The 144,179-nt window shown below is 38.9% G+C and overlaps 1 protein-coding gene across 1 annotated transcript; it reads left to right on the plus strand.

The window, feature by feature from the left end:
* The first annotated feature begins 14,568 nt into the window (after positions 1–14,568).
* Positions 14,569–117,959, plus strand: RSPO2 (R-spondin 2). Its single transcript, XM_064646751.1, has 6 exons — positions 14,569–14,689; positions 15,003–15,290; positions 68,116–68,304; positions 78,552–78,695; positions 79,399–79,587; positions 115,911–117,959. Exons 2-6 carry the CDS (start codon positions 15,197–15,199, stop codon positions 116,018–116,020), a joined length of 726 nt encoding a protein of 241 aa, XP_064502821.1. The 5' UTR covers positions 14,569–14,689; positions 15,003–15,196; the 3' UTR covers positions 116,021–117,959.
* The last annotated feature ends 26,220 nt before the right edge of the window (positions 117,960–144,179 follow it).

Raw genomic sequence — 144,179 nt, forward strand, 5'->3', positions numbered from 1 at the left:
TTTTTCGTTTCAACCATAATTAAAGAAAGAAACCAGAAGGAAGAGACGTGTTAGTTAGCAGACAAGGTTAGTTTAACAGGCAGAAATGTGTAAGAACACAGTATTCAACCACCTTTCTTCAGCCAGGCAGTGGGATCATAGTAAATGGGGAAACTCTTTGATAACTATTACCCCACTTGTCACCAATAGTGTCTGTGTGTGACATCACAGGTTGAATTAGTGATAGAAAATCCTCTCACTTTCAGGTGCCTACATCCAAAATTCAAACCTGCTCTGCCTTCCATCTCTGCAATCTAACCCTTGAGACTTCTGAATTCCCCATATAGCTAAATTCCCAATTTTATACATGCAGTCTGAGCTTTGCAGGAGCTGATGATATGTTCTTTCACCTGGATTCCATCTGACATGGTGGGCACTCTCTGAGACCTGGCCTATCAGGAAAACAAATGAAGAAGATGAAGAGGGATATGTCTGCTGTATAGCCTGAACACATGCCCAAGTCACTCAGCACCAGGCTTATGTCCCTCTTTTTTCCTGATTTAGAACAAGGATTTGAACCTCAACATCTCTCAGAGAGCACCAGGGTGGCTTTTCCTTTTTCTGTTTTTGCAATTTCTAAATAATTTTCGGATCAGGTCTGCCCTAGCGAGCTTGAGAGTCATTCCCTTGTAAACAGTGCTTAAGTGCTTTGTTCACAGCAAACCAGCGATCTCTGAAAAAAGCAAAACCTATCTATTGATTGAGAAGCCAGTAACCCAAACAGAAGTGCTTTCTATAGCTTGTATACAAAACAGTGCAGTTTATGGAAAAGTTTTTTTTTATAACCAAAACTCCCCAGCAGTGTAAACAGAGTGACAAAATGACTTGAATATCAGCTAGTGATATCTGAAACATATGAGATATCTGCAACACCAATAATTCTTAGCATAGCTATGCTAATTGCTTACTTCAGGTGGTTGGCTTAAAGGGTGGCTTTCTTCTACTATTTGTTTGAACAAATTACACAGTATTGCAGGATTTTCTATGATGTACATAGTTTGATTTTTAATTTTATTTTTTTTTACTAAAAATATTAAATTATTTTCATTAGCTGCTCTGGCATATTTTCTCTTTTCAGGTACTACTTGTTTTTATGAAAAACTCACTGCTGACAGAGTATCTTGCTGGAAGATTGAAAAAGCAAATCATAAAAATTAATATGTTGTATCACAGTGTCAAATGCAAAAACAGTTGCAAACAACTTGAGATTTAATTAAACATGCTGAAGTGTGCTCAGCCATATTTCTCACCCTGTATAAACAACACTACCAGGTTAGATGTTACAATAATATTTGTCCTGTCATTTTTGTATGTCCTTTGTTCTTCTGGATTGTATGTTCCTGACAGTTTATCCGTCTGATTAAACTGTCCACAACCAGGTCCAGGTCTTTTGTCCTTAGGCTTTCTGAGCAGTCTCAGACTTAACACCTCAGAACAAGTGTCCATCTCACTTGGCTTTTCTGTGCCAGCTCAGAAGAACCACCACACATTTTCCCAGTTCAAGAGAGACATGGATTTATATCCAGCAAAAAGATGATATTTCAGGGACCGGAGCATCTCACTTATGAGGAGAGGCTGAGAAAGGTGGGACTGTTTAACTAGGAAAAGAGAAGGCTCAGGGGGATCTTATCCAGGTGTATAAATAAATACCTCATGGGAGGGGACGAAGAAGAGAAAGCCAAACTTCTAAATGGTGTCCAGTGACAAGGTAAGAAGCAATGGTCACAAGTTAAAAAACTAAATTCAATCTAAACACAAGAAAACCCACTTTTTAACTTTGAGTATGATCAAACACTGGCATAGGTTACCTAGACTGTTCCTTGAACATATTCAAAAGCCATCTTGGCTTTTTTTCTGTGATAATCCCCTTGTACATGAGACCACGGAATGGAAATGTGCCAGTACCCAACACTGCAACTCACCCGTATTTAATAAAAGCTATGACATGGCCATGCAGCTGTGCCAGAAATGAAGTCAGGCACCAGAAATTGCTAGGAGTGTATTCTCCAAGGTTGGTATGATATGGGTCAAGATCTCCACTAGTACAAACCATCCACACAAGACAATAGTTGGAAATGTCCAAAATAAATTGCTCCCAACAATTTCAGTATGATTGTGGCCAGGACCTGGTGCAGGACTGGCCAGGGCTGAGTTCTTATGAAGGTCTGGAAGAAATCTTGGTTTGATGGGTCCTCTGGAGATGGAGTAGTATCCTGCTTCTATTGTGAACATCTGAGTCATACCCTGAGCACAAACATGAATGGAAGGGATCCTGGAGAAATCATCTTCATTTAAAGGTAGTTTGCATTTTGCATTTTTCGGGAGCAAAGAGTAATGTAAGAATGATATATGACCAGAGAGAGTGAGAAAAATACCAGTGCTATGGAAAAGTCTGCTCTAAGTCTTGCCAACAGAGTTTCATGTTTCTACTCTATTTCTGCTATTACCACTGGTAAGAAAGATGATTTGCTCCTTTCCCTACCCATAAGGTTAGGATTAGCTCTTCAAAACTTCTCCCCTCTTTCCATATTCCTTTTTAATAATGGCTGATTTTATGGTTGTGAGCTGTGGGTTTCCTTTCTTTTGGCAGCAGCTGGATGCCTAGCTGCTGGCTGGGCAAGAGCTCCTGCTCTGTGTCCCCTCCATGGACAATGCCATTTACCTTTCTGCAGGCCTCTTCCAAGCTGGCAGTGGACTGTTTGGATAAAAAGTAAGCAGAATAGTTTTCTGACAAAACTATGTTGTTGTCCTATCAGCCTAGCCTTAGACACCTTCTGTGTACACTGCTTTGTGCTCCGGGTAAATCACATCCAGGAACAGAGAGAATTCAAATTCAAGAATTCAAATGTATGCACAGGCATGGCAGACATTTCTTATTACAAAAAGAAGTACATGGAAAAACTTATCTGGCTGGACTGTTTTTATGGGCTGTTCCCTGCCTTTCTTTTTGACCCCCTTCATGCAGATGATTATAATTGAATCATCAAACATCTGACAAAAAAAAATTCATGATGTTACATGTAAATTAAAAACTGGGATAGCAAGGCACTGTTCACACAATCTTTCAGAGAATGGCAGCCTCCTTGGCTGACCCAGCAAGGAGTCAGTTGGCTGCATCAGTGTATCAAATGACATCAGAGAAGCAGATACCAATGCAAAGCATCTTAGTCTGGGTTTCCTTTAGTTTGGATGAGAAGACACCACAGTCTGAAGGCTGCCTGAGGTGTGTCAGAGTGCCTGAGTGAGGCTCAGCAAACTGCTAGCGCTGGTTCACTTTTTCACCACTCTCTCATCCTTGGTGTGTGAGAGCATTTTTTAAAAGTCATGAAACTTTAGGTAGCTGTAAGCCAGAGACCTCTGCTTCCGTCACAAAGACCCAAAAGCTGACCCATGTTTGTTCCACAGAGCTACTCAGGAAACTGCTAGAGGAGTTGGGTTACAGTTGCCTCCGAATGATGTCCTGATCAAAGGTATTAGGGAGGCAGCACAGTGTCCCTGCCACTCTCCAAAGAGCTGCCGTGAGGGAGGTACTGCTTTCACCACTGAAGGGTTTGAAAAATATGGACACCACATGCCCTTACCTACAGCCATTCTGTCAAAGAACAGATTCAAGTCCACTGTCTTCTTTTAAAAGAAGCCTGGGAAGTACATCTCTCTTCTGTTCAGTAATTTACAGGCTGAGGCACTCAGCTGGGGGGTGAGAGACGGGTATGCAAACCCGTCCTCAACCTCAGTGTACATTTGCATCCACATGTCCTGCTCCCCAGGTGCTGGTACCCATGTGTTTCTCTAACTGGAAACCAGCAAGAGGTGCATTGCTTCCTTCACTCATAGCAACTTCATGGATATTGTTTGCAGACAGAGTGTGTCATGGGCTGATTCCTCCAAAGGCAAGGTATAGGTCTGGGCTCTCAGCCCACCATTCCAGGGCAGTTCTGTAGCTTGACACACATAACATTTTATGCAGTAGCTGACGAACATCATTTGAGGGATGCCATGCATAGATCTTTCCTAGACTGTGGGCTCCTTTCTCCTGCTTCTCCCTAGTCTAACAAATCCTGATTTCCTGGGACGGTTTAGATCACCTCCTCCCCACCCTGCCTTCCCCTTCTAATTATTTAGGATACATTCAGAGATGTAGGATTTTATATCATGAAGCAAACAAGGGGAAATAGTTGTGTAGTGTGAGAGTACTGTCTCTGCTCACCACAACAATGTTTTTCAAGGAGATCATTCCTGGAGATTTTCTCAGGATGTGTCTGATAAACCACACTGGCAAGGCTGGGGGCACAGACAGAAAATAGTGATACACATTTCGTGCTTGTTTTGCATTAAAAGTTTGAGAATGTGCCTGTCAGAGAGGGTCTCAGCCTCCCATGTTTGCTGCTTTGAGGTACAAACAAAACTGTTCCTCCAGGATCCTTGAAATCAAGCTAAATTGTGCCACAGAGTTCCTCCACAGCTGAGGAGCAAACCAAGAAAGGGTTTTTTTATTGTTGTTATTTCCCTTTTGGATTTAGGTGCAGCAATTCAGGTGAAGTTTAGTTGCAGACATTCAAATACGTTCTACTATCCTTAAAATTCTTCAGGGATTTAGCTCCTAGTTTCTATCGTGTATGTACATAAGGGATAAGATATAAGGTATCTTATGTTTTCCTAATATTTAAAAAAAATCTTAACTTTTGAAGGTGACTCTTTGCTAAGGGGGCAGCAGTAGCACAAGATGAATTCTCTTTTAAAAATCTCTTGCCTGAAACTGTCCCAGTCACATCCCTCTGCAACCCTCATGAGGGGCAGATGAAATGTGGATTTTGACACCGCAACAACTGCTTAGTGTGCAAGATGCTGTCCCCCAGAAGTACTAAACAGTGGGGAGTGGACTTGTGCCCAGCAATATTATTAGTTGTGTTCACTAAGCCAGCTATCAGTCAGAAATATTCAGCTGCCAGCTGTGGGCCAAACCAGCACTGGGGTGAAGGAAGGTTTGGGAGTGTCATGAGGGCATTGCAGATAATCAGTAGCTGTTTTTAGACAGAGCCATGTGATTTGTAATATTCCCTTTGTTAATTGTCATACTGACTAAAAAAATCCAAGCTTAGTATTTTCCCCAAGGAGAGAAGCTGAAATAATGAAAATCATCACTGAGGTCCAACCAACCCAAAAATATAACTTTAAGTGATGATAAAAACTTCAGTGTTGGGTTCAGGGAAAGAAAAGTGAAATATCTGCATTCAGCATGGCCTCACATATTCTTCTGCTTTAAAGAACTCAGTGGAGAGGAAAAAAAAGTCCATAAGAAAGTAGAAATTAAATCTTCTAGATTATCATATGTATTATTCTGCCAGTGCATGACTGAGTTCTTTCATACTTATTTAAGCTCTTCAGTCCCTAAGGAGCATGATTTATGGGCTTTCTGCTGATCATCAGAAGATAGGCATGGTTAAAGACTACAACTACTTACGTACTGTGGTTCATGCTTTTGGCTCCAGCCATCCACTTCTCAGCCCCTTGGGTACTGTTGAAATGGCAGACATCTCAGTTTCTCTGCCCTATTTTCTAATTTAATTTTACTCTGAAGAATGATGATCTTAAATTTGCACTTTTTTTCCCCTTATGGTTTAGCTGTATTTTACTACAAGGACAGAAATGAGTCAAATTTTTGTTCCAGAAGAAAGTTGTGATACACCTTTCCAAAATTTGCAATTAAGTAAAAACTGGCATTCAGCTCCCATCATGAATGGCAGGATATAGAGCCCAAACAAAACAATATTCTACTGTGGTTTATGCACTTTTTAAAAATTAAAAGCTGTATTTTGTGGCTGTCAAGTTCTGAAAATACGTCCTCAGTTACATCTGTGCAATTCCTCTGACAAAACTGAATGTGAGCTCTTTTGTTGCCCTTTCACTAAAAACCTTCATTTCTGTGCTTAGATATTTGTCACAAGAAAATGTCAGGGGCTGGAATTCTCAGTGCAGTGAGACCATGCACACCTTTCTTATTACTGTCACCTATCTACTGCTTCTTTGGTCTAGGATCACTTACTAATCTAGGCTCTCCTCTGAGCTGGGCTACAGGAGGTGACAGTGTTTCAGAGAGAATGCTCATGAGTTCTCTCTTAGTTTGTTTTCCTGAACTTTGCTTGTTAGATACATAAGACAAGGGGTAATCAATGATGTGACAGTGGAAAAGTATAATATTCTGCAGATTATAAAAGTGTCTTGAACATATGTTTTTATATTAATGGAGACAATTTTACTTCTGAAACTTAGTGTAGATTAACTACACAAATTATCAGGATTTTATCTAAGAAGTCTTAACTGTCCAAAATTCTTTTTAAACTCCCTTCTTCATTATCATTTGGCAGAGATACTTCTTGTATATTCCAACAAATATTGCAATCACTTTATTGCTAAATAGATATGCTGGAGAAAACATACACTTAACATCACAACATTTAACACTTAGCCTTTATTAGCATTAAGTAGTAAAGGTCTCTAAATTGTACTTGGAAGACATCTCCAAAGCCAGTTACTAAATTAGAAAGTTCTTAAGATGATATGCTGAATACAACATATGTCTGTGCCGAACAATGCTTCTGTTACAAGAAAACAATCTGCAAATTCTGACATTTCAATTAAAAAGTTTCCATCATATCACTTTCCTCTTAGTAAAGGATCACTTTGAGACCCACTTTCAGTGCTTGTGGTGGTAACAGTTCTGTGTTTACAGGTATCCGATCATGTCTTCTCCCCTTTCCTTCTGCAACCAACAGAGCAGAAAGAGAAAACAAAGTAGATGTTCCAAAGTGATAGGGTTAAATCTCAAGGACGTCATTTTTAAAAAATATCTTAAATATTTTCTCTGTTCAATTTATAGGTGATAAAGAAACAGAGAAAGAGCAAAGTAGAAATAAGAGGTAAACATACATTTAAAACAGACTATATCAGCAATATATATTAATACATTTATTTTATAAATATTTAATTCCACATATAAATATATATCTATAAACAAACATATAAATATACATATTCAGGTATCAAAGAGAGCTTATAAGAAGATGGTATGAACAGAGAAAAGCCTAGGGACAATGGTCACAGCTTGCAATGAGGAAAGTTTTCTTTGGATATATGGAAAAAATTTTCATCCTGAGGGTGGACAAGCACTGGAAGAGGTCACTCAGACAGCCAGTGAAATCTTCCATCTTGAACATTTTCAAACCTCATCTGGACAATACTCTCAGCAACCTGACCTAACTTTGAAGTTGGCTGTGCTTTGAGCAAGAGGTTAGACAGACGATCTTCCAGGTCCCTTCCAAACTCAGTTATTCTACGATCTTGTGTGGGTGGGTTTGTATGTGTATGAGAGATAAAGCAGTGATTGCACAAAGCTTAGGGCACACGATCTAAAATCTTTGTAAAAAAACTATGCAAAGACCAGTTCACATTTCATCTTTGCATTCCACAGGTCCTTGTGAAGCCATTTTGCCGAGGCCATAATAGAGCACATTTAAACTCATACATACGTGTTGCAAACCTCTACTCTACAGTTAGAGTGCCACGAAAACTGTTGCAAAACAGAAAGCCTGAACTGGCTTGGCATACATTAATTTTTTAGTAATTTTCTGATCTATATGCTGGCAAATTAAAATTGCCATTCTCCAAAATAAGTGGATTATCTGCAGCTGCCAAGCTGGAATTTGAACTCTCACCTTCAGAATGTGATGTCCACACATGAGCACACTGGCTCTTGCACACTCCAAGAGAAATATGGTGTCCACAGCTTGCAGGCAGGAACTTGTTGTCTTGTGCCAGTCCAAACTGGGAAAGGAGAATACACATGATTTAGAGTATACTTTTCTTATTACTTTTTTCTGTGTTTCTTTCTTTTTTTTTTTTTTTACCAGAATGAACTGAAAATTAAACGCAAGAGCTACAGAAGTTATTTTAGAGATGTTACCCCTTCTTTCCATTTGCTTCTCTGAGCCCTTAATGAAAATATACAGCTTTAATGAATTGATGAATTTGTTCTTCAGGCAAAATGCTCATGGATACTGATGGAAGCATTGCATGAGCAAAGTCTGCACAAGGACATAAAAAACTGAGGAGTTTGTGTTTCAGAGAGGGAGAAAAGTCAGAGGGAAGATAATTTTTTTTATCTCCTCAGGGTTTGAAGGGAAGCTACACGAGTGTCTAGAGGTGCACAGGGAAGTCTTCCCACCCTGTTTTGGGAGCTCATGGGTTTTATAGGATTGCCAGATCATGAAGGTTGGTGGGGAGCTTGGGAGGTCCTGAGTACAACCCCTTGCTAAAAGCAAGCAGAATCAGCAGAGGCCAGACCAGGTTGTTCAAGGCCTTGTCAAGAAGGTGGGTTCACAACTTCTCTGGACAAACTTCTTCCAGTGCTCATTCATCCTCAGAGGGAAAAGTATTTTCTACTATACCCAGTGTGAACCTCTTCTGTTTCAGTACCTGACCACTGTCTCCTGTTCTGCTGTCCAGCACTTCCATAAGGATCCTGGCATTTCCTGCTCAGTAGGAAAGGAACAGTTTACTCTCTTCAAAATCCCCTCTTCCTTAGAATGAACAAGCCCAGCTCCTTCTGCCTTCCCTCACAGGGCTAGTGCTCCAGCCCCCAAATATTGTGGTTCTCCAAGGTCTTGATCTCATTTTGGGAGACCCCAAACTGGGCGCAATATTCCATTATTGTTTTTACTATTTTAGATGACATTTGGAAGTACTAATGAATTAAGTACATTCTAAGAATTTAAAGAACGTAGAAACTGACTTAGAAATAAAGAGTTGAAAGCTGGGTTGTATATAAAATATATTTCTTTCTGAAGTTTAGATGTAAGGCTTTTCAGGATCACTCATTTCTTTCACTGAAAATAAAGATATGTCTCTTCTACTACAGTGCAAGGCTACAAGATTTTCATATTATTGCTGAGACTCTGGTCTGATCATGACTTTAGTGTAGCAATGAGTTAGCCTATAGCCCAGCTATAGGAATATGGAGAAATTTCTTTTAAAATAAAGCTTGGTATTGTTCATTTTGAGGTCTCTCTCTACAATGTGATGAAGTTAGGATACTTATAAGATCACATCCCACGGGGCCCAATAAAGAATGAAAGATTCAATTACGATTACTTTATATTGCAAAAGCAGCAGTGCTTTGGCTTTAATACAGTTGAAATGTAGAAGGTAAGATCTTTTACAGCACAGTGAAACCTCTGTGGAGCAAAACACATAAAACTGAATTTTCTATGAACTGAAATTTAGTTCTATAAAATAATGTGATTTCTGAAGTGTGTAATGAACCATCTCAGCACTGTTCAAATGCATCAATACCGCTGCTGAGAGTTTTGAATAATCTGTGTAAAATATACCTGTTCCTAGCTATCCCCATGACTAAAGCTGTTGCCCAGACTCTCATCACCTGGTATTTCAATCGTTGCCACATCTTCTTCTTGGGCCTGGACTAAAGCATTCTTTCTATGACTATGTTAATTGAACATACTATTGCTCAGATAATTTTCCCAGATCCTCACTTTGACAAAGCCCCCCTTAGACTGAGTGCAGTGTTCATTAGTGCCACAGTACACACAGGTGCCATACGTACAATCGGTTGCTCTCTGTAGATTTAAGTCGAACTGTAGACACAAAGGTCTACCACATGCTACAGAACCCATCCCAGTACTTTTCCTTCCTCTGCTTTTTAGTCTCTTGGTACCCCCGACTTTTTTCCCTCTGACTGTAAACATGTTCTGGGCTCTACAGACTCTGATTTGGCTTCTAAGACACTGACATCACTCTTCACAAAATCTTTAATAATTTTTTCTTAATCACATCTCAAAGTTACCTTAATTCTTATTGATTTATTGACCACCATAAATAGCTAGCTGTGTGCTTGAATTCTTGTTCTCCATTAGCTCTGTGGTTTTTCTTGTTTTCCTCTGCCTTTGTTTGCTGTTAACATTCCTTCAGAAGCTCACCCAAAGGGGATACTCTGGTGATCCTCAGCCACCTTCCAGCTCTCTGGCAGGGACTGACTAGTCTCTTCAATATATCTCTTCTTTTCTCCTTCTATCCTCTGTCTTTGTGTAGTCTTCTCTGAAAACACTAATTCAGGTATTATTTCTGTATTGGTAACTAATTACTATCTGAGACTTACCTGCAGATTTGACAACTAAACTATAACTAGTCTATATCTAGAAAGAAGATTCTTTCCATGCAGACTGCTTCAAAACATGAATTTTCCATCCATCATAGTCTCAAAACTATGATCCAGATTCTTAATGCCAAATATCTTGCTTTTTGCAACATTGTATTCTGTGAATTTAAATCCAATTTAGCCTGCTATCTATCTCTCATTGTGTTCTTGGCCATTAACTTTGATTGTAATGCTTTTTGCCTTGCATACTTCCACTGATTCCTCCTCAAAATAGGAAGCATAAGCTGTTTGTCTTCTCTTTGAAAGCATTTTTTGCCTATCATACCTGATTCATTACTGAGAGTTTACCTCCAATCATCATTTGATCCAGGATGCAGGCCTCCATCATTTAAATTCTGGATCATTCATACAAGTGCTTTCATACTGTCTCCATAGCAGCCCAGCATGCTTACAAATAGCTCTTGGTAAATACTTCAGAAAAGAGTAATTACTTATAATCCTTTAAAGTCGTCATAGTTGTGTTTCCTACCTGCTCCAGGTCAGCTGCCTGGCTGTTACAGTCCAGTGGTGTCTCACTGCCTGCACATGTTCCCGTTCACTGTCTCTTGATGCAAATCACATCAAGCAGTCCCAACGAAGCAGCTGTGTCCTGTACTTACATGGTATGATAGAATGCTAGCCCATGGCAAGTGCTGCCAGGTATTGTGTGGGCTGCTTGTGGGTGGTCTAGCATGCTTGGATGTTGAATCTCAACCAGCATCGACTGCAGGCTTCCTCTGCAGAGCTGGCTCCAATCAGGGCTATGGCCTACCCCACTGTGTACAGGAAAAACTCAGTTCTCAGGCTTACTCCTCCTTGCAAAGTCTAGCAATTTCATTGGAGATACTTTCCTGATATTTACTTTCCAGGTCTGGGAGACCTTCAAAGGGGCCCAGGCTGGAGAAGAGTACAGGCTATGCTTCCTTAAGAAACAGGGAGATGTCTGAGACCTGTTTCCCCTGAAACCCAGTACTACACTTTGAGAGACCTCAGTCATCTTCAGTGTCAGCAGGACACCTTTCAGAAAGTCCATTTATAATTTTATACATTTCAGACACATCTAGAAATGGAGTTGTGTTCGTGGGGTAGTCCTGATATCACTGTTTGCAAAAAGGACTCCCAGCCTCACCTCCAGATAACTGTTGTAGAGTCAAAATCCCATAACTATGGGTTTGTAGACCTGAAACAGTAAGGAGATCAGTTCTTGGAGTCTTCATAAAGGTGTAGTTAACACTATTTTTGATTTCCCCTTCTTGTAGTCTGATCTCTCTCTCCCTTGCATCACAGCTTGGGAGGATCTCTAGAATGTTGCTACACTTCCTATTTCTGCATCAGAAAATTGTAAGCATGTACTCTAAAGATACTGCTAGTGCAAAAAAAGTCTAGTCTCAGCCCTCTGGGCCACACAACCTGCCACATGAACTTAGAGTGGATATGGGGACTACATATCTTGGAGAACTCCAGTTGCTGGTAAACATCCTTCACTGAAATAAATTATGGTCTCTGTTGCAACAAGTTTTATCGGAAAGTTTCACTGTGTAAGTACATTGGGGAAAATAAAGTCCACAACCCACATATATACATGTCTTATTTTTGGCACTCTTTCCCTTATCATCCACTCCAAATCCACTTGGATACTGCTGACACTGGGCTAGAGTGACCTTAACTGACCCAGTTCTTAGTTCTGTATTAATTAGTTGACAGGTCACATCTCTGTAATTTTTAGATTATGACAACACTGAAAGGTACAGGTGCTCTGCATAGCACAGTGGGATCTCATACACGGTAAACCCATAATGAAAATGATAATAAATAAAGATTTTTCATCAGAAAATACTCTTATATCATAAAATCATAGAATGGTTTGGGTTGGAAGGGACCTTAAACTTCATCTAGTTCCAAACTCCATGCCATGGGCAGGGACACCTCCCACTAGACCAGGTTGCTCAAAATGCCATCCAATCTGGCCTTGAACACTTTCAGGGAAGTGGAAGCTTACCTGGCAGCTTACCTGGGCAATTTGTGCCAGTTACCCACCACCCTCTGAGTAAGCAATTTCTTCTTAATATCTAATCTAGAAATACTCTCAGTTTGAAGCCATTCCCCCTTGTTCTGTCACTAGAGGCTCTCGTAAAAAGTCTCTCTCCCTCTTCCTTACAGGCTCCCTTCAGGTACTGGAAGACTGCAGTTGGGTCCCTCCCAAAGCCTTCTCTTCTCCAGGCTGAAAAACCTAATTCTCTCAGCCTTTCTTCATAGGAGAAGATCTCTTCTTTATCCCTCCAATAATCTTGGTGGCCCTCCTCTGGACTCACTCCAACAAGTCAATGTCCTTCCTATTCTAGGGAACCCAGAGCTGGACACAGCACTCCAGATGGGGTCTCACCAGAGCAGAGCAGAGGGGCAGAATCAATTCCCTCAGCCTGCTGGCCACACTGCTTTTGATGCAACCCAGCATACAATTCACTTTCTGGGCTACGAGCGCACATTGCCAGCTCATGTCCAGCCTCCCATCTACCAGCACCCTCAAGTCCTTCTTGTCAGGGCTGCTCTTGTTCTGTTCATCCCCAGCCTGAACTGATACTGGGGGGTTGCCCTGACCCAGGTGCAGGACTTTTCACTTGGTGTTGTTGAACCCCATGGGCTCGCTTCTCAAGCTTGTCCAGGTCCCTCTGGATGGCATCCCATCCTTCAGGTGTGTCACCTGCACCACTCAGCTTGGTGTAATCTGCAAATTTTCTGAGGGTGCACTCAATCCCTAATCCAATGTGACTTTAAATAATCTTTACATTTGATACTAATGATTAATCTAGTGTATTACTACTCCTGTAGAGTAGATAAGCATAAAGAAGGGCAGCCCGGGGGCTACAGAAATATTGGAGAGTTTGGGAAACTCAGGATCCAGTTCTGACACTGTCTCATACAACACTTTTGATTTCAGGCAAGTTATTTACCCCCTTTGTAACTCAGTCTTCAGTCTGGAAACTGATGATACTGATGATTCTGTGCTCCAGAGGAGTCTTATACTGATAAATACAGTCAAAAGTTCTGAGATCTCAGGATGGTATGGGAAGCACCATACAGTCAGACTTCATTTATCTGTGGTTAGATTGTTCAGGCCGTGGATGAAGAGCCAGCTTGAGTCTAATATGATATATTAGCTCAGGCACAGCGCCACATGAATGCAGTTATGCTCTTTCTAGGGCCAGCTCTGCTGTGGAAAGACTACATCTGCTTTTGTGAGAACCTAGCTGGCTCCATCCCGAGGCAGCTCAGGTATTTCACCACCAGAATTATTGGGGGCGGGGGCTGGGGTTGGGGGGAGGGAGGGAGGGAGGAGCAGAAACACCCAGCAGAACCCTAGCCTGAATCCAGCTGGGTTTATGAGACCTGGCTTTGCGCCAGCTGTGCGAGACCCACGCTGTCTCCCAGCTTTTGCACCTGCTCCACAGCGTCCAGGGTCCTGTGGGGCTCATTAGGTCAGGCACAACGGGTTCAGCACCGCAAGCAAGCAGTCACGGTCTGTCGATACCTGCAATGCTGGGGAACAGGCTGTGAGTGAGGAGCAGAGAAATAAATGGCACTGCGGGGTCAGCGTAGCGGATGCTACGAGGAATTAACAGACCCTCCTGCATCAAAGATAAATTTACCTGGAACCTCTTGTCTTCTCCCTTGTATCAGCCTCCCTTATCCGTACTATTGGGGTTCCCATTTTACTAGCTCTACAATACCTTTGCCAAGCAGAGAGGTGGCTAGAACCCATTACAAATCACTGACTGGAGTCCTCACACTTCTAAGCCATCTTGCCAGGACAATGAAGGTGGTGTTTCCAAAGACACTTTGGAACGTGTGAGATCAGATTTTAGGAAGCCAGAAGCAAAGGCGGGGAAAATAAATGAGTCAAGGTCTTGAAACTGGGGTTGAAAGAAATAATTATCAAACACTGCGGGAAGAAAAGCAAAGAAATGGAAAAGAATGGAAAAGGAAAAAAAAAAAAGAAAGGAGAGAAGTGAGGAGGACTAGGTTTCCTAAAGCTGTAAGCAAGGCAGAGAAAGGACGAGGAGGCTTTGCGGGGAGAGGGAGAAGCCCGCCGAGGAAGCGCCTTCAGGCAAAAGCACCAGCGGCTCCCGGGCCGGGTTGGCGTTCGGGCCCGGCGGGGGAGGGGGCGCGGGCCGGGGCGGGCGGCGCTTGTGCCGGGCGGCGGGAGGGCCGGGGCGGCGGCACCACCCCCGGACCGCGGCCCCGCGCATCCCCGCGGAGCCCGCACGGCCCCGCCGCATAAAAGGAGCGGGCGGGGGCCCGCCGCGGACACCGCCCGCATGTGCCCGGCAGCCCCCGCCGAGCCCGCGCCCCGGCCGGCCCGCGTGGGGCTGCCCCGCCGCTCGGGGCCGCGCTCCGGACCCGGCGGCGGGACGGGGTGGCCGCAGGGCCGCGCCGCGGGAGGTACGGGGGGGTTGGGGGGCGGCTTCGCCCCGCCGTGCCCGCGACCTGAGCGCGTGTGGGCGGGGAGCCCCGCGCCGCGATAAATAGCGCTGTCCCCGGGCTGACAGCCCGTCCCGGGGCGCGCGGGTCAGGGGCGGCAGCGCTCGCCCGCCGGTCGGGGACACACTTGGGGCTGTCGGTGACTCCGCTCTGCGGCCACGCTCCTGCCCCGACCTGGGCTGCGATTTTTTTCTCTGTTTGTTTGTTTCTGGGGAGAGCCCGAGCAGTCAGGAGAGCCCGGGGCCAAGCCTTTCCCCTCTCTCTCTCCCTGCAGCACAGCGGAGATGCTGGAAGCGGCGGTGAGTTCACAGCGCCCGAGAAGGGCGGCAAGAGGCGTATAAACTCCTGCGGTCCCCTCCGGCAGCCGCTGCCCCACGACCCTCCGCCGGCCCCTCCTCGCCCCGCACGCCGCCGGCCTCGCCGCCCCTCGCCGCCGCCGGAGGAGGCTGCCCACCCCAGCGGCCCAGGATGCAGTTTCGCCTCTTCTCCTTTGCCTTGATCATCCTGAACTGCATGGATTACGGCCACTGCCAGCCCGGCCGCTGGAGACGCAGCAAGAGAGGTGAGTGGCGCCGCCGGCTCGCCCGGGACTTCGGCCGGGGCAGCGGCGGGAGCGCCTGTGGGGAGACGGGCACTGCCGGGGGGCTGCGCTCCCGTCGCTACTGTCTCTCCCTGCCCGGGAAGGGCCGCTCCCCGGCAGGTGAGAGTCGCCCCGGCCCCGCGGGCCCCAGGCCGGCACGTGGGGCAGCAGCGGGGGCGAGCCGGGGGGGCGCGGGGCCGAGCCGGCGTGGCGACCCCTCGGCGGGGCTGCTCGCCGCCCTCCCGCTGGGGAGGTCGGGCCGGGAGCGGGAGGAGCGGTGTGAGCTCCGATGGGAAAGCACCGGCCCGAGCGAGGGGCTGCGGGGGATCGGGATGGGGAGCGGTGGGCGCACTCCCCGCGGGGCCGGGGTCTCACTGGGAGCTCCCGCCGCGGGAGGGGCCGCAGGAGCAGGGAACGTCGCTGATGCCGCCGTCGCTCCTCGTCCAGCAGCTCCCAGCGGCCGGGGGCTCGCTGTTTGCCCGCGCAGTTCAGACTCGAGTGTCCATGGGACGGACTTGGAGGCTGCTTTCCGTGGACCATCCCTAGAGCGACCGCGTTTCCGAGGCAGAAAGGCGGCTTCTCCCCTTTTATCCTCCGGTACCGCCGTGCCGCTGGCGCGGGGCTCGGCCGGCCGAGCGAACCGCACCTTCCCCAGCGCCCAGGGGACTTCTGTGCCGCCAACTTTGCTGGAAACGTCCAGATCCCTCTGAGGAAAAGAGATAAACGGTGCGTTGGGCTTGATCTGTTTCCTTAAAGCGCTGGTGTCGGGGTGCCGGAGCTCAGCAGCCGGAGCGGTGCAATGTGCCAGTACAGCTCCCGTGTGGACGGCGACGTTACTGCAGCGCTTCCCGGCTGGCAGCCTGGCCGTGGCTTCGTTTGGGTTTTTTTCTTTTTTTTCTGGTGGGTCGGTGGGGAGGTTCACCTTATTATAAAATGGTTTTATTATCCACATATTCTGAATTATTTTGCTATTCCTTTTCCTGTTGTTTTCTCAGCCATGCCTCCTCTTCCCATTTCTAAAGTTAGCTGAAAATCAGGTGGCTCAAGCTGCTGAGAAATCCGTATTTCTGAAAGAACTGCACTTTTAGTGGTATTATTTGGAAGGGGAGGAACTTAAGATCTCCAGTGTTAAACTGGTACAAATAATAATAAAACTGTGAGAAGAAAATAGTTTGTACTTTCATGCATATATTGCCTTCAGAGTAGGTACAAATAAAATTGCAAAGCAATTTAGTTTTGATGGTTTTTCAACAGATGGTTTCCAGAATTTAATTTCTGTGTGTGTGGCTAAAACGATAGTAGTCTTTTAAAGTGACCAGACTATCTGTGCTAACAAAGGGTATACTGTGTCTTTAATTAAATGTGGAACTACTTAGAGTGCTGGCTAGACAGTGGAGTGTGATAGTGGCATTTCTGCTTTACAACAGAGCTTAAGGACTGCATTGTGGGAGTACTGAAATGAATAGACATCTAACTCGAGTTGTGTGAATTGTCCTTCTACAAAAACTTAAGCTGGTTTTAATTGATCTCATGTTCACTGATTGATCTTAGACCAATTGTTGTGCTTGTTGAACAGTTGGCTTTTCCAAAGGAGATTGATTTAAATTAGTTTTTAGTTTAATTATTGGATAAATACCATCAGTATTGACAGTTGACTTACTGGCACTGTTTTGTGTGATCACCTAAGGGTTTTGTTTTGAGCTTTGAAGAATGCAGTCTTTTTCAGTTAGTAAGTCTAAAAAAGTAAGCATAGCCAGTTCTAAGCACTGAAAACAAAATCTAAGAATGTATTCAAATTATAATAGACATTTGCCATGACACATGCAGTCTGAAGTAATGCTTTCATACAGGACCCAAAATTCCAATAATTTCACAATTTTTCCATATCCCATCTGCAAATAATCAGGCAGTCACTGTGGGGTACTGGCAGTTAAAATTTCTCTGGCATACTCTTTTGTCTGTTACATGATCTCAGATGCTCCATAATATCGTTTTCTTAATGAAATACAATTTTTGGCATAGATTAAGTCTCCTGTGTGGTAGGAATCAATTGCATTCAGTCTGGAATTATAGGCAAATATCATATGTAGCTGATTTTTTTTTTAAAGCAGCTAAATGTACAATAAACTTTAAGTATATACGCCTGTATTGACATTTGTGTTGATTTGTAGCTGGTGTAGAATACTCTAATAAAGAAGAGTTTAGTAAATTTGAGGGATGTTCCCAGAATTCTTCATTCCCATTCTGCTTGCAACCCTTTCTGAAACCAGGGCTTGCAACATTGCACTAGAAGTGGAATGAAAAATTAAGGTTTACAATGTGGTTCATACTAACTTGTGTTAGTAAATGTTATTTCATTAAAATTTTTTTTGATAAATGTGTAGTAATTAACAGGTTCTCCTTATTCCACTGCTGCTCTCAGTTACTTTTGCAGCTCATTAGAATTTTGCTTTGCCTAGTTGCTCAGAGCAGAACCTTACATTCCTTAAAACACCCCAGCAAATTCTCCCTCTGGAAGTTTCTGCCCTGAGCTGGTAATTATGGCCTTTTTGCCTTTCTTGAAGAAGATTTTTTAAAACCTGCTTAAGGGTTACCTGTCTTAAAGGTCAGTGGTGTAATCTCACAGCTGGCTTAGCCTAATCTTTCCCTTTCTTGTTGAATTGTATAATTTGATTTTTTGTTTCTTTTGGATATCTACTTGCTTGGTCATTACAAGGAAAATTTATCTCTTCAGATTTCTCTTTAGCAGTTGGTATAAGATGGGCAACTTCATGTCTTAGCATTTCACTGGATATCACAGGGTGCATGAAAAACTAGTGGTTTTTCCCTTGTCTGAGACATAATAAAAAGAACTTCTCCAAAGAGAACCACAAGTCAAGATTGGGGTACATAGAAATGAAGACTGCCAGGCTGGCTTCCTGCAAGAAGTGATGGTATTCTGCAAAAGCATCGACAGAAGAAAATATAGGGATTCTTGTAAACAGCCATCAAAAAATAGATGCTAACAAAATTCCCCAAGGAAAAAAAAGTCAGTGTAACAGCAGTGCCTGTATTGATGGGAAGACTCAAGATTAATACAGAGAGGCTCTCTCAAGTTGGTGAGACCAACGTTGGAATAATGAGAGATGTGAATGGGACACATTCACACTGGGAAACTGGAAGTTGCCTGTATCCAAGAACTCAAAACTTGTGGCTGTCAAGTACTTGTCATTCTATTTAGTTCATATTCATGGGGTGTCATAAGGGCTGAGGTGAATACTCATCTCCTAGATGCTCACACTGTATTAGAGGTACATAAAGGTGTAATATTTGTGGCAATGAGTGACTAGTAGTGACAGTGGCAAAATACCCCCAGGAGACCCTGGGGAAGGAAATGTCAAGAGTGTTTCTCAGATCTCAGTATAGGTTTGCGTACAGTGTTGATAGGAGAATATACATATATGGAGGGGCACAGTCACTGGGATCAAAATTATGTCAATTAAATCTTTATCATCTTGATTTAAGATGGGAATCTTGACCACAAACCTGTTATTAATATAGGAAGCTGTTACATGAATTTTCAACTAAAAGAAAAACCTGTTTGGATATTGGTGATTGTGATTTAGCTTCCCTAACAGGGTACTTACCTGAGATGGGAATAATATTGTAGCCTGTCTCAACTGGATTGTGTGGTCAGGCTTTGGGAAAGATAGATGATTTGAGCATTAGGGAAAAAGAACCTGTGTTGAAAATGCTTGACTGAAATAAACACCACATCTACTTTTACAAGGGCTGTACTTGCTCCTAAAGAGTAATTTATCTCAAAAAAAAGAAAAAGTCATACTACAAAGAATATCTTTTAGTTGTCCAACGGTATCCAAATATTTTAGCAATTCAGTCCTCTTTGAACTTTAAACATGTCTTACATTTGGAGGACAGTTAACTTTTTGTCTGTGGGTTAAGGCATAGAATCTTATGTGGAAGATGTACTTTGAAATGTTTTTCCTCAGATGTTACATTAATTGCTTGTAACAGAACTTGTAAAAGAACCGAGACATGTTAGTACTTCAAGGGGTAATTTTCAAGGTTCTTGTGATCAGTAGAAAAGCTTTGCAGGGTAGCTTCTGTTCTTTCCTCAGACCCTTACTTAAGATAGTTAATAATTAAACATTCTTTATACATACATCATTACTACAGCAGTAAGAATATCCTAATACTGTAATCACTGAAAAGTCAAAACTTTTAAACTTTTGGCTACTTATACCTTATTTGGTGCGTATGAGGAAGTTTCTTAAACTGCCAGAAGTCAGAGTTTCTGTGTGAGTGACTGAATACTGGACTAGCTAATGATGGAACATTACTGAGGATAAGCAGTGTTCAAGTGAATTGTGAAAATTTGCAGAAGAGATGCTCCAAACACCAAGAGCAGGATTCACCATTGAAACAGACACCTAAATTTGGGTGTTTGATTCAGCTTCACAAACTAGGTTTGTAGTGCTGCTTATGATATTTAAGCTATGCTTCTGGGCTTGGTGTATATATGATCTTCTTGAGCAACCAGAGGCCAGGCAGGATACCCTGGAGCAAGTCATATGCATCTGACACCTTTAGGTGTCTCAAGGCCTGTTATTTGGAAACTGGAAATGGGGAGCATGTGCTGGCACAGTGTTGTGTGTGTGCTTTCCCTTGCCTGTATTCATCCCTTTAGCTCCCATTATAGGTCACTTGGGGTTAGGATGCTGGAGTAGGTGAGTGTGCCTGGTCACACCTTGAAGTCTATGCTTACATGCTTTTGTGTTAAAACCTGTGGTAAGATTTACCTGTGGTGAGGTACATATATCAAGCACACATATTTGTGTGCTTGATAAACTTGACTTAATTTTACATTTTCCCATTTTTGAGGAAGGAGGGGACGTATATTTTCCAAGGCTTGGCTGAAAACTGTCACTAAAGTAGCTCAAAATGCATGACAGATACCAAAAGTGAGTTTCTATACTAACATAGGCACACTACGGTGATAACAGCAATAATGCAGTTTCTCAATTCAATGTGTTCATTTACAATATCATCATCCTGGCTAGTCTTTGTGAATGAAGATTTGAGAAGGATTCTGTCCACACTTAGTACAAACGCACTGATGGCTAAAAAGGCCAATGTGAGATAGACAAGTCTGGTTGCAAAAGGCACAGTGGAATGTTTCCTTAGGCGGTATTGGCAAGACACGGTTCTTTCTGCGTTGTCTTTTCTTCTCAAGAATGATTCTGTGTTTGTTCTCAAAAGAAGCAGCAGTGTTATGTGTGGTGTGTCTCCCTATTGGAGGCCAGAGTAGACCAAATTTACAATATACAGGCCAGAATAATTACTATGATAAAGTATGTTAGCATGGTGTTGTTTACGTAATCTGCCTCTAATGAAAAATATGAAATTATTTAAAATCTAGAAAGTGGAAGAGGTGTTTGCTATCAAAATTCAAGACATAAAGAAATAAACAATGGTCATTCTGTAGGCTGTTTGTTTCTCTGTTGGGTTTTTTCTTTCTCTTACTCTTTCTGCCAGGAGTCTGACTATCCCATAAAGGTCTGCATTTCATTTCTGATCATCTAGCTATTTTTTAATACCAAAAACTTTAGCTAACTATAGATTAGAGGGACTGTCTAGTCAAACCTGCAGACCACCACAGGCAGAAAACATTTCCCAGTGCACTGTACACCAAACTTGAAAGCTTATAGCTGACCATAACATCCTTTCCAAAAATGTATAATTGATTATAAACTGAGGGATGGGATTTGTGTGACTGCATGTAACTATGTGGAACATGAGTGTCTACATCTTCTTTTATGATTGATGTAGTACTAGTTGGTACAGTTCATTGAGCTGTTGGTACGATTTAACTTAGCCAGCAGTAGGTGCCTGCCTTTGGTCAGATAAAGAATGCCCTAAACTCAATAAATATAAAAAAGATGACTTGATTACCTCTACGTATAGATGAAGTGTAGTTCAGATGTGTGCATCTTCACTGTTAGCTGCTGAACTAAGCTGAAATCAGCCCCAAATGAGAAGGGATCCACCATATTCAGTCTCCTCACCTGTATTAAAGTCTGTTGGTGCAGCTCCTAACTTTGACAGGTACAGTCCCTGAAAGTTCTGTTTTCTCCTATATTAGGCATTTATTTAGCTGCAGATATTTTTTAATAAATTAAATTCCTCAGGCATGCCCTTTCTGTTCACCTCAAAGTTTTGTTCAGGCACGGTTGGAGAACCTTCTGTATTTTTCTAGGCTCCAAGTATTTTCTAATCCTTTTCTTAGTGAAAAGCATGACTTCGTATGTTGTGGCTGTTGATAATGCACAAATGTAACAGCTTGATCCTTTCATCATGGGCTGCATTAGACACTGAAATTAGACACACGAGTTTGTGTACTCGTTGTCGTTGTAGTACTTGTTCAGCAAATGTAATGCTTTGGTAAGCATCACTGTGGTGCTGCAAAGTAATTTTGTGTATGAAGAGTAAATCTATCACTTTTTGGGAAGCAGTGTTGGGTTTAAGCCTGTTCCCAAGTAATCGGTATAGAGCGTGGAACAGGCTTTGTATGACTTTATAATACTTGGAGTCTGACTAAAAGCGTCAGTTGGATCTTGCTTGTGAGCACCATAAGGCAGATACAGAGCTATTTCTCCTGTCTACATGTTGGCTTTATCTAGCCAGCTCCATACATAAAGGCCGCTTGCTGTTATGCTTGCTGAACTTTGTGGGAAGTAAAGTCACTTGTAAGCCTGACTTGAAGCTGTGTCACTTTATTCTCTCTACATCAGGCTGTTGATCTCTCACAGGGTTTACTGTGACATGAACCATCCTGTCCATTTTCACTAATACTTTTTCAAAACTCTGAGGAGAAATGAGGTTGAAAGGGATCAGGGTGGTGGTCTCTCCGGTGTATGCCCCCAAGAGGCAGACAGTGGTGCAGCACAGTGTCAAACAGAGGCAAGAGTGAAAGAATGAGTTTGACAACACTCTAATTAAAGTCACCTTTTTAGTGCAGTTTCTGCAGTGGAGATTGGGAGCGGGAAGAAGGAATTACAAGAGATTGGTGTTTATACATAATACTACTTAAAAAATTCTTAATTGATGTGAAATCCATGTTCTGAGCATGGAATGGAGATGAAAACTGTAACTCTCATGAAATGATGGAATATCGTGATATTTTCCTCTCTAGATCTTCCTCTGAGACTACAAGGATTTGAGACCTTAATTGTATGTCTTTACTTTGGGATTGCTGTATCTTAGTACCTTGATTTCAAACAGCTACACACATCTCTGACCTTTATCTGTCAAACTGTGGTCCATGGAGCAGCTGCTAGCACTTTCTGGATATGTACAGATCACATTGCCTCATCCTTGTGTTTGTACCTAAATATTCTTGAATGAAACATTCCAATGAATTTATATAGCTCTGCTTTAGTCTTACGCTATTTTGATGCAATTGCTTGTTGCTTAAATAAAATTTGTGGCTTGAAATTTCCTTTTAAGTGACATGCAAAAGATCGGCAGCTAAATTTTCTGACATTTTCTCTTGTTTATGGACTTGAATGTGCAAGCTGTGAAATGCATAAGGATATAGAAAAAGGAGTAAAACTGTAGTGTGGGGAAGAGCTTAATTTTGCAAGGGAAAGCAAAGAAGCAACTAGTATTTTATGTGATCAGTGGGAGTTTTTAAGATACCATCTGTTAAGATCTGATGAGAAGTGCAAAAAACCTTCATGCTCTTTGTTTCAGTAATTAGTTATGTATTTCTTTCTGAAACACCAGTTTCTGTAGAGCCAGGTACTTGATGGATCTTTAAGACTTTGCCCTTTCATGAGGGAATGCTGTCTGCTTTCACTCCTTTTGTGTTGTTTCTATGGGATATTTGTATGACTCTAACTAGGGAATTGTAAGCAATTGCAGGTAACACAAAGTATTTAGAAGAGACATGCAGTTCTGCAACTGTGTTTCAAAAAATACTCCCACTTTCAATGGAATTATGCAATGTTATTTGAAGAGGATAATAGCAAATCTCACGTATGGTTAGCAGATCCAAAATAATATGAAAGTGCTTCTACTATGATTTTCTGTTTTTAAAAATAATTTTTGCTCTCAAGGATTTAAATCTAAAAATAATCAAGAGCCTATGGTTTAGGGATGGAGTCTCAAATTTACCTTGCAGAACCTTTTGTCTATATTTTTTTTGAGAATTGTCAAGATTTTCTCCATCTTGATGAAAAACAGACCCAAACATAGATGTAATGAGATGGAGAAAGGGATCTGAAAGATAAGTAGTGTTTGTGATGTTGGCTTTTAGGTTGGTGTAGTTTTTTTTAATCATTGCACAGTTACATGAACGCTAGTTCCCAAGTAGACCATGTGCAGCAATGAAGACAGTGTTTGTGCCTTTTTATATCTGGGAAGTAACTTTTACACTGCAAAGGACAAGTGTATTTGTGTTAAGAGAATTGCGGTGGTGCTATAAAATACAAACTTCCCGATCCAGACACATTATTTTCTTTTTTGAGTTGAAATGCTGGCTGAAATACGTCGCACACAAATATATACTCTGCAATAATGTACGGTCTTCTCAGCCGTATGGTTGCCACCTTTGGAATACCAAAAAACCCCAAACTAGCCACATCAGACAAATGGCTGTTGTGCACGCACAGATTAATCCACACATGTATAGCAGTGCTGACAACACCCATCAAGTCCATACTAAAACTTCTTGGGCAAGATGGAAACAACTGAAATAGCAATTATGCTTAGTAGTGTTATGATAGGTGTTACTGATTCGCTCTTACTTCTTTCTGGAATTACTCAAAAACTTTGATAGATAAAATACGGTTTTATTATAAACCTACCAACTTACACAGTGATTCCACTGGCAAGCATGTGGCAATGACACTTTTGAATGGGAATTGAAGCTTCATCATTTTTTGCTTTATCTATATGGAGATGGTACTTAAGGGTCCCAGCTAAGGTGAGGGCTTGTAGTGCTGGCCCTGCTTGGAGGACAACCTCTGAACTAAGGTCACCAGAGCACAAATAGGAAATCTGTCCTGGATTTCCTTCCAATAGCAGAAATGTTCTTTGGCCTTTCATGACAGCTAGTTCAGGCCTGGTTTACATCTCATTTTACACAGTGCATGCTAATAATGTGACGGTCATGGATTCACTTTTCACCAGCAAGAGTAACTGTAACTTGATACAATCACTGAGATGCACTCAAGGTGTGTTTGGTTGTATTCACAGCACAACAACACAGCAGCTACCTGGTTTTAGTTTGCTTAAAGCATTTACCAATTACTGCAAAATACTTCCAAAGAGCCTCTGATCTGAGATACTTCACTCTTGGAAGAAACATAAACCCAAAGAGCATTTCAATTTGCTTATTTATTTGTCCTCATCAGGTTACATGTTTTACTTCCATCAGCAGTATTCTTAGGAGGTGGTCTTACCTGGTTTCCTGTCCTCTCCAAAATGATTGGTCTTCTATCCCCTACTTTGAGTTGTCACTTGTAAGGAAAGCTGATTTACTGAGGGACATCCAAGGGAAGGCACCTTTTGCAGTGGGGTAGTCGTGTGCCTTTGCTGTTGCGATCTGCTCCTGTGGCAATAGCTGATGATAGGACAGTTTTTTAACTTAGGCTCCTTGCCTGTGCCGTACAAAATATACCTGGCCTGCATGTATCTGTCTTGATCTTTTTTTTAAGTTGCTCAGCAAATACTGATTTTACATGAGTAAATTGCCTGTTTGGTTCTATCTGACATGGTTCAGTGTTGGGAATTCTCCATCCCTGGTAAGAAGGTACCTTCAGGATGTCAGAGGGATTGCTTCCATTGTTAGTCTTTCCACATGTAAAACTTTTGGTTAATACACATATACATCAGTGACAATTGTAATAGGAAATAAATCCCTCTTTTATGTAAATGCTAAGCAGCTTTCCAGTGTGAAATGTTAACATTATAGCATGGATGTTAATAATGAAAGCATCTAATTGAAATGGTGCTTTTAGACAGGTGCTCTGGCTTCCAACTCTATTTCTTATAGCACTATTGCAGTATGCTAGAATGCAGCATCTTTGCTGATGCTGAGAGGACAGTGGGTCGTGGTTGCTCTTTTTAAATATAATGAAACAGCAGAATTACAAGTGCTTATCATAACTCTTTTATTCAGTCTCAGAGTTTCCTGAATTTGATCTGCTGCCCTGGGTCTTCTAAGTTTTTTGGGAATTGAGTTTTAGGAAATGCTTTTATCTGTAATTGGAAAGTAAAATGAGAAGAATACCCATCTTTTTTTTTTTGTAGTGTTTAAAGTAACTATTTTTTTTTTTTTTGCTATAAAGCTTACTTTGATTCAAGTTTATTCTGTTTTGTTTGTGGTTGTTTTTTTATATAGATTTTTGTAGAAACCGAAAACTATGAACTGCTTCAATGCAAAATGTGTGGTGTGAAACTGAGAAGCAAATCTGCAAAACCTTATATTTAAGTGAACAGTACCTGTAGGCCACCTAGTGCTATGCAGTGTGTATCTCTAGTGCTGTACAGATGTGGAATAGTAAAAATATGGACTTGTCTTAGACTTCTTTTGAAGGATTCGGGTGAGCAAAACTGACACAGGAAGGCAGGAAAGAGGAGGCATAGAATAACCTTGTTATTAATGGTTTCAGGCAGAGTTGGGTATCCGATCTCCAGTTCTGATTGTCAGACTTGTCTGTGTTCACTGGATTATGTAGCCACTCTGTGCTGAGGGCATGTGCTTGCACAAAAAAAGTATTCCCTCCATTTCAGATTAAAGTTCAGCCTCATCTGTATCTCTTTGAGCAAGAAAGGCAACAATTTCTCATTTATCTGCCTGTATTCATGCTGCACATGCTCCATCTGTCTCTTGCATGGTCTCAGCAACCCAGTAGAGAGACTTCTGTGTTGTGTCAAAGGGAGTCTAGTTTTGATCAACTTTGGGTACAAGAAGAGGAGGATATTGTCTGTTCTTCTGCTAAAAGTGTCTTGTTATTTGCATCTTGTGCCAGCAATATTCTGGCCAATACCCCCCGTGCCTTTAGGAATGGTTACGATAAGTGACTGAATCATGTGCAGTCGCAATCACCCTAACTTTGTTGGAGTACTAAAATCAACCCAGAGAAGCTTCCTCGCATTCAGTAGTGACACAGGACTTTCCAGCTCTGTCACTTTCCCTTAATAGGACTCCCATTCTGGCAGAAATCATGAAATAGTACCTGCTTTACCTCTTCCCTTTTCCTTATATTCTTGGGTCCATGCAAAAAATGCTGATGATGCACAGCAGAAATTAAAGGTAAGAGTTGAAATCAAAGGAATGATGAACAGCTAAGTTTGTCTGGGTGATCTGAGCCATTTAAAGTTGTCATAAAAATGAGGTTCTATATCATGCTAATTTTGCATCATATGAGTGCCTTGCTTCTCCATTTTTCTTCTCTCAGGTATGTACAAATACCAGAGAGTGCACTGTGAATGTAATGATTAAGATACTAGACCTAACTCTGATCTCACTCATTTTGCTGTAAATCTGGGGGTATTGCCAATCTGTCTCAGCTATAGTGGATACTCCTGAAGTGTTTGCTCTGGGATATTGTTGTCTCGTGCAATATTTCTGTCAGATGCTACAGAAAGACCAAAAGGCATTTCTCTTTTTTAAGAGCTGTAGTTCACTTTGCTAATGCTGTATTTAAGAACTCTTTCATTACTTTTAATTCTTTCATCAGACTCCTGGTAAAAATCTTGCTGCTTCCAACTTTTATTTCAGTTATTGTAACATTAGCAGTAGCATCAATATGTAGGGATTTTTTTCAGCTTTTGGAAAAGGATTGAAATGGGACTCTATTAAACCTGAATCTGAAGACAGACTTGGTATCAGATTGTTTTCTCTTAATAGCTTTCCAAGCAGCCGCTAAGTGAAACTACTGCATATTGAGCCTGATGTAACATGAGGCTCATTGGGTAAAACAACATTAGTCTGTGCTACTTAAATACACTCTGGAAGGCTTAAGGAGGAGAGGAAGGAAAATATTTGAAGAGATCAGCTGGATGTGGTTGAATACATGTAATGTCACCTGAGAAGGATTAGAATTTGCCAAAGCTTGACCTGAACGAAGACCTCCATTTAAGGCTTGTGTTCCTACCAGATCAGCTACAGTCATTTTTCTGTGCACAGTTTTCTACCAGCAGTCGTACAGTGAAAGAGTCTAGTGATTTACTTGGCTTCTGTGTCTCAGCTGTAATAAAGTTTAAAAAAAAAATCCCAGTTTAACATTCCTTCTTATTAGCTGCAGCTGGCTTTTTCTAATTACTAAAGTCAATATTTTTGTCGTTTACATTCTGTTGCTTTTATCCTTTCTGGGCGCTCAGTGTACGCACACTAGCTGATGAACAGCTACACGTGTAGCTCATATCCATAGATGTGGACAGCTTAAAAAAAACACATGTGCTGACAGTTCAAATTTCAGGAGAAGACCCAGTGGAGTGGTTAGTAGCAATGGTACTTCATCCACCATGGTATTAGTTTTTTGATGATGTGGGGTTAGCAAACCCAGTGGCCTTATTCTTAATAACTTGACTTACTTGTGTCTTTGAAAATCATTTGTTCTTCTGTTTTGCGATAGTGTTTTGGAGTGCTCAGGATACTTTCCCATGCACCTCTCTGAAGTGATGGATATCTCTTATAGGTGTCAAAACGGAGTCCTGGGGTTACAAAATAAAGTGAAAGAGAATGGCAACTGGGAATGCTTAGTATCTTTGAAAAAACAACTCTCAAGTGATTTTCTTTTTTTACTCAATCCTACTGTGTAATTGAGATAGGGATTGAAGAAAACGAAATGTCTAATTGTGCCAACATCACACAACTAGATAGATGTTCACCACAGCAGGCCACTATAGCCACTCCTGCTAAATCCGAGGTTTGACCATTGAATGGTAAAGTAGGTAATACTTTATATAATAATAATATAAATTTTCTTATTAACATTATAGGTTTTCATCTCATGCTTCTAGGTTCAGACTTGAGTATTGCAGACTAGGAATACTCTTAACATGGAAATGAAAGAGGTTTCTGATACCTTTCTGTGAAGTATTATTGGCTGCTGCTGGAGTGAGCAGTGCTTTTGCTCAGTATATCAGTTTCCATGTAAAATTTTCATTGCAAAGTTTCTTTTTCTACAGAAAATGCTGATTGATTCTAGATTTTTGTGAGGTTCAGCATAGCATGTGCCATTCTGGGCTTGATCTTTCTTACAAATACCTCAAGTCACAGTTAAGTCTGGCAGATATGTAATGAGAAAAAGCACACAATGAAATGCAGTGCTGTGGAGGAATAGCATGGCTCTCCAGAGACTTATATTGAAATGATTTAATGTCAGAACTACTTAGAGTTATCCTTCTCTTGCATTTACATCTCATACCACTAAGTTATGAAATTGTGACTAAGCTTTAACTATTTTGTTTAGCCACAAACATAGTTGACTTGTGTTTCATCAGTGCTTGTTATCGTGTTTATTTGTTTCTTGATTTTGTCATTCATTCATAATTTGTTACAGAAACACTATCTCCTCTCTCCTTGTAGTAACCATGTAGAGATCCCTGTGATATTCTGATGTGTGGAGTAATTTCTCTTTTGTTTATGCATATTTAGCTAAGAAGAAGTCTGATTAGTTGAATGCTCTTGATAGTATTCGAGTATATCCTAGAGCTTTGCATTTGCTGTTTGATGTTCCATTTTACAGCTTTACTTAAATGCTCTGCAGGGATTGTGGTTTAGTGGTGAGAGCATGAAATTTGAATCCAAGGTGCCTGGTTCTCTTACCAACAGAGCTGGTCAGTATGTTTAAAACCAGATTCTTCTACCCCACCACCCCATAACAGATTTCTGCATGTGTTTCTACAAAGAGGTTTTTGCTCTCTGTTTTTTTAAAATAAATGTTGAGCAGCTTAAGCAGGCACTGCAAGTCTGTCTTTTCTTTCTGTGCCTGAGTTCCTCTGGTTTAGAGAGAGGGTAGTGTTTTATCACAGTGCAGTTTAAATTATATCAGATTTGTATAGCTAAGAGGTCCTAGAGTGCTAATCTCTAGGCATGTAAATGGTTATTATGAAGGATAATAAGCAAATAAATGTTTCCTACTTCGAAGTTTATTGACTGAGCACACACTAGCATGTAGAGCATGGCATTCGTGGCATGATCTGAGCTTCAGAAAGTGCTGGCTCTGTCTGATTGAAGCCTTCTGTGTTCTCATGTCTATCAGAGATGAGGCAGCAAAACCTATATGACTCTGCATCGCTGCTCAGCAGGGTGCAGAAATTACTGCCTTTTTTTCATTACTAGATATGTGTCTGAAAGTATTTAAATGGAGTTTTATCCTGACATTTTATTAACTTTCAGATACAAAGGGTGGAGGTCTTCATATGCACGTAGGTATTTGCAGTAGGCTGACTTAATTGTTGTAAGAACAATTTATATACTCATAAAAATCCAAATTATGTTTTATTTCATTCCAAAATGAGGTAATTATATTATCAGATTTTGAAAATGAGGAGGCTTGAGACACCTCAGGGCTGTGAAATTAAAATGTTTCAAAGAGGCCCACAGTTAGTTACTAAGCTGAACACATCAGATTTAACTTATCTGAAAATGGAAACATAGCTTCAAAACTTTCAGGCATTCTCAAAATTAAAAAATATATATTTCTTCTATTAAGAATGTAAAAAAAGTATATAGCATGTTTGTCTTTACCTCTTCAGTGCTTCCACTATCTTTCCTTTAATTCTACAGTCTTGCATTCACATTGCAAACATAATCTATGTAATGTGAGCCAAGTGGCTTTTAGTTTTTTAGAAACATATGACCTGTTTTTAGGACTGTATTTTCATTTCCACAGTATTAACAAAAAAAAAAAATCAATAGTCTCTTGACAAATACTGATTTTAATTTCTGCCTGAAATGTACTGAATGTGAAGCACCCAGAGTGCACAGGTAAATTTAACATATTTTTTATTTTTTTGTCTTCTTTATAAGGGAATTCTCATTTGAATTTAAAAAAACCCTGTAGTCATTAAGTATCTTTCTTTCAGGATGAGACCCAGCCTGCTCTGACTTAGGTGGATATGAAATAGAGAAGCTAGTACATTTAATTTCATTTTTAATGGTATTCCTGCAAGATGTGGAGATAAAACTCTATGTATCTGGAAAGAAAATACGCTCCATCTGTTCTAGTTCAAGATTTCTAAGTCTGGTCCATCATGTTTGTTTGAAGTCTCAGGCTGATGCTTAGGGTTGACAACAGGGGAATGACAGATTTGGTGGATGTTTTGAATGTGGCAAGTACATGCAGGATGTAAAGTAGCGATGTTGGATTGAATTAAAGTGATGTCCTGCAGCTAAATGTAGGTTTGTGTAGTGTGGAAACAGTCAGTTTGGGTTGTCTTTTTCATATGGCTTTCTGTAACTCAGATACATTAATATTTTCAGAGCTCTAATTTTTCAATCCAGTGTTTTTCCACTATGTTTGAAAACACCTATTCTGCTCTCCTGTCTTCCCCATTTCTAGTTAAATTGTTTTGCTCCTCCTCCTCTCAGTCATGTGGAGCTATAGCAGTGTATTTAGCATTTATTCTTCCTTCACTGTTTTTCCAAGTGTCTATAGGCTCTTTTGTCTTACCTGAAAATCCAGGATTTTCTCTGAGCTTATTGTTGAAACTTCCATATTTATTTAAAGTACCACCTTCTTGGCCCCCCACCTCCAAAAAAGCTGTCCTTATTGAAAATGGTTTAATTGGTTCATTTTTGTTTTGGAAGATAACTTTGTAGGAAATTTTGAAGTATTTTAAAATTTATTAATTTGAGTTTTTTAAAGAGTTCTATGAATTATGTTTTTGCAATGATTATGTTCAGCCCACCTTCTGTATCCACCTTTCTTTTTCTGGAAAATAGGACTACACATTTTTTAGCAGCACTACAATGGTGAAGACTCTACACATCTTAGAAATAAATTCAGTTGTGTTATATCTAGTGTTGTGGTTTTGCTTGCATTCTGCTACATAAGTTTCTTTGTTCAGATGTTTATAACTTGGAAGATCTGTTCCTTAGATTTACATATTTTCTTCTTTTAGTGCCTTTATCCAAGATGTTCTTTGGAAGATTTCTTGCTAAACAGTGACATGATGGTCAAAATCTCATGCTTGGACTTTAGAGCAGCGTGTTTCTATTTGCTTAAACTGCTCTGTAAGTTTCTTAGGGCAAAGATACAGGGAGAATTCTGGTCCTATGAAATGAATGGCTCATCTTCTGCTGACTTGAGTGGAATTAGAGTATCACCATTGGTTTACAAGTGCCAGGTGAAATGCTGTAATAATTGGATATGTTTGAGAAGAATCTTTGCTTATCCAGTGCTTTTCCTGGGTTCTGATAGGACTGTTTTCCTTTTCTTATTTGCCCAGTAGTTTTCATGTCTTAGGTAGATTATTAAAGAAGCCTAAGGTACCTTAGATGTAGCTGAAGTGAGCTGGAAAACAGGCGGTTTCCAGTACAGAGCCAAGCTTGTTACTAATGCTCAATAAAAATAAGAGAATGGGATTTCCTTCAAGTTTCTGAATTTTATTTACTCAGCTTAGTCTTAGCATGTAAAATCTTATGGGCATGAATGAGATTAAGTAACACATGCTCTAGTTAGCATTGTTTCAGATTTGGCAATAAACAAACTTCGCTCTTTCCAGCCTCTCAGTAGATAAATGCTTCATATTTTATTAGAACAATTTGGCTTCTGACATGAACTGTAAGCCCATTAATCCTGTAATATAGTGATTAAAATTGGAAAAATACAGGATGTAAATATGTTCTTCATTATGCACTTTAATGCCAACCAGATATATAGTGTGCAGTCTAGAACATGATAGTTGGAGTACACTGAGCAACTAGCAAATTGTTGATGAGGCTCATCTGCTATTGGTTTATTTTGGGGTTAAGAGCAAAAAAACCTTAAATTTCAACTGTTTGACATTTTATGTTGATGCCTGTCACATCTTGCTGGACAGATTAAATAGGTAGGGCCAATACCTTTATTACCTTAGCTCAGTATTCTTCATTGAATCAAGAAGCAAGACAACTTAAAAAATATGTGAAGAGTTCTTCAGTAAGTCGTACAGAGGAAAAAGACTCCACAATTATCAGAGTGGCTACATTTTTACATTGGGAATAATAATAAAAAGTAGTTCTAGTCAATGAAGCAGTGACTTCAAGCTCTTCTATTTGACCATATTCTTTTAATTTGGGACTGGTTTTCCTTCTCAAATTTAATCTGAGAGTTGCATAGATCACTTAAGTTGGGAAAGAATAAATTCCTATTGATACCATAGCATCTGCTACAAGAATCTTGGAAGTGATTATAATGGTCTCAGTTGCCAAAAAATTAGTTGCTCAGTATGGAAAGTGGACCTCCAAATACTGATCTCCAAATTTGAATGTGGTCTGGGAATAGCCTGTGTATCTCATCTGTGCAGAGCATGCACAGAGAAAGGAAGCTTGAAGGCCTTTTGAATACAGTTTTAATTTTCCCATACAGTATTTTCTTCTTGGATGGTCAACATGCTAGACTTCTTCATGAAATTTGTGAAGGGTAGAATATTGATCAAGGGTCCTTGTAATGTCAGAAACTAAAATCATTCACCTTGGAAAAGACCTCTAATATTAGTGAGTCAAGTTTTTAACCCAGCACTTCCATGTTCACCACTAAACCATGTCCTTAAGTGCCACACCCGCATGTCTTTTTAGTACCTACAGGAATGGTGACTCAAAATTTCCCTGGGCAGCCAATACCAATGCTTCCCTACTCTGGCTACAAGAAATAGGCAAGTTATCATCCATATTAGCCATTCTTCCATTTCTGCACTTGCCTGGATTTCCCTGGGTAAGCCATTGTCCAGCAGCTTCCCAGCCTCCTGACTGCAGCCCATCTGGCACGGCCTCACCACTGACGGCTTGGAACCATGGCCAACATGGAACAATACTTAACCTTTTCACTTGGTGCCAAGGACAGCTTAGACCCCTTTTCAGATCCTCTTTACCAGATTAAATCAAGTCAAGCTCCCAGACGGAACACAAAGTGGGGGGGCTGGACTCACACCTCACAGCTCCTCTGTAACACTTTCAGGAGACGTTCACCTCTCCAGAAACCCCTCTTTATTAAGCTGGACCTGCCACAGGACACAAAACGTTCCTCAGGACCTGCTCACTTTCCACTGGCGCCTTCACCCAGCCCGAGGCGAGGGCAGGGCCCTGTCCTGGCCCCAAAGGGCCCTGGCCCTACATCACGCACCAGGATGGGCCCTCCAGCTGCCGGGGCACAGGAGCGGGACCCGGCAGGATTCAGCCCAGCCACTGCCTCCACACTGACGCGGCAGAAGCCTTAAGCTCCTTGGCGAGGCCCCGTTTGTGTCCCTCTGCCAGGTGCCCCAGGACCAGACCACCTGCTCACACAACTGCTCACAGCAACCATTTGTGATGTTTCAAAAGTTTTTGAAGTCCGTAAATGGAACTGTTGTCCCAAAATGGGTTCTTTCAGCTGGTGTACATCAGACCCACTGTGTGCTGCAGAGTTTTATATTGAGAGCCATCATGTTTTTTTATGAAGTTTCCCTTTCTGCTCCATGGAGTTTGTCGTGAAGATATTTCTGTGTGTTGACTTCTAAGCTAGACAAACTTCTAGTACATTTGCATAAGTGAGAGTCCCTTTATGAATGGAGACATTGTTTTGAGGATACCTAATTAATGGTTAATTACTGATTTAATAATGCAACAAATTTTGGGTGTTGCATTAGTGTGCTGACATATTATTTCCTTCCTCTTACAAGACAACATAGCAGAAATTTCAGATCTTCACTAAGGGCTTTTGTAAGAATAAGTCAAGTTCCATGGCACTTGCAATTGAGCAGTAAGAGATGCAGTGAAAGAGAACCTGTAGCCTTGCTTTGTCCCTTACTTAAGGCTCAGACCTTTCCTTTATGACTGAGATCACTATGCTTCCACAGCCCAGAGATGCTAATGTGGAAAAAGAGTGAAGGAATCAGTGGAGTTGGTGGAGAAAGCCAAGAAATTGTTTTCTATTGGTGGTTGAGGTTAGGTAGAGAAATAGGAAGAAACCCCCTCCTTTTTCATGAAAAGCAGACAACTATCATAGAAAGCATCATTTAGTGAAAAGAAAAATTAATTGCCAAACAAGATGTCAGTCTAGCAGCTTACAATCAGCCTTAGAAAACATAGAAAGTTCATTGGTATGGGATTTTGGGGTGCAGTTTTTATTAGATCTGACAAAGTGCGCTGTGATCTCTTTGGAACGAGACTTCATGGAAATATATTTACAGCCTGCACACAGATTCAGAAAACATTCCTGTATTTGAAGTGGTTTAGCAAAATTCATTTATCCATTAAATCGAGAATTGTGTTTAGGCTGCAGGACCTGATGGTCCACATAATGTGCACTGGGCTCCTAGCAGTCATATGTAAACTGTCTAATTGCTCTCAGCTGTGTTATAACAAATAATTGGAAACTGAATATCCACCAGCAGCAGTACCTGTAGCTGTAACAGTAGTAGACATTCCTCTTACAGTTCCTTAAAAAAAAAAATGAGATCCCTCAGAAAAAGTTGTTTTGTTTTCTTTATATTCTTCTTCTGCTACTCTTAAAAGCTGCTCTTGCAGCATGACTTGCCTGCCTGTTGTCCATGTTGCATTGTTTTCTTTGAACAAAAGCCAGTCGTTTTTTTGGCAAGTATTCTGCCATTTGAACTACTGTCACTGGGGAGAAATATGCTTCTGTGTTGATACAATGATGATTTTAACAGCTCGCTGATGCAGTGGAGGACACTCCAGAAACGTTCCTGGATACAGAGGTCCTTGCTTTGAACTGTGCATTGTGAATTCCAAGATGTTGTACGGTGGGCAACTCTGTCTTGTCCACTGGGTTGACTTTCATATTGGTTAAAAGATCAGTAAATATCTGCAGTGGCATTTGATATTACTTCTTGCTCCCTTTATGGGTTGGGATGCAAAGGCAATGAAAAGAAGTGCACCCTATGTTCTGTAGTATTGTTTCTGGTTTTGTAACATTACCTGATCTATTGGACTTTTCCAGATATTGAACTGAGGAACCCAAATCTGCTCAAATATATTACAAGGCCTGTGAGAGTACCCTGGGTAGGGTTATGGCATTAGTTAATAGAGCTGTGCAGTCCTTGCAAAAACATAAAGGACATATTTATGTGAAAAATTTGGAATAGCTGAAGCAAAGTTGTAATAAGATCTCTTGAAAACCATTATGTACACTTCCATTTAACTCAAGTATGAAATGAGAAATCTGTTTTTTTTTCCTTAATGGCTGTGTCTGAGCAGATGTAACTATTTTCATGTTCTATAGTTAGCCGAATAATTAGCTGATGATTGCTCAGCAAAGAGGCCAACAAATCAAGAATGTAAAGAGTACATTGACTCATCTGAGAATATTTGCTGTGTATTATATGTGATTGTTAATTTTTGGTTATATGATTGCTGTATGAAGTATTCAATGTTTTATAGCTAGAGAAAGGAGATAAAGTGTAGAGAGCTAGTTTTCAAAGGCAAGTGTTTTCTTGGGTTCATGTGGAGAGGATTTTTCATATTCAGAATAAGCCAATGAGGCAAAACAGGAGGGGAGAAAGCTGCAATAGTGTCACTGTAAAGTTGCAGGTGTTAGTATTTGCTTGATTATGCATTTAACTGGGAACCTTACATTACCTAAGTCTAGCCTCAGCTGTGTTTGTAGTATTTAAAAGGTGTTGACATGTATTAATCTTCTGGGATACTTATTTGCTGTTTGTTATTTGGGTAGGATGCATTGCAAGAACATGGTTCCTTGTCTCTTTTATCATAGCCCTTATCTTGAAGTGAGATATAATGCAAGGGATTTTGTAGGTTTCTGATGAACTTCACTGAATTCAGGAACCACATGTAAGATGAAGGCCTAACTAATTTGATCAGCAAGTCCTAAAGAGCATAAATAATGAAAAAAAGGTGGGAAAAGATGACGTTGGTGTAAGAGAGCAGAATGTGGCACCAAGTGGAAGGAATAGCGAAGAAGGGAGTTTTTATTATGGAAGGGAAATCAGCTGAGTTGATTGGTTTCATGTGTGGGATTCTTTTTTAAAATATTTAGTTATAGAATTAAATGGAAATTCCTTGCTTGGGAATATTGTGGTAGAGCATGGTTACGCATGTGCGACAGAGGATAACAATGTATATGTTAAAAAAAAAAGACAAACTATTCAAAATATCAGGAGATTCACAGAAGCACCTCTTCATTGACTTTAACAGCAGCTAAATTATGTGTCCCTGACTTAATTAGTGTCAAAGTTATTTGAATCATGTCATATTAATCTTTTATTTGCTACAGTTAACTGAAATACAGTTCTCAACAGTGTTTTAGGTGCTGATGAAAAGGTTTGTGCATCTTATAAATTGCATGCACTGTGTAGAACTCTTGTTAATTGGTGGTGGAAGTTACAATCCATATTTTAAATAAGTAGCATAATACTGCCATTCAGAATTACACCACAAAAAAGAAAGGGGTTTAATGGACTCCATATGTCTGCTTTTAGAAGTGTTTAAGTAAAACTTTGTTATACCACATAATGGTAAACCATCAGTGCTATAATGTCCTTGGGGTCTTTTAAGAAGCTTCTTTATAGACACTTGTCTGACAAAGATTAATTCATTAATGAATTCAAGCTAACGGTAATATAGTTTATATTGTTACAAGGAGCAGACATCAGTGTTGGTTGCATTGTCCCTTTAAATTCCTGAAAACTGAAACGCAATATCCTTGCTCTTGAGGAAAAACTAATTTTGAACAAGCAGCAGCTTTTCAAGTACATCACTTGCATTTCAAAACAATTGTTTCAATGCATACTTTAGTTTCTGCTCTTTCAGAATAAAAATTAAAAGAGTAGTTGTATGTAGCAAAACATGAATATAGAATGCAGTCTTCCTGTGTCAGTGATAATTTTTTATACAGAAATGTTAATAACTAGTTCTTAAAAGTTGCTTCATGTCTAAACATTTCAATGAAACAACTCTATTTATAACTTTTAAGTTATAAATAGCTTAGGTACTAATGGCTAGCTAGCCTGGGGCCACATTATTTAAGTGGTCTGATTGCCTTCATCTCCTTCCCCCCATTGTTCCGCCGGTCCTAAAGTAGCGCTTACTCTTGGGAGTGTTTCCATACACAGTGGCTGTACATGTGTGCTGCCTGGCTTAGCCGATGACTTCGTACTGAAACTCAGATCACTGGGTTCTGTATCAAAATTCCCATGGGGAGCATATTAAAAACTGTAGTAATGCCTCCACTTCCACCCCTGAGGCACAGGCTGGTGAGGAATGTGCATGCCCACATCATGTCAGGATATGCTGCTTCCCAGTTCTCACCTAGCTGGGTCTGCTGCTCTGTGGATCAAAGCTGCCCAGTGGCACCAACACATCTTCAAGAGTGGGGACAGAAACTATTGATGGAACCTGAAGTGTGAATTCTGGACTTTTTTGTAAGTGTACCCTAATGAGACAAGCATATTTTGGTACAAAACAAAGGCCATGGCTCTATTAAAAAGGCATAGACAGAAATGTAATCTAGTTTTAAATTATATGTCTTGAAATGACTTGTGCTTTTCAGGAATGTGTGTGTAAATGTGCTTGTTTATAAGTCTGTGAGCACATACAGGGGGATTACTGCATACTGTTAAAGTTCTTACGGTGTTCTGTCTAGGTGTCAAAATGAAAAATTTTATAGAAAAAAGCATATAAAAATTGTCTTTCCAAGACTTTTTTTAAAAAATAATAAATTTCAACCTTTTTATTACTTTCATACAAAATTTCTTTCATATTAAATCATTAATTCCATGAACTATTTAGCTTTTTTAAAAAAAGTAGACTGACTTTGAAAAGAGCTGTTTTTACTACATGCAGGTGACCCACTCAAAGTCATATTCAGAGCATTTTGTTTTTCTGTTCAAAGGAACCAACCTGTGTTCAGATGCATCTCCCACCTTCATGTGTCAAGTGGGTGACACACTTCATCTCAGGGTTGTTACATGTGTATAAGCACCGTGGGCTGACCTTGGTTGGATGTCAGATGCCTGCCCAGCCACTCTCTTGTTCCTCCTCCTCAAAAAAGCAGTGTTGGGGAAATAACATGAAAAAGCTCACAGGATGGGATCAAGACAAGGGAGATCACTTACCAAACTAAATGTTCTTTGCTATATGGGAGTAACAACAGTGGGGATCCATTTTTAACTCCTGGAGAGGCAGAAAAGTCATATGGGCCATCTTCTTGGGTGATATCACAGTGTTGCCTTGTGATAATAAAGTAAAACATATTGGAATTGATTATATTTATATAAAGCAGGGGAGATAAAGCATGAAAAATGAGGAGTTCTTCATGGTCTGTAAAGAATTTCATGCATTTCAGGGCTGTTACACAAACTGACTGCAAACTTAGACACTACTTCATCTATTTTTTCCTTTACAGATTTTTTTTTTTTTTAAGAAAAGAACAAAGAAATTCTATTGTTTGCTCTTTTACTTATCGTAGGAATCCAGGATCTAGGTATTTGGGATCCTATCCTCTCACATCTTAAGTGCTGGTAATACCACCTCTTGGAGGTTCTGCATTTCACCAGAAAACCAGATTGCTGCTGGAAGGGAATGATACAGCTGTCAGAAAAGGAAAGGAGAGCTCTTATCTCATTGAAGTTTATTTTTAAATCATAATTTCTCCTTTCAAAAAGGGCTGATTATTAATTAATTTAGTTACTCGTCAGCTCTTTTCATCAAGAGGTAGTTACTGTAGCAACAAACATACATTGGTTATTTCAGATGTTAGGATTTAATATATGCTTGCAGTTACCTTCTGCACATATGTAATACATTCTAGCTTTTTATAAGGCTGTTGGTTACAAATGGCTTTGAAATAACTACCATGCCTTCCAGCTATAAAATCCCATAATAATTATTTATTATATCACCATCATTTTTATTATGCTAAAAGGGATTCTTCCACACCCCCTCCCAAAGCAGAATAATGTTGTAGAAGGGATTTCTTTTGCCCGCATTAATTCAGGATCGTTCAGCACTGCAATTCAGCTATATCATCTTTGTTTTAGGGGAAGCTGAATGGAGTGAGACAGCTGCTTCATGAAACTTCAGTAATTGGATTCATGTTTAAATAACTTGGGCAAAAAAAGCCTTTAGCTTCCTAGCCTAATTCTTTTTATTATCTGCATGTAATCTGAGTAGGTTCTAACTAGAAGTTCTCTAACAATTAGGCTAGCTGGCTTTATAGCTATAATTTAGACATAGTTATACATACCTCTGACAATTCCCACTTCCTGTTACATATTCAGAACATAAAAGACAAGGATGTTGAGATGGTAATTTGTTTCTGAAAATGATTTCTGAATCTTTTAACCCCTCTTCCCCTAAATTTTAAAAGTATTTCTGGAGCTTAGGGCCATTTATTTGTGATTTGTTTTGTTTTGTTCTCTTTTATATTTAAGACTTCAGAAAGAGTCTGATTTTAACTTAATTTTAGTGTGGTATATGCTGTTATAACATCCAACTGCTTAAGCATATTTTAGACTTTAAAATACACTCATTTAAAGTGCTTTGGTTCCAGAGCATCTGATTTAGATACTTGTGCATTCACTTCTTAAATAAAGTGAAAGCATATTGTGTCATATAAGATTATTTTTTTCTTCATTATCTGATCCCTACGCATTTGAACTTGGGCTTCTGTGACAAAGACACAGTTGTTTGTCTGCTGATTGAATTTAACAAGAAGCTGGTGTTCTCTAAGTACAAGTGCCTCATTTCCTATAACGTAACAGTACAGTAATGCTAAAGGCACATATGTACAAAAAAAATTAAACCCCAGAAAAATCCCCTTAAATCTCAAAGCTGGAAATTCAACCACTGGAAGGTAATTGTACTGAAATTTAAGCCGAAAGTAATTTTCTTACATGGTTAAGGAGTTTTAAATGTGATTAATAAACTGCCATAAAAGGGATCTTTAGAGGCAACTTCAAGGAGATGATATGAACTCATGTGCATTGAGTGATCATAGTTCCCAGCACAAAGATATTTTCAAACCTCTTGAGACATAATAGGCAAAATAATCCTTATTTTACTGCAGCTTCTCAATTCTTTCTGTTAGATATTTATGTAAATGAGGTATTTTTGGAACTGCTGCCCAATAAACAGGTACTACTAGCAAGCATCTCTCCACCTACCCCAGAAGCGTAGCACCCTTGCATTACAGCAAACAAATTACAACATTGTCATAGATCAATGTTTAGAGAGGGACCCATTTCACTTAGTTGTAGCCATCTGAAGGTTAGATTCAGTCTGACTTAGCCATCAGTCTGTGAAACAAAATGGGCAGCTCAGCGGGAATGTTCAGCCCACTTATGTTTTAGGTTCTTCTTTAGACGGTGGAACATGATGAGCATCTCCAAGGGTAATTTATCTTATCCCAAAGAGCTAATGTAAGAGTGAATCCATAAGGTTTTAGATGGTGAAGTTAGGTGAGGTGAATTCCATCCCTAGCTCACTAAATATTGTAGCTTGTTACTAGGGCATACTTGCTTATGACTTGAGAGTGATGCAGAATCTCTGTGCTGGAAATTAAATCACATTACAAACTTTATTAAAACAGAACATTTGTTTTAATGCAGTCGAGCAAACAACATTTTGAATTGTGAATTTGTGAAAGCAAATACCCTTGTCAAGCCACAGAATTCCCACAGGTGTGCTCTGATCTGGGAAGTTCTGATAGAGTCTGAAGACTGAAATTTCAGTAATTTTTTTTGGTTTGTTTTTGGAAGTATTCCATTATGATAACAGAAGGGATTATGGTAGAAAAACGCTTTTGAGATGAAACTTAAACATGTATTTTACATTGTACACCCTGCACAGGTTCCTTGCTGTTCTTCATTCCTACATTTTCTAAACCTTGGCTTCACAAAAGCAGAAGGATTTCTGATTGGAAGTAATATATATCCTGCAAACCTTCAAGTGGACAAAGCTAACAGAGTTTCTGTGGGTGACATACTTTTTCTCATAACTGTCAATACTTATCAGATAAAGAAATCTGTTTGTCTCCAATTCTGTTAAAACAACTTAAAGTTTTAAAATTATTCAGCAGTAGTGTTTGTGGAGCATCTCGCCATGGTACGTTGAATTTCAGGATTGCCTAGAGAGATGTTAGGATGTTCTGCCAAGCTTCTGATCCTGGTATGTTCACTTGCACAGCAATATTAACCTCTCCATAGTATTCTGTATGTGTAAAGAGGTTATTGTTTTTCACTAGTTCCTGTCTGGCCCTCCATAGTTACCACCCTGCGCTTTTTGTTTTTGGTAGGTGGGTGGGGCAACGATTTGGCTCTTAAATGTTTTGCTTTTGGCACTGATGCTTGACTGGCTTCTGTCCTCTGTTTAATTCCTATTTTTTTATTTACGTTGTAGTTACTGTTCTTTATCTCTAATACTTATATTGTGGTGATGTTTTTGGTTTAGAGTTTCCACAGTGTGCTATAGTTTGTTCTTAGTACAGTCCCATATGTTCACTTACTGACTTGGACAGCAAAGAGGAAAAAGAAAAAAAAATAAAAAGGAAAGAGTATATGTATTTTTTTACAGCATTTGTAGTCAACACAAAATACACTATGGAAAACACAGTTGTTTCAACAGATTCTCAAAGCTGAGACCTGGATAAAGTTTATAGTTTCAATAGGGCTCGAGGGAACACATATTTTTCTGCCAACTCTAAAAAGACTTGAAAATGTGTTGAAATCTTAAAGGTATTGTATTTGTTTTGTCTATGTAGGCAAGTGCTTCTGTGTGGCCCCTGTATTTCTTGATGTCCTCTACAGCTGATCTTGTAGGTGGGTTTTATGTCTCTAGTGCTGATCAAAGGGAGTTTGTAAAGTGCTTTTAAAGAAGTGCTTAAGAGTTGGTCTGACTCATGTTTCATGGGTTTGAAGGATTCATTGAAAATATGTTCAGTAAAATAATTTTTATTTCTATCACAAATTTGAACTCAGTTTCTTGAGTGTTAGCCTTTTTTTCCCCCCTCCTCACTACAAAAAAATAGGCTTTCCCAATGGTATTTATGTCTTAAATAAGTGGAAAACTGGGAATTCTCCTTTTATGCTCTGATTCCTTATAACCGAATGTGTAATTTTTCTCATAGTAAAGTTCCTGGTCACGTGCAGGTGAAAGTATTTGACTTGTACGCTTCTATACATTAAGGTAAGATTTTTAGAGTGGCATGTCTTGCAACTGCTTACACATCATTAGATTAATTATTTCTTCTTCTAACACCTATTATTACTGTTAGAAACTTTTACTAACTGTTACTCAGTGCCGCTTGGGAAGGGTTAGGGTATTCAACTGTGCCACTTCAGTTGTCAAGGAGGGAACAGGTCCCTGATGTTTAATGTCAAATGAAAGAATCTTTGGGACACGGCTTGATTGATTGACTGATTTATTGTCCTAAGCATATATATTGTCTAACTCCCCCATCACTTCATTTTGAAAGTTACTTTTCATACCCATATTTCCAAACAAATTCAAATTTGTACAGACATACCTGATTTTAATAATCGAATCAAGGCTGGTTTCAAGACTGTTGCAAGTAAGGAGTGGAACATTGGTGGAATTACATTGGTGGAACTGTTTTCATAAAATTGGTTAGCAAGGTAGATAAAGCTGGTATTGAATTCCTCTCACTACAAGTGGAACTGAGGGGAATTCAGCCTTGTCTCTCCATGATGATGCCTTCTTCAGAAAGTTTCTGTTCCTGGTCTGTGAAAATGCTCTGCACAGTAAGTATGTAAAGATGGGAGATCTCACAGGAACGTACTTAAAACTGCACCACATATGTAAGCAGATGTCATTTTGTGGTTTAGAAACATTAACTTCTTTCTTCTTTTCTCCAGCTGTATGCCAGGATCTTACATTTGTGCAATTTCAGTATACAGTCAGAAGTTTATGTATTAGTTTATCAAAAACCAGTCTGTTGTCTCATGTATTTGTGCTTAATGTTGCCAAAGATAAATTTGGATGAGCTTTTTCACTTTTGGATGCATTTTTACTTGTTTGTTTTGATACATGATGTTTTGAGATTACATGTGTCTGCAATCTCAGACTGCAGCCAGAAGGAGATGAGACTAATCCTTAGTTTAAACAGTTCAAAGACTAACTGATATAGTAACTGCTTTTAGACTCTCCAAGCTGCTATGTAACTAAAATAATATGTTTAACTCTCTCCCTGTTTTAATAAATGCAATTTTAGTTAATCATCAGTCCTACTTGAGAATGAAGTAATCTGGGTTATTGCAATAGGAGTCCACGTCACTCTGGGCTGTCTGGCTTTTTTTTTCTTTAGTCATACTGAGTCCTGGTCTCCCCTTTGCCTGGAAGAGCACTTCTCTTGTAGCAAATAGTGGACCTGTTCAGCTACAGAGATTGAGTGTCTGTGTGTATAGCTTTCCTTTCTAAGCATTGTTTCCTGAAATTTGTATTAATTCCTGTCTCTAAGGTCAGGTACTTTTCCTTACATTCTTTTGTATTGCAGTGTCAAAACATACCTACCAGCAGGTTAAAAAAATGTCAAGTTGACTGGTTGATCAATCCTCTTTATCAAAAGTGACCCTTTCAGAGGTTTTCAGGATATCTAACTCATTTTTCCTGTTCTAAATCCCATTTCACCATATCCAGTTAATTTCTGTTGGTGGAACAGGTTATGCAGAAAGGGCATTTGGAGGGATCTCTTGAGCTGCAGAAACCTTTGAGGAAAAGGTGATGAATGGACAGAGAGGTTGCAGCTGCCCAGCAGGACTCCAGTAACACTTTGTGTGCCTGGGAGAGCCTGGCAACTTGCTGCCTTTCCAGCTGAGTGCCACTGTGGGAATTTTCTCCAAAGGGATGAAAATCCTCCAGGATTTCTCTGAGCTGTGCTAAGTGTGATCTATCCATTTGCTACTGCTAAACAAGAGGAAAAGGCTGAGGATTTGCTTTTGCAGTTAATAGGGTCAGCCTTTCTGACCTGGTTCCAAAGAACTTTTTTCTTAGTCTTCCATTTTGAGGACTTTACAGGTAAATGGGATATCTGACGGTTCTGTTTTTGTTTAGCCTAAGGTGGTCTGCTCTTAACTACTGGGCGTGTGAACTAGGTGTCAGTTTTGGGTTTCTTCTTGGGAGGCAGCTGAAGAAGCTCACGGCAACCTTGAGCTGTGTTGGATGCCACCCTCTTCCACTTCTGTCTCCTTTGCCCCTCTGATAAACAACAACTTGTAGTTCTGCTGACTCCTCTTTCTTCCACACTTGAAAAAACTGTGGTGCTCAGGTTTCTCCAAGGCTGTGATATTGTGGGGTGGCAGATGCTCCCAGCCCAGCTGTGTGAGAGGCATCTGGCTGTGCTGTGCTGGCTGGTTTGCCTCCTCCAGGGAAAAGGCACTGGGCCAGATTCAGCTTGTTAACTTCCAGATGGATCTTACTAGCTAGTCTGTTCCAGCAGCACGCAGAACTGGCAGCTGTGACACCTAGGAGGTGAGCACGGAACTGCAAACTGTTAACATATGAAATTTGAAGTGCCTCTTAAGGCATTGACTGAACTTCCATAATATCCAGAATTCATCCAATAATCAGTTGTCAATTCTGCATTTGCAATTGGGATAGGTAGGACCTGAAATCAGCCAGCATTATGAAAAAGAGCATTAACAAACTCCTTTGCTGGCTTTACCTTGCTGTTTATTTTATCTTCCCTTTTCCATGAGAACTTTGTTCTATGTCCGCTCCTCTGTTCACCGCCTTCGTCAAGAACCTTTCCTTGAAGCCTGAGGAAGTGGTTTAACATTGGATCCAGACGCACGCACACAGACGCACACAAGCGTAACATCCCACTGATAGAAAAGGAGTGTGACTTCCTGTACACAGCGGGATTGATGGGGGTGGGAATGGCACAGTTGCTAAAATGCGAGCAGCAGAAAGGCAATCCCCAAAGTATATAGAATTCCTATGATTTAAATAACTAAGTCAGCTGAATGCTGGTAAATCTCCCACTTGTTCAGTGCAGAGTCTAAATATGCAACCTGCAGTTGTTTTTTGGTTGTTTCCAATCCAAGGCTGGACTGCAGAGGCAAGCATAAAGACCGGAGGGGTGGGTAAAAAAAGAAGGTAGTAGGAATGGTTTTAAGTACCTTACTAATCAAGCCTAATTGCCATTTTACTGTCAAGTAGAAATAAAGGTAGGGAATGTAGCTGCAGCATACAAAACCTCTTTGTTGAACTGTAACCTGGGCTTCCTTTTTACTGGATCTCTGCTTCTTGTTGTTAATACGCATCTCATACAGTAAAGAACTGAAGTAAAGATCTCAAGTGAAATGCATCCTGGCCTGGAGTAAGGTTGCTTGTGGGACTTTTTCATCTGATAAATGAGATGGAATAGCAGGAAAATGGTGTGAATGGGATAGACTAATTTTCATTTTTGAAACGTTTCTTGTCTATGCTTCTCCTCTATGTGCTCACCTCCTGTAAAATTGTTGTACACTAATCTCCCTGCAAACTTGTTGAAATTCCTTCTGAATGCCCTTAATATCCCTAAGTGCCCTAAGATCAGGTAAGCTTATGGTCCTCTGGGGTTAAAAGTTGATGTGACCTGCTTCTCTGCTACAGAACCCATTTGATTGGATACTTGGATATGTAAATACTTGAGCATCTTGCTTCCTAACTGAGATGTTCCTAATTCCCTCTGCACCTAATTAGAGAATGCAGGTCTTTCCACAGAGGTCTATGCCATGCTGGGTGGTTGTACAGGGACTGCAAGAGGACCTGGTAAGACAGCATTTTCTGAGGAAGGGAAGAGTGTAAGCTGGTGCTGGTACAACAAAAAGGTTTCGGATGGGACAGTTGAAGGTCCTAGAGGTGTTTGTCCCTGCTGCAAACTCTAGTATACCTGTGCAGTCAGTAGGAACAAAGCTATGAGAAAAATCACATTCATTTTTTAATAGAAAGTGAAAGGGAGTTACCAGCTTGATTGCAATCAGCTGAATGAACCCAGAAAAACACTTCAGCCTTCTCATTACCAACCAAGGCATTTCTTGCTTCTCAACCAGGTATTTATGGGGAAGAAATCCATTCTTGAAAAGATGGGGTGTTGAAACTACCATCTCTGTCTGAAACTGCTTCTGAGCCTCTTGGTGGTGTAGATTTCTAAGAGCACAACTTGGACTGAAAGAGTTATGACAAGCTTTTCTTTCTCTCCTAATTACCACATTCTTCAAAAAGACTGCCCCAGTAAACACTTATTGTTCTCTATTCCTTTTCTCTTGTGTTTTTGAATATGACAAACTTAAGTTTCACCCTTAGATAACCTTGTGTCCTTACAAAATTTTATTTAGATGTCTAAATTCCTAAAAATAATACATGAATGAAGTGTTCCAAGCAGCAAACCACAGCTTCCTGAGGTAGCAGTGGCTGTAATGCAGTTTCTAGTTCAAAGATTTTGTTTTATAAGTGATATAACATTGCAGAGTCTACATCCAGTTTTACAGTATTGCTTCGCTGTGTGCTGTTTGTATTTATTTTTATGATTTTTGGATGCAAAGCATGTGTCATTAGTTGACTAATATAAACAGAAGATTGCTAAGGTACAATTTTTGTGGTATGTGTGCCCACTCTTCTGCTGAGCAAGGCTTTTTAACCTATATATTGTTTCTAGCCTGCAATGATCAAAATACTGCTCAAAAGTTTTAGTCATATATTTTTATCACTTACAGGAAGTGCTTTTACTTTTGCAGAATATGTTTAAGACTGAATGTTTGGGTATAGTACTCTGACTTTTGGTACAAATTGTTTTCCTGGTGTCTAAAGCCTTGCTTGCTCAAACTCTCGTAAAAAGGGATCTGACTGGGATTCGGTTGCCAAATGTGTTTAGAAAAGGCATCATAAATGATAAATTATGATTTCGAGTTCATTTCTCTGGGACAAAGCCAAGCACAATATCTGTTATGATACATTCAGCGACATAGAGCAGGGGAAGGTAAGGGGGGAGAGTGACATGGTAATTTGGCATACCAAAGTACTTTATTTTCTTAACAAAGTTCTCATATTTTAGAACAATTCCATCGTTTGGACAGAAACCATACACTCTCTAATTACTGGCAATAAAACTAAGGATTTAAGAGCTATGAGTGTTACAGTTGGAGGAAGCTATAATTAAGGCTCTGTTTCCTCAAGGAAACAGAGTTCAGACAGTTTTTAAAAGGAGATGGCAATTATATTTGAACTTCTGAGTGTTGATAAATGCACATTCTCCAGTCTTCCACTAAGTTAAGCAGTAAAGTATATCTTAAGTAACTTATTAATTTGTGTTTCCCAATGTGTTGTTTCAGCTCTAGAGCGATTTATCTAGTAATAGTTGTAATTTCTTCTGATTGTAAATCAGAATTCTTTAATTCTATATCTTTTGTCTTCTGCTGAGAAAGAGATGTGTAGAATGAAGTAAAATTTAATGAATATGGTTAAGAAGTAAGCTGGTTCTAAAATACTGCACTGTGTATGTATGTGCACTCTCTTGTAACCTGTATGCTTCCAGAGAGTCAGGAAGGCTCTGTTACTACTGAATACAATAGCAGGAAGATTGTTAGTCATAAAATAAATGTGGGTGTACTTAAGTATTGTCAGTCAACAGGTCATTGCATGCAACCAAGTCTAGACCATCTTGGAATCGCTGCAGAAACCACTGGTGTATAAATCCCTCGTAGTCTGATGGGCTTCCCTGGGGCAGTATTTTTAGTCAAGAAGGATGCTGTGGAGGCTGAAGCTGAAAGTGGTGATTGGGGCAGCTCCTGAGCTCTGGATTTCTCACTTTACCATGATGTTCTGGTCCTGTCAGGACTTTGACTGCTCCACTGGTTTCCCAGGCAGTGTGGGGAGAGCAGATTGGTGTGTCTTGGTCCTGATCACTGTAGGCTTCCCCTTAGCCCACTAAATATTATAAAAGGGCGTGAGTACCTGGGAAGCCTGTTGATGCCAGTTCCCAAGTGCCTGTGTTTCTGTTCTTGGTGCTATGAAGTACTCTTGTCACGTGGGCGGCACCAGAACTTGGCTTATCTTTGAATTATTTATTCCTACTTTATTCTACACTGGAATGAAGACTGATTTTGGAACAGGAAGATCTTCTGTAAAGTGGGATAATATTTTCTGTACATCCTCACAAATTAGAAGGACCATTTTTGTATCACAGGATTTTTAAGTATTAGGTAGATTCAGATAAAGAGTTACATAGTTAGGGAACAGAATACCTTAGAAAACTATATTTAGAAAGTCATCACAGTAGTGGTGTAGAAGCATGTAGAAGCATGACATATAAAATAACCTCCCTGTTTCCATTTGTTGTTGAATTGGCAGATTAGTTGTTTGAAAAGTCAAGCATTTGTGGTGATTTTATTTGAATTTTAATGGAGCAGAGTTCATGTCTGTAGCATTAAAATTTATTTTGTTAGTGTAACCAGAACATTTTGTGTGAGTTTGTGTAATCTGATAATTTTGCATGTGAGATAGTTTGTGTTTGAGTCAACTTCTTCAGAAGCAAGTCAGAACTGTCTGTAGATAAACTGTTTGCTGCAGTGCTGTGAAGAGGACATGTGGTCAACAGGTTATTGTCCTGACAGACATTGGTGTCAAGTGTGTCCCTCAGGGGCCTGCGCTGGGAGCAGTACTGTTTAATATCGTCATTAATGACACAGTGGGATCAAGCGCAAATTTGGAGGAGACACAGCTGAGTGCTGTGGATGACATGCCTAGGGGAAGGGGTGCCATCCAGAGGGACCTGAACAAGCTCGAGAAGTGGGTCCATGGGAATCTCATGAGGTTTAATGAGACCAGGTGCAAGGTGCGGCTCCTGGTTCAGGGCAACCCCTGATATCAATACAGGCTTGGGGATGAACAGATCGAGAGCAACCCTGCCAGGAAGGACTTGGGGGTGCTGGTGGATGACAGGCTGGACATGACCTGGCAATGTGCACTTGCAGCCCAGAAAGCCAAATATATTCTGGGCTGCATCAAAAGCAGCGTGGCCAGCAACTTGAGGGAGGGGATTCTGCCCCTCTGCTCTGCTCTGGTGAGACCCCACCTGGAGTGCTGCATCCAGCTTTCCTAACATAAGAAGGATGTGGACCTGTTAGAGAGAGCCCAGAAGAGGATGATGAAGATGATTAGAAGGATGGAGCACCTCTCCTGGGAAGAAAGGCTGAGAGCTGGTGTTGTTCAGCCTGGAGAAGAGAAGGCTTCAGGGAGACCTTATAGTAGCCTTCCAATGCCTAAAGGGGCTTACGAGAAAGATGGGGACAGATGTTTTAGCAAGGCCTGTTATGATAGGACGAGTAATGGTTTTAAACTAAAAGAGCGTAAATTCAGAGTAGACATAAGGAAGAAGTTTTTTACAACGAGGGCAGTGTAATACTGGAACGAGCAGCCCAGAGAAGTGGTGGATGCCCCAGTGGAACAGGCTTCCTGGAGAAAGTGGTCACAGCACCAAGCCTGCCAGAGTTCAAGAAGCATTCAGATGGTACTCTCATGATGTGGCTCTTGGGAATGGTCCTGTGCAGGGCTAAGAGTTGGGCTTGTTGATCCTTGTGGGTCCCTTCCAGCTCAGCCCATTCTGTGATTCCTGGAAACATTCAAGGTCAGATTGAACGGGGCTCTGAGCAACCTGCTCTAGTTGAAGATGTCCCTGCTCATTTTGAGGGGTTAGAGCTACATGACCTTTAAAGGTCCCTTCCAATCCCAATGGTTCTATGGCTCTGTGAAATTCTTTATGCATCCTTCTGTCTGTTTTTCCACATATGTTTTTCTACTAATTTTTAAAAGCTAAAGTAAAATGAATGTTTTACAATACTTGCAACAAAGCAGAGCTAAGCATACCACAATGTTTTTGTGCAGGTATATGCCACAATTATGTTTTTCTCTCCATCTTTGGAGATGAAGGATGCAGCTGTTCAACAAGGACCGTCGTAGAGAGTGAGGGAAATCTGTATATTTTTGGCACCTGGGATTCTTTTTTAATTTCTAATTTTTACCTTTAACCAACCCTGGAAAAGCACACAAAATGTTAAAACATAAAGTGTTAACCTGTGACCTGGAAAGTAATTTTTATGTTTTAAACCAGGCTCATGTTGTTATGGTTCCTGATAATATTTTTGGAATTAGAAACCTGTCAGTGTTTCCATTTGGAGAGAGGGAGCTATAACCGGCTATAAAAATATGTTCCTAGTCAAGGCATACCATGTGAGGTTGTTGTGAAAAGCAATTAAGTCTAGCAGCTTTAAAATTAGAGGCACATCAACAAGATTTGGAAATCTGCTACTTTTCTGTCTGTGCTGCATTTCTAGATGTCAGGAAATGTATGACAATAAGTGTGTGGTGGCTGTTTGGGATCTGCTTTTATGGGTTGCTGTGCAGAATCAGGTCTGGATGGATGACTTCGGTTTGTTTTTAGTGTTAGGTTTTCTTTCCCTCTGGATGTCATTTCACAAATAATGCTTTTGATAGATATTTTAACACCCTCTATCCATTTCCTAGATCTTTTGTGCAATTGGTCCTTTTCCTTTGGTTCACCACAACTTTAAGTAGCTCCAGCACATTCTTCCAGTTTACGATGTCTCCCTGACTCGCCAGCTGGACTCCACACATAGCCTTGGTGCTCCAGGAAGGAAGACTTGGCATCAAGTGAGTCTGGGGTTAATGAAAGCCTGGAGTGGGAAGTTATAAAAATCAGATGGTTATAAGTAATTGTAAGGGGCTATACACTGAGTTTAATAGCTCCACAGGGAATGGTGATATATATGAGGAGAGTAGAAGAGAGAGAATGGGCATTGGAAGGTGCCATTCCCCCTCCCCTTTCATTCTGTCTTTGCAGGATATTTGATACCTTTTTGCCAGAATCCTGGTCTAACCTGACTGCACTGCATCATCGAACAATCCCGACAGAAAACTTGTAGAGAGGGGAAGCTGTTTCCAAGATCCAGTCTTCTCCTCTGGCTGCAATAACATATTTGAGTCTGATAATCACACATGATTATTTCTCCTGTATTTTTCATAGTGATTCTAAATCATCTACTTTATCTTTTATCTTGATCAGATACTTATCTGTTTCATTTTCTGTTTGGGCAGATTAGGACAAGTTTTTTTTTTAAAGGAAAACAGCCCCAAAGTTAACATCAGCTTGTATTTCAGCGTGCCCCAAATTCAGCGTCAGAATCACAGGGGCCAGTGCTCCTGCTCAGGTGGAAAGAGGTAGTAGCTGGAGTCAGGTCTGCTGGTAAAAGGTTGACTGTAGTCACAAACTTTTAGTCACTGACTGCCTGTGATGATCAGTGTGGAGGCAGGCCTGCTAAGCCAGGAGTTTGCAGCTCCCCATGGAGGGCACCGGCAGTTGCTGTGTGTGCAGAGCCTCGTGCTTCCATAAATCTCCCTTCGTGGAGGAGATGCCAGGTGCTTGATCTTAGCAAGTTGTCCCATGACCATGAATGTAAGGAGACCCTGATGTTACTTGCTTGGTATAAACTAAAATTAGGAGTTGCCTCGTGTTTAGGATTATGCTATATTTTAAGAACTGTAGTATAAGCTGCTGAAAATGAGTTTTTAGGTAACAGTTAAGAGTACAATATTGAGGCATGGTGTTTATATTTAAATTAAAAAAATAAATAATATAATCTTGAAAATATAAAAGGTATTTTACAAGATAAGGACCTTCTGTGGGTCCTGCATACATTCTCTGTCATTCTAGCTTCATAGTAATAAAAGGTGGTTGTCCTGTTGGCTTTGCAAAGCCATCACTGTGAGAAAAAAATGCTTGTATGTTTAAAGAATAATGAAGTAAAATTGCACTGGCAACCTAAATTCTGCCTTTATTTTCATCTTTTAATTATGAAGGCCATGTATTTTAGTGGTTTAATAGAAACCATAATGAGTACAAAGTCTTTGAGGGAAATACAAGCACCTTATATGACATGATTTAATTAGTTGTTTTCTAGGGCTGGTTTTGTCAGAGAGTATTTTTGCACATGCAGATACATACACACACATGCTCATAACTTGAGCAAACTATTCTGCAAGTCCTTGAGACACAATTGTGGAACACCACCCTGTTGGTTTTGCGGTCATGTTTTGGAGAGGAGCTATACTTTGAAGAATATTCTAATTGTAAAATTTGTTCCATTTTTAAAAAATATGCTTCAGGTTAGGATAGGCTGTTTTCTGTATGCTTCACAATGTCAGAAAAATAATGAAAGCAAAGAAACAAAAAACCCAACACCATAGAGATTATGTAATTTGAGATTTCAGTTGAAGCAGTTAAATCTCAAATATAAATTTAAATATAAGTGCTGTTTTTTTCAGAGGCAAAAGAAAGTGTCATAATTTCCTTAAAAGTGTGCCTCTGGTGGTAGAGATGAAAATGTGCTTATGATTCTCAGCTGCAGTTTTATGTTTTACAAATACCTACTAAAATCTTACGAAACTATAAACTGAGGTAAGTCTGAGCTACAAAGTGAAAGATGCATTTAAATATTTTCTATCTATGAAATAACTGTGAAGCAAATGGTGTATTAGGGGATAATTTCCCAGGGCATGAGCTTTAATATGCAGTGAAGTAAATTTGTTCTCAGTCATTTTGACTTTTTGTTTTAGAGTCCAGACATATCCACACAAAGGGTTTTTTTTTTTACACATAGTTTTGTGAATGAAGAATGTTTATTTATTTATTTATTTAAGGTCCTAATATGGGATTTTGGACCAATATATATGAGAGCACATTTAGTACTACTAATTTTTAGGCTGCTCTTGTTAAATGACAGTGTGGCTATGATATTCTTTATTCACATGATGTTATTTGGGCTCTCTACAGGCTTCCCTAACAGTCCAATTCTTAAAGAGTTTTTGCCCATCTTTACAGAAAACTTGTACTCTCTGCTTTCAGTGGGAAGATACTTTTTCTTTCTTCCAGTTAATTATTTTGAATCAAAAAATCTAGTTATGGGAGTTATAATTATGAGATTACTTCGCAAGTTGAGTATAAAGACCATAGTTTTACTAAGGCTGTGCTACACGATCCTTCCTTTCTGGAAAACTATCAACAAACATTTATCATTCAGAAAACTGTACCAGGAGAGTCATAACTGGAGTATTCCTGGCTGTTACTGTCTTAGTTGAAATGATTGAAGTCTGTTAATGAGCAGCAATGTTGAAAATAAAAGCCTCTTTGAATATCAAAGTATCTGTTTAGCTGCCAGTCTTTCAGTGTCTCATTTGAAAATTTTTATTCATTTTTCAATAGCTGTTTTTTTTCAGGGTCTTATGCAATTTTTGTCTCTGGTGGTCACTAGTATGATGTGTTTTGAGACCTGATGGAAGAACTTTGGAGTAATCATTTCTCTTCTGTGAAATACTCCAGAAATTATTTTTGTTGCATTTTTTAATAGATCAATCTCTTCTTTCTTACTCTTTTTGTGAAGTAACATATCAACACATGTAACTTCCTACTTTAAGCCACTGATGCTCCGTTTACTCCAAGATAGTGAAGTTCTATTATCTCAATTTTAAGAATGAGGAAAGAGTAAGAAAAGCTAAGTTACTTGCCCAAGTCATAAAAGCAGCTGTGCCTGAATTATTGCTTGAACCTAGGTGTGCCTTATCCTAAGCTGAGGGCTCCCTTGACTAGTTCGTTCCTCCTCTCAGAGGTACAGCCTTTGTAATAAAAAAAAAATAAAAAAATAAGGCGATTTATTTAGCATATCATAATTCGTTTTATTATGACCAGGAAGGACTGTTATTAAAATATATTGACAAATATTATTACCTTTTACTCAGATGTATGCAGGCTAAAGACTTGAACTGGCACAAAGTACTTCAATTCACAGGTTACTAAACTATGTGTCACAAGCTACTGCAGTGACCAAGGAGTCGCAGAATGCTTCAGGTCCTTGGAAAAATGAGAATTAACTGATTAAAAATTGCCTAGAAAGTCCCAGCTATTAAACTGTGCCACATGCTGCAAGTCTATGCCGGTTTGATGAAAGAAAATTCCTTTCTGGATGTAATCTGATAACTAGCTTGACTTTGAGTATGTTGGAGACATATATAAATTAGACACAAGTTTTGATTTAGCATAATATTTCCCTCTCATTACTGTCAGTCTCTGATCATTCAGAGAAAGAAAAATAATTTTCCTTCATTATTGAGAAACTATGTGCTGGTTGCATGTTAAAGTTGGTAACCTTTTCAGCTTAGTGGCTGGGCCCAGAAGTATGAGACTGTATGTGATTTATAACAAACATGTCTCTGCTCTTTTCAAAAGATATCTCTGGGCGTAAATGTTCATGGGTTATTGGACAGTCGTGGATATTGTCCTGTGCTGTCCTGAATTTCATCTCATTTGAGCTGAGCTGCATTGCTACCTAGAGGTCTTTTCCTCTGGTGAGCTTTTTTTCTCTTAAGCTGACTCAGTGTGGGAAAGGATACTTCCAGCTGTGAAGGTATCCTTTTAGTTCCCTTATTTGCAATTACAGCACATTTCCAAAATGCTTTGTTTCCATTTCATTCACTGATACTTCATAGAACTCATAATATGATGAGTTGGAAGGGACCCACAAGGATCATCAAGTTCAACCCCCAGCCCTGCACAGGACCATCCCCAAAAGTCACGCTATGTGCATGAGGGGATCATCCACATGCCTCTTGAACTCTGTCAGGCTTGGTGCTGTGACCACTTCCCTGGGAGCCTTTCCAGTGCCCAGCCACTCTCTGAGTGAAGAACCTTTGTCTAGTATTCAACCTAAACCTCTCCTGACACAACTTCAGGCCATTCCCTTGGGTCCTGTCACTGGTCACCACAGAGAAGAGATCAGTGCCTGCCTCTCCTCTCCCCTTCACAAGAAAGTTGTACCTTCAGTGAGGTCTCCCCTCAGTCTCCTCTTCTACAGGTTGAAGAGACCTAATGACTTCAGCTGCTCCTCATATGGCTTCCCGTCAAGGCCCTTCACCATCTTTGTTGTCCTCCTTTGGACACTCTCCAGTAGCTTAATATCTTTCTTATATTGCGATATCTCCTTCCATGGGATCTCCTGTGTAAAGGAATTTATCTGGACATCTGGAAAACTTTCCATATCCCCTTGTACTTTGTTACCTGTTCCTCCTCCATCCAAAGTGTGTTGCACATCATGTAGCTCAAGCTGCCTTCTTTAGGTGAGAAGTGAACGCAAACCCCTCCATTTACATGCTGTTCGATATTTCAGCTGTTTGATATTTATGAAACACCAAGCAGTGTGTTCACTGCTTTATAATCTGGAGAAATAAGGCATGCTCTTTACTGCACCTGATTTAAAATCTCAGTCAAACATTTATTTGTTACATGCCAGTTCCTGCTGAACAGTAAAACGTGATAGTATCAATAGTTAAGCATGTATTCGTTAGTTTAGTGGTACTTAATATAACAATGAAAATAACTGTGTAGTCTTTGCCTCTGTTTATTTCTGCTGGAATTTCTATATGGGTTGTCTAGCTTCAGAGTACAGATCTATGACTTTTAAAATATGTTTCATTTCATCTTCCAGGAAGTGAAAAGAAAGACTTGAGCTCCTTCTCTAACTACTTTTTTTTTTTTTTTTTCCCTGTTCCTTAGTCTTTTCTACCTTTTTAGGAATTGTAAAAGTATGAAAAAGTAAAGTGAAATATCATGCACCATACATAAAGGCTTCTTGTATGTCATTGTACTTTGTGTCTTAAGCAGTGTTCTGGATCTTCACCTCTTCAGCTGCAGTGCTGCCAATAATGTTTTGTCTTCAGTGGTTTGGGTGGATCTGGATTTGGAACTGTGTTTTTGTTGGAATGCCTCTTTGTTGGATCCCTGCAGTTTTCAGTGCTTGGAAAAGTTATAACTTACAATGGAAGACAAAGTAAACCCACCATCAAAGGGGAAAAATTAAATCTCTGTTTATTCACCTGCATGCTAAAGATGAATCTTATCCACAGCAGCTAGCTGAAATATTCTAGACATTAAAAGACTTGGAAAAAGTTGAATTTTTTTAAATGCCTGGGACTTTGTTCCAATGGGATTTATGTCCCAGATGTTGATTTGCAGCAGCAATATGCTGGATGAAAATTGCTGTTGAATGTGCTATCAGATAGTGGCACACAGAATATGTACATGGGGAAAAGGCACAGAATGCCATCTGTGTAATTATGGAATAGACTGTGACAGTCTGTGCTTTCTGAATGACTGTATCATGGGAATATGAAGTGGAAAAGTCTGAGACTGGTGTCCAAGTGACTTTTAACAGCCTGGGATGTGGAAATACATTGCCTTGTGAACTCCACTGGCCAGGCCTCCCCACCACCATGGTGTTATGAGGAAAGTAAAGGAGTGTTTGGGTTTTTTTAATTTTTGTTTCCCTTTGCAGTTTTCACACCAACACCACGTATAAAGAGTTGGTCCAAGGTACAGTAAGTCTCTGGAAGAAGCATGACTATTTTTCTGTATTAGAAGTGGAACTACTAACCTCTGAGTGTCTGCTCATGCTTCCTGATGAAATTTATTTTCAATGGAAGGCAAATAAAATTCCCCCTGCAATAAGCTGGGGAACATGGTCATTTTCATATACTGTCTTCCCTGTTTATCTCTTCCCACACACAAAGTCTAGAAGGAGCTCCTGTGCCTCATACATAGGTAAGATATACTGGATATAACTGAAAAAGAGATAATGTCTTAGGTGAGGAATGTGATTTTCAAAAGCCTGTTTGGGAGGGCACGATGATTGGTTTTGAAAACTAACAATTCTTGCTGTAGATGGTTTAAGGTCAGCTCTGTGCAAGCACAGAGCTCTGTGTGCTGAGCAGCCAGGTTTTTCAGAAGACACTCCTCTGTGCTTCACTGCAGTGAGAGCCCGGTGAGTTACTGCGTGGTGGCCTGGTGGAAGGGAGCTGTAGTCATCCCTTCACTGAAATCAGCCTGCTGTGCCACTAAGGCAAAAGAGCCCCACCACTGCATGAAGGGCATTTCGGAGAGAGCTGAGCATTGGGGTAGATCCTGGAGGTAGAGGAGGCTGGGGGTTGGACCTCTCACCCATCAGTTGATTTGCGCCATTTTCATCAGATGTAATGAAAACTATGCTGTTGCCAAAGATAATGATTGTGGTGCTTTGCCTCCATGTCTGAATTGCTGGTCTTTGAGGAACAACAACAGCTTCTTTTTAAGGAGCGGCTTTGAGGTATTTCTATGGTTTACTCTGTAGATCTGTATAAAGCTGAAAGTGTAATTAATGTAAAAGCTAAATAAAAGCATTTGGAAGACAAGTTATTCTTCAAAAGTACTGCATGTTAAAAGTCCTCTTGAGTTTTATGATTGGAGTTTCTTGAGGTTACTGTGAAGTTACATGAAGTTACTGACATTTAACCAAATTATCTGGGGCTTATAAAGTATCCTAAACCCCAATGAAAGTTTATTCAAAGGTTATATTATCAATATTTTTACAGACACTGAAAATACCATATAAGATAAAGACTTTTGAGATTTGGAGTAGACAAAAATGCCCAGAGCTGTGCAAATAGTACAGCAATGGGCAAGTATTGTCCATGTTTCAGTACCGTTAGACTATAGGGTTTCTAAAAAAAAGTCAGTTTATCAACTCATAAGGAGATGAAACAGAGGTCTTCTTGGAGGGATGCTTCTCAGTGTGATGACAGCTGAAGCAGCTGCTTTACAAATCAACTACTTGAGTGGATTAAAGGAAGTGGCTGGTTCATTTGTTAGAATAATGCAATTTCTTACTATGTCTGAAATGGATTGGCCTATAAGTTAAAACTCAGGAATGGGATTGGCAAAATACATGTGAATGTGCATCATGTAAGACTTTCACATACCGTATGTGAGTACTTGGTGGAGGATGGGGACCTGTGAGTGGTATTTGTGAACCAGTTGGTTGGTAAGGCTTGGTTTTTGTTGTGGCCTTTTTTTTTTTTTTTACAGGCTCTTTAGTGGGTCTACTTGCATGAGCACAAGGAGAGAGGGCTTTTTTTGGTTTATTTTATTTTACCTTTTTTTTGTCTCTGAATGCACTTTATGGCTTTGATGCTTGAACCTTTTATTGCCAGTGTTTCAAGAGTGTCAGTCGCAGCAGGAAGACCTAGAATAAAACTGGTGAATCTGTGAACAGAAAGTAGCAATAAAAGCTAATATTTTCTAGGACATTTTAACAGGGGGTGGAACACTTTCCTCTGTTTCTATTTTTGTACTTGTTTTTTAGGAAGGCAGGTGATGGAGTCGTGTTTGTGACCTGCAACAGATGTTCCATATTTTTTTTCCACCCTGTAGACAGAATGAACTTCCCATGGATAAAATGTAAATTGCTGACAGCTCTGGATTTCTGGATGGGAAGGACAACACATGAAACCAACATATGAGTCATTTTATTGGTAGACTTCTGAACTTGGTAGTCAGTATGCAATGCTGATAATGCCTGTAGTCACTAAATATTGCAAAATAGCTCATCACATAGGTGAGTTCTTGAGACTTGCCAGAGTGCTGAAGGAGAATAATATCAATATTATGTATCAATATCATAGTGACTGTCCCTACCATGATGGTGGGGAAAACAATACAGAAAATTCTCAAAGTATTCAGCTGGATACCTGTGTAGCAACAGTAAAATGTTTTGATTTGGAAGTGGAATAAAAGGCCACTGTTGTTTGAATATAGATGGAATGAAGACAAGTCTGCCTACACTAGAATAATCAGAAGGACATTATATCAATAATGAGATAATGAAATGAGCTGATAAATGAGAGTAGTTTAAGCATAAAATTATGATATTGAAAATATAATGAAGACCTCCAAAGGAAGTGAAGAAATTGTTTCATAATAAGAAGAAAAAAATTGCTTACGAGAATAAATTTGGTGAGATTTATACCAAACTCATTGAAGTGAAATGCCACCCTACAGTTAATCTGTCTTCAGAGGAAGAGTGGGAAACATGGTTTTTCTCATTTGTGGACAGCTTCAGAGAAAATGATCCTGAGTGATGAAGGCCCAGTGTCCTGAGAAAGAACACTGGGTGATCTCTGTAACTTCCTACCCAGAGCAATGTGCTATTTGGGAAATGGTATCTTTGTGGTGAAAAAAATTTACATAACACATGAGTGTTTAAGGAGAGTAACATCTAGGAAAAGTAGAGAAGTTACATCACTTCTGTATTTGGCACTGGTACAATTGCTTTTCCAATGCTGAGCTCTTTTTTTGGTATCCATAAGCCTGTTGATAAAATGGTAAGGCATTGATCAAAGGACTGGATACTTTGCCCTGCGGTGAGACATTCTGGAATCTTGCTCTGTTTATCTTACCCATGAGAAGGCTAGGACTTGACCTGATCAGAGGGTCTGCATTGGGAAAAAAACATTGAAAAACTGTTAACAAACTGGCAGGCAAAGATATAAAAAGGTCCAGTGGTTACTATTTGAAGTTCAAAATTCCACTGCAGATTTTCAACAGTGTGAGTGATTAGCCCCTATGATATCTTAACAAAGGTTGTGGTGGTTTCCTTACCGCTGACAATTTAAAAATTAAGATTGAATGGTTTCTTAAATGATATGTTTCAGTCAAGCACAAGTTCTGTGGCTTCTTTGTACCGGGCATTGGCCTAACTGGTCATAAAAATCCCCTTTGACCTTGAATCTTTTAATTCTCTGAAAGATAATTACTAGAAACAAACTAGCCTTTTTCTTTGTTTTGTTTTGTTATTGAGGTTCTCTGTCTAAAACTTACTTTTGCTTTCACAAAGTTCTAATGAAAAATAGGTATTTTTCTTGGCCAGCTTCTGTTCATAGCCCATCAGATGTTTTTTCACTACTGTGAACTTGCAGTGTTACAGTCTTAGTACATTGGTATACTGTGTAATATTGGTGTATGTATAAGGCTATATGTCTTGTTCCATTCTTTGGTACCCTGAATACATATGCTATGCCAAGCATGAATGTATTTAAGTTGGTTTTATTGTGATATGTATGGGATATCTTTATAGCATTAATTGAATTCAGGATTATGAAATCTACTCTTTCTGTAATAAGTGCAGCTTGTAATGATTTTTTAGTTGCTTCCCTTCTCTGAATCCCATCTGCACATCTCATGTTTACAGTGTTAAGTGTCTTGGAGACATTTCTGCAAGATCTGTACTAAAATCCAATTACCAGCATTTATGTGGCTGCAGTCCCAGTTAGAACAGGAGTGCTGTTAAGCTGGATGTTGCATCAGCAAGCCCAGTTTCTGACTTCAGAGAGCTCAAAAGACCAAAGTTTGCCAAATAGTGACACAGCGAACAGACAGCAAGTGATATTAGGGACATAATGCGCATGTTAGCCTGGCTCTCTAAAGAAATTTTGTTCAAGGAATGACTTTTCCTCCTGCTTGTTTCTCTGCCCAGCTCTCCTCTTTCTCCAGTTGGTTTTGGATTCATTTGTCCATTTCAGCCTGGTTTTTATGGAAGCATAAAAATACCAGGTTCTTGTGGTGAGCTGAAGCACCAGGTTCAAAAGAGCTTTGTAACACCCAACAAGTGGGTATATAAGAAAGACAAAAATTAGAAGCAGTTGTTGTGGTATGGGCTGCAGGATAGTATGATCACAAAAAATCGAATGCTCGAAGTTCTCTTGCTTACAGAACAACTTGTATTCTTGTGGGGAACAGGCTAGACTCATTTTGCACTGTTGATTCTCTTGTGATTTCAAATAGTCATAACAATTCACTTAAAACTGCTTCAGCAATCTGGCTTAAATACATTTGATCTAGACAAGAGTTAAAGTAATTAGCTGACATTTGATTTTACTTGATATGGATCCAAACCATGAAACTTTGAACACCCTTGGGTTCAGGAGTGTTTCATTCAGTGTTTGGGTACTAGTCTGTGTTCTCAAGTAACCTTTTTAAACTTGGCAAACTTAATACCAGATATAAAGGCACTACATAGGGAATCAAGTCTGTAAATGCTTTTTCTTTTACTATAGAAATGCTCTAGACTATAGTTGTAGAAGCACAAGGAATAGAAAATGGGTTATCTGTGTTAAGGTGTGTGTTTGTGTTTATGTGCAGTGTTCACACTTGTATATGTAGTCACGTGGCTGTACAAAACGTTACTTCTGCTGCAAGGACCTTACAGTCGTAATAGACAACCAGGGCAATCGTGCTTTGAGAGCCAGAGGATGGTGCTAACTTAGAGCATGTGTGCATTTTCAGTTTTATGATGTGATGACAGCAGTGCTCTGACACTGGTTAACATTTGTGGGCCTTGTGGAAGGAGCAAGTCTCCATGAGGGACTTGGCTGGAGGAAACCTGCCTGCCTGGTACACAGTGTTGAGGAGGGTGTTCCAGGGAGGGTTGAAATAAGGATGAGTAGCGTGATGTTTTACATTGCAAGTGATGCAGTTGGTAACTTGGAATGTGATTGACCACGTTTTGCAAGCTTATTATTTTTTCTTGTACTATAATATAGAAGGAAAACGAAGAAGTTCTAAAGAAATGTAAAGAGAAGCGTAGAGATGTTTCTGTTGAATGCAGAGGCGTTCACTTCCTCCTTCAAAGAGCAATTATGTGCGAACTCAAAAAAGCTGTATGTGATAAGAATACATTCTATTTGCTATGTTAAGAAATGAGATGGGAAGAGAAGACTTTGCGGCGGGGAGGATTTTGTAGGATTTAATTATAGCCTGTGTATATAGGGGCAAAAGAGAGACAGTTAAGTGGGTATATTCAAGAAGGCATGCTTATGTGACACCAAAAACAGTGCTATGGTATTTGTTTTGTTGGGCTGTATGTCCATTGTCCAAGTAATTTATTAGTAGAGCATATTGTGATTTTTTCCTGCTTTGGGACAAACTGAAGTAATAAAAAGGTTGTAGAAGTCAGAGCTTCCTGTGAAGCTCTGAAAAGAATATAAGCAACAACAATGTGGAAGAACCCTGATTCAGTGATACGCACTTTACAATAACTGCATACATAATACCCAGAAATTACTCAGTTTGGTGCCTAAGCAGCACAGTGGGAAGTTTTCAGATTCTTTCATAAAGTTTACTCTTTGTATTAAAACATACAAATCGTATTATTTTCCCTTACCACTGTATAATTCTTCAGCGATTTAAAAAAAAAAAATTATGTGCTAAAGAAAGAAAAATATTAGATGCATTTTGGGGGTTTTATTATCTCTTAGTAAATAGGAGACCAACAGGGAAATTCATCACTATGTGACCATTAATTATGTGACAATCTTGAACTCTGGTATCCAAATTCAATGTATGAGTTAAATAATAATTCATGTAAGTAACAATAAATGTGTCATATATACAGTACCTCATATCTGAGGATCTCAGAGCAGTTTACAAGTTTGCATCTCACAGTGTTCCTATAAGAGGGGGAAAAAATACAGGCATAGAAATTAAAAAAATTTCTTTAGAGTGGCTGGGAGATAAAGAAGAAGAAAGCTCCGGATATTACGGTTTGGGAAACCTACGTGTAACTTAAAATGTACAATTTATGGAATTACCGTATTACTGAACTCTTTCATATATCTTGAGTTGACCTTAAGCTGTGAAAGATGTGCCATCCATCTCCTGAACAAAAAATAGTATAGGATAATGAAAGTTCATTTTATGCTGCTAGCTACTTTTCTGTGAGAGCCATGGCTGAAGCCAGTCAGCATAATTAAATTTTCCTGCAGAACAAAGACATTTTACCAGAAACAGGAAAAAAAGGTGCTTGAAGAGAATAACGTGGGCAGTCATAAAGGAAAGAGACACATTTTGTAGCCAAGAAGTCGGAATTTTCATGGACTCTGTTGGCCCTCAGGACTGCTTCCCAAGTGCACTATTAACCAGAGTCCTAAACAGACCAAAGTCTGCCCTCTAGAAGTCCAAGGCAGATATTTTGTGGACCCCCTTCCTTACTTCACCAAGAACCAAAAACTCTTACCATTTGGTGATCACTATACCCAAGATGGCCTCCTGCCATCACATCACCCACACGTCTTTCTCCATTCCCAAACAACAGATCCAGAGGTTACCTTCCCTAGTTTGCTTCCTCACCAGCTGTGTCAGGAAGTCATCTGCCTCACACTCCAGGAATCTCCTAGGCTCTTTCCTCTCTGCTGTGTTGTATTTTGAGCAGACATCTGGTAAGTTGAAATCCCCCATGAGAACAAGGGTGAGGATTGTGAGACTTCTCCCAACCTCTTACCAAGTATTTCATCTGCCTCTATATCCTCATTGGGTGGTCTGTAGCAGACTCCCACCATGTTACCTGCCTTGTTGGCCTTCCCCCTGATTCTTGCCCACAAACACTCAATCCTATCCTTCCCATCATCAAGCTCTAGACAACCAAAACACCCCATAACGTACAAGCCTACCCCACCGCCTCCCCTTCCTTGCCTATCCTTTCTGAGGAGTTTATAGCCATTCATTGCAACATCCCAGTTGTGTGACTCCTTGCACAATGTTTCTGTGATGGCAACTATGTCATACTTTTCCTGCTGTACAGAGACTTTCTGCTCCTCATGTTACCCATGCTGCGTGCATTGATGCAGATGCACTTCAGCTGTGCTATTGATCCCAGCACCTTATTTGTGGGGGAGAAGCCTTAATTCCTACGTGACTATTCTCAGGTGCTTCCATGGTTTCTAACCCATGAATTACCCTGACATCTTCGTTGCTAAATGTATTTCCATCTCCTTCCCCTGAGATCGGAGACTAAGGACCTTGCTAGCACTCTGTCCCTCAGACACTGGCATACTGCCCCTGGATTTATCTTTAGTTACCCTTGATTTATCCTTTTGCCCCTTCACAGTTAGTTTAAAGCTCTTTCAGTGAGCCCTGATAACTCCTGTACAAAGATCTTTTTCCCACTTTGAGACAGTTTTACCCATATTCAGCAATTGGCTGGGCCCTAAGTCAAAATCAGATCCTGATTTCAGCTGTTTCAAATTCCAAAAACCACTCTGAGTGGTGAATACATTCAGGCATCTTGCATCTTTGCTTTTGCTTTGTTTCTTTTAATTCTTTTTATTATAATACAGGCTTCTCTGAGGAACCTTGAATAAGCTTGGATGTACAAATTTACTGAATGTGAGATGCAAGGAGGCGAAAAGGGAATTCAGAAGTCTACAGGATTGCCCACCATGTGTTAAGCAACAATTGCTTTGGAGTACGTGGTTACATATTATTTGATGTGGTTACAGATAGGCAATCCCTGCTGGCAGTGAGATGAGGGATGCATCCAGGCCTAGCTTGCCATCTGCTTGTTTCTTTTCTTGTCTGTCATTAAATATGTGGGTTGTGAATGAGAATAGTAACAAGTCAAACTGTAGGAAAAGTTACATCTCGGGTCTTGTGGGCAACAGGAGATGGGAACTGGTTTAGGAGTATAGGGCAGTTGGTCTGGTAGGGTGTCTCATTACAAAAGGGTTAACAGAGTGCTGAAGGGTAAGGATGTGATTCCCATCAAGAGGATCTCGTCAGGTGAGACTGGTGCCAGAGGACTCCAGTACTCAGTGTCCCACTGACTGAGCTATTTCACACCAGGTTACTTGGCTTCTTGTCCTGCCTGCCACCCACGAGGATTATTTTGTACAAGATCAGAGTTGAATGCTGTCATGCTGAACTTAGAGAGTTGGGGGGGGGATGGGAGCAGAGAGGGAATGGGAATGTGGTGTGCAGATGTGTGAAGGTGAGAGTAAAGCTTATCAGCTACTGATTCCACAGGGTGGTGGGCTTTTCCTTTTTTTTTTTTTCCTGGTTCTGCTGGTGAAGTCATCAGTTGAACAACCTCAGTTATCCAGCCATACAAGGTAAAAGTGCGAGATCACTACATTAGGGTGTGAATACTTTTAAATATTTAAAAATATAACAATTAAACATTGCCTTTTCCCTTTTGGCCAGCTGCTCTCTGGTGGGCTCTGTTAAAAAACTCTTGAGACCCCAATGACACTTCCCTCTGTTGAATAGTATTTTTCTTTTGTTTCCAGTAAACCGGGTTTGAACTGATAAATTTCTGTGAAGTTCTGTGGCCAATTTAATATTTAATACAGACCTGCTTAAGGTATGCTGTTTTCAGGAATGTCTTGAGCCATCCTCCCTCTGCTAACCTGCTGTGCTGATCCAACTCCTGAGAAGGACTTGACAGCCCATGGGGACAGAGGAGTGTTCTGCAATTCTGCAGAAAGGTGGGATAATACAAGCTCATAAGGACAAAGACTGATGCATCTGAAGTTTGTGTTGCATTTATCAGCCAAGTAACTTAAAAGAAAAAAAGAAAATACTCCAACAAAATCAGGGTGTAGACTTGAATGCACAGCAGCTGGTGACCTAAAATGGTAATCTGCACTAAATGGCCTCCTTTGCTAATGTCTGTGAATATGTTTTTCAGCCCATTTTGGATAGAAACCTGTGGAAAAAGGCTCTTAGAAGTTAAAACTGTTACTCTTTTTTTGAAAATTTTTTCTGATAATCTTATTAGATCAAGAGGAGACTGCAAGAAGACAGCTGTTGTCCCCCTGAGACCTAGGGGACAGCACACGTTGCTAGTGCTGTACCTGTTCTGCGGAGACTTTTCTACTCCCAGTATTGCTCACTTCACAAGTCAGAAATTATGCTAACAGTGTTGCTGGATTTCCATGGGCATGTGACTTGCAGGTGCATATCTTGAGGTGCTGAAGTTCCCAAATAGCCCTCTCGTAATCCAGGAGGAAACAGTTAGAGACCTGCTGAGCCACTTGGATCCCCACAAGTCTATGGAACCAGATGGAATCCACCCAAGGGTGATGAGGGAGCTGGTGGAAGAGCTCACCAAGCTGCTCTTCATCATCTACCAACAGTCCTGGCTCACTGGGGAGGTGCCAGATGATTGGAAGTTGGCGAATGTCACACCCATCCACAAAAAGGACCAGAAGGAGGACCCGGGAAACTATAGGCCCGTCAACCTGACCTCAGTGTCTGGCAAGGTTATGGAGCAGATCATCCTGGGTGCAATCACATAGCACCTACAGGATGGACAAGGGATCAGACCCAGCCAGCATGGGTTTAGGAAGGGCAAGTCCTGTCTGACCAACCTGATCTCCTTTTATGATCAGGTGACCCACCTGGTGGATGAGGGGAAGGCTGTGGATGTAGTCTACGTGGACTTCAGCAAAGCCTTTGATACCGTCTCCCACAGCACACTCCTGAAAAAGCTGCAGCCCACGGCTTGGACAGGGACACTCTCTGCTGGGTTAGGAACTGGCTGGAGGGCCGGGCCCAGAGAGTGGTGGTGAATGGAGCTGCATTCAGTCAGCAGCTGGTCACTAGTGGTGTCCCCCAGGGATCAGTGTTGGGCCCAGTTCTGTTTAATGTCTTTATTGATGATTTAGATGAGGGGATTGAGTCCACCATTAGCAAATTTGCAGATGACACTAAGTTGGGGAGGAGTGTTGATCAGCTGGAAGGCAGGAGAGCTCTGGAGAGTGACCTGGACAGGCTGGATAGTTGGGCTGATTCCAAGGAGATGAGGTTCAACAAGGCCAAGTGCTGGATCCTTTGGCCACAACAACCCCCTGCAGTGCTACAGGCTGGGGACAGAGTGGCTGGAGAGCAGTCAGGCAGAAAGAGACCTGGGAGTTTGGACTGACAGGAAGCTGAACATGAGCCAGCAGTGTGTTTAGGTGACCAAGAAGGCCAGTGGCATCCTGGCCTGGATCAGGAACAGTGTGGCCAACAGGTCCAGGGAAGTGATTCTTCCCCTGTACTCAGTGCTGGTGAGGCCACACCTGGAGTGCTGTGTCCAGTTCTGGGCCCCTCAGTTCAGGAAGGACATTGAGGTGCTGGAGCAGGTCCAGAGAAGAGCAACAAGGCTGGTGAAGGGACTCGAGCGCAAGTCCTGTGAGGAGAGGCTGAGGGAGCTGGTGTTGTTCAGCCTGGAGAAGAGAAGGCTCAGGGGAGACCTCCTCACTCTCTAGAACTCCCTGAAAGGAGGTTGTAGCCAGGTAGGGGTCGGTCTCTTCTCCCAGGCAGCTATCAGTAAGACAAGAGGGCATGGTCTTATCTGTGCCAGGGGAAGTTTAGGTTAGATATTAGGAAGAAATTCTTTACAGAGAGGGTAATTGGGCATTGGAATGGGCTGCCCAGGGAAGTGGTGGATTCTCCGTTCCTGAAGGTTTTTAAGATGAGACTGGATGTGGCACTTAGTGCCATGGCCTAGTAACCGCAGCGGTAGTGGATCAAGGGTTGGACTTGATGATCTCAGAGGTCCCTTCCAACCCAGCTGATTCTATGATTCTATGATTATATTTTGTTGCTGTTGCATGCTTATGCCCCGAGCTTTAAACTGGAATCCAGCACTGCATTTTTACTTAACGTTTACTGGTAAACTTTATAAAGCTTCGTCTCTGCTTGCCTGTACCTGTATTGTGTGTAAATTCATTAAATTGCTCTACATACAATTAAAACTGTAGAGATTGCATTTCTTTTTATTCAGTGTGAGTACAGATATATGAACTGAGTACACTTTCAGAACTACCCCTTCGGAACTTCTTGTAGTCATGTGGAAGATAAGTAACACTTTAGAGGGAAGAGGACCTCCAGCCAAAATAATTCTCAAATGATCTTAAAGTATAATTTATCTTCTTATTTTGCAGCTAGCTATGGACCAAATCCAATTTGCAAAGGTTGTTTATCTTGTTCAAAGGATAATGGGTGCATCAGGTGCCAACACAAGTTATTCTTCTTCCTACGAAGAGAAGGAATGAGACAATATGGTGAATGCTTGCATTCCTGCCCATCGGGGTACTATGGACTTCGAACGCCAGATATGAACAGATGTTCAAGTGAGTTATTTTTTTGAACCCTTAGATTTGCTTTTGTAGCAAGGCCATAATTTATGCTCAGTTTTTAAGATGACATGTTGTGGAACAGAGTGATATTTTCACAGAGTTCTCAAGATCATCATAAGAATTCTTTGCTAAGGAATGTCCCAGCTCATTCCAAGATATATAACATTCTGCAGATTAAATAGTTGATGCATTGACCTAATTTTTATTGTTGTTGGTTTTTTTATTGTTATTATTTTAGTTAGAAGGGAAATTTAGGAAAGAATGCAGATATTCCTAGTTTTAAGAAACAAGGATTAAGAATGATTTTAACAGTGCCTCATGTAGGTACTAGTTATTGCATGCACTAATATATGGGTGGGCTTCTTGTCATAGTTTTTGTTCCCATACAAATTTCAGGTGACCAGACGCCTCACACCAGACATGCTTTAATATGTAAGTGTTGCTAATTTAATAAAACAGATGTACTATTAAAAACAAACAAACAACCTCTCACTTTTAGTGAAGCATTTTATTTGGAAATTTACAACCTGCTAATGTGCAACAAGATTCCCTCTTTGCATGTTTGTGCCTAGAAGGCCAACTGTTAAAATCAATGAGTGCTCTGGTATCTCAGATTATTTCACCTCTGTCTGGTAGTTGTGCTGATTCGTATTGATTTTTCCATATGCTCATATGTGGAATATTGGCCATATGGATTATTAATCATTGCTATTACCTCTAATTTGTATTTAGGGGGGGGAATGTTTTTGTCATAGTCTAACCAGAATCGGGTTACCAAACCTAAGAACCTGAAGTGAGAAACAACTTTTCTTTGTTTCCTGGAATAATCAAGTGTTTGTTAAATGTGCAGCACTCTCCCCCTCAGTGCTGTGCCATGTCACTGGGATGCACCGTGTTGTGAGAAGCGTGTGCTGGCTTTCACATCACACATAGTCTTGAGACCCACGTGAGGTCACTCAGTGGCAGTCTGGGCTGGATGAGGAGCACTTATGACCATGCTTGGATCCGACCCAACCCATCCCACTTCTTCCATTTGCTGCGTGGGCTCCATGGATATAGTATTCTTTCCAACTGCTGTGTAATATTGCAGAGTGCTGCCTAATATGTACCAGGTGGTTAGGTTTTGATGAAAAAATTAAATGAGAGCAGTATATGGTTTATGTCTCCATTCTGTAAAGTAATTTAGAACCTTGGCCTTAATTTTTGTAGCTCATTTGTGGATTCAACAACTTCTTTACTTGAAACCTCTCAAAACTGGACTATAAAAACTTCCCCATGTAAAAATGGTTTTTAATATATTTATAGGTTTGGGAAATACATTAATTTATCTATATTAGCCTGTACTGTGTTTGTGAGATAGGAAGAAGTAGTTTGTACTAGCAGTACTCTTTACTTTCTTAAAAAGGAAAAAATAGAAAAGTGGAAGGTGAATTCAGCGTAGCATTTTTTTGTTTTGACCACTTTCAGGAAGTGGTCTTTTTCTCTGAATTACAGGATTGATTTTGAAAAGCATAAATGTGAGTTGTGTCCAACTCATATTGGCATGTGTTGAGCACTTGGTATTTGTCTCACCCTCATGCCTTTGACAGTCTCCTGTGAGAATAATGATGCAGTTGCATTTACCGACCAGTCCTGATTCCCCTGTAATGATTTTTGTATTGCATATTTTTATTTTAGCGTAACTGCCAACTGGCATATTTATAAATCATATATTCATTTTTTTCTCGGTTTGGTGATCCTGCATGGCACATAGGAAGCATTGTGGACATACAGACATTTTGTGGATTGAAGTTGAGTTGAAATAAACGTCCTTAAAGATAGAATGGGTTTCTTCCTACTTGATGTTAGATACTCTTTAGGTATGCTTAGTACAGGCTGCATTGCTCAGACAGTTCTACCTCAGCTAAAAATAATAAAAACTTTGGCTATGCTAAAATCCTTCTGGGAGTTATAGGGCTTGAATTACATTAGTTGAAATGATTTCTACCCTATTAATGTCTTTATAGGCACAAAAGCTGTTTTAACATTTTATTACTGGAACACTTGCCCATTTTTGTTAGAGAAGCTATAGAACATATTTTAATGGAAAATGTTGACATGATTTTAAAAGCCAAACATAGTGCCAAATGTAACACAATAAATACCACAGCCAAGTGCAACAGGTCTAAAATTATGGAAATTTTGGATTTTAAGACAAATTTTCTTTTCTACATGTAAGAAATATGTGTGTCTTGAATTTGCTAAGTGGTTCTAGACTGTTTTTCTAGTAACAGTGAATCATGAAATGTGAAACTGCTAGAAATCAGTGTAGAGTCTCCTACTGGACATGATTTCCTTGAACACTGCAGTATGAGAATGCAGTGCTTTTGGACATGAGGTGGAAAAGTGTTGAGTTTCTGCTGTAGAGGAATGCCCAAGGGAAGAGCTTCACTTTGTTAATTTTCCAAGAAATTTTTAATAATTAATGACTTTGAACTAAACTGCTCAAGAGATAATCTCATGAGAAAAAAATGAAACTGAATTAAAGAGTAAGATGAAATCTGTCACCTGGATGGTTGAACTGATTAATGGATCAAGTCTATCTTGAACCTTTCATCGTAGTCTGTGGTTACAGTAACCTTTATAATTTTAGGAGGAGGAACCACTCAGAGTATAGAAATTACAGCTCCCTTCAGCTTTGGTTGGCTACTTCATTTGCTTAGGTTCACCCTCTTTGTCCTAGGAGGGTCTGACATGACTAAAATTATAATTTCCCCTTCCATTTGTCTTCATTAAAAACAAGATAAAAAGCAGCTTTTAAACAAATTTATTAAGCACATATAGTTAATTCAATCCATTAAGAAAGGTAATGAATTTTTTAACGTTGTTACAAAATAGCAAGACATCATTAATATATCCTTGTTTGACTATACTTATGTAGTATGGCAGAGCATATGACCTTTTGAGACTGTTGTAGTCAGTGCAATTTTAGCAGTCAGGGGTTCAATTACCACAAAATTTTGGAGGGGATTTGCACAGGAGGTGGTGTAGCTGATAGATTGATGTGGAGGGCCAATGGACACGTCAGGATGGCAGTGTGAAGTTAGATCTGTAGCACCAGTGCTGTTGTAGCGAGCAGCTGAGGGATGGGAGCGGGAGTTGGAAGAGTGAGTGTCATGGTCATGGGAACAGACTGGGGATAGGTGAAGTTACAGAAGAGACAGAGAGATCTGAGGCAAGAAGAGTAGGGTGCTGTGAGCCAGAGCTCAGGGTGAAAGATCAAAGTATTAGGTTCAGCAGTGTAGTGCATCATCATCATCTGCTACTTTGACTTAAACACAAGGGAATGCCTCAAGCAAGGGCCCAATTCCGGTACAAAGACTGCCAAACCCCTCAATTTAGGAATGCCATGTTTCCTTTGTAGCTTTAATCTGCAGCTTCTCTATGCAAAATATGATCATTTTCTCTCAGTATTGCAGGCAGTGAGTACAGTTCAGGAGAGCTCTCTCGTATGCTTGTGGTTGCTGGTTTCCACTCCTGTAGATCCCCTCAAGTGTTCTCACTTTGCTTTCCCATATGTAACTGGTCTTCACTGGAGTCTGGATTTCATGCGAAGCAGAACTTGCTGTGAATCGTTGTTTTTATTAAGATTACTAGGAATTGACCAGCTCTCTTTTCCACTCTACATACTACAAAATATCTTTGTTATGAAGGGAGTTATGAATGTAAAGTAAATCCCATTTACTTTGTTTAGAAAGGGACAGTGTGACAATGGAAATGCTACAGAATATGGATATTTCAAAAATGCAAAATGAGACTCCTAAAATTTTCAAGATTATGCATATCAGTAAAAATACTTTACAAATGAGCAACTACTTTTTATATTTTAAATACATATATTTTGACCTTAAAATTTATCATATTGCACTTAATATGAGAAACTAATCTAGTAAAGTTCTTCTTAAGGTATGTTAAAATATGAAGTACATGCATCTCAATATGGAGCATTTTATTCTTTATTTTAAGTTTCAAAGGCATTATATTTCCCTACAATTCAGCTTATTCTGCATCACCTTATAAGCTGGTGATAAATTTAGAATGGAAGGATTGTATTTTTTTGGTGATGTTGCACTCTCTGTAATGATAGCATAGAGAAACTGTTTACAAGGAGCATATACTCTTTTTTTCAACAATAGGGAGATGCACCTGAGTTTAAATTTAATTCTATAACTAAATTTGTATTTTGAGCTCCTGAGCTTTGATTCCTTCTCTGAAGTGTATGTCAATTCTTTAATGCTCGTTTTAAAAGAAGAATGAGTAGGAGTGGCTTATCGTGACCGTCAGAAGCCAAAGCAGGTCATGAAAATGTTTTAATATCACTGTGATTCATCATCTTAAAATGTATCTCTAATTTGAGCATGATTTGTAGTCTGAGCTTTGTCCTTTCAGAGTTGTTTAATGTACCATTTATGTAGTTTTCTGTAAATATTGTAAGTTTCATCCATGTTGATTTTTTTATGATATTCAAGTAAATGGCAGTATAAATGAGTTTTTAAAGTCTAAATAAAAATGTTTTATTGCTACTCAGCAATGCACTTCTGTATCATATTGGTTGCCCTAACCTTGACTGAAACGTAGCTCCTAGCTATTACTTTTTTTTTCAAAATCTGACATACGTGCAAAAATGCTTCTGAAGAAAAGTATTTCTGAAGTGCCATAAGGTGCTACAGCTCCCTGAAAGCTAAGGAGAAAGGAGCTTTGGCTCCTAAATCCTGTAGATAACTTATCTTTTGCCACTGTCTTTCAGAAAACAAACTCAAGATGTTTTAAATTTCTGCCTTTGGATTCTTTTATGGCAATGGCCTTTTTTTCTTAAAGGAAATATTATGATTGGGATTTGTTCTCCTCTCTAGAACCAAAGAGTATTGTCCTTCAGTTTGGTAGGTTTCCTGGCCGTTTACTGAGGTGTGACACAATACTAGTTCATGGAGTTATGATTCTTTCTTGAGCATATTCTGTAACTGGTCTCAAGCATGGAGGCACTTTTACATACTGTAAGCTAAACTCATGTTTTACTGAAGTGTCAGTCACCTTTTTACTGTCCTGTCAAACTAAATTAAGAGATTACACACTATCAGTAGGCTTTCCACTGGAGAAGTTATGCATCTTGTCCCATAAATCAACATTTCAGAGCTCTGTTGAAGGGGTAAGTTTTTGATTCACTTTATTTTGTCTCAGCACTGAAGATAATTGAGCAAAGCAGATCTGTCTAATTTCAGCCCAGCTTAGCTTCACTAGGCAAAGTAGTGACTTCTCTTCCATCCTTTCCCCTGGGAGGTGAAGTCATGGAGCTGTGAATTTACAGCCTCTCCTGTGACAGCCTGTGGTTGAAAATAGACTTCTAGAAAGTTAGCTTTTCTAACTCTTGGAGTACTGCGCTTCTTCAGTTCTCACTTGTCAATTTAAAAATCTGTATTTAGCATGTAAGATTATATTTCTTTAGTGTTTTTAATATTAATTTTACCCATCCAAGTCATTACGATGGGCTCCGTTCTGTCTGATGGAATAAGAAATTTATTAGTTTAAAACTTCTCTTGCATTTAGAAGCAATTAGGACCTCTGTCATGGATTTCAGTGAGGTCATAATGGTTCTTTTAGCTTTTACATACAACTCTTGTGAGAAGTATGGTATAACATTTTAAGTGTTATCTGTTTAGAAATGTGCTAATCAGACACACCACCAGATTTCTCTGGACCTTCCTGAGTGCTTTTAAAAGTCCAGTTATGTGAGGATGATACCAGAGGAAGGTGTGGAGTCTTCATATGGGGGTGGCCTCTGTTTTGTACCTTTCAAGTGGAAGGATGGAAGCAAATATTTGACTTTCTGGCTTTTCCAAGATATAATCTCTGGAAAGAAAATTTGAGAGTTTGCTAGATAGGTTGCAGTATGAGTGTTACGATGTCTCAGAGGTCCTGGGTGTGAGTGGAAGGTAGGAGAGCCAGTGGGATATGTGGAGACATGATGCTGAGCAGGAACAGTAGGGATTTGAGGTCTGGTAGGAAGCAGATCCTTGTTGCCCTGCAGGTAAGCCTGCCAAAGGTATGCAATTCCTCTGGGGGATTCTTCTGTAGGTCTGAATTTATCAACTCTTTCTCCACTCCACACCAATCTTGTCTTCCTCTCTCCCCTCTAGCTTCCACTTCCAGGCCTCCTCCTTCCTGTTTCTAAAATCTCTCAGGCTATTGCTCTTGTCTATTTGCAAACCTCTAGTGGGAACTATTTTCTGTTTATTTTTAAAGAAAAAAATAGGCATTTTTAAAGCATACTCTTGGTTATGCATTATCTGTTTTTTCCTCTAAAGAGTTTCTTGGGTCTAAAATCTTAGCTATGTTTATCTCAGTTTTTTGGTCTCATTTCCTCTAGGGTTTTTTGGGTGTTGTAAACTTCTAGGCAATCTTTAAAGTGGAATAAAAAGAATACACAAACCACATCACCCAACTGCTGGTATTATACAGAAAACGAAACCACTGGACTCATGAGCAAAGCAATTGGGTCTGTGGCTAGTAAATTGAAGTAATAAAATTGATTTTGATAACAATGTGCTCCAGATGAAAAAAAACCTCTGTCTTATTCCAGTTCATTATAATTATATCAGTAAGCTAACTATTTAATTTGGAGGGAATTTAAAAGGATTTAGATAGGGATTTTTAAAAGTAGAAGATTTTGCTTTTCATCTCCAGAGGTAGGCGTAGGATGCCGAGATCAGAAAGTTTAAAGGGTTGAAAACGGTAGCATTCAGAATAAAGCAGTTCAGGTCACTAAAAAGTGTTTCCTTGGGTTTTATTATTTACTGTAAAGTATAAAATAATTTTTCAAAATGCTGGTTTTCTTAATTATTGCATGTTATGTCAAACAGTTCTCTTGTAGATTTCATAGTAGATTATTCATTGTTATCCATTTTATTACTTAAATAATAGAATGCAAAGAATTTTAGTAATCTGCAATATACTTCCATTAGACCTATATTTAAGGAAGTTTACATAGATACTGATGTTGATTAACAAAAAGAAATACAAAATTCAACACAGTTATATTTATTTCCAAACAAGGGTATCTTAATATCCTAAGCGGAGTATCAGTTTATTTAGGTGTCCAACTAAAAATGTGTACACTTTCTGTATCTCTTCACATTGGTATAATTTACTTTAAGAAACAAAAGAATCTAAAGAATTCATTTCTTCTAATTTACTAACCTCAGTCACCATTAAAATAATTCACTAATAGCACTTTTATTAAAAAAAAATCCCCAGGGCACTTAAGCCATGTAAGGAAATGAATATAGGCACCAAAAACAATATACTCTATACATTTTCTCTCTACTTCTTTACTACTGTTGTGACAGTTTGTGATTGAAAATAGATAGTTCTAGATAGTTAGCTTTTCTAACTTCTGGATGATTGCTTTTCTTTAGCTTTTTAGGTTATTTAACATTTATAAAAAATGCATACAAGGCTTAAGTTCAGGAGCATCTTCCATAATTTCAAAGTGCGCATATGGAGGATGTCAGAAAGGATCAAACTCCTAGTTGCTCTTCAGCAACAGTATGGTGTATTACTGAGTTAAATGATCATTATGATTAGCACCCAGTAATCCCAAGTATTGTGATGAATACCACTCTGGTGAAATAATGTTGTAATTTCAGAATTCTTAGTATTCCTACTATTCTTTCAGCATTTCCCTCTAAATTTCCCCCAAATCCTAATTTTGTGTTTGGAGTACTTTATCTTCAAAGGAAAAATTGAAAATAAACTACCTAATCTCCACCCAACCTTCACCCAACCTTCACTCCAGCCAGCCTTCACCTACAAATGTTTCTAAAATATAGTTATCATGACAAGGACTCTACTGTGACAAAAAAAGAAAATTGGCATAGGAGGTAAAGCAAAAAATATAAATAGGATGGGAATTTTGAAGTATGAAAGCAGATTGATTCATTCTTTTAATGTTGAAATATGAGATATTCACGTATGTGCTTAGTGTTAAATAGTGATATTTCGTGGAGAGTATCCCCAGTGTAAGGTGAGGAGGCTTTCATCTGCTAAGTGTGTCTGTATCATATCAAAAGGCATCTTGTATTGAAAGTTTTTCCTTTAGTCCCTCTTCCACGCACACAAAAAGGCTTTTAACATGTTGCTCCCCGACACGCTTTGAAAGCAATAGTTAAGACATTACTTCAAGAATATTGTGTCACTTGGATGTGAGGGAGGGTCACAAGATCTTTTCTTTTATTGTTCTATTCTGCACCTCATCATTGGACTACATGATCTATAAAAACCTTGATGTCTTTTCAAAATGCTTCATGTGGTGGGCAAGAGGCAAATGTTTTTTCTGAATATTTAAGCAAACAGGATGTTTGACTTAAGTGTTGCATTTGATAAAATACTTGCAATACACCTTGGGTGTAACAAAGCAAGTTAGCAATTAACTCTTGTGGTACATCTCCAGAGCAGCTCATCTAACTGTTTTTGCCTTGCAGTGCATTAATCTGGGGAAGTGATTTTGCAGGGTCATTGTGTGGGCATTGACCTCCTGTTCTTTGGGGACTGGTTCAACCCTTGTGAAAAAGAAATTATTATTTTCAGCAATTTCCTATGAACTGAAGTGTAGACAAGAAGCCAAACTTGTGCTACTTTTAGAACACAAGTTCTAAAAGCCCCTTTGAGACATGTGGTCCAACAGAGTTGGTAGCATGCAGGTTATGTGTGGTCATGTCTAAATAATGCCAGCAGAGCTTACCTTTGGCAGTGCAAGGCTTCAAAGTGATGCTAACATTCCTTTTAACCAAACAAACGTGTACCAGAGTGTATTTGAAATACACTTTTTTTCTTTTCATTCAGTCTGCCTAATTTATTGGCCAGTGCCACAAGAAATCCTATTTTAAAAGTCTCATATTTACTCAGTTGCTAAAAAAGAATAATTTTACGTACTCACTCACACACACACTGTTTAACTGTTGTGGGATGGCCTGTTTTGGCCTGCTGAAAGTTTAAGAACAAATATTAAAATCTATTTTATAAAGATTGGCTAAATTTGAAGTGTTGATGGGGGATATTTACCAATAGCTATTTTAGAAGTTTTTATGGTTTGTGCTTTTTTTTTTTCTTTCTAAAAGAATGAAGAATAAATGGATGACATAAATGAGCAAAATTATTAGGATATTGTTGCATGACATGAATAAAAAATGCTTCTTGCTGCGACTTCAGATAACTGAAGACAGGATACAGTTAATGTAGTTTATGTAAATTAGGTGTGCTAGCTGAAGGATTAGATCTACTTAAATTAATAGTAAAGTGACCATTACTGTTCCAAATATAATGGGTTATGCTTTTCAATCTTTGGTACATTTTTCCCTGGTATTTTCTTGTAGGTGTGTGTAGTATATGTATGAACATTAATAACTGGTCCATTTTCAAGTTGCCATGTTTTAATATAAAATATGATGTTTCTGAACAGTTTACTTCTGAGTTTAATCTATTGTGGGTCATATTTCTTCTAAATTTTCAGAGAAGTATGTTTCATGAAGGCAATAATTGTTTGGTTTGGTTTGTTGTTTGTCGTTTGTTTTTGTTTGTTTGGGTTTTTTGGGGTTTTTTTTGCTAGTGGTTATAGCTTTATGTCTTTTAGTTATTTAAGAATGGTTGCTTTTTTGTGGATTAATAATAAAGGGGAGTTAAATCTAGAAATATTGAGACTTTTTGCATGGTAGCACATGCATGTGTGTAGACATGAATATCAGATATGCTACGTGAAAGCATCTACTCAGCTATTTATAGGGTCAGCTCCTGGAAGAAAATATATCCTGCTTTCTATGATAAATTATAAACTGAAGACAATACATATAATGCGTGCATGCTTCCCAAAATTATTTGTTGCATCTCAGTTTCATCATGATTACTTAAAAACAAAAATAATTTACATTTTTCCTCCAAAAAGATGTAGTTAACTCAAATATAAGTAAACTAGGGGTTGTATCTACAGTTTTGATTACAAAAAAGATATAATTCAGAGGATGTAAGGGAAAATGTGGTAGACAGTTACAGTTGCCTTTAGTTTCTTCTATAGAGCAGATAGATTTCAGGATGACAGTATTCCTCATTATAGCACTTCTGGCTTTGCTATTTTATTGCTTTATAAGTCCCTTCATTTTTAGTGTTGCCCTAACTTTGCTGTCTTATTGTTCGTTATGATCCTTCTGATTCAGGATGCAGAATAGAAAACTGCGACTCCTGCTTTAGCAGAGACTTTTGTACCAAATGCAAAACTGGCTTTTACTCGCACAGAGGCCGCTGCTTTCGAGGATGCCCTCCTGGATTTGCAGCCTTGGAAGAGCTTATGGAGTGTGTGGGTGAGTCTTCTAGCACAGCAGTGCTGCTGATGTAGCTCTTTTGATGGCTGGCCAGGTTCAAATATGGCACTGTTTTTAAGGTGGTGCTTAGTATTTCTCATCAGGAAATACTGACTGATGAATTGTGCTTTGATTTCTTTACTACTACTATTACTAAATTTTCCAAACTTTAAAATGCTGCATTATTGGGAATGCCACTCTATTGTGCATCAGAAAGCTCTGTCCTTTTAATTGTAGAATCACCTAGTATGAGAATTTATAACTCAGAATTCATAAGATTTCACGAATTCTGTCAGAACAGACTCTTTCTTTCAAGAGTATTGCTTGCATTTCATTATGGAGAGGGCCTGGAAATGTGAACTTTTGAGCTTTTCAAATCCTTGTGACAGCCAACTAGGAATTATTTACTAGATAGAGAAAAAATAAGTCAATCTCTTTATTTCAGGAGGGTTTTTGAATATTTAGGACTGATGCGACATCTATACATAGAATTTGATTGATTTTTTTTGCTTAGGTTGATGCTAGCAAAAAGATCCTTCCAGGTTCTGTAAAAGATTTTAATTTTGTTTCTAATTCTTGCCTGTTAGCAGTAAAAGTTTCAAGTATTGCTTCCTAACAGTATACGATGTAATTAAAAAACAAAAAGAAAAAAGAAAAAACCCAAACAAACCAGAAGAATTACTTTTTTCTTTTGCTTTGTCAGAAAGCTGTGAAGTGGGTCAGTGGAGCGAGTGGGGAACTTGCAGCAGAAATAACAAAACATGTGGATTTAAGTGGGGCTTGGAAACGAGAACAAGACAAATTGTGAAGAAGCCAGCGAAAGACACAATACCGTGCCCAACCATTGCGGAGTCCAGACGGTGTAAAATGGCCATGAGGCATTGTCCAGGAGGTAAGCGTAGGCCACAAAAATCTTTGTGAGCTTTCCTTAAATTAAATCCTATTTCTAACTTGAAAAAAGAGCTATTTCATCCCAGCTAAACAGGAAATTGTCTCTGTTCTGCCAGCCAAGGCTGAAAGGCAGCAATACTACTTCAGTCCTAGTCTGTATAGCAAGACTTCAGGAAAACGCTCAGTGTGGGAGTGACCAGTCCCTCAGGAGACTGTGAAACTGCTTCTCCTGGTGTGGTACCAAGGCTTTTTCGAAGAGGTGCCTCATGGAAGAACCATAACAGGTGGCAATTTGAGCTTCAGCATGAAAACCATACTGATAGTGGAATAACTGTTCTGCACATGGCAGGAAAGATGAGGATTGTAAACCTCTCTGCAAGTGGCACACCCACTGCTGGTGTGATGAGTAAATTAAAAGAAGTTAGTTGCACATGGCATTCTTAACTGCAACTATTAGCTGGAATATGTTATTTATTTTGAATATTGTAGGTCAGGGCCAAACTATGGTAGATGTGATACAAGCAGAACTGTGATAGATACCAAGATTTTCTGCATGAGACCAGTTTATGGCAACTATCACAAGTAAATAAAAGACATACTCAAATTTCTTTATCATGGTGTTCTAAGACTTCAGTGGTGATGCTGATTTGAAAAAGGAAATTGAGTTTCAAATTTGTGTTCAGTTTTTTAGACCCCAAAGTGGAGACACGTCACTGGTAGGGGGTTTTTGTTATCTTTTTATTTGAAGTGTTTTCAGCTGTGCATCCTGAACACTTAAACAGGTTTCCAAATTTGTAGGAGAGGTGGGTGATCAACAGGTGATAAGGATGCCATTCCTTTTGGAATCATAGGCTTAAAGAAAGATGCAGGCTTGAATGGACTCCAAGAGGTCTCTAGTCCAATCTCCTGCTGCTAGCTGGGTCAACTGTGAGATCAGACAAATAAAAAAGGAATAAAGGGTTGAAGATCTTGAGAAAAGCCATAACCTGATGAATAAAATAAACCAGAAATGGTCTTAGAAAAGGTACATAAATAAGTTTGCTTTGTGTTTTGGGATTGTTTAAGATGTCTGTCTTGGCTTGAACATTCTGTCCACCAGTATGTGTGTATATTATACATAAAGTTTTAGCTTACAGATTAAATCTGTGCAAGCTTCATTTTTGTCTCTAGGACCCTGGCACAATCTGGAAGAGAATATGAAGTTGATTCTCTATTATCCAGGTTAACAGTCTATTATGCACTCTGCCTCCCAGTCCTGGCAAGCAGAAATGTGGGTTTAGTCTTGATAATTTAGTTAGCACACAAATTATTCAAATTGTTTTAAATAATTTGAGAAGTGTGCTTAAGTGAACCCTAGTATTTGTGGGTACTGTAGCATGCTCATATAACTGTGTAAATTTGGAGCCGTTGAATGTTCATACCTTTTTGTGGCAGATTCTCTTAGACTATTTCAAATTCTATTGTCCAGCAATTCAGGTCACTGCTTGAAGATTTACATCTCAAATTTATCTTTTAAAAGGCACAGTGGCTTTCCTAAGAGTTAGGATATTTATTGCCTATCTGTATCAAGATCTTTGATCAAATCTCTGCATTTTTTTTTTTCACTGTGTATCAGGAAAGTTGTTGCTGCAAATACAAATTCAGTGTGAAAGGCTCTTTCATGGGCTCTAGTAAATCCTAAAGAGTACAGTCCTCTCCTCCCATGGTGTGGAATCCCCTGCATGTGTTTTCAGAGATAAAAATAAATATGTACAAAACTGCAGGTTTAAACTCTCCACACTGAATGCTGATGCTTAACCACTTCTGTGCCATCAGATAAAACACTGCCCAGGTGTAAACTCCTTTCTCTCTCCTAAGAAACTCCTGGGAGTGAGTGTATTAGTGGTGTTTTAAATGCCTAGGGTATGTCTTCCCCAGACCTCATTATCTCTGCAGGTGAGGAAGCGACAGAGATTGCCCTCTGTAAAATTCCTTTGTAGTATGTTTTAATTACTATATATACAAGGCTGGTCTGAGATCCCATTCCTTTATCACATTTTAGTTAGCAGGTTACCCCATTAGACACTCAAAATGTTTTGTTGCTTATTTGGTCACTGTGATGTGGTGGGAGGCAGAGTCACTGGTTACATAGAAGCTCAAATGAAGCAGGTCCTGACTGCTAAGGAAGAGATTCTGTGTCTTTAAAAAGATATGGTATTTTCCTAATGTTAGGAATTTTGTAATTGAACTTTTAAACTGAGGAAATAAGAGAAAAAAATGTAAGGATAGCACTGCTGGGAGACTGAAGAACCATGATCCCTGTAAATGTCAGTTGAGAGGCTCTTAATAAATCCTTTCATCCTAATGTTCTCAGTACAGAAACTCACACAAATGCGGAGAATAAGTATTAGATTATAGAGCTAAGATGGTTGTAGATTGTGATGGATTAAACTGAGCACAGGAAGTAAGGATATTTTTGGTAGAATAGGGTCAAATAAAGTGCTTTTGTCACATGCTTTGTACTTTTGTACATTTTACAGTTACTATTTTTGGTCACACTAAAGGAAAACTTCCAAAACAGATTTTTACATGTTTGCAGTAGGAGGTGAATTAAATTCTGTGTTCCTACTAAGTACTTCAGTTGTTACCCATCTGGCCGTATGGCTGTGGTACAACTCTAGTCGATGATGAATTCTTTATCCCTTTCCCAGTAATTCCCAGTATATCCGGAGATACCTGCTGGAATGCAAGTGAAAGATGATTTCACTTCTTTCCTACTGAAGCCAACAGCAAAACAGCGTGACTGATTTCACATTTGTTAGTGATATTTTCTTATTGTCAGTAGCAATTGATTTAACTGTTATTACGATATGGAAATGTCACATTTGTGTGTCTGTTAATGTTATGTATTTTACCTTGTGGTTTGAGTGTAACATGACTCATATTATGAGAGGTTAGATTTAGAGAAAGGAGATTTGGATCATTCAGACCACCTCCTACCCATGCCGGTCCTTCCTGGCAAGGAGTTTTCTTCTCTTTAGCTCAAAAAGAGAGAAAACCAGAATTTTTTAAAAAGAGTGATTGTGTTAAGCGATGTGGAAGTCAGCAGGCAGAAATGTTCAATAGACTGATTAATCTTTCTGTCTTGATTTTTCCCATATATTTACTATAAATATTTTATTTTTATCTCCTATTTTTATGTTCCTCATGTTCACCTCAGTAATTGCTCCTCTTTTGTTTGTACATTTGGAGAACCTGTAGTTTGCTCTCATTTTTCAAGTATTACACAAGCAAGCAAAGCAGCTCTCTATTTCTTTTAGTCTTCCATCAGACTGCACTTCTTCAAGCTGTCTGCTACATGAACGTTACTCTATGCCAAACTCTATTACTTTTGCAAACACACAGTGCTGGCTCATTTCCAGCCTCTCATCCACCAGCACCGCCAAATCCTTCTAGCTCACCAAAGCCCTCTGTTCCCCAGGCTCAACAAACCCAGTTCCTTCAGTCTCTCCTCACAGAGCAAGCGCTCCAGCTCCCACCCATGTTGGTGATGCTATGCCAAACTCTATCATTTACTTTCTTGAACTGTGGGACTGAAAGCTGCATATGGTATTCTAGATCTAGTTTGATGGAGGTTAAATAAAGGGAGATGATCACTTTCCTTAATCTGCTGTCAGGCTGTGTTGTCAGGTCAGCAGATTGAAGGAAGTGATCACCGCTGACAGGGCACAAAACTGACTCACATTTAGCTCAAGTTTCATCAGGACCCCTCAGGTTCCTTCCCAGCAGAGCTGCTCCCCAGCCAGTCAGTATCCAGCCCATATTTTTTCAGGGAGTACTTCCTTCCCAGGTGCAGGACTTTGGTCTTTGTTGCATTTCCTGAGGTTCCATTCAGCTAAATGAATCTTTCCTTCATGAGTGAAATGAAAAAATAAAAAAGGTCAAAATAAATGTAGCACCAGAACTCAATGAATAATCTTTGTCGTCAGGCTGTTGATCAGATTCTTTTGAGCTTTTTGATACATCTGCACTGTAGTACCCAGTGCTGAAAAGTTTGTAAGCCAGGACTCTTTTCAGACCTTCATTGATACATTGTACTTGTAGTCTGTCTCAACCCACAATACCTACAAGCACTGTCTGCCCTTTGAGAGTCAAGGCTAGGGCTTTCCCTAGGTGGGGCTTTCCTTAGGTGGGTCACAGTAAACATAACCCCTTTTTTGTCTGTCTCCTCTTGGTCATGTTATGTTGCGATAAGAACAGATAGCCTAAGCGGCAGAGGTTGGTCCAGGAACAGCAAGAATTGTTGCCTCCTCCGTGAGGACAGTCAGGTACTTGGCTAGATTGGACCAGTAGACTGTGTAGGCACCACCCTTGGAAGTTTCCAAGACTTGACTCAACAAACCCTGGACAAACTGGTCTGAATGGTCTTGATCCTATTGAGAACAGGTGTTTGGACTGAGGACCTGAATGATTCTGTGTCTGAATGGCAGAATGTGCTGTGGGTTTAGGCTGAAAGAAGAGTGTTCATGCTGTTTTGGCTTTGCAAAATTTCTGATATCTTCTGCTCCTAATTAGAGAGAAGCTGGAATGACTGGTTGTAGGGAATAGGAACAAAACAAGTCTTTACTGTGGTTGTTATAGTGCTGAGATCTCTTTATTTGGCCTATTTTATTTTTGTTGAAATTATATGCAGAGTATGTGTAATGTTTTGAATATATGTTTTTTCATGCATTTCTGAAATTAGCCTTAATCAGGATGAAAGCTTAGTTTGAAGTGCTGATTTCTTAATTTATGTGTTATTATTTGACCTATTCACTTAATTGTCTTTGGCTGAATGCTGCACACTTCTAAATTCAAAATCATGCATGGGATCTAAAAGATCTATAGCACAATGTGCCTCTATTTTGAGTTAATCCACTATGGCAGTCTAAGAAAACACTGAAAGACCAGCAGAAGAACTGTAGAGATGCAGCTATAGAACTGTATTTTAGAGTTGCTATGACTTTTTAAGCCTTAAAGAAAAGTCCGGTCTAATTTGTGAACATTTTTAATAAACTGAGGATTTCATTCTGTTGTTAGTTAAGTCATGACATAAATGTATGTGTCAAGTTAGAGATAAATGAAAATGATCCTACTTAGAAAAGATTATGAGTTGATGCATGATCTGAAGAGGGATGGTAGCAAACACAAAGCATTGTGACTTTGGGGAAGGTGCCAAGATTTACATACAGGACTTACTGCTTTAGTTAGTATTTCATGAATCTTGAAGACATTGGAATATTATTTACCACTGTATTACTAAAATTTAGGGTGTACAAGACTTACCAGTATTTTATATAAGATTGTAGTACATAGACTTTACAACAATATACTGTCATTGCCTACTGGAGCTCTCTGTTAAGTTTGCAGTAGCTTTTTTTGTGCTCACCAGACAGGTAGAAACTGCATTAAGTGTAGCTCCACTGAGTACTGGCTTTGCCAGAATACTGGGATCACCAAGCCGGCTTGCCTCCTTGGTGCACTTTGTGCATGCCAACTACACTCTGGCCAAGAAGGCTTGGCCTTAGCTTGCCTGAAAATATAACCCGTAATTTTCAGTTACAAAGCATGAATCAAAGCTTTTGAAGGAAAGAAGGAAAACCCACTTCAGCATCAGTTTACAAGAAGTAATTCCACTGAAAACACTAGGTGCACAGTGCAGGTTGGAAAAGCAATAGTAATGAAAAAATATTTTTGTGAGCATTTTAGTTGATGGCCATTCTGCACATTTCGTGAAGGAGCTAGTAAGTGGGAGCAAGAAAGGACAAGATAATAGTCCAGTGTAGTTTGGAGGCTTTCCAGGAAACAAGAACTGTTTTATAGTGTGGCTTAACCCTCAGAGCCTGGCATGCTTGTTAGTACATTTGTTCAGGAAACAGGCTTTTGTCAGCTGCAGATTCTGCTTGTCTGGATTGTCAACATCTGCTTCGTACAGAGAATGTTGTGCTGTGAGTATTAAAATGTGGGTCTTTTTCTATTCTTTAGCTGATCACATTCAGAAGGGACTGCAGCATTTGAAAACTAATTGTAAAGGAAATCTAGAGCCTGAAGAAAATGAAACACATAATACTGCTCATTTCAGTGAAAGAGCCTGCAAATAGACTACATATTTTAATTAAGGCACATAGGCAAGAGCTACAGTTATATCATCAATAGTCAGTAAGTTTGTACCAGCTTCTAAAAAGACTGCAAATGTTCCTGACTCTGTTTGGTAATAATAAAAACAGTGAAAATCTAATCATAAGTAGTTTCAGGTTGAAAAGGACCACAGAAGGTCATCTAGTTCAGCCTCCTGCTCAAAAATCCTGAGAAAATCAGGATTAGCTTTTACTCTGACAATTCTCAGACTTTAAATATTTTCCCTTTCTTTTCATAGTTCTATTCCTCTTCATATGCTTATTTCTGAGACAATGATTTTCAAATTATAGGAAAAAATGATGTTGTTTTCATTTGTTTCAAAGTGGAAAATATAGAAATGCACAGGAAATTTGTGGTTATGTTTCCATGACATTTGCATTCATTGACAGTTAGATGTGCATGCATGCACGTACCTGTATTGGAGCACTTCTATACCTGATGCCTCTTAGATTTGCAAATAGAAGTATACCTCTCACCTGTTAGCATACTACAAAATAACTCAAATCAAGAAACTCTGATTTTTCTTTTCTGCATTAAAATATATTTTCTATAATCTTTTTCTTAGAAACAAAGAACCTAGACTAATATTTCCTTTGCATAATTCTTTTCTTTTTTTGAGCTAAGAGAGCAAATAACTCTCTTACATGTGCATTTGATTAATATTCATTAAAATGGGATCAAGTGTAAACTTAGTGTGATTTTAAAAAACAGCTGTTATTTTTCTATTATGTTTTTGGGAGCAATCCATTCCGTAGTTATTTTCCAAAGGGAAAATGCAATCCAATTAGACTCATATTTGAAAAATAGTTAGAAATAGTTTTTGTAAGCCATGTAAGCTTGAACATTGGTTCGAGGAGCAGTTATGTTTAATTCTGAAACCAACTGCTATCGATCAAGGACCAACATGCAGATATTGGACATGCAGATGTGTCTCCTCTTTGATGTTACTAGATTACATTACCTTACATTGCTTGATGATCGAGGTGGCTCTTAAAGCTCTGTCAACAAGATATGGCTGTTGACTCATCCTCCTCCTTTTTCTATGTGTTTGAAATCAGGTCAGTTAAAATAAGTGGCTAAGCAGTTAAATGCTCTGAAAAAATATCAACGCTAACTGAAAATAACCCTTCTGAGATTTTGGTAATTTAGGTAACCCAGCGTTTGGGTTTGTATTTTCCTTGAAAATGGTATGGTTGATTTTGCATGGGAATTGAGGCAGCTTTTTATTAAGTCACAGTGCTCCTACAAAACTTTTTTGCTGTTTTTGTCTGGATAAATACAAGTATGTGTTACAACTAAAATTATTAATACTTGTGGGTTTGTGTGAATATGGTGAAATAATACATTACTTATATTTAAACCTGTAACTTAGCTTGGATAAATATAAATAGCTTAAGTTTCCTTGGAGTGCTCTTGTAATGAAGTGTGGTTTTGGTTTGCTTTTTTAACTAATGGCTCACATTTTTAAAGCTTTTACGACACTTCATTCCCTTTGACTGAAGCAGAATTTAAAAATGCATAAACTAGAAATAAAATCTGTCTAAAGTGACCTTTAGAGGGTACCTTTCATGGCATTAGCAAAACACTTCTGTGGAAAAGCATCGTTGTCATCTGATTACTGTTTCAGTTTTCCTTCTTTAGTACTGCTGCCCAAAGCGTATCTTGTAATGGACTGTGTATACGTGAGTGCGTGGTTTTACCTCTATGTACCCTATCAGGACAATTCAGCCTCTGGAAATGTATTGTTTTGTCGTATTGACAGGATACATTTTAAACTTATTTTCAAAGGTTTATGAGGGAATTACTGGCAGTGCAGAAGAGCCAACTCAAGTGCATTTTTTCCTTCCTTCTGAATATAAATTGTTCTTCAATCCTCCTCTTAATTAAAGTAATAGGAACTGTTTTCTTGGGAAGTCTTTTCCACAGCTTTTCAAATCATTAAAAGGTTGTATGCACAATTTATTTATTGCCATTATTATATCTTAGACCAGATAAGTACTTTCAACATGTGTGTTTCCTTATGTAGACCATATTTCAGAAGTAGCATGAGTATTGTGTGATGCAGTGTCTCCTATGGGAGTTATCTGTTTTTAATGAATAACTGAGTGTACCAGAGTGTAAATCCTCGTAAATGATCAGAGTATGAGTTAGAACAGTCCCATGGCAGTTATACAATTCAGGGCTGTTTAAAAATACTGAAGGAGAGCCAGCTGCTAATCCACATGGAAATACAAATACTGAAAAGAGCTGTAGCTGATCCAAGTGCACAGATTGAATTTGTCCATAAAAGGTACTTGACAAATTTTATTGTATGTGCCCTTATGAAGTAAGTCCTGTTGGTTCTTTGTCTTTTGCTCCTTCTGAAACTACAATCCACTTGTAGGAGGAAAAGATATATACATGCTCACTTCTGATTCTTGACAAAACAGCTATTTTTGTACACTATAGTGTCAAGACTTTCAGTCACAGCAGAGAAAACGGTAAACACTCACCTGCCTAAGATTGTATTTTCTTCCCTTAGGATCAGTCAGTAAGGCACAGTTCTGTGCGTATCCTCTCCCAAACCACAAGCCTGAGTATGGCAAGTCCGGAGAGCCATCTCCTTCAGATGTGACATGACTAGAAAGCAATCGGCCTCCCTAATTTTTTTAAGGATTCAGTAGGGCTTTCCTTGCGCAGAAGTCTCTTCTTAAGTAATAAACCTATTAGGCTTTGCAAAAATTATTTGTTTTTGCAACATTGATACAAGGGCCACAGCCTGACTGTTCCAGGATCTTCCCTGGCACAGGGATGAGACTGGCAGGTCTGTATTTCCGAAGATTCTCCTTTCTACACTTTTTCAGTATGGATACAATATTTCCGTTTTCCCAGTCACCTGGTACTTCATCTGACTGCCATGGTTGCTTAAGATCATGGAGAGGGACTTGGCAACTACATCAACCAGTTCCCTTAGGGCTCTGAGGTGCATCTCATCAGGTCCCATAGGCTTATGTGTATTCAGGTTCCTCAGGTGGTCACAAACCTGATCTTCTCTTGTGGTGGGATGGACTTTGCTCGCCCAAATTGAGTCCATTCACTCAAAGGGTGTGAGAAGAGAGGTTGCCAGTGAAGACTAAGGCAAAAAAGTTGTTGAATACTTAGCCTTCTCCTCATCTGTTGTTACCAATTTTGTCAGTTTTGCTCATCAGGGAAATACACTTTCTTTGACCTTCATTTTCTGACTGACATACCTGTAGAATCTGTTCTTGTTACTTTTTGCATCCTTTGCCAAGTTCAGCTCCAGCTGCACCTTGGCCTTCCTGACCCCATCTCTGCATAACCAGGCAGAGTCCCTATATTCTTCCCAGGATACTTGGCCCTGCTGCCATTGCCTGCGTGTTCCCTTCTTGCGCTTTAGTTTGACCAGCGGGTCTTGAGTCAGCCATGCCGGTCCTTGCCTTCCTTTCCTGATTTCTTACACCTGCTCCTCTGCTCTATGGAAGGCATCCCTGAAGTTCTGCCAGCTCTGTTGTACTCTCTTGTCCCTGAGGGCAGTTTCCCAGGGGGTCCTATTGACTAGTTTCTTGACCAGCTGGAATTTTGCTTTCCTAAAATTCAGGGTCCCAACTTTACTCTTTGCCTGACTGATATCCCTCAGGACTACAAACTCCATGAGTGCATGATCACTGCAGCCCAGGGTGACTCCAGTCCTGATGTCACTGATTAACTCACTTGCTTTGGTGTAAGTAACCACGGTCACACTCCTTGTACAGTACCAATGTAAATTAAATTATCTCAGTATACTTCACCCTTCCACTTGCAGTAGGCTAACAGTGTAGATGCAGCTGATTAGAGCTGCTTGGCTGTTGAGGTAAGAACTCATTACACTGCTGTAACTTGTTTGTGATGGCCTGTCTGTACTCTTAATAATAGCTTTCTTATTCTAGAGAATAATTTTGAATGCTCTGTGGCAATCTAAGGTCGCCTAAGACAGGAACCTCATTGATTCAGGCTGAATTCAGCAGAAGTTGTTTACTCCTGTCCTACAACCAGAGGGGGCAAATGAAGAGGGTAAAGAATACAGGAAAGAGGAGGAGAGAGGAAAGAATCTGAGAAAGAGTTATGGCTTCTTCCTGTTCTTTGGCTCTTTAGACAGGAAAAAATCACATAGGGACATGTGGGCTCTAATTAATAGCTTTGTTAGCCAACAGTAGAAGGTAAAGTCTATCCACATGTGCTGGTTCACTGACATTCCAATACATTTTAAAATCAGACGCACAAGGTGCAATTCTACAGTGATGTGTAGTTCAGAGCTCCCAAGCTGGTGCTGCATAAGGTAGCTCAAGAAACAGGAAGTTTAAAAATGAGCATAGTGCTGTGCAGGAGTTAATGACCTTTGCTGAGAGACAGCATTTATTGGATCTGGCATGGTGCTGTGCAGATATAATGTTTTCAGATCATGAGGTACTATGTTTAGAATGAAGAACTGTGATTTGCTATATGGAGGCATAGCTCAAGAGTGCTAACTTGAGGGACTCATTCCTTTGTAGGATTTATTCCTGTCTAATTATTACAGAAGGGCTCACAGAACTGTAATTGGACATTGCTCAATTCATAAATGCAGCAGCTTCCAGTACTCTGCTGAAAGCCAGATTTAATTTAATTACCTTGAACCAGATGGCTACAGGGGTGAAGGGGGAGTGCCAAGAGAGAATATGTGAAGGAACAATCTCCCTGGCTGCTCTCACTTGATTGTGTGGCTGCCAGTGTCAGAGCTAGGCTAGAGTCAACTGCATTGATTTTTTAGGTTGTGCTGTGAAAGTCCTTCATAGAGAACTTCTAGATACGTCTGCATCTTTACCTCTCATGAGCAGTGCAGAAGGGGAATGGTAGAAAAGAGCTGCTGCTTTTAAAATTCATTTATTGTTGCTCGGTTTGGCCTTTTTTTTTATTTTCTATCTTTTTAGAGCTTTCTGAGATAACTCGAGATCATTTTATTTCTGATTGGAAAGTTTGGACACCACTGATTCCTGTAGTACATTTTGCTTTGCACCCCAGAGGTGAATGCAAAGAACTTCCTTTTGAACATTTTGAGTTCCAGGTTCATTCTGAAGAACTACAAAACTTATTGCAGATAATGTTTGGTAAAGGAGTGGGAATGTGAGCAAAGGAAAAGAGTAATAGAAAGCAGGAACTGCTCATGATGAACAGGGCATCCCCATTATGCATTGGTTTTACATGGTATTGTACCCATTAAAATGGATAGATATAAATAATTTTCTGGGCACAGTCTTAGGAATGAATTAGCCTAAAATGAGTAGTAAAATGTAAATAGCAATGCAATATCATGGGGGTATCTCAGTACTGTACCTCTGTCAGTATAACATTCTGTACCAAATGATCAAGCATGGAAGCAGTGTTAATCATGATGGACAAAATACTGCACCATATGTTTGGTTTCTGAAGGGGCTCTTTTATGCCTTTATGCAGAAAGTCCTCTCTCTTAAACACATTTATTTTATGTATATAAACTAACATAGTCCAGATTTTTAAAGTAGCACTTCAGATTTTGAAGGGGCCCCAAAAGCATAATCTAAAGTGTTCTCCAATGAATTACTATTTTACATCATCTTTGCCATTTAATGTGAGAGTTTATCAGTTTGTGTATCTTTATACAGTGTGAATCAAGTAGAAGGCTATTGGAGTTCAAATGAGGGCTAAGTTTATACAGCCTTACACAACACCTTCAAGTTTGACACTTTAACCTTATGTTGTACACATCTATTTACTGTATAGAAATATTGCACAGTAGCAAATGTTTAGATCGTCTTTTAAGACTGTTCTTGTAGAACTTGATTAGCTTGGCTGTTCATATATTTGTCCATTTTAAGCCTTTTAACTCAAATTATAATTTATTGGTTTCCTATGAGCATTCCTTGGCATTCTTAGCTGATCATATGCATAAGTGTGATGATTTCTGCAAAGCTGGTACCAGGTGGGAGGTGTCTCGTTGCAAAGAGCAGCAGCAGAAGGACACCAAAGCAGGTACTTTACAGCATGTCAGAGTTATTAAAAACTTCAAGAAGTTCAAACAAGGGGCATGACTTGCAGCTCAAAGATAGGTGCTTGTAATATCATGTAAAGAGCACAGGTGTTTCCAATGACAATAATATCCCATGTTAGCACCACAGCACGTTAGAGTGAACTCCTGACAAAAATGACGGCCAGCTGTTAAATTATTCTACTTCTCCATCAGATACAAATGCAGACATCTTGAATGAGCTGCCAGCTGTACTTATACAAAAAGTTAAACACAGTAGAAAGAGTACTGTAAAAACTGTCAAAATTTTTTTCTTAATTCATTGCTTTTAATATGGCACAAGGAGACCTTAGCTGTTGACTAGAGGCAAGTGCCAAGCAGTTTTGATCAGATCTAGCATAGCTGCCCTGAAGCTAGATTGCAGCTATCTTTAATACAAAGCTGCTACATTTATCTGCTACTTGACATGACAAATGCCTAAAGGGTTTCTAAAAAAAAAGGTAGTTATAAACTACCAAAAAGATGATTAAATTCTGGCTTTTTATTTTTGCTCTGAATTTATGGACCAGATGATTTTGTTACCTCCTCATTTACCATCTGTTCCTTATAACATCTAAACTAAAAGAAACAACTTCTGTGAGGCTTGCAAAACAAAAACACTATTTGGTCAAATATAGAGGATAGTTTTAAGCATTGCAAAAGGTTGTGCAGGAGAGATGCACTAAAAATCATTTTGCAACTCTGCCATATAGCACTAGGAGTGATATATGAGTAGGGCTATTTGAGTGTATTTACAATAGGAAAGAAGAGATTGTATTTGATAACTGATGAGTGAAGAAATTTCTGGGCCATAAAAACTCCACAGCTAAAAAAATACCTGAGCAAGACCTGTGTCAGGCTTCAAATCACTGCTCTGATTAGGCAACTGGAATAGCTGGTGGAAGGTTTTTGGCTAAGAGAATATACTGTGGCAGAATAAAGAGGGATGAGTCTTGAAGCAAAAGGATGTTGGTTTCAAGATCGTTACAGACTGTGTCAGTGTGATAATACAAAATACTGACATTCTGATGTAATGATCAGAATCAGTTTTTTGTAGTCATTGTGGGTGATTCTATATATCTCCTGTGCAGGATATATGAATAGATGCTATCAGCTGTAGTTTGCAGCACTCGGCACGTGATTATTCTCCCACCAGACTTAATCGTCTCTGCAACCCAATGCCAGCTTGAGCGTAGGCTGCAATAATACCTCTTTTGAGAGCAGGGGAAGCCAGTGGATCATGAGCCCTACACATATAAATGGAAAAATCCTGGGAGATAAGGTTCATTTTTTTCCTCGCAGCTGTGGCAAGGAAGAAAGAGAAGAGGATTTATCATTTCTTCAGAACTCAAGAAATAGAGATGACCCAAAAACAGCAAAGTGTTTTGTGAGAAAGTTTATAACATGCTGAGTACTTCTTTCAACTGGGCTTTTTAATTAAATAAGTAATTGTTCTTAAAATTTCAAGCTTGAAAAAAGGAGTTGATTCATACATCTTTTCCAGAATCATGTTTTTTTGGGTGGAGTATGTTGTGAAATAATAATATATTACTATTTTCTTAGTTTTCTTCTAAACATCTGAATTATTTTTTTCAGGGAGATAAAAGAAATTCCATTTCTTTAGAAAGGAACATTCTCTCCCTTTTATTACAGTGTCCTGGGTTTAGAGTATCTCGAACTGTGACTCAAGCTTATAAAGCATTCACCTCCAAGTTTTTTTGGGGAGATAGTTATCTGGAATAGATCGGTGGTGTTTTACAGATCACTTCCTATTAGTCTCTCATAGCATTGATGAGTGTGAACTTTTTGACAGTTATTGCCAAAAGTCAGAGGTTTCATCAAAGCCAGCAAAGTTTCCATTGCTTGGTTGGTTTAAACAAGAAGCAAATCTGTCTGTTTTGTAATCATTAGTTCCATGAAGTAATGGGATCTCAGAACTTGAAGTGAATGTAAAATAGGAACCAGCATATAACTCACTTCATTGTGCAATTTTAGGACCATTCTAATTCAATGAAGGTTGTCCTAGAAGAAATTATAAAAAAAAAAAAAAAGAGAGAGGAATACTTTCCCCAACCAACTGTAGGTATAAAACAGGGGTTTAAATAGTGTTGCTGGAGTTGGAGTTATAACTGCCTGCATCAGTGTGTGCACTTTGCAAAGCTGGGAGCAACATGTTTCAAAACAACCACTTAAAAATGATTATTCTTTTTTAGACAGTTGTTCAAGTCAGCATCTCTGTATCATCTTTCAGGGCTATTAAAGAAGGGTGTGGATCAATTGATAGGGGTGTATTTTATTTTTCTCTGTGAACCAAAATTTCATCTAGTTGTACGATTAAATGTGTAAACTCTCTAGAACTGGTAGAGACTTCATGTCAGCTCACTAGCAATTGAATTGATTGATTTATCTTTTGTACTTACACTAATTTTTCTAATGGTCTTTTTCTAAGACAAAAACAAGAGTACAGGGGAAAACTTTCTTAGTGAGAACAATGTGATGTGCAAACTTTTGTCTTCTCCCTCAATCAAAAATGACTGATTTTGTAAAGACACTTTTTCAGGGAGTGAAATACTGATACTGTCAGTGTGGCCATGCTTCAGCTGCCAAAGAAAAGGTACAAATGCCCTGAAATCTGTAAGAGTATTCATTCGCTGTGGACAGTTTACTGAGATAGTTCCTTCAACAGAACTCTTTGAACTGTGAAAGTTACCATGTATCACTTGCAGGAATTGTTATAAAAAGGCTTTACCTTATCACTTCCTAAAACAATTAAGAGGATAAAGGAGTAATGAAGACATTAATGGTAGTTCCCTGTATTGCTTTCTGGTGCAATTTTTGTCACCAGTTTCATAATTTCTTAAGCTCAGCTGCTGGAACCACCGCATAATAACACTCTCAATGTTTTAGCTGTTTTCCTAGTCTTTGTAGCTGCAGGCATTAGTTGGAAAACATGGTCACTTTGAATGTTTCAACACCATAGATTGAATGAAAAGCACTGGAATTTAATTATTGCATTAAAATCTAGTGGTTTTAAATTTTACTTGCAGCTGGCTCATGATTTTTGTCTCAACGTGGTTGTCAAACCTTTAGCTGACATGCGACTCTGAAGAGAACATGTTTAAAGGTTCTGGTTTAGAGTTTTCAGTGTTTGCTAAAACACTCTGCCTCATTTGACATATAATTTGCGAAGAAGGGAATGTCTTGTAGGACTACAGATTTGCTTTTCATGGTATTTATGTAAAACTTAGTCAGCAGCAAAAAAAATCGAGTGTTAATAGTGAAGACACACTTCAATGCAATGACCTAGCATACTAATTTGAGAATATTAGAAATTCATATTCTCTATTAGGTTCTGAAAAATGAGCTAATGCAATGCATTGTGACCAAGCAAAATAATAGCTGGTAATTTACTTCCTTGGTTTCTGTCAGCAGTTTTGTTTTTCTTGAATAGGTATAATTGTGTGTCCAAAAAGAGATTGCACTAAACCCAGTTTTGATATAGTCAGACTTTCCAAATCCTGTATTAAGGACAGCAATTTCCTGCTACAGATAAAAATACTTCAGTTTTCAGTTATATTTGCATTCGGCTGGTAAAAAGTAGCTTTCTTTTAAAACTGTGTTACTTGTGGTCTTCAAAGCTGAGTTGATTGAAGCTATCCTATTACATTAGCGTTCATGCTAATATGGTGTTCAGCTGAGCCAAAGTTAAAAGTAAAAAAGCTCATTTAAAGGGCCATTGAAGGCTGGTGATGTCCCCATGATACCACAGCTATGAGATTTTGAAAGCAAGCACTTTCTGATTGTTTAACCGCCCTGAGCTGTCGCAAGGTGGAAGCGTGGGAGGTTTCAAGCCTAACCCATTCTACAGAAAATGAAGTGATATTAGTTACTGCCGTTAGCCAAATGACTCAGTAGTAACTCAGAGAAACATTATTTACGCTTGGCAGAAGTTAATGCTAAACAAGCTCCATAGTCTCATTTTTGCTAGCAAACATATTTTCCCATTAAAAAGGAGCTAAAATGTACTTATGGTGATCTCACACTTTTGAAGATAAGTGCAAGAGATACTTTGTCTAGTTTGGAAGTTTTGGGGTGTTTTTCTGCCAAATTTATAAAAATAATGATAATAATAATCAGATCTAGATCTTCCTTGCTTGAGGCTTCATACAGTGTTTATTGCAGTCTAGCTTTATTTTGATGGAAAAATACCAGGAAATTGAGTATCTAATTGTGTATATAATGTTAAAATTTAGAAACGTTTTTGTCTGAGTTGCTGTGGTTCAACAGCCAATGTTTGTTATTCTGCTTTGATTTTTATACCTCTCAACACATTTGGAAACAGATTTGGTGTGTGCTTAATTTTTTCTGATTAAGTCTGATATCTCTTATGTTTTTCGTTTATACCTAAAGCTTACTGTGGTATCCCCAAAAGTGGTGAAGAGATTGGGACAATAGTTGTCTGTTTGTATATGATATAAACACTAACATATATGCATACATGCGAAGAACGGCATGTTTGTATGCTTCCAAGCTTGCTGGTATTTCCTAAATCCATAAGATACTTGCAGCTAGAATAATTTTTATCTTTCACTATTGGTGCTTCTTTTAATACACAGCTGCTGTTGTTCAGGCTTTCAAAAATTTGTTCCATAACATTTTTGTTATTATCATGCCCTGCGGAGTGCTGAGCACTTTTGAACATTGGCTACTGAAGAGTATTCTTTCAGAAGGATGAGTGTGTTCTGAGAGAATCCTCCAGCTTTTTTCCAAATGCCTTACTGACTTCTGACTTTAAAACTGACTGTTTTAAATCCCTCAGAGGTTTGTCAAATGTCTGTCATAAAGATAGTCTTTTCTGCCCAAGGTAATGGTATTGTAGAATGTGCCTGAGAATTTTGAACTGTTTTATTTCTCCACACTAAAATTCAAGATTGTAAAATGCTAGATTACAAATAGTCCCATTAAATCAAATTCTCTTGTTTTTCTCAGAAGCAGTGTCCTAATTTATGGAATACTTCTCTGGCTATGTTGCAGTTACACATATCAGCCCAAACAGGACAAATAATCTAGAGGTCATCTGCTGAACACTCAACAAGGAGCCCTCCCTGAGTTTGGTTTAGATATGGAGTTTGAAACAGTTTGGCAATAAAAATGTTTTTGTAGTATTCTTGGAATTGCCTGGTATCAGTGAAAATATACTCAATTTATTTTCAAGTATTTAAAACCTTAATTTTACAAGAGCAAAACCAAGGGATGGAATAGTTAAAGGAAGAGTGAGGGAAAGAGATTTTTTTTATTGTAGTACCTGTGAATTACATATTAGTTTTGAATAATGATAGCACAGTATGTCTCTGAATACAGCCTGGCCACACCCTTAGTATCCTAACCATGACCTCAAGAATATTTAGCTTTTTATATCATTGCAAAAACTCTTCACCGTGATTTAATTTTTATCTTAACATTAAAAAGGGGTGTAAAATCTCTCCTTAAAATCATGCCATAAGAACAAAATTTCTTTCAGGCTTTGAGAGCTTCCAGTACTGGCTAAAAGTAGAAATTTGCAGAAGCATATGAAAATATTCAGATCGTGGTTAACGGATTGTGTTTTGTTTTGTATGATTATATTGTTATTGTACTCTGTATAATTGTGATACTTGATATACAGCTATTTTTCTAAATGTCGAGATGTGGCTACTAAATAACCCTAAAACTCCATTTCTTGGTTACTACAATAAATGATTTTCAATGGAATAATGCAGTTTGGAGAGGAAACATAGCTGTTGCTCACAGTGTGCATTTTTGTTGGGACATTTCTCCTTCTGGGGTGTTTTTTTTTTCTTTTACTTAGCTCTCTAACATAGCCGCAAAAAATTTGATATGTTTTCTTAAGTCGCTTGAGGAAAAAAAAATAAGAATCAATAGTATTTCATAATATTCCGTTCAAATCTTATGCATAATTTGTCAGTTCTGTATTGAGACAAGATCTGATATTCTTGTTTTATGGAGCAACTCTTCACTCAGGATGCTTGTACAAAGACAGATCCACTCTTACACAGGTGCTTGCATAGTGCATATTGAAAATCACTACTCCAGGTATTACATCAAACTGTGGTAGCTTCACCAAAAACTCAATTTTTGAAGTTGCTGGGCTTAGCAGACATGCATAATGCTACGTGTTTTCTACCCTTCATAAAATAATTAAAATATTTCGTTTAAAAAGCATTATATTAAATAAATGATTACTTCATTTGGTGGATCATTACAAAAAGCATCACTTAACATAAATTTGCCAAAATGTCAGTGTGTCATTCCTTCTGCCTTTGGTTATGCCTGAAGACTACCAGACTTGTAACACTTTTCAAAACTATTTCTGGACATCTCTAGTTCCCCTTCCTTCTGTTTTTGACACAGTTCTCCCTGTTCAGCTGTATTCCTCCCCACTTCCCTGGTTTTCTTCTGCTCCCTATGCTTGTATTTTATTTTTCTTTAATAAACAGGTTTCTACTCTGTATGACTCTTCTATTTACTCATTAATGCTTCAATTCACTATTCCAATTATGAAAGCTGTCTTTTAATCTTTGTAAAATAAATTAATTAATATAATTTATCTAGACTGATATGAGAGAGCTGTAATGGTTCAGCCTGGAGAGGAGAAGGCTCAGGGGGATCTTTCTAATATGTGTAAATACCTGAAGGGAGAGTGGAAAGAGGACAGAGCCAGGCTCTTTCCAGTGGTGCCCACTGACAGGATGGCAAGGGGCACAAGTTAAAACATGGGAGATTCCTTCTAAACATCAGAAAACACTTTTTGGCTGTGAGAGTGACCAAGCACTGGCACAGGTTTGCTCAAAGAGGCTGTGGAGTCTCCTGCCTTGGAGATTTTAAAAAGCCACCTGGACTCAGTCAGAGGCAAATGGCTCTGCATGGTCCTGCTTGAGCAGGAGGGTTTAGACCAGATGATCTCCAGAGAGAGATCCATAACCTCTCTTTTTAAGCTCAAAGGCCCTTCCAACTTTGACCATTCTCTAATATGTATAGTTTGATTTCAAAATACAATTTGAAGTGGTAGTAAATATCATGAGTTGTTATACTATCTGTCTTAAAGAGCAAGAATGTTGCCAGAGATAAAAAGTTTATGGGTTTTTTATTAATTATATGCTTCTCGATTATAAATAGAAAGAGAAGTAATGCAACATGTGCTTTGGTGCTCTGTAATTTAGAGCACCTGACCTTTTAGTACAGATGTGGACATTGCTTTACCAGGGAAGGGCAATTTTTATGACTAGATGACTGAAGAGAAGCTGTACGTCTCACTAGAATATTGAGGACAATTGTAGAGAAAATTTCTGAAACCTATGGAGCTCTATGGAAAAAAAAAATAGTGAGAACTTACCTAAGATATAGTAATGCCAGTAAAATACCTGCAGTTTATTTGACATAGCTGAAAGTAAAATATAGTTCTTTGCTATACTGTGTATGCTCTCACAACTGAGACAATAGCACCATTTTTGTCTTTTTTTACTATCCTAAAATACTTCCTCTGTTTTACAGTCACTGTCAATGTCTGTCTCTCTGCTACAATAATAATTAAAATCAATATAATAAGTGACTACAACCTAAAAAGATTCCATCTCCCTTGAAATAGAGAAGCCTGAAATCCCTTAGCCACTTGGACTTTGATTTCTTAGTCACCCTGCATCTTGATCTTCTCAAAATAACATTTACAACTGCAACTTGCAGTTTTGGTGGTTGAGACAAAGGGCACTGTGCTTAAAATTCTCTTTTATAATGCTTATTAAACCCACCAACTTCTTCTGTGTATAGTTTCTTATGCAAAAAGCCAGATGATTTGGCTGCATTGTATTTCACTCCACATCTGCAACAAACTCTTACCATTTGCATTAGCACAATAGTTGGCTGAATAAACTTGCCTCAACACAGAATATTAACAGATGCCTTTCTCTTTTCTGACCCTGTTTAATCACAGTGAAAATAATTTTCTGTTTCCTTTCCCAAAGATGATAGATGTCTTACTTCAGTGTGTTGTCTGATGTCATCAGCTTATAAGAGAGGGAGTCTTAACCAGTGATTTTATCAGAAATTAACATCTCCACATGCTTTCATGTTTTGTAACTACCATCCTGGCCTAGTCTTTCCAAATGATGATACTTGTAAGCCATACACAAAAATATGCAATCATTTTCTATAGTCGTAAACCTCGGATAACCAAAATGCAGGCACTCTGTGCCTGGTTGTAAGGCATTTAAATTAGAGGTGGAGTGATGCACATATTTTTGGATGATATACTGTGGAGATACAAGTTTTTCAGTGGAAGCATCTTGGTGGCTACATGATGCTGTAGGCGTTGCAAAAGAAGTGGATTCATGTCTTATTGTGTCAGGAATGGACCTGATGTTCAGGACATAAGATGATATATACCCTGATTTTAGCATGAAAGCACTGTACCTCCACTCTTTTCTTTTACTCTCTATTATTCTCATCTCATACAGTAGTTCATATTTTTGGTCTCTCATGTCTCAGGCAGTACATGTGAGACTTGCAGGTTCAATGCATGTGTTGTGCTTTTTCCCTTGATGAGCCTAAACTTCAGGCATTTTCAGTGTCATACAAAGTCTGCTGTCCCTTGTGTGCAAAAGAAATTGGTCCTGATTTATTATGAGTTGAAAAATTAGGAGCCAAAATGTCATAATTGCATGGTCCTAACTAGATTTGCAGCATGAAGTGGCAAAGAAGTTACTGAGTGGCAGAAGGTCAGGCTGAGGCTTTCACTTAAAAGGATTCTACCAGGATGTACAAAAACCTGTTTCCAACTCCTTCTACAGTAAGTGCCTCCATATGGCAATGGACATGCCAGGCATCATGTGTGGTGGAGGAGTTTCTTGTGAAAGGGAGGGTATATTTTTGTCCTACTTTTATACTGTTACTGACATGTTAGTTTTGGGCTACTGTTACAGTCGTGGTTTCGGTGGATCCTTGGTTGACCTAGAGCAGCCACTTTCATGTTTTTGTATTCTGATGCCACCAGCTGACTATTGCAGCCCTTAACATTATGCACATAGGCTTTTAAGGATTTGTGAAATTTGAGGATCAGTGCATTGTTCAAGACTTATGGCCAGCATGGAATGAACAAAATTCTGCTAACGATAGTAACTTATATCTGATCTGTTGTTTGAAAGCTCAGTTATGTTCCCAAGCAGTAATTCTTGCATGTAAGAAGAGAATAAATCAGTTCTTCAAAGATGACCAAAATTTCATTGCCGGATGAAATTTCAGAACAGAATCATTTATCAAAACAGTGTTTTTGAGAAATGATGAGATCAGGCCAATTACGTTCTTCATTATGTAAATTATGGATTGACATTAATCCCATCTATTATAATTTTAAAAAAAGAAAAAAACCTCAAGCTTCCCACTTGGTAACATACTGTATTGTTCAGTGTTAGTTTTAGCTTCTGTTCTTGGCCTATTCATAGATCTGCAGTCCATTACAGTGGCGCCTGTTAGAGCAAATACTGTGAAAGTTTTGCCAGTTTTTCTATGATAAACCATGTTTTCCAGGAATTCATACTTAATCATAAAAAATCCCTCTCATTTGAGACTTGGCGTGGAAAGCCTAGATTCAGAAAGATTTCACTTGTATGTTTATCCAGATATGAAAAAAAATAAATGAGTCATCTAATTTAGATATTTCAAAATAATGTATTGTTTAAAGATCAGAGAATTGTATTTGTTGGAAACAAATAATATTATGATCACTTAATCTTAATAGACACGTTTCCTGACAGTGAATAATTGCAATGTTGCTCTTACCTTACAGATCACTCTTAAATGTTTCTGTGTGTTTTGTCTGTTGGGTAGATCTATAGTTTAAAATGGTCAAATTGTTTTCCATATTCTAGAAATATTCAAATGTCTAACGTATTTTACTTTGAAAATCTGTGTATCAATGAAAATTTAACTGTATAAACAACTCTGATGGTATGATGTTGATATTACACCCTAATGTGCATTTTAAAACTTATTTTTTCTAGATGGCATGCTTATATTACTGGTGGGAGGATTTTTCTGTTTAGTTAATTACATGTAAATAAAATTAATGCAAGTTGCAGACATTTATCATGGAAATAGGAGTCAATTGGCTTTGTTACTCTTAACTAGTTCTGCTAAAGACAAGCTATAACACTGGCACTTTCTAACTAATAATCCATATACCTATACAGATTTAAATTGCCTGCAATAGGCAAACCAGGGAGAAATGCTTATTCTGTAGTACAAACCTTTCTTTTCAACTGTGTATTAGTACTTTATGTTTCCTGTTGAAATCAGGTTTGAGGAAAGAACTATTATCTAAAATTTACACAGAAATGAACAACAACAGAAATCACATGTTCAAAGCCTGTGTATGTGGAAATAAGTTTAAAGAAGAACAACTAGATAGTGTTGGGGAGTGAGTAATTATTCAGCTACACAGAAGGAAACTGAAAGATATTATACATAACTGGAAGGAAAATAAATTCAGACAGGATTTTGAAAGGAATCTCCTGAAGTCAGTAAATGAGAAGAAAATGCTTCCAGTCTGAGTTAGAGAGAAGGAAACTGGCTATAATAGTGGTTTAATTGTCTCAGTAGAGAAAATAAACAGTTGAAAGGATACTTGTAACTAATTTGGTAAGTATGTCACACGCTAAATGATCCAGTTGTCACCCATTATTAATCTTATAGAAGAGTTTAAATCAACATATGGAATAGATTGTGATTGAAGGTGCTGGCCAAGAAATGAGTATTTGCTAACATGATGAAATAATTAGCATTCAGTAGAGATCGACTCTACCTCAATGTGAGAAGCTGATAATCACTTAACTGAACTTGGTCCAAATAATTAGTTCCTTCCAGTGCTCAAAATGGTATCAGCCAGTCCAAGTAGATAGTCAAAGTCATACATTTGTGTTAATTTTCTTCCAAGTAGCTGGTATAGTGCTGTGTTTCAGATTTAGGATGCAAATAATGTTGATAACACACTGATGTGTTGGTTGTTGCTAAGCGGTGCTTACACTATGGCAAGGACTTCTCAGCTTTTCATGCTGCTCTGCCAGCAAGGAGTCTGGGGAGCACAAGAAGCCAGGAAGGGGCACGGCTGGGACTGCTGGCCCCACTTGACCAAGGGGGTATTGCAGACAGTATGGCATCATGCTGAACAACAAAACTGGGAGGAATTGGCCGGGGACTGGCAGCTGCTTCTCAAGGACTGGTTGGACAATTGCATTGTGCATCACTTGTTTAATATATTCTTTTTTTTTTTATTATTGCTATTGTTACTTCCCTGTCATATTAAAATTTATCACAACCCATGAATTTTACCTTTTTTCCAATTCTCTCCCCCATCCCATTGAAGAGGAGTAAGTGAGTGGCTGTGCAGTGTTTAGCTGCCTGTTAAGTTAAACCACAACTTGCATGTCTGTTTTTAGGTCCATGTATTCCAGTCCAGGGGTTTATCACACGTGTCTAAATCAGAACTGCAAAAACTGTTCAGCTTGAAAAGCAGCTGTAAATTTGAAGTTAGTGAAGTCTAAAGGGTTTAAGTAAATATTTCACCATCTCTTGATTTGCAAAGAATGTACAAACAGGAGGGTACCATTCTTGTGGGAGACATGTTAGTTGGCACAAGAAACATGACAGGAAACTTGCTAGTGTTTTAGGGCAATGTTCAAACCTGTTCTCTGACTCTTTTTATTTTCATTGAAACATAAAATGGTTTGGATTGAGAGGGACCTTAATGATCATCTAATTCCAACCCCTCTGTTGTGGGCAGGGATGCCACCCACTAGAGCAGGTTGCTCATTTTATTCCTAAGATGTAGCCCTTGCAGCTGGCCACCAGTTTAGCAAGGGTTGTGGTTTGTGCTGCTAGTGTACTCCAGAATGGGCTCTCTATGACTGACAGCCTCAATATTTACTGGCGGAAGTACCTCTGAGGCACAAGGAATTATTATTGTCTGGCATTTCTAAGCAAAAAAAAAAAAAGATCTTGAACAATTTCAGTCTTTTGGCTAATACTGTCACAAAGTAATGAAGGCAAGATCTCACATACATTAGAAGCTCACCCGAAGTAGCCATAAGAATGTGATGATGTGGAGCAGGAATAGCACATGTATTTATATTTTTCATATGGTTAATTAAACCCATAGAATCATTCTGTACATACTAAGGTTTTATTGGTATTAGAATAAAGAATTTCTTTTTTTAAAAAAATGAAACTGATAATTACTTCTCTCTGTGCTTCTAATCAATGGTCTTTGATGTACATCTGTTTTTTAAGTACATCTGTACTGTAACTTCCAGTCAGGAAAAGCCTTTTATGGCAAGTAGCCTTTAAGCTACATACTGTGTTTATGTCACATAGTCTTTTCCCTTTTCTTCTTAAGAAAGTATCCACACATTTTTCTTCAACTTTCAGTTGAATTTTCAGTGGATATATACTTTAAAACATTTTATGCAGGAAAAACTTTAGTTTTTGATTTAATTTTGACAGGTTGGTTGGTGGAGGTTATAGTGCTGTCTTTCTTGCAGATGTGTATCAGAATAAGAAGAGAACCTACTTTGTCCACTCTACATGTATCATTAGACACCATGTTATATTGCCTCTCATATCATGTGATCCAAGTGTGTATCCAGCTGCTGTGTATATGAAAGGGAAGACAGCTGTTGTGATGCTGAGAGCATCTACAGTGCTGGGCTGCCATAACAGAGATGCTTCAGATCATTCACTGATTCCCCTAGCAAATTGATCTCTCTTACCTCTGGGAGGGGGAAGAAAAGCATTTTTTGTTGTTGTGTTCTTCAGGTCAGTGCTAAATACAAGAAATACATGGTTTAAAATAAAATGTGTTTAAACAGTCATGCACTCAGGCCTGAAATGCATAGTTACTATTTAGCATATTTAACCATCTGAAATAGCTTATGTGGATAAATTTATTGTCACGGCCTTATTTCAGTTTAGTGAGATAATTTTCAGATAAGCCTTTGTTGAGTTCTGCATGGCTGTTGTATGTGAAGCCAGCACTGCCCAGCTGTAGGTGCTCCTGCAGCTGTGCTGGAGGAAGAACATGTGTGTGCTCATCATCCAGCCTGCACAGCTGGCCGGGTGGCCTCCAGCAGCACGGGAGGCAGCTGAGCCTTCCTGCAGGCACGACACTGTGCTTCCTTGGATTGACAGTTGTTAGTACAGCCTCTTCTGCCTGCAAAGCTGAGACTGGTAGTTGCTGGGTGGTGGGCACTGAGGAACAGCTTGGGCAAAAATGTCCCCAGCAGCTCCAGCTGGATTCAGAAAAATGGCATTCCCTGTAATTGTAGTAATACTGGTTTCATTCTGAAAATTCACTGTAGTTAGGTTTCTAATGGCTCTTCCTAGACATATGTGTCTATTGTGAAGGTAAATAACAGGTCTGGGCTCTATGGCACCCCGTGAGAGATCCCATTTTCCTTATTGCAGCTTCTGATATAAAAGTTGTTAGAGGCATATGGTTAAGTCCAGCACTGGTTGTTTTGTGTTTTTTTTTTGTTTTTTTGTTTTTGTCATGTCATACACATAAGTTTAACCTAACAGAATTACTTTCAAAGTAAAATTTCTTTGTGTGAGACTAAGCCTGTACATTCATACATGGAAAGATTTTGCGAAGCCCATTCCTTTGGGATTAATATTTGCAGCTGTAGAAGTGAAGCTAACAGAAGCATCACAGACATCATGCCCAGGTCTACCTATCACATTTAAATGTGTTCAGACTTGGGACTTCTATAGACCTGTAGAGTTTTGTTTGTCTTTACCACAAGATAAAATTAAAGCATGTTCTGAGTGGATGCCTAGGAAAAAGTGGTGATGGCCTTAAGATATTTCTGTAAGCATTGCTGTTTGTTTCAGTCAATTATATAAACATCTTTTAGAAGAAGAAATTATCTGAGAATAATGCTAAACAATACTGTAGCGTAGACCCAAAGAAAAGTCCGTATTGCTTTGTAAAGCAAACACAATTGATTTTCATCAAGTTAAATGTAAAATTATTCTGGAAGATGAAAGAGTTATAGAACTAGGACTGTATACCTAGGAATGGCATCTAAAAAGCAGTGTTTCTGAAAGAATTCACAGGAGTCCACTACAATATATAGAGAAAAATTTCAAATGCAATTCTTTGCTGTATAACTTTGATAATAATGAAAAAGCACAACAAATCAATTTCAAAACTCTGACATCCAGGCTGAGACCCACATTATATAGAAGATACTGGAAAACTGAACAGATAGTTCAGTTGGAAACTGTGCAGGTACAAGTCAAAAAAAATTTGTACGAGGACTACAAAATAAGCATTAAAGTACACAAAGTCTGCTATATGTTTAACTTCTCAGAAAGATGGTGAACAAATATTTATCTACAGGACAGGAAGAGAAAAGTCTGATGTAGGATAGAAAGGAATAATAAGAAATAATAGCTGCATAATAAAATTTAAATTGGGAATTGGACAGAAATTTCTGGTGGTGGAATGATTAACTCTTGGAACAATTACCAAAGGAATTGGTGGACCCTCCATCTCCTCTTGTCTTCAGGTTTAGATTGAACACATTTCTCCAACAAGTCAATAGCCTCAACAATGTATGACACTAATACTTGATTTCTCATGTTTATGTAAGAGATCTCACTAAGACAAGTAAGATAGAGGTTCTCTTGACTCCCATTCTCATTTGCAATCACTGCATCCTCTTAAGTTTTAAGCAATAAAGCAAGTTTTCAATTGTATTAATACAAAGTGTAGGCATTCTAAAAGAGATATACATTATTTAATTTTCCTAGCTAGGTATTTATTATTTAATCTATGGACTTTGAAAAGTTATGCAGGTATGAGTTTCTAGGTCCTCATAGGCAGTCTTGGGAAAATACTTCTTGGTTAGCCAGCAAGAAAGCTGCTGTAACACATTTAGGAATAAACCTATATTACTCGGAACATCTTTTAAATCCTGACTGGCCACAGATCAAAGACCGTGACTATCTCTACAGTAGTTCACTAAACTTGCTGAAGTGTTACCTGGCACTGCATTGAGTGGCACAGGTTGGTCCATATCCATATTGCTCGGCTCAGGGCTCCCAAGCCAGGGACATGCCTGTGGGAGCAGCTCTGGCCTGTACTGCCCCTGGGAAGGACAGGGACTGCCCCAGGTCAAAACATGACAGGCAATTGAGGTACAGTGTCTGCAGGTGTTCTCTAACACTATTTAATTTAGGTAATGCAGGTGTAGCGTTACTCTGGAGAAGTCTGTGGCCATAGTGTGTGGAATGTATAGGTAAAGGGAAGTCCTAAAAGCTTATTTTAGATCATTAGTCTGATCAGGTGTCTGAGGAGTAGGGATAAGTGTACACCGTCTACACCAATGTAGTTACAGATAAACAGAGACTAACCTGACCAAATTTAGGTAGGCAGTGTGAATACGCTCTTTTTCAGGGCCTTGTCAAGTCTAAACCAAATGAGTATCAGTGAGCCGTGCAGGTGCAGCAGTTAGTCTGGTGCACTATATGAGCAGAATGAGGTAATAATTTTACATAATATTAGAAATAATACATTCTTATTAATTTTCAATTGTTATTCTGTAGGAGTCTTCCTGGTGGATCATACTTTAGTTTGTTGTCAGGTGTTTAATTTAGCCTCTTTTCTTTCTGAACTTAAATAGGATTTACTGTGCAATACTTGAACTCAAGCAGAAGTGATAATAAAAATATTTTTTGAACTGTTTCATTAAAAAAAAAAAGGGAAAAGAAAATAAAAGAAAAAGATCCTGGAACAAATTTATGCCTCAGTTCTTGACTATAATCCCTAAAGGCAATTAAAAAAGGACTAACCCTTCACAACTAAATAGTATTGCACAAAAGCAAAAACAACTCTAAAAAAAATTAACTTCTCAGATTCATCTCTCTCTGTAAGAAATCCTTAATTGAGCAAAATGCAATTTCCAGAATGAAATTAAACCCTGGGGGTGCCATAAATAAGTGTTGCTTCAGTAGAATTCATTTTTTTTCCCAATTCAAGGAGATAAAAATAAAATTAATTGAATTGACTAGGAAAAAGGAAGAAAAATAATCTGTTTTAAAATACTGGGTAGAAGGAGTTTTAAGTCAGATTAGTGTCCAGTCAAACCTAGAGAATTTCAAGCCAATTAGTTCTTAGCTATAACTGTTGTCTGTAGAGTTAAAATATATTTACATATGTATGTGTACTCTTGAGAGTGTAGAAATATTCTTTTATTACTTTGAAATTTGCTTTATATTGAAAGGAAGGAAAATAAAAAAAACCCCCAAACCTTTTACTGGAAACATTTTGCTTGGCTTTGCTTGTGAAGTATCTGATCTGACATGACGTTGGCTAAGATAAGGGTAGTGAATACCCTGCATGCAACTGATATTCATGTAGTTTGGATTCTGAGCTAAATTTACATTAGACAAACATTTTGACTGCAGCGGAGACTTATCTGTTTTCACACAACTGTGACTGAAATGACGAAGGGACCCAAAATTTAAGCATCTATACTATTCAGTATTCAGGTCTCCTATGAGAGTTTCCATCTCCCCTTCAGTTTGCTAGTTTTCCTCTTCCCCTCGTGTGCTTTCTCTTGCTTTCTTCTCTGAGCACGTGTGTGTGAATTTTTATGACTTCACTTTCTATATTCATTAGTGAATATGTGTACTTCTACAAACAAAAAATAATACTCTTTGAAATTATGGAAGTTGATACCTCACTGCCATCTACTGTCTACACTGGAAAACTGCACTGTGGAAGTGCACTGCATTTCAGTTATGTAAGGTGACACTTCTCCCAGTGAATTTGCCCTAAAACTGAGGAAAAATGCACTGAACTTTCAGTAGGCTGTGACATGTTAATTCCATTCTTTGTGTAGGAATCAGTATTTCTTAAACAGATGAGAATGTCTCATGACACTCAATATTGTCCAGAAGGAAAGAACATCAGATTTTGGTATTGCTTAGTTAGTTTGTATTCAGGCCAGATAAAAAACCAGATGTGTACTTTGGGAGAAAAAGAATAGCCCACTTTGCTTATTCTTGTCCTAAATAGTAATACCTTTAATTTCTTCATGCATGTGTCAAAACAAAAAAAGCCAACAAGATTAAGATACAGGAACTTGAGATATTTCGATGTTTCTTTTATTTAAAGAATTGGTCTTTAGATCTTTTAAATTAGCTTTCATCTCAGTAGCTGATGGCTGGTGTAGGAAAATGCCAAGTATATGTAATATTAAATGTTAGCTGTGATTTACCCGAAGTTGTGAAATTATTAAGTTGAAAATCAATTATCAGGATTCTAAATGTCAGGAACTGAATAAAGCATCACTCAGGTTAGCTTTGCACTTCGAGTGCTTTTGTAATGGTTTGTGTAGAAAAACAAGGTTTACTCGATAGAAATTTCTCTGATTTAATCAGGCAAGTTGACATCAAATAGACAAGAATGTACACAAAACATGAAACTGTGTGTTTGCATAAGAGAATTCTTTTTCTTACATTAATATTAGTTTCAGTAGGCTGGGAATACACATTTATAGCATTAGCTATCAGTACTGCACCAAAAAGTTTAAAAGGAGACCAGTCAGCTTGCAAACTCAAGCACTTCAGAGTTGAAGAAATGTCTTCATTTGTTTCTTATCTGTATCTGTTGTGATGAAGTCTGTAATTATGGTATGGGGTTTTTTTCCTATTTTTATTCAGGAATTGTTCTAAGACCTTATTTTCTCAATATTACTTAACTCTTACAAATGAAGAGAGAATAATGAACTAATTCATGACTTTCTGTGGTGTCCATTGTTACCAGTTTCATGCCTCGCAAATGTTAATTAATCTACCTTTACAAATTCTGGTCTTTGTGAATTTGAAATGGTGTTGTGGGCAGCTGATGTACTCTGTGTGATCATACCATCCCTTCTGGTGTCTTCAGAGGCAAATATGTGTTTGCAGGATTTTTTCAAATGACATCAGTTCACCCAGGAAGATGAGAAACTGCTTTCTGTCCCATCTCCTTGACCTTCTTCTTTTCCAGTGCCCCAACCAAGACCAACTGTCTTTCACTCCCTATCTGAAAAGGTATTTTACTTCAGTTGATTTCCTCTAAATCACATTCCTCCACACTGAGCACAGCCAATTTCAGCCTAAATGTTATGGTATTAAAAAAACCCACAACTGCAAACTAGGTTATGAAAACTGTCGTGAATTTGGTAGCAGATGACATTGGTAGAGATGCCCGTGATGTGCATTTTGCAAAGTTATTAAAGCTCTTCGTGTCCTCTTCCTGTAGGCCACTTGTCAGTGTTGGTTTGTAAATCATGCTTTAGGAAAAGGATGCCTTTGTAAAACTGAGGAATTTTTTTTTCCATTGACTGTGTGTTTATAAGATTTCTTAACAATTTATGCATTTCTCTGGCAGTTTCAGTATCCAGAATTTTTAACTGACTGAAAACCCTGGGAAATAAATTACCTCTAGGGAATAATTTCTGGACTGAATTCTTTGTTTGCTTGGTTGCTGGATTTTTTCAGTCAGTGTTTATGTGTAGTTTGCTGTGTGGTGCAAATGGGAAATAAATGGCAAGGCATCTGTGGGTCTGTGCCTGACAGACATCCTGCTAGAGAGGGCTCCTCCAGAAGCTTACATGAGGAGTGGCTGAGGGAGCTGGGATTGTGTAGACTGGAGAAAAGGAGGCTCTGGGGAGACCTTATCGCTCTCTACAACTACTTAAAAGGAGGCTATAGCAGGGTGGGGGTCAGCCTTTTCTCACAGATGACTAGTGACAGGATGACAGGATGTAGCCTCAAGCTGTGCCAGGACAGGTTCAGGTTGGACATCAGAAAGAATTTCTTTAACGAAAGGGTTGTTAAACATTGGAACAGGCTACCCAGGGAAGTGGTAGAGTCACCATCCCTGGAAGTGTTCAAAAAAAGACTGGATGTGGCACTTGGTGCCATGGTCTAGTTGACAAGGTGGTGATTGGTCAAAGGTTGGACTCAGTCTTAGAGGTCTTTTCCAACCTGAGTGATTCTGATTCTGTGATTCTGTGACATGGTTTAGTGGTAAACGTGGTGGTGCTAGGTTGATGATTGGACTTGATGATCTTAGAGGTATTTTATTTTCTAACTTTAATAATTCTGTGATCTGCCATCTTTTTCTTGAGTTATCTCTTTAACTGGTTAATCTTTGAGTATTTCTATCATCTTTCCACTGCTGTCATTAGTTCCCTGATGTTGCCATCCTTCAGTGATATGACTTAATAATAATTTTTCTAGCTTCCCACATGGATGAAATGCTGCCATACATGAGGTCTGTGGTAGAGCAACAGCTGTAGGAGCATGATGTACAGGTGTTTAGCTCCTAAAACAATGCATGAAAGGGAAGAAAAGATTAAAAAGTGTATTTAGCAGGGTCTGCTGTTGTCCCAAGACTCCATTGTGCCTTAGCTTCTACCAGTGAAAGCTCTGCATCTGAAAATCCAGAGAAGGGAAGCAGGCAGACACCTGTAAATCCCATTGTTCAGTAATCTTCAATAGAAGAGAAAAATGTTTTAAATAAAGAAGGGAGTATTAAACATTCTGATAGCTCCAATATAGTGATTTGTATGTGAGGTTGCTGAAAATGTTGGGGGGTATTACACTGTGAAATAAAACTGCAGATAGTTGTTTTGCTTTGGTTTTTTTTCCCCTTTTCACTGAATGTTTTAAATTTGCTGCCCCCATGTGGCTGTATACTGTGTTTTCTCTGCTGAAACTCTGAGTTTGTTAGAAGCACCGTTCCTACGGCGGTGCTTATACAGCAAGTCAAGCACAATTCAGATACTGAACTGAAACTGGCTGGCGGAGTCAAGGATCTCAAACAATGTGGCTGGGAGTCCCTGTGAATACATTTGCTTCATTTTAATTCTGGAGAATCAGGAGTGCCCTGGATGTTAGGAATCTGCTGCCCAAACTCTGTCCAGAGAAAGCTGCCTTTGCAGCTGTCAGATGATAAGGCTTCTTCTGAACCAGGTAGTGTGTATCCCAAATTGACCAGGTGGATCCTGAAGGAGTATGCAGTATTTCTAAGCGAGATAAATATAGGCACATAGTAACTGAAACAGTGCTCAGATATTCTGGCCTTTGTATGAATTATTCGTATTTGCTCTCCTTGCTCCTAACACCAGTCATTAAACAAATAAAAACTGCAGTCATAAAATTAAAATTGAAGATGAGGCCTTATCTGGAGACCTGTCCCTTGGAAAGGAGAGACAAGGTGCATGGCTCTCTGTCAGATGACAAGCAGGCAAGCATCATTCTACTAGGAAGGATGAAATGTCACTTAGAGTGGTGCTGGCTTTGGATCCCAGGCAGCTGCACTGGACTGTTTGCTCTCTTGGGTACTGCTGCTGATCAGGAGGGGTTTATAGGCTGGCTGAATCAGACTTTATATCTCAGATATTCGTAGAACCATAGAATGGTTTGGGTTGGAAGGGACCTTAAAGAGCATCTAGTTCCACCCCCTCCACCAAGGGCAGGGCCACCTTCCACTAGACTGGGTTGCTCAAAGCCCCATCCAGCCTGGCCTGGAACACTTCCAGGGATGGGGCATCCACAGCTTCTCTGGGCAACCTGTTCCAGTGCTTTCCCACCCTCACAGTAAAGAATCTCTTCCTAATATCTAATCCAAACCGACACTCTTTCAGTTTAAAGTCATTTCCTCTTGCCCCATCACCATAGACCCTTGTAAAAAATTCCTCTCCAGCTCTCTTGTATTGTTACTTCCTGTTCTGTACAATAACATTATAACCTGTTGTTGGTAGTGATAAAACCCCTCCAAAGAGGCAGTCCTTTTACTCTCCCTCCTCATTTGCTTCAGTCAGGAACTACCTTCTGTGTGCAACAGCAGGTTCTGGACTAATCTGCTGCTGCTAAAAAAATCCACTCCTTTTCAGCTGCCCAACAAAGCCAAGCATGGCAGAGCCCTGCTGCTTCCTATGGAGAGAGGGACTTGGGGTCAGGGCTCTTGCTTTAAGGAGCAGTGAGCATGGCAAGGTGTGGGGAAGGTTGTGCAAAGCTCAGATGAGGTTGTCCAACACCTAACTCATGACACTGAGCTGCCACCTGGCCCGGGGGATTGTCTCCACCATCAGCTGTCCTCTCCCCACTGCCCTCCAGTCAGGGAACTGGGAGAGTTTGGGTCCTGGATCCTCTTAGAGGATCTGCATTACATATCATAAGCATCGTGTCCCTCTAAAGAGTTATGTAGTAAGATATTAAAAGATACTGCTGTTCACTGTGCTTCTGCTGATAAAATAACCACTGTAATTGAAATGTGCATTTAATAAAAATTCTCATACTTGGGGACTTCAGCAGCATACTTAGTCTTTATAGTCACTTTTTTCTTGCTAATCTCTTATCTCTGTTGCATTCTACTAACAGTATGGGAACTGATGGTTAGCAAGAAATACCTTTTATATTCTATTTTCTGATTTAAATGCCATTTGGAATTTGGGACTCAGCATCACCAAGTCATCTGGATTTTATCCTGTGTGGTTTAATATTGCCCTGAAAATATTGAAACTTATTCTGTACAACAGGGCACTTTGAGATACAATGAGTGAACAAAGCGCTCCTCATAGGAGAACAAATTATCAGCTATCAGTGGCTCAGGGATGCTGCCTCTACTTAGGTGCTACTCCATGGCACGTGTAAAAGAAGGTAATTTGCCTTTGGTGTGCCTTGGGACAAAAGCAGGTACAGGGACGACTGCTGCAGAGCAGCAGAAACATTGTAATGTGCTTGTTGCACAATGACATGTCAAATCACTGAAATCTAGTCCAGTTCATTTCTATTTTAAGGATATCATATGGGGAGTGGGCTGGTAATTTGACTTGATGTTTGTGTTGCAGGATCTACTTTCTAAGGCTTAGACAGAGATACCAGCTGTGTTGTGAGTCATTTTATCCTTGTATCTCAAAGTGTTTTAGAGGAAAAATAATAGGGTCTTTCACTGCCTTAAACTTACTTACAGTAAGCAATTAATCTCTAGAGGATGTCATAGAGAAACTAGATGAGACACTGACTTAAGTTTATATTTCTTTTACTAATTGGTCTGTATAATGGAAAACCTCAGAAAGTAGGATCACTGAGCAAACTGGGTAGCAAAACTCCAATAAAGCTCTGATTGATTCTTCTGGTCTTGTGAGAATCGATTGACCAGCAGAATTGGTCACTCTTTTCCATTTCCCCTCATCTTCTGCTTCCTTAATAAGTATTTTGAACATGTGGGTTAAAAAATTTAGAATATTGAAAGTGCAAGTTAGTGTTGAACTATACATTCATCCAAGGTCTGATGCCTTACAATGTACCAGCTAGTGGAATTCCGTTAAAAGTATAAATATATATATATGTGAAAACTTCTATAGTTTGAATCGTCTTATTGTAATGCCACTTTGTGTCAAGTGTTCCTTGCCTCTGACCTCATTAGGTGTGCCTCGTCATTAGATAGAGTGTTACTAAAGAGTTTTAACTTAAAACCTGCTTTGATTAATGCTTGGTCGGACTAAGGATTTATTGTGTAGGATTAACTAGATTTAAAAATGGCAAAATGCCATAGTAACCTTAATGCCAGACTTTAATGAGAAGCAGAAGTAAACTCCAAGGGCCTTTATGATTTTTAATATGGACTAAACTCCTATGCTTATTACCTTAATGTCCTGTCCTATTTTATATACAAGTATTCCAGTAATTCCTATAGAATAGTAGCCTAGTCAGTGTATAATGTATATATACATATATAGCTGAAGTATATAAGCCTATATTTTCAATGAATCATAAATTTTGATGATTTTAGAATGAGATTTATTCAGTGTTATTATGAAATAGAGAAAAACTCTTGTAACTGGTTTGAGTCTTTTAAATTAAGAAATAATATGAAAATAAGACAAAGCTGGATTGGCAAACGTTTGTTCCGTTTAGCAGTGTACTGACAATATAGATGAAAAATGTATTTTCATATTTTTATGTAACCTGCTAATTGAATTTCCTTTTACTGTCTTGTTAAATTCATTTGGTGCTCCTGAAAGTTTACAAAGTTGTCACTTCTAGAGTTTAATAACCTTATTTTTTTACCATTGATCACATATTTTAGTATATGATACTGCCAAGAAAACCCAGACCATTCTCACACCTGACAGCATTTGGCCGTCTCCTTAAATCCTACTAGACTTGATAGGATTTAAGCATATACTTAAAAGGTAATGCATTGCCCAATGAGGGCCTTTGTATCTGACATTTTTTCAGTCCATGATATCTTTGCTGAGATAACCAAAGGGCACTGATTTATTGTTAGAGCTGAAGAGGAAAAGCTTTCCCATTCAAGAAGCTTGAGAATTTTTTTCCTGAATTGATCCTGATTTCCTGAATTTGGTTATTTTTCAGTGAATTTCCAATAGTAAGAAGTATGAAGTGTAATTTTTGTTTCTGCACAGTAATATACTGTGAGAATTAGACACAGTGTACTAATAAGCAGTAACAACAGTTCTTCACAGAGGTGGTAATGTTTCTGCCAAAGCATGTCAGATGGCATCCAACCAAATACTTGGGCTGTAATGCCTAATTTCTCATTGAAATCACAGATATATTGGACATGACTTAAATAGGATTACTCACTCAAGCAAATTTACGCAAGGGTCTAAGGCATATATCCAGTTTCCAGTGAGTTAGGAGTCTACATACTCATTTGGCTCTGAGCCTTAGGCACTTGCATAACGTTGCTTGTGCGACCTGCCCTGCCAAAAACGAAACCTGCATCAACATGGTTACTCAAACCAGCAAAATTGTGCCTGTGGACAAGTGATGACAGTCCAGGGATCCTTTTTTATCACACTGAAAACTTGTGTTTTCACTGAGATTGAAGCTCATTAACCAGCATTACCTTTGCAGTCCCTATTGATAATTTCTGTACAAATGAGCTGCTTTTGTTGTTGGGTTTTTTTTTCTAATTTCTGTATTCCTTACTCGACTCATTGTTATGATTTGGTTTTCTTTTTTTTTTTTTTTAGGGAGAAGGCCAGCAAAAACAAAGGACAAAAAAAAGAAGAAAAAGAACTTGATGGAAAGGGCTCAGAAGCAGCACAGCATCTTTTTAGCGACAGATAAAACAAGCCAGTAAAGACTTGATTTTCTTTAATATATTTTTTTTTGCAAAGTGCACAAAAGCTGCTATATGCTCCTGCCCATGGATGCACTACGGTTCAGCTGCTTTGACAGTATTGGTGGCAAATAACTTGTGAAAGTAAAGCCCACAAGCTTGTTTGTTTTATTTATATATTTTTTTATTTTATTTTTTTCCTTTCATTTTTGACCTGAAGACTTCAAGGTCAGGAGCACACTGAGTTGAATCAGTGGAAGTGGTCCTGAAGTGCATCAGAGATAACGTTCTGAGTGCTTGGTCAACATGTTGACCAGAAAAGAAATCTACGTAGCACCATTAGGCGGACTTGTGCATATTTAAATAAATAAAAAAAGGAAGTCTTGGAGGTGTAGGTACTGTTGCATTTATGACCTTTGTTTCCTATATTTGTACATTTCAAGAGTAAATGAATATGACTTACCTACTTAGTGTTAATGTACATTGTTCTCAGCACCTGCTACATCAAAACAGTTGTATAATAAAACTGCTTTAAGACAACATGCCACAGGATTCACTGCTTAGACTTACAGAAGCACAGCAAGATTCTATGTGTACATACTACTCTGTCTACATATAAATGAACATATTTACTGTACATCTATGCATCTTTCTGTATAATACTTTATACATGTTTAAAAGTATGACCTGTTGGTTCTAGTAATATACTTTAATCCAGTAAATGTTTACTTTTTACTATGTTTTAAGTATCTTCTCATATTCCTCAAGAGTTACAAACTGGATTTTTTTTCTCATTTGCAAAGGACACTCATTTACAAAACTACCTTACACTGACCCTCACCATGGAGTGTCAGCTCTGAAGTATACTTGCCAGACTAGTCCACAAATCTTTTATGCTATTCTGTACTCCTATCTCAGCCCTCATGTATTTTGTCTCAGAAGAAGAAGTGTAATGTTTTTAAGATGAGGCACAATGACGATAGATATTTTGAGTGTCAGGACAGAAATTATATGTAAAGTTCTTGGTATCTAAGATTGTATGTGTAGTTTGTTGGTTTTTTTCAAATATAATGCAGTGTTTTATTTCAGTTAGTCCTGATGCAGTAAGATACAGAAAATAAATACCTGAATAGGGGAGAAACAAAAGAAAAAGTTACTTGAGGTCAAATTTAATCTGCAGCTGGTGTTTGCTTTGGGTTTTTGGGGGGATGGAGAGTGGAGACAATTTTCTGTGTAGGATGTTAAAATGGCTCAGGATGTGTAATTTGGTAATCTAGCATTATTGGACTATCATTCAAGGAGATTTTTGGATACCTGCTGGGAAAAGCTCACACTAAAATGGCTGTCGTTTAAGATGTCTGAGAATAATTAGAGAAATTATTTCAGTTGTAGGACTAAAACTTGTATATGACCTACACAAAAAATGAAAAAGCAAAACAGACCCCAGACCTTCACAAACCTAATTTTGACATATACTTTAGAAAAATCCCACAAATACCAGTTTTTGTTTTATGGGCTATATGCTTTTCAAATAAACTAAGGAAATAAAGCATCTGTAAGCACAAATGTATCAGTATTTAGCTATGACAAGTGTTGCTACCGAAATGTGCAGTAGTTAGACATATGAATGTTCCATAAACTGCTTGTGAACTTCCACTTAACTGTGAGATTTTCACTATATGTTCATATTTACCTAGAACACAATAATGTTATGGACAGTAAGATTGTTCTGATCCTGGGCTGCTATTTTGGACATAAAATGTTCACTTCAAAAAAAACCATTAAAAGACAATAGGAACTGTAGCTACCTGTTTGCTTATTGGTTATCAAATTTGGCTCTAAGTGCAGAGAATGCCCTCATACAAGCCTTTCAATAGATGTTACAAATATTGTATTAGGCATGTCATGGAAAGAATGCTACAAAATACAATAAAATGATGTCACAAGCTTCTGAGTAAAATATTTATGGTCCTTTTTAATTCAAATAGTGTATTCCTTTGGAATTGTATATACATAGAAGAATTGGAGAAGGTGTGTGGATGCAGATTTTCTCCAACTGGGATAAAAAAAATATGAGGGTTTTCCAAACAACTATTTTGTTGATACTTAGGTTTGAAAAAACACCTTGTGTTAGATATATGTTGATTTCTGCTGTCCCAGTCACCTTCACATTCAGAGTTTCCTTGAGAGTGTAGACACTATAAAGTCATCCCTAAGTAGCAGATGCCCTTGTGTCTAGTTCCTTTGTTGTCCTAGACATCCTACCTTTGCATGGTGGACCCTGTTGATGTATTCATAGCACTGGGGTTTTTGTAGGATCATACTTCTGAGGTTAGAACAGACTGTCCCTTGGACATTAGGAAAAGGGTTTTCACTGAAGAGGGTGTTTGGTCACAGGCTCCTCAGGGAAGTGGTCATGGCATGAAGCCTGTCAGAGTTCAAGCAGTGTCTGAACAATGCTCTTAGTAATGTGGTTTAGTTTTAGGTAGTCCTGTGAGGAGCAGGGAGTTGGACTCAATGATCCTTATGTGTCTTTTCCATCTTGAGATACTCTGTGGTTCAATGAATCTATGACCTTGAGAGATCATCTAGTCCATATCTCTGCTTGAAACAGTGCTAACCTTGAAGTTATCTTCAAACAGATACTGTTTCTTGATAAAGAAGATCAGGTTTAAAGATGGATAACATTAAAACAGCCTGTGCCCACTCTGCCTCTTATTTTCTTTAAATTTTATCAAAAGCAGGCTTGTAAAGATCTTAGTTCTTTTCTGGTAAGTGACTTTTTAGGTACCTTTTTCCCCTTTCAGAGCTGTTACTGCTTTTTGAATCTGTTTCTCTCAAACAGCAGAGGGATTCACAGCAGTGGAACTTCTGCATTCACAAGGCTTTTATGCCCCTAGTTTAATGCTTAGCTATTGGAAGTCTATTTAAAACTACAAAAGATTCAAATCAGTAGGATAAAGGACTTATATATGCTGTAGTCATTGGTTTTAAAAAGGCATTGCATTGCTATGATGAGCAGAAAGTGCTTTTTCAAAAGCATACATTATTTTATATCTTATTCACCTGTCTCAGAAGAGACAATTTCATACTGCACTGTGTATTTAGGATCTCTCTACTCTCAGTTTGACTTATATATGCCTCTTGAATTAAAAAACAAACAAAAAAAGAAGAAAAGAAAACCAACCCCAGGTGCAGTTTTAGTGCAATTATTTTGTGGCTGACTGGTCTTTATTGCACTTCAGCTGTTCTTACCAGTGAGAAATTTTTGTTATATGTTTATTTTCTTATTCCTGGGGGAGTGGGGGGGAAATGTTGCATTCCACATCACGGTAATGCAACCCTTCCATATTACAAATGTCAGTATAAGGAAATTGTTCTTCTCTTACACCTATATGCTTAATATGAATGAAGAGTGAATACTTGTAGAATTTACATGATATGTCTCCGTTTATCAGTATGAGTTTTTGTTAGAGAAAAAAAAATATTTTCATCTGAGTCAGCTAAAACCAAACCAAAAATCAATTAGATGCCATGCTAACTCTTCAATATTTTTAAGAAAATAAAAATATTTGTAAAATCTTGATTGAAAACTGAGAAGATAGATCTTTCCCAGGCAGATTAAGATCAAATTCAGTGATTCAACTTTGTTATACTGATGAAATAGAATATAGAATAAAAATAACTGGATATTACTGGCACAAGTACCATGCTTTTTAAGTGAGTAGTGCTACTGAAGGCTGATGCTACCACTTACCAGAAGGTATGAGTTTTTTTAATTCAAACTGCACATCTCTCTCTCTTCACTAACAAAATGTATTTGTCTTTTGACACCAGTTCACTTTCACTTCCAGTGGTGTAAGCCAGCATGAATTCCAGTAAGCTCTAGACTGATGTTATTTTGGACTGAAACCAAGAAGAACAAAATGTACCCTTCTGAGAGTGTAACACACAAACCACTGTCGACTTTTTGTTTAGTTCTTTACTGAAAGCTCTGTGCTGAACCTGGCATCATTTCTTTAATGAGAAGGCTCTTTCCAGGTCTGAGGAAAGGACATTCTCTTTAGGAAGTAGTATAGCAGCATGATCTGCAGGAAAGCCAGGAGAAAGGCAGCCCACTGTTTGAAGTGCAGTTCCTCTGAGGAGTGAGAAACACTATAAGAAAAGTATGACTAGAGAGAGCATCTGAAGTGAAACCAGCTTGTAGCCCATTGCCTAACTCTTCTGGACTTCAACTGATTTTTTTTAATGCAAATTAGTTCTGTTTATGTCTAATCCACATATGTCTTCAACCCCAGTGAAGCTGTATACTTACTTAACTGGCCAGTTATATGTCTCTGGTCATGTCAGCTGTGGAACTGCTGCCCAGCCTCCTTGTTTTGAAATGTATCTTCAGTGACACTCATGTAACCCTGATGATTTTAACTGGGCAATGCTGTTGAAACTAACTAACAGTTCATAGACCACAAATGGACAGACACTGAAAATAGGGCCATTTGGTTTTTCCCTATCACTTTTCAAAATAGAAATTCAGCTCAAGAAAGCAAACCGTGGCAGTTAGAAGATATATCTTGTCTTGCAACTATTTCTTAGCTTCTCCTTAAAATTTAAGGGGACTTTGTGAGAAAGATAAGAGTTAGGAGGGTTTTGTTGGTTTTGGTTTTGGATTTGGTTTTGGTTTTTTCCCTGAAGCCTCTTTTTTTATCAGATACTTCAGTGAGAGATTGCGTTTGCTTTCTGAGTGGACTTGGTTGCCATTTATAGAAACTAAGGCCCATAACTGCAAGGGGGCTCCTAATCTTTGCTCCAGAATTGTTTGTCTTTTATTTAGTTGTAGTCTAGCAGTAGGTACATGAAAAATCTCCGGGGCAGGAATGCAGCTACAGAATTTCTCCTGTCGTGGTTTTGTACTCTGCTTTTGGCCTCGTTCCTTGTTATGCTGTAGCCTGGCTTCAGCAGGAGCAGTGAACAGTATTTCTACCATAAATGTCTTCTAGTCTGCATTTTCTCTTGGCTAGGGCATGTGGTTTCTAACTCTAAGGCTGGCTCTAGTAATTTATTTTGTGGTCAGATATTCTCTGTAGAGAAAGTTAAAGAGAAATTCAAGGACTAAAGGTATATAAACAGATGATGAGAGGAATAAGCAAGTATGCATCCTCTCACAGCCATAATCTAAAACAGGAATAGGTAAGGGTATAGATAAATGTAACGATCATCCCTGATCCAATGATTGCAGATGCTGAGGGCATATGATATGAATGAACAACAGATAATGGCTCATTCCTTACACAATATTGCCTGTTGCCACTATTGAATGAAGAATATTAAGCTATTGTTTTGCCCTGTTAGAGTATCTTTTTTAGGCTTTTATGTAAAGGTATATAGTGTTTGTTGCTCTACTAATAGAGTTTAGATACCAGTGTTTCTGCCTATTTTTTTTCCTTAAAATGAATTTATAAATTCAAATCAGTTCAATCCCAGCTCCATGTGATTGTTCAAAATCAAAGTCTCCGATCAGTTCTCTTGGGACAGTTTGATAAAGACAGTCAGTAACTTTAGCAGGGAAGGTAAAATAAATAATAAATAAGTACAATAAAAACAAACAAACAAACAAACAAGTAAATATGACAGTTTATGACGATAGCTCATATAAACTTGGCAACAGAAAGAAAAATGTAGAAGAAACATTTTTCAGTCTTAATTTTGTATGCAGTTATGATAAAGATGTATGAATGCTGAATGATAGCATTTTAAAGATCTGTAGTGATATGAACAGAATTGTATTTCTTCTGTATATAAGTGACTGCAGTTCTGCAATGATGATTGAACAAGGCAATAATTCTTCATTCTTAACTCTCCCTTTGGTTTTACTTCTCTTTCATGCAAACAGTGCAGCACAAAGATTTTGGGGGTTTGCCTACACTTTCTTCCCCTTCCTCCCCTCTCCCTGGGGCTTCCTCTACCATGATTCAAGGGATTCCCATGAGCTCTAAGCTGCAGATGCTTTGCAATATGCAGCCGACTTGCAGATGTTTTGGCATGTATTTCCAAGCTATACAACCAGGCACTCTGAAGAAAATCCAGATGTTATTCAGAGAGAGAGAGTAGGTAGCACATGCATTTTATAAAAGTATGTTAATTCCTATTATTTCCCTGGTCAGCTTCATTCTTTGAGATGTGATAGAAAAAGAAAGGGCAGATGTATCATCTGGGAAGCTTCCAAATCCACTTCTTAGAAAAGCAGTGATATTTGACCATACTGGAATTGAAAAAGATTGGTGTGTTTTATGCAGAATGCTACCATTCCTGTGCTGAATAGACAACTCTACCACAGAACTTCATGTCATAAATTATCATAAACTTCATGTTACCTTATCATAAACCAAAATTACCTTTTCCCTATTAAAATGGCATATTAACAGATAAAAGTATAGACGAAGGCTTCTTGAGCAAATAAAGGTCATTTGAAACTGATGGATCCTTTGCTAACAATGAAGATGAGGTGTGCATTTCAGCCTGGACTATTGTATCACCAAGGCATTATTCAAGACCCCTCTTGAAACCCAGGATAGATTTCTTAAATTCTGGAATAGGACTTGAAACACAGAGCAGGACAGTTTTGATTTTTTCAGTGCAATATCATAGAATAGTAGAATGGTTTGGGTTGGAAGGGACCTTAAAGAGCATCTAGTTCCATCCCCCGCCATGAGCCAGGCCACCTTCCACTAGACTGGGTTGCTCAAAGCCTCATCCAACCTGGCCTGGAACACTTCCCGGGATGGAACATCCACAGCTTCTCTGGGCAACTTGTGCCATTGCCTCACCACCCTCACAGTAAAGAATCTCTTCCAAATGTCTAATCTAAACCTTCTCTCTTTCAGTTTGAAGCCATTCACCCCTTGCCCTGTCACTACACGCTCTTGTAAAAGTCCCTCTCGCTCTTCCTTATAGGCTCCCTTCAGGTACTGGAAGGCTGCAATTATGTCACCTCTAAGCCATCTCTTTTCCAGGCTGAACAAACCCAATTCTCTCAGCCTTTCCTCATAGGAGAGGTGCACCATCCCTCTAATCAACTTGGTGGCCCTCCTTTGGACTCACTTCAGTATATCAGGTTATACAACTAATTCCAGAAATGTATGGTTTATTTCATCTGAGTTAGTCTTAAAATAAGCAAGCCATTCATTCTCTCCACATCCAGCTTTTGGTTTTTTCCAGTCTGCTTTCACCTATTCCAGTAGAAAAATTGTCCACTAGCAGTGGTGGCCCATTTGGAATGCATTTGCCAAGCAGAAGTCATCTTCCTTTTCTACAGCAAATTTTATGCAATCCCTGTCTATAAACAATTCAAATGCTTTGAGGGTAGATCATGATCCAGAGCACAGAGATCGACAGCAACAAGGCCTTTTGTGTACACAGTACTGAGTCTGCTTTCCACCTTCTTGGGAACTCAGAAAGGGTGGGTTGATTAGGCAGATTGAAATATCCAGAGAAACTGGAGTAAATTTCTCTGTGGCGGTGTCAGTTTAAATGAAGTTCTTTCTCACTTATAAGTTACATTCAAAGCTAAGTGCATGTGTCCTCTGCTCTGTTATAGTTATGTACTATTCCGGTTCTGCCAAACTATGAAGGTCCTCTTATGCTGATTTTTGCAATTTGTTGTTTATAAAAATGTTTTTGTTGAACATCCACCAAAGAAAAGAGTTGCATTGAAGGTTTTGTTGATGAAAGATCTCAAACAGACCAAATTGTTTTAAAAATGACACCCACAAATTTTCCACATGGCATCAACTGTGCAAAGTGTACCACGATCAGCAAATTGTAATTTAAAACCTCTCAAAATTATACAGTTGCCTTTACATGAAATGAAGAATATGTGTCCAAGTGAGACTGTATTATATACAATCCTAACTTGTTAGAGCTTTGCTTAGTCTAGCCTAGCCTATTAACAACACTTTTGTCATCCACTGGATATGGAGCCCAATTAAGTATATGCTAAGCCTTTTGTAATGTAAGGGAGGATAGCTACCTGAAAGAAATACATGATACCTCTACACGTATTTATTGTTGTGAAGGACTATATGTGCATATGGCCAGAATGAAGGGTAGTGCACAGCCAGTCATTTTTAATTATTATATAAATGTGTTTTTACAGTTGAGGTGGTACTGCTGAGGACTGACTCACAAGCCTTCTTTAACGTATGGTTGCCAGACACATTGGAATTCCCACCTATCTTCTCCACAGACAAAAACTTCCCTGTCTGACCATCCAGGAGCCACTCTGGCAGTCATTCTTACACCATCTGAGCTGGGACTGAAGCACCTTCGCTGCTGCATACCCCACACTCACACAGTCATCGATGTTCGATGCTAGGTTTCCCATAGCAGAGTCTCAGATGTCCAGATTCTTAAAATAACTTTATCATAGTGCCATAACTAAATAACAAAATAACAGCTCGATCTGGGTGCCTCCAAGGAGGGACCCCAACAAAGGAACCATACAGTCTAAGCAGCAAAGTCTGCGGGTCATCGGCTCCTGCCCTGTCTCTGAGTGCCCGCTCCCCTAGCTGGCACCACAGATCCTCGGGGCCCTTTGTTATCCAAAGGGTTGGCAGTTCATAGCCCCTTGCCTCAGGCTCAGGCTCCTGCTCCCCAGACCTCATCCTGCTGCTCGCACTGCAGCTGCACACCGAGCTACCTGCACTAAATTAATTCCTCAACAATTGCCACCAGCCTTTGTCCTCAACTATGTTTCTTGACACCCATACACATTCATCTAAATTGAAATAGATGGAAATGTATCTGTGTTTAGCAGTTTATAAATTACAGCAGCTCAAAACCAAGTACTCTACCATGAATGTACTGCTTCACTTCAGAGTGGAACTGAGACTGATGTCCAGGTGCAGGAGCTTCATCAGATCTTGCAACTGAATCTGTAGATCTTGCTGAGGTGAAGGTATCAGACACCACTCTGTTCGTCTTGTTTATTATGAGCTCCCAGAAGGTCTGTAGAGACTTCAGTGAATCACCAGGAGTTTGAGCCGGCAGAAATCTGTAAAAATACGGACTTGGCTGGTGTGTGAAATATCATCTCATTTTTTTGAGAAAATTCATATTGGTACTCAGTCAGATGCAGATGAAGACAAAAACAAACACATTCCAAATTTTTCAGCCCAAGCTGAAGAACAGGATGATCTTAAGGTAGCAAGAATCCTACTCTTAAACCTCTTGGAAGCTAACATCAGATGTAATCAGAAGCACAGGCTCACAAGCACTATTAGTCAGGTAAATTTCTCCATAGGTAGATACTATTCAACTTCAGACTCTCAGAGCAAAGCACATCTAAAATGTGTGTTTTACTTACATGTTTAACAACTGTTTAATAGCAGGAATAATAAAGACGTGATACATTGTATGCACTGAACTGAAAAAGGCAGTTGCACAGGACATAGATCTTAAGAGGAACGGAGGACACCTCACAGGTGAATGATGAATCTGTAGAGTTATTCAAGGTTAGGTGCCATATTGGGAAGCATATGAAACATTTAGATAAGAAAGATTTGATACATGGATGAATTTGGGCAATATTTTCTTCGCAAATGGGAACACAAAGATACTATTTCATTTTTAAAGGCTGGCCTTGTAGATGAGCTCTACTTTACTTCTTTCCTTTCAGTGTGTGCAGGTGAACCTGTTGCCTTCTTGGAGAAAAATCCTTTTTCTGATCTCCATGGAAAAGTATAATTGCAAGGGCAGCTTTTCATCAGTGGGTGACAACAACTGAAAAACTAGTATAAGCCCTCAACTTTCTGAAAATCCCCACATTTTTTCCAAGCTTATTATTTTAACCAATCCTGGATCTCTGGATCATGGAAGAGATAGAAAGCATATGTGTAAACATGAACTACTCAACAGCATTGGAAGCTATTTGCTTGGACCCAATACCTTACATATTCAGTGCCAGTTCAGTGCCAGTTATGCAAATTGCTGCTTAGAAGACTGTGAGCTTCATAATTGTTACTTAGCTTTTTAGAGAAAATGCCAGGGGCATTTAATTTTTGCTTTTTGTTTGGGAAAAAAAAACCCAAAACAACAACAACCACAAAACCCCAAAAATATTATTTCTACCCTGAGTTGTTTATTTCAGTACATGATTCAAAGGTAGATGATTGCAAATTGCTAACCAGAACTGGGGTATGATTGGTATCTGTTAATTGGCAAAAGTACTTTTTAAATAAAACCCCCCAAATGAAATGTCTACTTTATATATAAATTACAAGATCAAAGGATTCTTTTGAGAGAAATATTTGGTAGTGTGAAGTATAAGAGTATGACAGGAGGTGGTAACAATTTGGTGCTATTTTCACAATCCTTTGTCAAATGTGACCATTTTGTTTTACAGTGCACACTAATTTATTCTGAATTGATTGTTGGCGTATAAGTGGGCATAACTTGCAGGTTTTAAGTCTCAGAGGGAAGTAGTAGTGACTAGTGTGATGTTCACAGCTGCTTCCAGCCAGCTCTGAAACAAGTGTTGCCAACAGTGGGAAACTCCACCCCTGATCAAAACTTCAGCTTAACCCAGAAGCCCCCAATTGCTGGCATTCAAAAATATTTTAGGACAGTGGCAACTTCTGGGGACTGGAGATGTACTCTTGGAGCAAGGAGACATTCCATGTTGAAGAGGGTATGGACACTGATGATCCTGTGAGCGACTCAGACTGGTGCATGTACACTCTGAGGGACTATGAGCAATCAAGGCTGGGGCAGGGACACGACCTTAGGGACTGTGGCTCACCATCTCACTGGATGGGTCTTGGTGGATTTAGTGTAATCCACAGCAGCAGGAAGGAAAATAGAGACTGAGGAGAGAGTGGGGTAGAGGGTTATGTGAAGATTTTTTTTATGTTTGTGTGTTCTTTTTCTCATCACTGAACTTGTGATGTCTGTTGGCATGCCAGCAAAAGTCCCCAGATCTCTATACTCCATTGCAAAGAACTGTGCAGGTTGAATTAGACTGGTAGAGCTGATAGTGCTCATGTCCAGATTTTGCATGCAAAATTCTTCTTTCTGTATGTATTCATTTTGCAATATTTCCAACAACTACTTTTCAAATTTATTGAGTCCTTGTGGGAAATGCTGAAGGCAGCTTACGTAGAAAAATTAGCACTCATCAGATGAAAAGTGATTCATAAACCTCTGGCTTGTGGAGCTGTGCCAGCTTGGGAGTGCTGCAGGATTGGTCCTGCACTGCATGGTCTTTCACTTAGGATCAAAGAGACAGGAATATATATCAAAAAGTCTGTAGCAGGAGGAAAAAGGCAGGTTGAGCTAACGTGATACTATAGAGAGAGTCATGGCAAAATGTTTTAGTCATATTTCAAATGAATTGAGCACAACTGCAGTTTTAATTTATAAACTCTCCGTGCCCTCAGATGCTTGACATGAGAGACAGTGCCAAGCTGAGGGAACTGCTGACAACTCTCAGGTTAGAGAAATAATAAAAAGGTCCTGAACAGATTAGAACTTTAGACAAGACAAGAATTTATTTTTTTCAATCTGGAAAAAAAAAGTAAAACTGTCTTTATAAGGATGCACTAAAGGAAATTAAATGTGTTGGGTTTGTTGGCAGCTTAACATTTATTTTGGTTTCTTTGCTTCCTTGAAATTTTATCTGAGGTTGTGTGCAAATATTTCCAGGTATTTCACTGTGTAAAATTGTGTATTTGGCGAGAGTGCTGCAGAAACGAGTTTCAATCTTTGATTTGAAATGTAAAAATGGTACTTTAAAAAAATTAATTAGGCTGTTTTTAATAGGGAACTCATTTAGTGTTTCCATTTCACTATTTCAAATTTTGTGTCAACTGGTAGCTAGTAACATTTTTGCAGACTGTAGTGGAGACCTAGAATAGAAACAGATGCTTCACTTCACAAAAAATTGAGTTCTCAAATGCTTCTGTGTTGCAGGATCTCTCATGATACCCTTGCGTCTTTTCAGTAAGATTCAATTCAAATCCATTTAACTATAAGCCTGGGTTTTTAAGGGGATCTTGGATGAACATGCTGTACTTGAGGCTTATGCCACAGCAGAGCCAGTGCAAACCAGCGCTCCTGCAGCCCCTTGAGCAGATGAGGTGATACTGCAGGTTTGCTGGCTCCACAAGTAGGAATTACTGTAACTTGTCACAACTGTGGAGTATTGCAGTGTTAATCCTCTTCTCAAGAATCAGTTACTTGGGTGAGCACTGAGGCCACAGTGTTCTGCAAGGAAACCTGTTTGCACAGAGCTGGTGTTCTGTCTGGCAGTCTGCATTGGAAACCAGTCAGAGGGAGGTGTGTCATTAGAGGGAAATGTATGAGGGAAAGTGGTTTTCCCATCAAGAAGATTTTCACATTTGGCTTTCTCCCCCAGATCTGTGGGTCAGATTTTGCAAAGCTGGGGTCTAAAGATTCATGTGGCTGTGTCCCAAACACTGTTCTTTAGCACTCTTCCAATTGTTCACTAGAAATCTGTGTGTGAAACACTTTGGCTAGATGTCATCATTATGATTAAAAACTATTGAAAAGACAGGGGTTTTACTTCTTGATGTTAAGAAATAGTTACATCACACAAGTGATGGTGCAACTATTCTCCTGCTTTCTGCTACTTCTGTTGGGAACCCTCTGGAGATCCTAAGCCATTCAGGGAGAGACACATGTTCAGCTCCAGCTGGAGAACTGTCAGAAAATGCCATATCTACATGACATTTTCTTGTCATGCACTTGCAAAGAGCAAGGAATTTGTCCTCAAGACTAAAAGAAATTGAAGGATCACTGGCAGAAATACCTTCCTGAGAAAAAAACAAAGCAAGACCTCTGATCATGATGCTGCCTGCCCAGACAATAATAAACTGGAGTAAATCCTTCCATGTCTGTGAAGAGGATGTGGATGGTCATCAAAATGTCTGGCATGGTTTAGGAATGATATTCCCCAGTTTAGTACTCCCACTAAAAAAAGACCATGAGCCACTCCCCTCGGCCCCTCCAATAGGAGGTGCAAAAGGCACTGGAAAATGCAATGAGATAAGAAAACAAACAGTAAAAGCAGCAATATTAATAACAAAAGTATATAAAAGGGTGATTCACATGGAAAAATGCTCACTGCTGACTCTGTGACAATGAGACAAAGGCTGACATGTTCCCTCCACACGCCACATGTTTTTGACTGGAAGCCCTGTCCTCCTTCTCCGAGGCCAGAGAGTCCCTTCCCCTGCCCCTGGCAACAATGTTAGGTGGTATCAAAGAATATCTGTGCCCTAGCCAAAACTAGGACAAAGTCCCAGACAATGCTTTTCATAGTTGAATGTCTACCTCTCTCCTCCTCGAGGTCTGGGCAGGATGAGACTTACAAAAGCAATCAGGCATTTTGGAGCAGACTGCTGTTTGGACATGGTGTCCTCTTCACTTTTGCATGGGAGACACCAGAATTGCCCTCTTTTGGATATCTGCTGTCTGCTACAGTAAAGCTGGGATCCTTCCTCAGGATTAATGCTACATATTCAAGCAGCAGTCAAGTCTGAAGAATTTAAATTTTTCAAAATGTTCAGTTTCTGCATGAAATTGTCAGTCATGGCTCGTGTTTGTTTGCCCTCATGCGTTTTCCTTCACTTGCTGTCTACTCATAAAATCCTCCTACCCCATGCTGTCCTTTAATTCAGGCTCTCTGAAAAAAACAAGTGGAAATATTCAGGCATTGCACAACAAAAATGTTTATAGTAGTGGAAGATACCAAGAGTGTAACTAAAACAATGGGAAAGATGTATTAGCTCAAAGATGCATTAATAAATGTGAAGTTAAATAAAGCTGAACCTTCAAGAGGTAAATATTTAAATCAAGCCAGAGATGGCTCACATCGTATAAAACTTTGAGGAAGTATGGAGTGTTTTGTCGAACAGAGTTCTGCAATGTGAATGCTAAAATTTGCGTTAAACTTTATGCCGATTTCTGTGTATCATAAAACTGAATAGAAGTCAAAGATGTTTTTCTTTGTTGTGTGAATTGGAAGCCAAAGCAATGCTCAGAGGGTGCAACTGACTGTTGTTTGCCCTCCATGCCTGTAATAAATGTTGCCAAGAGAATAGCAGCACTTTCTAGTCTGTCCAGGCCTTTCTGGATAAGACACTCCCCAGAGGAGAAGGAGGGCAACAACATTCCAAAACTCTGAGCAGAAACATTTTCAGCCTTGTTAACATGAAAACCAAGCGCAGCCCAACATATTTCTTTTTCAAATTATCATTTGCCTTAGCAACTGCAGAACTACAGTCTGTATGAGGAAGAGAAATCTTTCCCAGAGAAGGCCTGGCAAGTCTACAAAGAAAACTGAAAATGGAGCACAGGCTTCATCTCCATCCCTGCAGAAGGCCACAGACTGTCCGGGGACTTCAACGAAGCGTATTGCTGAAGAGGGGCATGATGCAGACAGAGCAGCAGCAAAGAGCTGTGCTTGAGTCCCTTCTGTTACAAATATCAAAATATTGCCTTCAAGAAGCACGGAAACAATTCCTTTTTAATAACAATCCTTGCCACAACATTCTCCTCTACTGCCTTCAGAAGGATGGAGCACATCACCTCCCAGGATTTCCTGAACACCCTTCATCTGACTGTGCCTCTGTTCCTCTGACTTTAGCATTTGTTTAATTATCACTCTTTTGTTTCAAGAGGAATATGTTGCCTATCAGTTTTGTATTAATGGGATAGTATTCTATTGCTGAAAGAGTTGTTTGAAAAGATTAATGTTTTACTATTATTTTTCAGTTTGAACAAGCATATTTCCATACAGTATATTCTTTACTCATTGCTATGTTTGCTCAGGTAGGAATAAAAAACCACTTGCTTTTTTTGGTTGCCTGGAGCTTCTTCTTCCTTAATCTCAAGCCTTATGAAAAAATACAGATGTATCCATTTATTGTACAAGACTCATAATTAGAAATATATTAACATTCAATAATATATTATCATCTACATTAATGAAGATACAGCAATAAACTCTCTTCTGCACACTGTGATTCATGCCTTTGTGGGTGCTTGCTGAGGGACAAAGCGAACCAACCTTTCTTCTCTTGGAATATCATCAAGGTTGCCTAAGGCTTCTGGTCTGCAGCTTGTGTCCACACCATGTAGACTTTGGGCTCTAATGCCAGCTCTGAATTGCTCTTGAAATGCAATGTTATTAGGTAGTAGTCCTTTACAGTTAATTTCCAGTTAATGGACCTGCTTTTCTAAATACCCTTTCATCATACACTTTTCTGGATCAGCTGCCCTCCAGCCCCACTGTGCGAATTTACTGTTATTTTCCACAGGAAGACATCAGGACAACCAGCACTGTGGAAGAAGACTATTACTGGTCTTTTAGGCTTAGTCAAGAGGAGACTTCATCCCATCTGTAATCTCTAAACAGCCTGTCACTGTTTAGCAGGGTATAATAGAACATTATTATCTGACAGCTACTATGTTCATGTACAACTTCTTGCTAACAGTTTTGCATCAAAAGTTTAGCAGATTAAATTTCACAAAGAACACACATCACACAAATCTTCAAAAGATCTTCTCAAAGGAACAAGAACCAAAATAAACACTTTTTGAAAATAAAGCAGTTGATCAAAATTGACCACTACTTCCTTTGAGAGTAATCAAATGAAGATTTGTGGGTAAAAGGCATTCTCTGGAGGCAGAAAGATTGTTTGATATTTTATGAAAGTCTATCTATTAATGAAGAATTTAAAGTACTTCATTGTGCCTAAATTCTGGTCAGAAAAAACCCTTCATGTGCAAGTAATAATGGGCAGAACACTTTTTTCCCTTGTTACTCACATTATAAAAAATACTGTAGAGGCAGAAGTTGCACATTCCAAAGGTGGTTTAGATCTCAGAATTTTTATTAATTCAGATTCAGTTTGTGCACAAAATAAAGGACAGTTTCTATTTCCCTCATATTAAACATTATCTGGCAAATAAAATATTATTTGGTTGAAGAAAAATGGTCTGCAGCTTAAATAGAGATGAGAGATTCTGCTGTCATACCTTTTAGTAACAAAACAGTGTCTCATTTCCAAAACCACTTTGATGCAGAACTATGAAGGAAGAGCCAGATCCACTAAGTCCAGAAAAATTCTCAAAGAAATCTTACCAGATTTTGGGGTTTTGCCTGAAAAGACTTTATATATATGTGTATATATATATACACACATAAATATATGTAAAATGTAAAAAAAAAATCCAAGAAACCTTATCTGAGGAATTTTATCAGACAAACAAAAATGCAAAATCATGTGTTAATTTTTTTCTCTATGGACTGGAGTAAGAGCATTTTTAATAAAAAGGAGACTGATCTTCATGTTTATCTCTGAACAAAATCAAAACAGTAATATGTGCATGTGTTTATTTTAATGTTCTTATGCAGAATTAGGAATTCTGAGTTACTATGGGAAGACGTTCTCTTGGCACTTCCATTTCGGCCAGAACCAAGCAGAAGAGTTATTGCATAGATATTGTGCAGCTCTTGTGTTTTCTTTTAGTTTTCCAGGGATAGTTCTAAGAAACATACAGATTTGAAAACAGGATTAGTTTCTAATGGGAAATGGCCATGCAGGGTGGGAATAACAGGGACGCAAACCTCGAGAGCACCCGGTGGCGGAGCGCGAGTGCCGCCCTGAGGCCGCGGGGAGCGCTGCGCCTGCTCCTGGTCTTGCTGCTGGTCCTGCTCCCGGTCCTGCTGCTGGTCCTGCTGCTGCTTCTGGGCTACTTCTGCTCCTGCTGCTGGTCTCTCTCCCGCTCCTGCCGCCTCATTGCGGGAGCGTTCCACAATATGCTGGGCTATCCCGTTGTGTGTCGCTCCTGAGGGCATCGCAGATTTAGGGAGGCCTTTCCACACCTTAGGATCCCTGTGTTTGCTTTGTATGGACGGTGCAGAATAGTTGTGGCTTTTAAACTTTTCACAACTCTTTATTTTATGACACACAGAAGAAAACAACACTTCAATTCATACAGCAGTGTTCTTCAGGATAGGGAAAAGGGGCCTTTAAAGCAGCTTAAGGCCATATGCAGATACATAATTTCTTATGAAATGTGAAATACTTCACACCAGAAGAAAAAAATTATCCTCTAGAACTGGGTTCCAAAATCTTGCTTTCCAAACTTAGCACCCAACAGAAATGTCAAACTGACAAAACACCTCCTGCAGGTTTCTCACAATTCGCATTTAAAGTATATCTCTGCGCTTCACCTAGATTAATCAAAACTTAATATGTTGGATTTCTAAATTGTTTCTAAATTGTGTTTTATTTCTTAGCTGATTAATGTAAAAATGCTTATGTAAATACTTCTATGAAACTGATGTTAAATAGCTTACAATATACAGCTGTAAGAAAACATAAATCATAGAACTATTTAAGCTGGAAAATACCTTTAAGATCACTGAGTCTGACCATAAACCTAACATTTTCAAGTTCCTAAATTTATATTTCACATGAGGATATTTTTCATACTCTGTGTGATTTATTTTTTTTTCAGATCCCTGCAGAAAACCCTAGGAAATCATCATTGGGCAATATTGCACCTTTGAAGCATTTTTGTTTCTGTGTCTGAATTGGAGCATATATCCTCCTCTGGATGCAAGTTGTTTTTTCCTCTATATCCTACATTAATAATACCTAATTTGTGGAGACTGTGACATGAATTTGTTGACAGGTTGTTGAAAGTATTCAACAACCTTTACAGTAAAAAACCTACCCCTTTTTCTGAGTTTAGAAGGAATTTCTTTCTGTTTGTTCCTACTTCCTCTTGTCCTTTCACTGCACACTGCTCAAGATTCTGGCTATTCCATCTTTATTCCCTCTCATTGGGTATTTACTTACATTTGTAAGATCCTTCTGAGCCTTCTCTTCGACAGGCTAAAGCTCTCTCAGCTTCTCCTTGTACAATGCTTCAGTCCAGTAGTCATAGAATCATATAATATCCTGAGTTGGAAGGGACCCACAAGGATATCAAGTCCAACTCCTGGCCTACACAGGACAACCCCCAAAATCGCATATTGATTTTGGTATTGATATTCATATTCATATAAATGGCCTTTCACTGGACTCACATTTTTTCCTCTGCAGGAAAGGCCAGTGCTCAGGATGTGTCTCACAAGTGCTGAGTAGAGGGGCACAATCACCTCTGTCAATCTGTTGTTGATTCTTTTCCTGAGGTAGATCATGGTGCTGTTAGCCTCCTTGGGTGCTAAGGCACATTACTGGTTCATGTTCAACAGGTTGACCACCCTAACTAAAGTCAAGATAAACAACATCCACCGCTGTACTCTCTCCCATAGAGACACTCATTGGAGAAAGACATCAGGTTGGTTAAACATGATTTGCACTTCGTAAACCCATGTTGACTTCTTCCCTTTTTGTCCTTAATAGGTTTAGCAACAATTTTCAAGATTATGTAGTCCATCACTTTCTCAGTAACTGAGGTAAGGCCGAACAGCCTGTAAGTCCCCAGATACTCTTTCTCACTGTTCTTAAAGACAGGAGTGACATTTACTTTCTTCAAGGAGTGACATGTACTTTCTTCTGATCCTCAGGAACCTCCCCCAGTATCATCCATTGGTGCATCCCATTACGTCCCATGGACTCATGTGCCATTTGATTAAATGTTGCCTAACCTAACTCTGCTCCATGGGTAAGTCTTCCTTGCTCCAGATTTTCCCATATGCCTCTGGGGCTCGGGATTCCTGAAGGCTGGACTTACCAGCAAAGACCAAGGCAAAGAAGGCATTGGACACCCTGAACCCATGTCCTTTGTCACCAGGACCCCTATTCCATTCTGAAGTGCATCTGTGTTTCTTTTAATCATATCTTAATTTTGCTACTGGTAAATCGGTAGAAGCCTTTCTCATTGCTCCTCACATACCTCACCAGATTTAACTCTAGATGCATTTATGTTTCCCATCTCTGCATGCTCAGACTGTTTTTATATTTCTCCTGTTTCACCTGTCCTTGCTTCCACCTCCTGTATGATTTCCTTTTATGCTTGAGTTGTGTCAGGACGTTCTTGTTCACCCATGCAGGACTCCTCCAAACTGCCTTTGCTTGATTTCCTACACATGAGGATGATCCGTCCTTGAGCTTGGAAGAGGCAATCCTCAAAAATCAAACAGCTCTCCTGGACTACTCTACTGTCCAGGACACTAAAACATGGTATTTCTTTAAGCAGATCTGTGAAGAGACCAAAGTGCTGAAGTCCAGGGTTGTGATCATACTGTATTTCATTGTGTGATCCTGCTCTGTATCTTGATCTTTCTGCTATGGAAACAAAATAAACTTGGAACAGAGGGTAGATGTATGTCATGTTAGTTACTGCATAAGTATATGGTATCAAATTAATAATATTTCCTTTTTCTTTTATTTTTTCTTTTCAGATTTGTCTATTTTAAGATATTTGATTCATCTACAGTCCAACTACCTTAGCACTAACTAATGAGACTACTATGCTTCTTTAATTAAGAAAAAAAATTATATCCGTCGTAAATTATAGTTGAAGGAAAAGCCTTTTATATAATTTTACATCCCATTTACTTAAATCTCAATTCCATTTCAAAACTCAAAATCTCAACACAAATGTAAATAAAAAAAAGATTGCCTTTCTTTTGAAAGTGCCGAGTGTATTTCTGGCAGCCTGGCACTGAGAACTGTCTACAGAAAGCTGAAGCTGATGCTTTTTCCTCACTTTCTGCTCTCTTGACTTTTGCCACAACTTGCAGTTTGTTCATCCTGGTAGCACAGGATGAGTCCTAAGGGGACACATATTATACATGCCAGATACACTTGTTCTCTGAACTTAGGCCAGAGCAGGGCATTTGGCTGCTCTATGTAGTGACAATAACTATGCTATAGGGATGCACCAGTAGATAACAGGAAAGATGAGGTTTTATTTCGTAGTGATCAGGTTTGTTTCCTTCTTGCTTGGACAAGCAGGTATAAATGTACTTAAGGAAATAGAAAAGAGCCAGGAGAAAGTTAAAAACATCCCTTTCTTACCTCTCTCTTTTTCAATGTCTAGAACATATGAAAGTCAGCAGGGAAAGAAAAAGTCTAGCTTCAGACAATGAAAAAAGCTTTGTTTAAGGTTACTTCTTTTATATTTTCCCTTTCAAAAATCTTAGTTAAAGCTGAGGAGAGAATGTCATTCCTCCCATTCCATGATAGAAAAAAATCAAAAGCCAGAAGCCAGGGAGATCAGAGTCTCAGAGCAGCCATCCGAAGAGGTTGTTAAGAAAGACACAGAAAACCAAGAGGTTTTCCAGAGCTATAGAAATTTGCTATGGAGGTGTGAAAGAGCCAAAGAGATGGGAAGCAGAAGGCCAGTAACAATGAGGGAAGAAGCAGAAAACCTGGTTGCAAGCAAGAAAGAGGCCTGGGCATTCATCAAGAGAAGGAGGGTGCACTTAAATAGTATGATTCAGGATCAAAATTAGGATTTCTTAGAGGTCAGGGTAAATCAAATGTTCCAAATATACTGTCTATTTCAGAGACAAGCTTAGATATGACCTAGTGAGAGGATACTGGTCAAATTTGGAAATCCTTATAGCTATACAATTCATGAACTGATGTTTCCAGAGAGAAACAATTGTCTGACGGATAGCACCAAGATGTAAAATCAAATGACATTACTAATCCCTCTTTTCAGCACAAAAGGAAACATTCTGAAAGATGAAAGGTCTATTTCCTGTGTATTTAGCTCCATGTTTCATGCCAAAGCTAATGAATCTTGCTTTATCATCTCAAGGAACTGGACTAAGTCACAACAGAGGCCTTAACCCATTTCCCCATTAGGAAGTACAGCTATGACCATTTCTTCCCCCTTTTTTTTTATTTCCTATAGTTTGATAAGAGAAATGCTTCCTAGCTCAGCTGGAAGTGTGGCTGGGACAGATGAGAGACAAGTTGGACTCTGAAGTAATGGCTTTCCATTCGTTCTGATAGATGAGAGTCTCAGAGCACTGAATCTGCAGGAAGACATGTATTGCAGGAGTCAGATAGGGTCTTTATTGCTGTGATGCTGTTGGAAATACAGGGCACAAACTTAATTGGATAGCAATGGGAAATACAATCTGACTGTAGCCAGTGGACATGGACAGAAAGTAAGTGTCCTGCAGACTCTTTGTACTAGAGGCTAAACTCCTACCCAAGGTGATCAGAGAAAGGAAACAAAGATCCCCATCTCCTGTTACTCACCAGAATTGCAGCATGATCCTACAGTCTGGGTAGCGAGCTGACTCTTGCAAACTGGCCATGAAGTCATTGACAGGTTTGTAGACTATTGGATATTGTGTTTGTTTCATTTCCCTTGCACGGGCAGTTCCCTGAAGCTTCCCAGAAACCACCTCCAGGGAGCACTGCAGACTGATGTCTCAGGATCAGCCCACTGCACACCCCTCAGTCAGGTACCACGAGGCAAGAGAAGCCGTTTTCCAACTGCATTCCTTGCCAGAGCTCTCCCATGGCAGCTGCCTGCTGTCATACTGCCACTTAGAGAAACACTCACAGCGGCAAGGGACAATAGAATAAACTGCTGGAAGGTACCAGGAAAAAGACAAGTTATGTGGTGAGAGTAGGATCATTTAAGGTCATTGCAATAGGAACGCGAGAAAACTCTTGAGCCTAGATGGCTAGAGAGCCCTCACAAAACCAAGGAAGGAAGACACTGCTGCAGGCATGGCCTCGTTTACAGCTTGACGATAAGTGCTTTGGAAAGATTACTTCATTGCTAGAATACAGCTAGTGGTGGTGAGCACTCTGCTACGATTACCAGATTTTACAGGCAGATATTTTCTCAATGAGGTAGCTACATGCAGAGGAGGCAGCATCCCAGCCAAAAGCAACTGAAACAAACTACACTTGTTTTGTTTTCATTGACTTCAATGAGCATTGCATTCTACTGTTTTCATTTTAAAAGTGCATGTGGTCCCAGAAAACATTGCCAAGCTGGGCTTTCCTTCAGAGAAAAATCAAGATAACCAAGAAAATCTCAGAATAATTTGTAAGAATAGTAGAATTTTATTTTAAGCAAAAGGTAAAAACCTCAGTGAAATTCCTAATAATAATGAAGTATATCTAAGATGTTTTAGTTTGAGTTGCATTATTGGCACTTATATCAGCTTTAGAGACAAAAAGATAATTAAATACATGTGCAGGTTTGGGTGTGGGATAATTAGATCTTCCAGAATTAGCTGTATAAGAAATGAAACAATATATACTGCGTCTTAGCTGTGGTTGCATTAAATGATTTTGGTTTGTGCATTTGCAATAAATCTTCTACATACTCTTCAAAGAAGAACTTGTTGCTTCTTTCTTTCTTTAAAAAGTAATCTGGTTTCATTTGTAACATAAAAGTGCTATACATCCTTTTAATTTAAACTAAACTGGCATCTGACTCTAATTTTTGTGTTTATAGGAGTAAATGAAGAAAACATAAAATAGGCTCTTCAATAGCCCTTTGTTATAGCAAGTGCTACTCTACTTGCATTGGAATACTTGTTAGAAAAACTAATTCTTGGATAAATAATATTGTACTTATAATAAGATTGGGGAATTGATGTTATTAGAGCGGAGACCAAATGAACAAAGGAATAAAGTGACATTTCTAATGTTCCAGTCCCAGTGCAAATGCTGTTGATTTAATATGGCTCTCACTCAAGTGATGTAAGATCCATTTCCAAAAGTGATGTAAGATCCATTTCCAAAAGTGATGTAAGATCCATTTCCAAAAGTGCACTCTGCTCCATGTGAGGGTATTTGTGAGTCCTTGTTGATGTGATGACTTTCAGAGCTCAAATCTCTTGCTGCTCGGCTGGGCTCTAGTTCTTCTGATTTGGGATTGTGTTCAACTCTGGTAATTTGCTTCTTTTTTTTTTATTTTTTTTACTCATTTATAAAAGTCAGCAGAACTCAAGGACATCTCACTTAAATGAGATGTTACTCATAGGAAATCTTTTTTCTTACGTAGTTTGTTTAACAGGGAGAAAGCTGAAAATGTAACGTGCTAGATGAAAAGCACTTGACATTTTTGCACAGTGGTTAAATGAACAGTTACACAATTTTTCCTCCTATTTCTTCTTGTTAGTTTTAGGAGAAAATATAAAAGTATGCTATTATTTTGCTACAAGGGGTTTCTTTGCTGAGTTCTGTGAGTGACTTAATACCCAAATGGGAAAAGTCACATAGTTCAGTCTCTGTAAACATTGGCAGACATAGCATTCAAAACATGAATCTGATGTGAAAATGCAACAATCTTTCCCATTACATGAGTAAAAACTTATTTTTTTTTAAGCAAAACCATTGTTCTTCTGGAGCATAATATGGAACACTGCAAATGAGTACGTGGTTCCAAAACTAGTTATTCTACAATTCAAACTCATTGTCAGAATTTCAGACTAGACAACAGGGTAGGTTAAATCAAACTGCTGTCACTTCTCATCTTGGCTTTCTGTGGAGTTAGAGCTTAGCTAGACTTTGGATATTTCTATTATAGATTTCTGTTGAAAAATTTATCTATGTATCCACCCATCCATCCTAGGATGAAGTCTAACAATTTGGAAGAGGAAGCCTGCTGCTGAAGGCTGGCTACAGTTTCTGCTGTTTCCCTTTTGTACTGTGAGAAAAAATGCTCAAACTTCTCTTATGTCCTGGTCTCTCCTTCACATGCAAGTCCTTCCATCTTTCCCTTTCCTGTTGGGTCTTTGGAAATAGAGTAGTGATGCTGATGTTCAGGGTTAGGAAACAGTGAAAATTCTTTCAGCCTGGACCATATTTTGAAGCTGCAGTTTTTTGAGTTTGGGCAGTTTCCTTTCTCCCTACGCAGCAGCTAATACTTGGAAAAATTGTTCCAGGCTCAGATTAACTATTGAATTGAGTGGAAATTTTTAATGAGGAAATGAAACTCTCTTCTTTTCTTAGATTACAGTTTTGAACTCCCTAGGGAAAATATGAAGACAAATTGTTATGCAAATGAAGAAATTAAAGGGACTAGAATATCCAGTACTTTTAAAAACCGCTATAATCATAGATTGTTGATTACCAGCTGCATGTCTTACAAAGTTCTTTGAGCAGTATTAATCGTACAAAAAGCACAAAGAGTTAGGAGACAATGGGGAATATAACACTTACATGCAACATTGACAGCTGTGAATAGCAAAAATTGTTAAACCTCAGTAACCAGACCACGCAGTTAACTCCAACATCCCTAGGCTCTTCTAATTCCTTTCATGAAGCAAGCATATGCATTCTTTCAACGCAAAGTTGTGTGAACAAGGCTATCATTTTTCCACATGGTCTAATAAAAAAATGACTGATTATAGAGATCCCAGATGTACAGAACAAACTAGAGAATGCAAATATACTTGACTCATTTAAAACACATAGAGAATTGTTAGATAAGTGTATTTTAGAAAATAACTAGCCCCCAAAAGGAAAAGAATACAATTTAGAATGCATTTTAGCTTGACATGGCGGAAGATCTCTATTAGTGGTGCTTTTCATCCATGTATATTCTTTAAATATGCATTAAGTAATAATAATAAAAAAGTGGAATTAAAGAAGGAAAACATGGCAATAGTTTTTTGATTACTCATAAAATCACCAAAACTGTTTCAGCACTTCAATTTTCAGGGTTAAGGCTTTCAGCGGTTGGCTTGGGATCCTTCAGTGTACAGTTTTGTCTAATATACTTTATAGGTCTTGAAAGAGGTCTTTCTCTGCCTGGATTGGTGCAACCCTAAAACCTACACTGGATACTGAACAATATAGCACCTAAGCACATTCTGGTTTTTCTTACATTTTGTCTGTAATGCCAATGAACTTTCACAGAGAGGCAGACACACTTGAATGTTGCCACCCATTTTAGTTTCTAGACATATTTTTCAGGTTGGTGTATTCTGATTTCAGAACAGTGCATGAACATGAAATGCACTTAGAGGCTTTTTCCTGCTCACAACTCCCAATTTTTGAATAATAAATGGTTTTGTAGGTGTCTACCTAAATAGATTAGGTTTGTACAGCTATGTGAAGCCTTCTGCAAATATAGACCTTCATGCTTTTCTATATTCCTGATCATTGAATTAGCTACTGACAGCTATTAATGTTGCAACCTCAACTGGCTTACTAGTAAATAATTAAAAGTGTTGCTCTCGTTCTTGTGTTTGCAAAAAAGCAGATGAATTTTTGTTTTACCGTCACTTTTCAGGGCACAGGATTTTTGCTTGACAAAAATAATGCAAGTGCAAAATACTCTGGTAATTGTGCAGCCTAAATTGCTGCTCCACTCATCCAGGGACAATACAGGGACATGTTCAACAGAGGAGTCAGTATGATCTTCAGGCATTTTAGGAAAAGTACTGTTAAGAGGACTCACAAAAAGTGTAAGAAAAATCTGAAGTGATTCTGTCAAGATGTGGCTAAGCTGTTTTATGCTACTGATGAAAACAAATATTTGCTCTTTTACAAGTTAAGGGAACTGGGGTTGGAAAAGTCACTAGGTTTACCACAGATATTACTAATACTGGTATTGGTATAATTATTATATAATTCACTGCATCTGTTCAACTCAGACCTTAACTAGATCTCTGTGAATAAATATCATGTTTGGGGACAATTCTGAGAAACACTTAAGTCCACCTATAAGTTAATATAGAAGTTTAATTTGAAGAATTGGTCAGTATTTTGGTAAAAAACATCATGGGGATTTTCAACAGTTAAAACCATTTTAAATTGTCAAAAGGACCCCAGAACAACAAAGCATTTATTAAAAAAATTAACAATAGATGACTTTTTTTAAGCATTTCCCTTTTATTTTCTGTATGAGACAAATGATTTTTCTTGTTGGCATCAGGAAGTCTATGCTGCTAAACACTCATCTAGCTCTAGTACTAATGGCTATTTCACATTAGTGTTCACCAAGAGGGGAAATGATCAGGAGAAATTAGTTTGTTTCAGGAGCTGTAACCATGTCCAGAGTGGATGGTGCATCAAGATACCTGTCGATGTTTCAAAAAACTTATCCTGCTGCTTCTGGACTCAGAGGTGTCAGGAGGAAGGGCTCCCAAAATTTCATAAACCACTGAAAATTTAGGTTAATTGCCCAGGAAATACCCCTGGCCAACAGGGGACTAGCTGATGATTTCTAAGGCATTTCACTGTATAATGTAGATGTATAATGTTCAGTTTGACATGTCTAGGGTAATCACATTGCAACGTTTAATATAACTTTTGTGTAAACGAAGCGTAAGATTCTTACTTCCACTGAAGTCATAAAATTCCAGGCTTTGCAACAGAAAACAAGTGTGAAATTGCCTACAGTTTTTTCTGATATGCATAATGCCAATGTATTCTTTGTGAATTACAAGTCCAAAGAGAGCTTCCTTTATTTATGGATTTTTTTTCAGTTTGTTCTGACATACAAGAGGAGTTAAGCTGTCACATTATAAGAACAGAAAAAAGCCCCACATGATTTACAAAACAACCCAAAGAAAACAGTATGCCTATAAATCACAGCTCTTAAAAATTGTTATTCTATACTTCAAAGACTGTTGAAAAACCAAATGAACTTTGTAAAATATCTTAAGTTTTTATGACAAACTGTTGGAGGACATCTGTTGTAACATCTTCTAATAATAATACTTTGCATTTTTTCCAGTAGTTCCTCCAAAGATTTAAACACATTTTGCAAATAGCTGCTTAAGTAGTTAATCCTTATGAGTAATCAGTGTATATTGCTGATGATTATATCACTGTACTGAAGCAATTTATTCATATTATTTTACCGTCTGGACAGAATGTTTTTAAGAGTGGGGTTTGTATAGTTTCAGAATCGGAACATAGGTAAGAAATCAATTAAAGAAGCACAAAATATAAGAATCTGAGAGACAATACTTTATTATAACAGTAACTATTGCTGTAATATCTGAGGACCATCCTGCAGTTAAATTAAACATTAGCTTTCTTTACTTCTGCTTTTTCTTTTTTTTTTTTTAATAATTACCCCTCTAGATTTATTTTTTATTTCTTTTTTTTTTCTTTTTTTCAGTGGATGAGGTATTCTATGGTTATGGATAAATTCAAATGCAAAAATGAGCAGTGTGTTTAGCAGCACTCTTGGAAGCAATTTGCATATTAGTTCGACCTATTTCTCTGGGAGAAATTTTCCTAGGTTTTTTGTTATTTAAAAAAGTTCTTTGTACTGGTGTTACAGTTTCCTGATTTCCATTTTTCCAAGGAGTATGCACATAAAGTAGTTTGAGAAGAGATAGCACATCCAATGTCTAGCATGAAGCTCAAAAGTATGAAGAAAACCTCTTACAAGACGGGGAACAGCATTGGGCATCGAATTTTGCTATCAGTAGATGACATTTGGTTCTGGTTCCATTTCACATGAACAAATAATGATTGGAAACCGGGTTGCAAGACATACTAGTGAAACTTCACAGTAAGTAAAAGTATCTGTTCTTTCAAAATGTCTCATTCTACTAAGTCTTTGCTTGTACAAACAAAATAAACAATGCTGTAATTTTTTGGTTTATTCCTGAGTAATGTTGCCTTGGAATTTTTTTATTTTTTAATTTTTAGATTTTAGAAGTAGCTGTGTTCATTGTATCCCTCACCCTTTAGCACAGTAGTTACGTATACTCAACCCTATTACCCCATTTCATACCAATTCCCCCTAAATTCCAGTAGCATATTTAGTCTCTTTTTCAAGGTAGGCCTTCATTCTGTTTAAGAACATCTGCACCCTGGCCTGGACAACAAGATATCACCCAGGCAAAGCAACCTTCAAACCCAGAACTTTGGAAAGCCTCCAAGGTCGAGGAAGATGAAGATGAGGAAGAGGGGATCCCAAAACTCCCCCAGACTCAATTCCTAAGGGGCAGATCGGGGGGGTGGAATGGGGAAAAGGCTGGGGGGTGGGCGAACAGGGATTGGATGGACATCATTATAAAAATTGTAACACCTGGGTCAGGGGGTGAGTGCGTGTTTTGTATTCTCAGAGCCGGAGAGGCTTCATTAAAACCTTCCCTAATCTTACCTCCTACTTAAATTGCCCTGGAGCTTTTTTCTCCCTAAATCTTTTAGACAACAGTAAGAATAAATAATGCATGTCTGTGTTTCCT

This window comes from Pseudopipra pipra, chromosome 1, assembly GCF_036250125.1.
Source record: "Pseudopipra pipra isolate bDixPip1 chromosome 1, bDixPip1.hap1, whole genome shotgun sequence".
NCBI lineage: Eukaryota > Metazoa > Chordata > Aves > Passeriformes > Pipridae > Pseudopipra > Pseudopipra pipra.

Bases quoted from the DNA above. Each gene is read 5' to 3' on its own strand.
- RSPO2 (XM_064646751.1), top strand. From the start codon at position 15,197: ATGCAGTTTCGCCTCTTCTCCTTTGCCTTGATCATCCTGAACTGCATG. The intron at 15,291-68,115 runs GTGAGTGGCGCC...CTTATTTTGCAG, and splicing joins CTGGAGACGCAGCAAGAGAG to CTAGCTATGGACCAAATCCA. The intron at 79,588-115,910 runs GTAAGCGTAGGC...TTTTTTTTTTAG, and splicing joins CATGAGGCATTGTCCAGGAG to GGAGAAGGCCAGCAAAAACA.